Consider the following 119,855-nt stretch of genomic DNA (forward strand, 5'->3'; position numbering starts at 1 on the left):
AGGAAGTGCAGACGGCTGCAGTAAAGGGCTGGCAGAGCATCACCAGGGAAGAAACCCAGCATCTGATGATGCCTATGTGTCCAACACTTCAGGCAGTCATTGACTGTAAAGGATTTGCAACCAAGTATTAAAACTGACTGTTTAATTGATGATTATGTTAGTTTGTCCAAATACTTATGAGCCCTTAAAGTTGGGGGACTGTGTGAAGAAATGGTTGTCATTCCTACACGGTTCATACTACATTTTTGAAAAAAGCCTTAAATGAAAGCTGAGAGTCTGCACTTTAAGCAGGTATTCATTGTTTCATTTAAAACCCATTGTGGTGGTGTACAGAGCCAAAATGACGACAACTGTATCATTGTCCAAATAATTATGGACCTGACTGTATATATATGTATACCGTTTGCTTATTATTTGCTCAACAGAAGAAGCAGCAGAAATGCAGGCTGACCACAGTGAGCTCGCAAAGTAATGGAGGATCGACAAACAAGTAGCATGAACACAATAAGCCTCAAAGCTTTTCAGATTGTTTCAAATAAAGTTTCTACATGTTCCTCTCACAGAGACTCAGACACTGCAGGATGATAACATGATAAAACTTTATTTTGAGCTTCATCTGTGACACGTTTACTGAATACATTTGACAGGTTTGATTACGTTGTATAAAATAACAACAGACTTACACATTTCTTTTACATGTAAAAATAAAAGTAGCAAACTTCTTAAACAATTTCTACTGTCAGACAAAACACAGTGCTTTTAGAAAAGAGGAGTGAATATTTGCTGAGACACCAGCATCTGGATGGATTTTTATACAGACATTTTAATGCATAAACACATGAACTGAAAGCAATAAAACATCTGCCTCACACATACCAAGAAAAATATCTTCACTAAAATAGAAATATATATAATCTAAATATATCCACTTATGTATCATAACAGGCTGTAAAAATGACGCCCCGTATCAGAAGCTGCAGTTCTGTGATTTATTACTGTGACACAAAGTCTTTATCTTATCTCAGGAAACATACTGGCAGTGACCCGTGACAGTCTGGAGTTTGGTTTGTAGCTTTAAGAGTTTGTTTCCTGTCCTGAGGAGTATTGTATCTTATATGTAAAGGTTTAAGCACAACCATGAGGCTTAGCTTGGTCATTAAAGCACCATACGATCACACACTGAAGGCAAGTTGAACAATTAGTACGGACGATTAATGTGGTAACGCTAACAGTTAATAACACTACAATAGATTTTTGGTGAATACAAGTTGGTACATTGAATTAATTATTCAGCTTTTCCCACCTGCTGCCCTCTCCCACCTTCTATACAACCCAAGCTAAATATGATGATAACAGTATGTCTGCATGTTCCTTATAAAATAGTACACGCAGTGGGATATTTGGAAGCAAAGACTTTGTTCTCCACTCCATAGACGAAGAAGCTGTAGTCTTTCCCACTGTAGGTATAATAAGCATGAGTCAGAGGCACCAGCTCGATGGTCTGACGCTACAGAGAGGAAGAAACAAACAGTCATGAGATTAGTATCACTTTTATTTAGGGAGAGAAATGTAAAGGAAAAAAATCAGCATTGTTAAAAAATAACATCAGGTCTGCATGTCCTGTCTCAAACTGTCACAGTGTTTGTTCAGTCACTGTTATTGTCACATATATCTCAGCTTAATGTGATGTTACGAAAAAGTTTTCCTTCACTATGTGGCCGTTTTGTGTTTCTCTGTGGTCCCTTTGCATCTCTTTGCCATCCCTTTGCATCTATTAGTGATCATTTTGAATCTCTCTGGGGCTTTTCGCATCTCTCCGTGGTCCCTTTGCATCTCTTGGTGGTCTTTTTTATTTTCATCTCTCTGTGGTCTGTTTGCATCTCTTTGTTGTCCGTTTGTATCTCTTGGTGGTCTTTATGCATCTCTCTGGCATCCCTTTGCATCTCTTCACGGTCCTTTTGCATCTCTTTGTCTTTGTCTATCTCTGGGTGGTCTTTTTTTTATATCTCTGTGGTCTTTTTACATTTCTTGGTGGTCTTTTTGTGTCCCTTTGTTGTCCCTTTGCATCTCTTGGTTGTCTTTATGCATCTCTCTGTACTCTTTTTGCATCTCTTGATGGTCATTTTGGATCTCTCTTTCGTCCCTTTGCATCTATTGGTGGACATTATTATGCTCTGTAGTCTTTTTGCATCTCTCTTTAACACCTCATGGTGGTCTTTTTGCAACTCTTTGTGGTCTTTTTGCATCTCTTGGTGGTCCCTTTGGATCTTTCTTTCGTCCCTTTGCATCTCTTGGTGGACATTATTATGCTCTGTAGTCTTTTTGCATCTCTCTTTAACACCTCATGGTGGTCTTTTTGCAACTCTTTGTGGTCTTTTTGCATCTCTTGGTGGTCTTTTTGGATCTTTCTTTCGTCCCTTTGCATCTCTTGGTGGACATTATTATGCTCTTTGCAGTCTTTTTGCATCTCTTTGTTGTCCCTTTGTATCTCTTGGTGGTCTTTATGCATCTCTCTGGCATCCCTTTGCATCTCTTCATGGTCATTTTGCATCTCTTTGTCTTTGTCTATCTCTGGGTGGTCTTTTTTTTATCTCTCTGTGGTCTTCTTACATCTCTTGGTGGTCCCTTTGCATCTCTCTGTGGTCCTTTAACATCTCTTGGTGGTCTTTTTGCAACTCTCTGCGGTCCCTTCGTATCTCTTGGTGGTCTTTTTGCGTCCCTTTGTTGTCCCTTTGCATCTCTTGGTTGTCTTTATGCATCTCTCTGTGCTCTTTTTGCATCTCTTGGTGGTCTTTTTGGATCTTTCTTTCGTCCCTTTGCATCTCTTGGTGGTCTTCTGCATCTCTTGGTGGACATTATTATGCTCTTTGTAGTCTTTTTGCAACTCTCTGTGGTCCCTTGACATCTCCTGGTAGTCTTTTTCCAACTCTTTGTAGTCTTTTTGCATCTCTCTGTGGTCCCTTTGCATCTCTTCATAGCCATTTTGCATCTCTTTGTCGTCCCTTTGCATCTCTTCATGGTCATTTTGCATCTCTTTGTCGCCCCTTTGCCTCTATTAGTGATCATTTTGAATCTCCCAATGATCTTTTTGCATCTCTTGGTGGACAGTTTCCAGGTAAAGCCCAGGGCCTGTGCCCTGTAGCCCTGCTCAGTAATCCACCCATGCGTCCAGGTAGGATGACAAAAATACTTTACTTTGTTTGACACAATACAGGGGCACTGGCAGTCAGTAGGCAGGGTATAAAACTACATCTCTGCATCACCCAATTATTTACACAGTTGTTTTGAATGAACAAGTTGTACATGTTGGATTTTACCTGTTGCAGGATGCGGCTGGTGGAACTGAAGCGATTGAGGTGTTCGTTAATGGTTTTCTTAGAAATATCACAGATCTCCTGATCGGGGAACCCCTGGATGGGGTACACCTGGCAGGACAGAGAGGAGGAAACACAGACAATCAACTCATGGAGCACATAAGCTTATATTCTATCAAATGTATTCATCCACACATCTCCAAGAGAAATGGATGTTGTTGTTTTTTAAGCAACAATGTGTTTTTTCTCTCTGGAGTGGTTTGAGAAGCATCATCCCAACAGCCATTCAAATCAAACAAATCTGAGACTATCAACATGTTGTGAACTTATTATAATTCCCTTCTTTACACCTACTTTGCATTTTTATTACAAGGGTAATTGACAGTAATTTACGGCCGCTGTTGTTCTTCTTTGAGTTAGCTGCTAACTGCTATCAGTTACTTTTTAAATCTGCCAGCAGAGGGTTGCACACTTGACACATCATCAAAACGTCACACCTGTGCCGCCCATGATCCCGTCCTGCCGGTGTTCAAGTTAATATAGACATCCCTTTGGTGCTATTACTACCTCCGACGCTGCCTTTAAGGTGAGACAACTCTGTCCCCTCATTCTGCGACTGTACATTTTACACGGCATGGTGAGGCGGAATAATGGTGTGGAATTCATACCTTGAAGAGGCGGTGTAAAAAGGCCTAGAATGATGCTATGATAGCTTTGAGAGTGAACCAGAATATTAAAGTTACAGCCGGACAGATAAACGTGAGCTGAGACTCACTGTAAAGCTCCGTAAAACTGAGAGGAGCTGCAGATTCAGCTGATGACAACACATTGCCATGTTGTTTAAATATATTCATAATAAAAGCAAACATGATAGCCACTTTTACGTTCCTATTTAAAAGGCAATAAGTGTTTTGTTTTTACCAAAAGACTCTCATCGACGAAGAAAGGATCTCCTGTCACCTTCTCAAACTTCTTGTCAGGGAAGTCAGGCTGGCGGTCTGGAATGAAATCAGTTACGTCGTTCTTCCTACACACACACACACACACACACACACACAGACAACAGGAACAAATGAAGCAGAAGAGGAAATTTAGCCAGCTTTTGTGTGTAAATGTGTCAGCATGCGTGTGTGTGTCAAGCTTTGACGTACCATGTCACAGTGAGCTGGATGAAATGCAGCAGGTTTTGGCTGCCGTGACAAACAGAGCAGGTCTTGTAGCCGTGGCCGTGACAGGACAAACACCTGCAGGATTGACAAAGAGATAAAAGATGTGGTTCAAATATTCTGCAGCTTCTTCTCACGTCAACATCACAGTGAAACATGAAAAAACAAGTGGCAGAGTTTGTGCAAAAGAAACAAGCAGAGCTGTCATAGCTGAGACAGAAGTAAGTGTGAAAGTGAAATGGTAAGTCGCAAGAACAAAGTGTAGAAACATAAGGAATGCAGATGCTGATGAGACATTCACCATCAACATCAAAACACCATGTGAGGAGATCACTGACTGAATAAAGAGGTGGACGTAGTACCCGGGTCTGAGAAGTGAAGCCACTACAAAGTGCTTTAAACCTGCATTCTTTCAAATGGCCAGCAGGGGGCAACTCCACTGGTTGTAAAAGAGAAGTCTGATCGTTTAGAAATGATCCGACATCTCACTTGACTGGTCTCAATCACCGGTTTCAAGTCCTCTTCAAAACAGCATGTTGGTCATTTTGGTAATTATGATAGTGTTTAGAGTAAAATAGGCTATAAAGCATTTGTATGTTTTGAGGTTTGGCTCCCTTGTGACTGACAAGTCACTACCATGGCAACCTGTCAGTCAGGATAAAGGCGTAGTGATGCGTATCCTCCTCTGCTCCACCCTCTGTTCCAGATATGGTGGTCACTAGGGGTGGGCAATATGGCCCTGAAATAATACCATGATATTTCAGGGTTGTTGTTTTCCGACAACAATATTCTTGACAATTTGACAAATTAATCTCTTACTATATAATGACGAAAACTGTGTGTGTGTGTCTGTTCCACGTTTTTCTCCTCACTGACTTGGTCAATCCATGTGAAATTTGGCACAGTGGTAGAGGGTCATGGGAGGATGCCAATGAAGCAATATTACATCAATTGGCCAAAGGGGGGCGCTATAGCAACCTATTGAAATGTCAAACTTTGAATGGGCATATCTCATGCCCCGTATGTCGTAGAGACATGAAACTTTGCACAGAGATGCCTCTCCTCATGAGGAACACATTTGCCTCAAGAACCCATAACTTCTGCTTATATAGATTTTCCATTTCCATTTTGAATTTTTTGAAAAACACTTCAAATGGATCTCTTCCTAGGAAGTTTGAGCGATCTGCATGAAACTGGGTGAACATAATCTAGGGACCAATATCTAAAGTTCCCTCTTGGCAAAAGTTGGAAAACTTACTAAAACTGAGCTTCTATAAGGCAATGAATATTGCGGAGGGCGTGGCTCATCACATAAAGGTGTATAACATCTCAAGGGTTTCACCTATCACCACGCAACTTTGTAGGCATATGACCACACATAATCTGAGGGGACCCCTCCATTATTGACCCCATCAAACAAAATGGGGGCGCTAGAGAGCTCATTTCTTATCTAGGCCTAACCGCCATATGGATTTTTACTAAACTTGGTAGATATGTAGAACAGGACGCCTCAAGGTGACTGGAGAAATTTAACTCTAATTGGCAACTGGGTGGCGCTATAACAACAGAAAAATGCTTCAAAATGGCTAAAATGTGACCGATCGCTGTGGCTCCCCCTGTGGACCAATGTTGGTGTTGTTTTCTAATGTTTGGTATGACTAAGTCATGGTATGGTATGCTGTACATAATCAGGGAAACTGTCAGTGTGTCATTCTGTCAGTCAGTCATTCTGTCTGTCCCACGTTTTTCTACTCACTGACGTGGTCAATCTATGTGAAACTGCACATAGGCATTGAGGACTGGCATAGGTAGAAGGTGACAAAGCTACCAATGGGGATGGATAGATAAATAAATTCAAGAAAATAGAATTGCAAAAAAATGTCAAGCCGCGAGCGTCAGGTAGGTTTACGTTACCAAAGGTTTAAGACAAAATCACTAGACGACACTGAGTCCCGTGTGCGCACGGCGAGAGAGGAGAGGGAGAGACGCTGTGCTGCTGCCAGAGGAGCCGCTGAATGATTCCCTCTGAGCGGTGAGTCGCTAAAAGAGTCTGAGAAGTCCGGGGCTGTTCATAAAACATTCAGGACGCCACAGACATCAATATGTCAACAAGTGGAAATATTGTGAGAATCACATGATATTACAAATTAAACCAGTATTATCCTGAACAAGATGATATGGCACATCCCTTGTGGTCACTTCAGGCCAAGCCCCTCGGAACAGCACCAGGCTTGGAAGCACAGTTTTGTTGTGGAAAATCAACATAATTACAATGTCTAGATCCGTCACGTGATGCCATGGGGCCATAAAGACTTTTTCCCAATGACTTGGGAACGTGGATAGACTTTTGTGAGCATCCCAACCCCGGTGAAATACCACATGTCACTATTGGAATTTGATCCATTTGGTCCAATAACATTTCAAAAGTTGAGAAGAGCCACACAATTAAATTATTTCATCCCCATTCAAGTTAGCAGAGAGCTAAACTTTGCTCTTTGAGCCCCACCATGCAGAAGATCAGGGTAATTTTATACCCAAGAAGTTGAACCCTTTTGGCTTCATGAGCGGGGGTTCGCCTCCAAAAAGCCAAGATGGCGAATGTCAAAATGACGTCATGGTGGCTACATCCACTTCTTTTATACAGTCTATGGAGGGAAACATGATTCCTCGCATCAGTCATTCACATATCTTCCTCACATCTTGGCACAGAAGAGACAGGAGGATGGAGGAGATGCATTTATCAAACAGACCGTCAATAAATGCCTGGGTCACTGGCGAGGAATGTTCACATGTTTGCTGCACAGTGTGTAAGTTGTAAATCAGATCAAGACTCCACTCTACCCTACCAGCTCTCATCCCACGGCTAAGACTCTATTCGTCGGCGTTCTCGGGTCTCCTCTCTCACCTCTTACGGCCTCTCCCGCTACAAGATGTACAACGTGTCTTCCCGGAGGAGCGCTTGTGATTCCCGGGGTGCCTCCTGTACCCTGAGCCATGGCAGCTAAAGCAACGCTTCTGCAAGACGGAGAAGGAAATTCAGACAGAGAGACAGGAAAGAAAGCAAACAGAGTCCCACCTCCTGCGACCTCGGCCATGACAGGAGGAGCAGGGCTTGTTCCTGGAACGGCCATGACCGTGGCAGAACGTACAGCGCTTCTGTGAAAAGGGGATGAGGAGTTAAGTATGTAGTAAGTGTCTACCAGGAAGTGTGACCTAACAAAGGTGGCATTATTTCCACATTATCATAAAACCATGCTGTTTCTGCAGGCACAGTCTGTGACTACTGCCTAAAGCTACAGTGGGGTACAGTAGGTCTTGTCCTGTTATTACCATTTTTTTTAAAACTAAATCTACAAACTACACTGTAAAATGATCTACTACTGATAAAATATCATATGACACAAAGCTACGACTGTACACCAATGGTCACTGTAAAACTTTGTACATTTTTTGAAACACTGTCAGTGGGTTTTAGGGCTGAAACAATTAGTTGATTAGTCGTTGGTGGGTGCAGATTGTTTGTTTACGTTAATGGACTCCATTTCTAAGCTAACGTTAGCTAGCGCTGCACACTGTTGGCACTGTAGATGAGCTGAGGAGAGGCAAGGCACTCAAGAGTGCACCTAACGTGACGTCCTTTGGATTTTCCCAGTGAATTTGTCTTGAGTCCCTCACATAGAAATCACTCCACAGGCTGTTACAGGCAACCAAGAAAAGTCGGAGAAGGTCTCATTCTTTTAGTCACGTTACAACACATTCTTCATCAGTGATAAAAAATGATTAATACATGTAAAAAGATGCATATAGAACCTTTAAGTAAATCCCAATTATAAAGAAGAGATCTCACCTGGCCTCTTCCATGGCAGTTACCACAGCGAGTTCTTCCACAGCCGTTGCATTTGTGACACGGCTAAAACACACACACACACACACACACACACACACACACACAGAAACATTGCACATTGCTTTGATACAAAGAATAAAAAAATACAACAATCAGCAAATCAGGAAAAGAGCTGTACCTTCACAAAGGACGAGTGTGGCACGCGGACCTTCTCCACCCTGTCTGTGTATCTCTGAGGCATCGTCACAGGAATGTCCCAGGGTGGAGGGCTCATACCGTACTGAGGACCGTCAACCACCTGTCCTGTTTGACACCAAAAAAGTGGGACAACATATTCAGTGAAGAGTGGTACTGTTAACAGTGCTGATTAATCTAACTTTGGGTCTCTAACTGTGGGGCGCCCCCCCCCCGTGGAGGGCACAGAGACACTGCAGGTGGGTCATCAGTGATAAGGGGAAAAGTATGAAGTGGATTTAAGCTGAGTAGATATGATTTGTAAAGGTAGAGAGTCTGCTGATGCTGTCATGCAGACCTTTATTTCACTAAATTTCAACATAGATCATTTTTTATCAGTTGCTTCCCTGATTATTGTTAATGGCTTCTGAAGCAGGACATGACAGAAAAAGTTTGAGAACCACTGATCTAAACTAAAACAAATACTGTCTGGTGAGAATGACAGCTGATCTTGTCATCCATGAAAACAGCAAGTTTTGTAAGTAATTTGTTCGTTCAGAGTTCTCAAGTTTTACCATTGTAGGGTTCAAACTGCCAGGCGCTGGTTCTGGTCTCAGTGTACGTCTCCAGTCGATACTGCAGAAGGAAAATAATCAGAAAACACTGGATGAATGGGAGCATGTGTCATGATGCTATGCAGTGGTGAAAAGAAGAACTTAAACTCATTAAAAATCTTGTGTTTGCTGATCTCCCTGAGAGCTGAGGCGGACTCTGGAGAGGTGTGTTTTATTTCAGGATATAAAACACTGTACTCATTGTCTGTGGTTTGCATTTGAATGGCACCTAAAACATTTAAAAACATCAGTTATGCCTCGTGGCATCAAGCATCAAGGCTGGAGTACAAAGCCGATGCAGAAGTGCCAAAAACTACAGTTCCTCTAATGGTCACTTGAGGCTGACTCAAGAGCGAGTCAACTCTCATGGTGAAATGCCCAAATCTACAGGACAAATAAACATGTTTACAGCCTGGTGCAGAAACGGTTTTGGTTTCTAGAGATGATTTCCCTGTCAGTGACAACTGTACAGGGGGTCAATTCTTAGATAACTCATCTGTTTAAATGTTATTAAGGCTTATAGTTTTGCATAATTAAGGGTGCGGCTGCTTTGAGTGACAGGTAGGTGCCATCTGTTGACAAGATGCTTACCATGGTGACAATGTTGGTTAGGTAACCTGTTGTGAAGTATGTGTGTTTTTTGGTGTATGCTTAATTTCTTCTGGACCATTATTGTAAGGCAGCAATATTTGTGCAGCTCCTGAGTCCAAGAAAAATTTCCCTACAGGGACAATTAAGTATATCCTATTGTATTGTAACGTAACCATGGTGTAACCCTAGAATCAAAGAGAATGGGCGTAGCCGTAGCTGTCGCTATTCCAGCCTGTTTTCAGTTTATGAAAGTTAATTGTAATGTTTTGGTCGCCTAAAAAAGTCTTGCTCAGCTTTTGATTGTACGAAAAAACCCTCTGAGGAGTCGGATATTCTGTTTTTCCAGTAATTATTTGTTTTAATGCTTTTTAGCTTGTTTTTCACGGGCAAAAATTTGCATTAGCATTATCACCATTGACCATAGCTGTAAATGCACCATACTAACCCAGCTATCAGCTAGCGTGAGGGTTAGCTCCACCATCTCGTCCAAAAAGGGTTATTTCTGGCTCAAAATATCCGAGATGACGATGGCCAAAATACCAAGCTTTAAAACAGGAGTCCACAAACCAATGGATGATGTTACGGTGGCTGTCCATCAGTTCTCCAGGTCATGATTTGAATCAGAGGATAATGTACAAAGTGCTGAGTTCACAGGACAACACACTGTGGTGAGGTTTGTCATCACTACAGCTGGAGCTACAGAAAGACACATAACTCTGGCTCTAAAGGCCCCGACACACAGCGGCCCGGGTTCAACTCCAGCCTGTGGCCCTTTGCTGCATGTCACTCCCTCTCTCTCCCCCCTTCACGCTTGTCTGTCCTATACATTAAAGGCTAAAAAGCCCCCAAAAATATCTTAAAAAAAAAAAAAAAGTGTTCAAAGGCCCCCTCAAACAAAGAATCCCTAAAATGTGCATGTCAACATTTTGCAAAGCACTAGTTGATACATGCACACTTTAGCCCCGTTTCGACGTCAGTTCAGTTCAAATGAAAAGATATTTTGCTGCCTCTCACAGCAGCTGTTGAAAGTAGCTGAGAAAAGTAATTTACACTACATTCACTGGGCCGACTGCCAGCAACTTTTAAGGTGGAACGCTTACTTGTAATTTTACGTGAATCCATCAACACACCTTTAATTTCAATATGACAACTTTGACCATTCCATTAGTTTTTATTGTCTCTTTTGATGATGACACTTTTAGTAATGAGTGGATCTCCAAGTGCTTACAAATATATATTGATTACAACCAAATTATGTGAAGGTCATATATTCTAATCCTCACTTCCTGTGGGCTACAGCAACACTAAACCCCTGAGCTTGCCTGAGAAGGACTAAATGCACAAAGCTGCTATTTTTAAATATCCCATGGAGAGAGACTCTCACTGCAGCCTGTTCTATTTTGTTCTGAAAATGTGGGCGTGCAGCCTCGTTCTGTGGACGATAAACCAGGTGCAGACTTCCATCTGTGTCACCGCTGATGAGGAAATACAGCGAGTGCTGGACGGAGCAGTGAGTGACAACAACCCCGCCCACATTTAAGAGGACTGTCTGAACAGACCGAGGGTCTAGGTACCATGTCTGAAGGGATACTGTTGGCTCCAAAGGTACCATACCGAAAGTGTTTGGTGGAAACAAGGCTTAATAGGTACTAGAATGTGTTAACATATGTCACGTTGATCCAGGTTAGATATCACATAAGTAACATTTTTATCTATCCATTTTGAAAGATCTGTGCTCCTACCCTGTACACAGTGATGGGTTTGAGCTCTTTGAAGGTGAGGTTCCTGGCAGGTTTGGAGCTGTACCTCCATTTTGATTCCACAAATTTGAGCAGCGCGTCTCTGGCCACATCCTCCGATACTGTTGGAACCCTGGAGGAGCAAACACACACAGCTGTGTACATCTGTTACCCCATTATGCCTTCATATCTCTGTGTCACATATTGAGAGGCCTTTCTAATTAAGATAAATCACAGAATCATCAGGAGAGTATTTTATTTACCTGACATCGGGAACTAAAGTGTTCTTGTCGAGTTCAGGCTGGGGGGTGTAGGCAGGGGGAGGTGGATACAGTGGGTTGTCATCTACTGGACATGCACATTAACACAAAGAAAAAAGGCAGATGAAGGTTGGGGTGTGTTAAAGGAAAAAAAAACAAAAGAGAAGACGAGAGAACGGAAGACTGACCTCCTCCTTTGTGGCCCTGGTATCCATGTATGTCATCCAGCCAACCAGGAGGGGGAGCTGAAGGTCCCTCCTCTGGTATGTTTGGATCAAATGCACCTGAGAGGAAGAGATGAAGAAGCGGTGAGGAAGAGGCTTTGTGTCTTAGTAAAATCAAACGCACCTCAGCATAATAGGCCTACTAACATTTCTCTATCGCAGTTTTTGATGAGTGTTTTCTATTCTTTCCTTCACCAGGTGCGTTTCCATCCATGTGTGATCAACCTCAGGTTGATCTCAGACCTTCTTTCTGTCTTTTCAGTGTTTCACTTATTTCCTTTAACATGTTTTGTCATAATCACGTGCTACCAATGTAAATGATCTTTATTCTCCTCTGCAACATGTTTAAACGGGTGGACAGCATCTCTGTCGGGAAGGAAGGGCAGGAAGGCAGGAAACATTCTTTAGGAGAGGCTGTCAGGAAACTGGTTACAGAACAGACGAGATGCCTGGGACACAACAGGTTATACCAATGGTTCCAAACTGGTGGGTCATGGGCCCATTCTGAATGGACCATAAGTGACTTGTGAACATGTCAAGTTTGTAAAAAAAAAAATACACTTAATTTTGAAGCACAGTGAACTCCTGGCACAGAGCTTTCATTCTGAAGTGCTGTTTCCTGCTGTAGAGTGACTAATGGACAGCTACTTAACAGACACAGCAAACTAGCTCAACGACATGGCCAAACTCAAGTGCAACATGGAATATATTAAACTGTGTGGACCATCAGTACACATCAGAACACTAATTTACAAACTACAAGCCGCTCTGATTTATTACTCTCTTGTAACGTAAGAGAAACACATCATGATCTTCTCTGGATCACGTGGGTAGATTAACCTATAGAGTACATTAACATGGTTCTACAACCAGTCAGTCCACAGTAGTCCAGTTATCTTTGCCATTATGCTCCTGTTACAGACCAGACAGTCATAAACAATCAACATATTAAACACACCATGTGTTCTGATACCCATACTACCATACTATAGAGTAAAAAGATCAAATCTGAATGAAAGTCACATTTTAGAGAGGTTTCTATGAGTGTGTTTTTGCAAGATAAAGTGACTGTGACATTATTGAACAAAAGTGCACTGAGTTGTCGACCTGCTCTGAGCAGGTGGGAGGCGGACCATACTCATTCCTGCCAACAAAATTCACTGGATGGGCATCACCACACCTTCTACCACACCTCTCACAGCGAGTCAAGACACCAAACCAGTGCAGTTGAGGGAATGACCTCAGTGCCTTCTAGGAATATTCCAGTTTGTAGATGTGACAATGCGCCAACGAGAAAATAGTCTCGACAGCTGTGAGAGCAGGTGGTATATAATAGATCACTTTCAGTTCTTCCACTCTCTGACAGCGCAGCAGCAGACCACCCCACCCATAGTATTGTCCAAACAACTGTAATACCAACAATGCAAATACTATTTCCACCTACACCCTGTGGTGTGAGTTCACCTTTGTTTCTTTAAGGTTGCTCTACAAAGGATCCATGTGACTTCTGTAAACAGAGCCTGCCTCAAAAGGCTCAACAGATGAACAGATCCCTCATGTGTTTGTCTTCACTCTGGAACACACTACTGCTGCACACCACTTAAACAAAACTACTGATAACTGACAATGAGCCAGCATGGATTGCAAAAAAACCAAAGGCCCTGATCACACAGAAAGCGTTTCAGCAGCTGGAGGCGGCTTTCTGTTATCGTTTTTAATGAGAATGAAGCTATTTGCTCGCTGTTTGTGAGTTGCTATACACCATGCGTTTCTGCATTCTAGGCGCCTGGTGTTTGTGCCTGAGTGCTCTGAACTCCTCCAGCTAAATTAACTTCAACTCAGAGTGGAAATGTGGCCCACATCTTCGTGTTCTTCCCATTGTCCAACTGGATGATTTGAGAGGCGGGCCTTCTGTGGTGGTCATGACAACAAGTTTACAGTTTGTAAATTATGCGGGAGAAACTGGTAGTGCTCAGTCGCTCGGCAGGACCAACAGACTTCCCATGGTTAGTATTCATTTTTTGTTATGCTAGGCCTGATGATAGACAGCAGGTTGTCAAACTGGCCCTGAGTCATCCTTAAATATGCCTGAAAACGTCCATGATGGAGGAGAAGCTCCTGGACCAACTGGTGGTACTCCCCATGATCTCATGTACCCACACAGATCTCTTGTTTCCCTGTGTTTCACAGGTTGCAAAATGCTTTCTTTGTGACTGGGGCATTAAAGTGCCACTGATGAAGTTATGACAGCCACTCAGCTGGCATGTTATGTCTCCATGACAACTGAGCAAACTCCATCAGCCCATGAGATACGTTTAAAAGTACCTGAAAAATTAAATTAGTGGACCTTCAGATGGGATTGTTTTGTTAAAATAAAAAACTATAAATAAAAAACTATAGATGAAACACACATACACGACAGAGACCATGTCACCATTTCATACTGGTACTGCAGTGAACTGACTGGATGTTCTTCCAACATATTCATATCGCAGATGGAGTTCAGTCTGTGTGGTGAAAGGTGAAATGTGAGCCTCTCCAGTAAAACTGTCAGCACATGTTATAAACACAGGGCCGGACCACTCCTATAAATTCTTAACAATGTTGTTGTGCAAACAGCCACAAACTGTGAATGTGTAACTTTCCACTGACATAAGCTAGAAATCACGTACTTAAACTATTTTCCCTGTCAGACAGATTTTACTGCGTTAAATGGCAACTTTTTATTCAAAGTGATAAAAGTCAAAATTCAGTTTTAATATCAATCATTTCATCTCAGTCTTGGAAAGAAAACCCTTAATCACATTTCCCAAAATTTGATATAAGCCCTTAAATTAAAAATTATGCTCTCTAAATAGTAAATCGTGTTCTTAAAGTCGCAGTCAGCGATTCTAATCCATTACAGTTTTTGTCAAATGCAGCAAATATCTACTCACAGTCGAATAATTCCAATACTGGTACCCTTAAAATGAAACCGATAACAACAGTGTACTTCATTTGATACCCATAATGTGAATGAAGTGGTGTGTAGTATAGCCATCACTTTTTAAACTGCAAACTCTGTCCATACACCAGCATCAACTCCACCACACCACAGACTGGATGGGCTGTAGCTGCTGCTGCGGGAGTGTGAAGGTGTCAATTCCCAATACTCAGCCCTAATGCTGGTGCGCGGGACAGGGGAAAGGCCATGGCTGTATAAAGAGAGGGGCAGTGGGAGCTAGAGGGACAGTGACATGGAGCGTCTGAAGGAGCACTGACAGGACGGCTGTATTTGTTTGGGTGCTGAGTTCAAATATCAAAAATCTTCCTCCAGAATCGCAGACTCCACCTTTAAAGGGAACGTTTGACATTTTGGGGAAATATGCTCGTTAGTTGAGTTAGTTGAGAGGATGAATTGTCACCTCTGTACCATAAGTTTGAAATGACCACCAGCAGTTGGCAACTTAGCTTAGCATAAGGACAGGAAACAGGTAGAAACAGCCAACCTGGTTCTGTCCACAGATCAAAAAAATATTTCTGAGCACCTCTAAAGCTCAAAGTTTAACACACCATATATTCTTTACTTAATCTGTACAAAAATTACATGTAAAACCGCTGTTATACCGCAGGCTGTGTGCCAACTATTTCTTGGCCAAGATCAATTGCAAGGCAGCCAGCAGAGACTAAAAATAGTTACTTGGAAGCATAATAAGTGTATGTCCGAAAATGTCCCAAACTACTTCTTTAAATAACTTAATCTGCCCAAATTTCCTGTAATTAGCAGCTGCATATTTATGTGAACATTCCCAGCGTACTAATGTGACGTTTTGACATAACCCACACACACATACACTTAATTATCAGCCTCAATTCACATTTGTATAGTTGGTTAGAGCCCAACTGATACTGGAGTTTTGGGCTGATTTTTATTTTTGTTTTTAAGATTTATTTATTTTTGGTCATTTTTTGCCTTTAATCGACAGGACAGTGAAGCGTGAAGGGGGGAGAGAGAGAGAGAGGGAGAGACTTGCAGCAAAGGGCCGCAGGCTGGACTCGAACCCGGGCCTCTGCGGCAACAGCCTTGTACATGGAGCGCCTGCTCTACTGCTGATTCTAAAACCGATATTAGGGAGTAAAAATTCCAATACTGATATATTGGTCGATACTGTATATACTTTATACAAAAACACAAGTGTTTTTGCAATCAATCACTTGTGACCGAGATGTATAATGGGGGCAGGAAATTTTACAGTTTAACAATAAACTGTACTGTCAAAAATGACATCAGTGCACTGAAACAGTTAACTTCAGTGGCGATTTAATAATAGAGCTCGTAAGTCACGCCCCTTCCGGTAGACCCCCGTCAGACCCATCACACTTTCCCTCCACTTCTCATAATACTCACCGAAACCTTGTAACGCTGCTCTCACCTACTGGCGTGGACAACGCCGACCATCTCCCCACTGGCGTAGCTGAAACTTTCCAACTGTCCAGACTTGTAGTGGTTTTCGCCACGCTTAAGGCTTTTGTCCTCTCCTTGGAAGAGGGCGGTGAAATGTACCAGAGACACAGCCATGTTCCGAGTGCAAGTGGTGACGTATATCATACGCGTCGAGAGCAGCGCTCTCACACAAAACCTAATAGTATCAAACTTCTTCCCGCTAAATTGTAGCCTTCTTTGCACGAAAAAATATATTAAAAATTCACAAACAATATGTGAAATATATGGCACAATTCAAACGGGACCAGAAAATAATTTTCATCTAGCCACTGAAATACATTATGAGAAAACGATTTTTAAGGTCCCATGTACCGTAAACGGAAACATGCAACTTACGAGCTCTATTATAAATAATCCCAAGTATCTTTTTCTGTATTACATTCTGTAAAAAAAAAAAAAAAAAGAAAAGTTTTCACATCAGTGCATACTCTACAGCATATACGCTGATACTGATACATCTGTGATTGGCCAATATCGGCTCTAGAGCTGATAACTCCTGCAGCAGCAGCACTCTTGATTTTTTTCTAAGATTATTTTTTGGGCTTTTTGCCTTTAATGCACAGGATAGTGTGAAATGGGGAGACAGAGAAAGTGGGGGGATGACATGCAGCAGAGGGTTGCAAGCGTGAGTCAAACTCGCGACCGCTGCACCGGGAATCGCCTCTATACATGGGGTGCCGGCACTGTCCACTAAGCTACCAACGCCCCAGCAGTCTGATTTTAATAAAATGGGAATACATACATCACTGTATTTATTTGTAAGTGTATTTCACTGGTGTGTAACTGTAATATTAAACTTCAGTCAAGTTTTGACTCACTGCAGCTGGTCTGCAGCATCAGCAAAATTAATCTACGAAAAATACCAAAGAATAAAATGTTTTCACACAACAGTGTAATATTACAAAAATATACACAATAGCGCCCTGATTGAGACACTTCCGAGGCACCGTGTGGCTGTTTGGCGTGTGCGTCATGTTTTGGCCCAACAACGTCTACTCCTCAGAGTGTTTTTCATTAGCCCTGTTTTCTTCAAGCTCTGGCTGCCTGGCAGATAAAAATACAACAGAGTCAGTGTGCTTAAGTCACGCTTTGCACAATACCTCTGGCTGAGGGATAAAAATATCAGCGAGAAGGTGTTTCCCTGAAAAGATCTAGGTTGAGATGGACGGAGTGTGAGAACAACATGAGGAGGAGGGAGGGAGACAGAGACTCATTAGGAGAGAGACAAGTGAAGAAAGAGAAAGCAGGAGGGAGCGGGGGGAGGGCGAGGAGAAGGAATGTGAGTTAAAAAAAAGGGGGGAGAACAAAGCCGGCCTGATTACTGAGGCTTGGACTGGACAATGCATCTAAAATACTCCTGAAGAACTCTGCACAGCACTAAGAACATTGTTTATCAGTAAATTGAACCTGACCAGTGATCGGACTGTTGAACTGAGCAGACACAAACACAATCTGACATGTTTTTAGTTTTAAGATCCAGAATAAAATCCGTGGAATTCTGCAGAATGTTTTTCTTTGCTTGCCATGTGATAGACAATATTTATTAATATCTGCAGAGATGTCATCGAATTCTGCCGGTGCACATTCTGTGGATTATGAGACAATAGCCCCTTTTCCACCGACATTTCCAGGAACTTTTATTACCAGGAATTTATTTACCTGGGAAAATAATTCCTGGTAATCTGTGTGGTTTGCGTTTCCACCACACCTCAAAGTTCTGGAAAATGTATTCAAATTAGTGTGATGATGTAGCTGAATCGGCGTGTGTCCTGTATTTGGCTCCGCCAGCTTGGCTCGTTACATGAGGCCCGTTTCCGGCCATTGGTGCATATCTCCACCGCAGGAACCACCCCCGAAGGACAAAGTTCCAGAACTTTTACAGGGACTAAACAAGTCCCTGCCTCGGAGTAGGTACTCAGAACGGCCCCGAAAAACTCCTGACTGGGGCTTGGGGTTTACGTGGTGCTGATTGGATATACTCAAGGCGGGATGTGACGTCAACAGAAAGCGACAAAATAGCCGGCATTTTTAAAACTCAGCAGACTTCTTCTCCTCTCGTTCACCGCCATGTAAACAAAGAGACACGCCAGAAACCCAGCAACCACCTCAGCTCCTTCCATGTTGATAATTGTCTTTCTTATGTCTGCTTTCTTCTTCTTCTTCTTCTTCTGCTGCTTCGTACTTCTGCTTCTTCTTCTTTGTTGTTGTTCTTCTTCTTTGTTTGTTTCTTTGCCACGTCGCCCCGGTCAAAATGGTCACACAACGATTACGTCACATCCAGAGCCCAGTAACTTTACAGGAACCTTCCTCCTACTCCGCCCTCTCAGTGGAGACACGGCGGTGGAGAGGGCCGAGCGAGAGGACGTTCCTGGAAAGTTCCTGTCCCCCACATAGTACCAGGAACTTCTTCAGTGGAAACGGGCCGATGCTGGTGTAAAAGTCCACCTGGCAGGATGGGTCGTCAACGTGCATCTTTTTTTGTAGTTTTGTTTCTGTTTGGAGTCAATTTGTGTCAGTTTTTATTATTGTTTTACGTCTCTCTGTGACATTTTGCAGGTGAAGGCCACGGGGGGCCGACACTTTAGGCCTCTGGGCCTGTGTCTGACGTGCCCATCCATCCAGTCCTACAACAGCCCAGTCACCAGAAGAGAATGTTGGCATTGCACTACAAATACATAACATTTGCATGTTTCATATGCATCATATCAGTGTCTCTAAAGTGACGTAGTATATGAGCTGACTTTGTCACAGGGAGGTGGAGGGGATGGTGGATGGTGTGACACCAACACGCCTGTCAAACAGCAGACCACTGTTTGAGACCAACACACAAAAAAATCTGTTATTTTTAGCGAGGCATTGGTGTGTTTCCAGCAGCTTTTTAGGCATCACGCGTGGGTGTTTTTTAAGGACCTGTTGCTGTTTTTCCAGCGAGGATAGCAGTCCCTTTTACACACCCTTGATGAGGCAGTGTGAAATTGTCTATAGAGCGCCGCATGAATGAGTCCTAAAAACTGGAAATAAGTTAGCATTTTCACACTCCTGATTCCCATGTCTCAAAGTCATTGATTTTTGAATGGGTTTTTGGTTGGATGCCTGAAATAAGGTCTGTGGTTAACACACGCTAAAGAGACTTTCATGTTTTGTTCTGCAACATAAAATACATCAAGTAGCCTAATACTCGACTCGTGAAATTTGGAGCCTTCATGGGTCTTAAAAAGTCAATTAAGTAGCTAAATGAGACTACAGAACATCATCGCATCAGCTTTATAGCCTCATTGTTGCAGGGATCTTAAATCATGTGACCTCAGTGTAGTTTGTTTATAGCTTAAAGTTAGCTTTTTACTTCTGGTGACCGCATTTCGGTTTCAAAAATCATAAAACAAGACGATCTCGCTGAACATAACGTGCAAGTAACAAACTGTTGTTTGCCGCAGAGATTATTCTGAAATTAAAATTAGGACAAGCAGCAGGACTAGATAGAGTCTTAAATGAGTACATTAAAAGCACTATATGTATATTCACACCCCTATATGCCAAACTGTTCAACAAGATTTCAGACTCAGGTGTTATCCCTGTACACTAGGTGCTTAGTTTAATAATAATCCTATAATTCTATCCTGAGGGAAATTCAAGCAGAATGTAGAAGGAGCTACTACACTATCGATCACATCTTCTTACTGAAACTAATTTGTTTTATTTTAAAAAGAAAAGATGTTCTTTCATCATCTACAGACCCTTTTACTGTTCGTAAACAGTATGACTGTTTTTTGGTGGGCGGGGCTTAGCTGGAGGCTAACAAGTTGTGTTGTCTTGTTTTAGACAGTGGAGGAAGATGATGTGAGTGGTGCGTTCAGAAACACTCATTGTGAGTGTGGGAGCGCACTCTGACACAAACTGGAGCGTTGATAAATTGGGAGCGCTGTCTGAATGTAGCGTTGGGTTATCCAGAGCAGCGCACTCTCAGAGTGGCAGAGCGCACTCTGGACACTCTGTCTGTGGAGACGGAGCAGCAGAGCGCCGAGCGGAGTGAATGTGTGATTAACTTAACCGTTGGTTCATTCATGTAGAAATATAACGCTGCGTTTCTTCCACCAACAGGGCTCTCATTTTAGTGTAGAGCGTCAGACTGAATTTACCAACGCACCATGTCAGGTCACTCACTCTCCGGGACCGCCAGTGTTACTTGAATAAGTAAACACTGACCAACGGGACCAGACTGGCCGACCCGTATGCTCTCACTCAGTGGATGGATGATGTCACAGGAAGCCAATCTTACAAAGGAGGACCACACTTGTTTGTTTTGCTATGGAAGCTAACGTTAGCTAATGTGCTAAAAAGTTAGCGTTCCAGAGAAATCCAATATTCCTCTTAATCCCTCCCCAGTTTCTGATGAGGTGGACATGATAACCCTTAATACACATAACCTTATTCATCCCTACAACAGGAAATACTTTTTCCCTAACCTGATATGAAGTGTGCGCTGCACATGTGAGCATTTTTGATGATGGCCTCCGTCCAGTCCTTTGGTCTTATCACATTTAACCATAGTTGTCTTTGTTTTTGTTGACGGGCAGTGGCGGCTGGTTTTGAGCCATGACTCCTTCTATTCTGGCTCCCAATAACACAACAAGACAAACACATTTTAACACTCCTATGGAGCCTACAGCCCTGTGGGGGAGAGGCAGCTGCACCTCCAGTTCAGTTAACATCATTGAAACGGCGGCCCTAGAAATGTCTATAGTATAGCATTTGATACAATCTGGAGGGATGCACTCTGGTACAAACTGTTTTAAGCAGGTATGAATGCCTAATTTTCAGATGTAGTAAAGAAGTGCAAAAATATCAAATCATGCATGTGTTGATGTACTACATCTGAGTTTAGCATCTCTTGCAGGAGTTCGACAGGGTGAAAACCTATCGCCATTGTTGTTTCCTCTGTTTATCAGTGACCTAGAGGATTACCTACTACAGAATGGTTGCAAGCCCAAAGATAGATAGTTATATCCAGCTTCTGGTACTAATGTATGCAGATGATACAATTATTATGTCTACAACAAAAGAAGGTTTACAGAAAGCAGTAGATCATGTGTGTGATTTCTGTGAGAAATAGAAGTTAAATGTTAATAATGATAAAACTTAAGCCACAGTTTTTTGAGCAGAAAAGCTGACAACCTTCCCATGTAATCCATCTTCCGTCTTTGTTTTGTTTTCTCACAGTAAATGGTTGTTAAATCCTGTCTGTAGCTCTGGTTGAGGGTGAGAGGCTGTCAGCAGATGAACAGAGATCTGTGTGGGTACATGAGACCCTAAAAAAGAGGCTGGATCATGGGGAGTACCACCAGTTGGTCCAGGAGCTTCTCCTCCATCATGGACGTTTACAGGTAGTCTGGGGCCGTTTAGTGGCCATTTTGGTAAGGAGCCGGAACTAGGGCTCTCTCAGGATCCGGAATTCGATGGATGCGCCTTTCCGTCAAAATAAAAGCACCAAGCTAATAAAAATGCGGTGAAACTTTTTAATTTAAAGAATATAATTTACAAGAAAAGCCCCAAGCCATTAAGTTAATTTTTTTCTTTTATTGTAAATTGATGGTGAAAATTAAAAAGAAATTAAAGTTTTACTTTGGTGAATTTGGTGAATTCCGGATCCGCTCTCTAGACCGGAACCAGAATCCAGACAAAATTCAGAGTGAATGGAAACCAGGCTCTTCCCCGTTCCCCGTACGTGAAGAGCCTGGTGACGCGAGGCTAGTTTCCAGGCAATTTTTAGGATGACTCAGGGCAGTTTGACAACCTGACAACCCGTCTAGGAAAGCCCAATCAGTCTTTTTTCAGCATTGGCAGTATAAAAACAAAATCGGGGAGTGCAGCAAAATGCCGCCTACCTACTTTTGTTTATACAGAATGTGCCTTTTTCGGGGCAATGGGGGGCGTGAGCAAGAAACAATTGTGTATCTGGCTTCTGGCTTTGACAGAGTAGCTAATGTTAACATACTGACTGAACTTTCTGAGACCATGGAAATAATATGTATAAATTCTGACTTTGTTCCCCTTTAATAACACGGCTAACTTACAGCTAACGTTAGTGAACCACAGCACGTCTTCAGGCTGACTGAGTAAAGGAATATATCTGAGGAATAACAGTGAAGTTCTTGTGCTTTGTACATCATCCACAATAAATAAAAGCTATGATCATATTATTATTTTTAAATCCAGTCTTGTTATCTTACCGGTGTTCACCTGTTAAACCAGTTAACCACAGAGTCTGGACACAACTGCGGTCCAAACAGTGAGACTACAAGTTGAGATCACCTGAGACAAACTGTCTTTAACCACAGTTTACACACTGACACGGTTAGAAACATGACGGCAGCTTGTACAGGACAAACTAGGTGGACTTTCTAACCCGGTTTAACCCTGTACCCTGTTAAATACCCGCTTATTAACCCCCCAGCACGGAGTGTACGGAGGGGCTCTACCAACTTCTGTCCCGCTGTGAACATTTAAAAAAAGCAGATCAACTTTCAGCGCCACATAAAACTTTATATATTATTATAAAGCATGTTTTTACTCACCGAGGTCTTCGTCTTGGTCGCTCATTTCTCCGCCGCTTTTTATCGATTGATGTGAATGAAGCTCAGAAACCTAAAGGTGACAACAACCCGGACCGTGACAGCGCGAGACAGGCGCCACTTCCGGTGGAGGTTTTTAAAATAAAAGCCCAAAGGATAGGTTTCCATTTTTTTAATTGTTTTCAAAATTCAAAAAAAAAAAAAAATTAAATTGTAAGTGAACAACAACTGAAAGAGCATTCATTGGCATAAAGAAAACGACTCTAACATTTATTAGCATTATTTTATAATTATTATTATTATAAATATAATATTATTAAAATCACAAACAGAGAAACAAAAATAATAATATAAATATATGAATTAATTAATTAATTAATAAAATTAATTAATAATAATAATAAAAACAATAAACTTTATTTATATAGCGCCTTTCAAAACACAGTTACAAAGTGCTGCACAATAAAACTAAACACACTAAAACGCAAGAAGAGTAAAACACATATCATGTCATAAAATGTCATCTAGTAAGAGATAAAATAAGGAAGGCCAAAGCTAAAATCAAGATAATACAGGGGCTATAAAATCAATGAGATAGCAAAAAAATAGACAGCTCAGATAAAGTCAGGATATGCTTTCCAATAAAAGTATGTTTTTAGGAGAGAGTTAAACGAAAATAAAGGAGAAAATATAACACATAAAATATGAAGTAGGTGATGTAAAGTAGTTGCATAAATAGGCAGAATATAACAGGAGTGTGTTGCAGTAAAATGTGTATGCGTAACAAGAGTCAGGGGCGTCTCCAGGATTTGAGGACACTGGGTTTAGCCTCTGGAGAAAATATATTCCCACTGGATTAGATATTTTATTCACTCTGGCATCTTATTTAACCTTAAAAACTGTTTTTTAAATTTTATTTTCCAGATCAATTATGAACTGTGATGTTAAAAATGTTAATAGTTGTTAGTTATTGAATTGAAACATAATCATTCCCAGCTGCTATCATGAACATTTTGAAAATTCTAAGTATTTCCGTTTCAACAGTCTCATGTCCTGAGGGACGGAGCTGTCCCAGAGGCTTGTGGTGTCAGACCAGATGCTGAGGTTCTGTTTGCCAGACGGCAGCAGGCAGAACGCTTTGTGTGGTGGGTGATATTGATATAAGACAACATTCACATACATATTACCCAGCAATCATCATTACATATCTGTAGATGACAACAAATACAAATTAGGAATGCATTAGTTTACTCAATAATTTTTATAGTTAAAGTACAGTTTATCATCGTTTATGTAGAATAAGCAGATAACTTTGTTTTAGGTTGATACTGTTTTACAAAAACAGAAAACCATGATGGAGATGAGGTTTGCCTTTTTGAGGACACCAGCAGTCCTGAGCAAGAATATATTCCAAACTTTATCTGAATCTGATATGAAGCTTAACAAATCAGTCAGAGACAAGTGAAGTGGATATATTTCAAATTTTATAGTCTTTCCGTAATATAATCCCCGTCTTTGTGTTTCCACAGACAGTGTTTCCCTCCAGCTGCAGTTAAGGAAAAGCGGCTTAACACAAATATGAATTAAGAATTTTGTTCTAATAAAACCCTAAATTTGGAAAACATCCGTCTGACGCCTCAGAATAATCATTAAAGTGTATTTTTTGCACAAAACAAGGATTGTGTATTTTGACTCCATCACTGACATTAAAATTGTTTTATGAAGGGTCTTTAAACAGTCAGTATGAACGCAGGGAATTTCTACAGTCAGACAAACATTAAAGTGTCTGAATTATGTTTTAAGACAAACTTAAAAAATTGAGCCTATCCTGTAAATTAAAAGCACAGAAGTGTTATTGACTAAAAACAGGCCATCAAAGGTAGAAATAAACCTACTTATGAAGAATGACCCCAGTCAGAGTGTGAGATTATTACACATTATATTACCTAATTATTATAACTGATGCAAACCAACACATCCTCACTGTGACCTTGTCACATGTCCACGTTTGGTCATGGACTTTCCACGTCCACATATGGCGTCCAAGGTACCCTGGGTGTGTTGGTTGTTGGCATTCTGGGACGCCGTGTCAACTTCAGCCTGTTACATGCATTGTCTGTTTTCAAAATACACTTCTGTTTTCACAGGAAATGTACAGTTTGCATACAGTCTCCTTCAAAATAAAAGCACTACGTTGGTATGACATCGCCAATTGATATTTGTTGTCCCTCAACAACAAAAACACATGGTTAAGTTTGGGCAAAAAAAGCATGTGATTAGATTTAGGAAAATGTAACAGAGTTTGGCTTTAGAATCTTTCGGTGAAAGTTGTATTTGTTGGACCCATCTATCACCCCTCTTGTCTGCACCAGTTGGACTTTCGCCGCCTTAACTTTCATCCTTGTCCACCCACGTTTCCCCCTGAAGCCACTGGACGCCCTAAACTACAACGCCAACAGGTCGCGTTTCATGCCAACATTACAGGAAGCCTTTTTTCATTTGTTTCTGACACCGCAGTCACTGCCCAAGCGTCGGATTTCAACAACTTCGGGGGGCTGGAGCCTATCCCAGCTGACAGTGGGCAAGAGGCAGAGTCCACCCTGGACAGGCCACCAGACTATCACACGGCTGACACACAGAGAGCATCTACACCCAGGTATAACGAGAGGACTTTGTATCAGCTCTATAGGGCGATCTCTGGAGGCTCCAGATTAAACCGGTAACCCTCTTACTGTGAGTCGAGTTCATATTTAATTATATTCACTTTCAGTAAAACTCCCCTACTCCTCCTTTTGTGCTTGGACCTACTGTGTTCCCCCTGCTTTATTTTGAAGGAAACAGCTCTGGACTTCCGGTCCTGGCTCGGCTGTTTGTGTCACACTTAACGCTGCTGGCCGCGCCCACATTGTTTACATTCAGACCTCCTTCACTAAAATTAAATAAATAAAACGAGGCTTTGAGAACTTGCAGCCGTCTTATGAAACGTTTCTCTGGACATTCGATCATTTTCTAATTTCTTGTTTAACAGAAACAGCTGAGAACATAAACATATTCTTGTCTATTACTTTTTCACTCAAAAAAACAACAACAAAAAAAAAACCCAAAAACCCAGAATGACTCATTTTTTTGTTTAACAGGAATTTGGAATATGTGAACAAATCTTATGTAATGAGTGGGGAACTGTTAAAATTCCATCATTCATCCACGTGTCCTGATGAAATGTAAAACAGTAAGTCTTACTCAAGTATTATTCTTACATACAGATTTGAGTTACTTGTTCTTTACTTGAGTTCTTTCTTTTCATGCTGCTTTCCACTGCGACTCCATGTTAGAGGTCAATATTGTACCTTTTCCTTCATGTATCTGACAGCTTTAGTTACTGACACATTACAGTTACAGATTAAGATTTTTGCATGCAAAACTTATAAAGATCTTAAAAGCTATAATGTTGTTTTAAGTTAAACAACAAAACGTTTTTATGCAAGTACATAAGAAACAATTAGTCGACTGACAGACGAGTAATGAACAACTATTTTGATAATCCTTTAGAATTCCTACAAAACAGCCAAATCAAATAATGGAGAAAATAATCCATAATGAAAATAATTGTTAGTTGCAGTTTGATACGAAACTAGCTCCGTCTCAGCAGACTACAACAATGAAATCCTGCTTTTACAATTACAGTACTGCATTAGAAACAGGGGTGTGAATATAGACACTGCAGGCAGGGCAGTTGCACTGGGGCCCCGAGAGGTGAAGGGACCCAGAGAGTTGTTAGGCAGGAAATGAGCCCTTGTGAGTAATTCAAATAGCCTCCAAAGAATATGCCTGTGTTCAAAGAAAAACTAACATTAAATTCAAAATGATGTCATGCACTTTATATGGCTTTGAGAAGGCAAACCCATCTCCATCGTGGTTTTATGATTATGTATGTTATGTTATGTAACAAAATGTTCTAAAATATAACATATGTGCTTATGCTGCAAAAACTATAAATAAGGTTTAATAAACTATTCAATTAAATGAGTAACTCTTGTCTTATACATATACTGTACATATGAGATGATAATTGCTGGGTGATACGTATGTTGGTGTTATTCAGTGTCAAGTCTCTATTTGATGGTGTGATGATCAGATTATATGGTAGCTAGTTCAGGCACATAACAAGTAACCAGCATGCCTTAGGGCCTGTTATAGTGTGCACCGGGGCCTGCTGTAACTACCTAATGCCACTCATTAGAAACAATAATCTACTAATGTATACTACTACTACTACTTGCTACGTTTTAAAGTGACAAGTGACATTTTGAAAGCAGCACTTTTACTTTTAATGGTCTACAACAGTAGATTGTTCCAGTGTGGTGTTGGTACTTTAACTTAAAGCAAGCAAGCAAGACTTTATTTATATAGCACATTTCATTCCAGGTGGAAGCACAATGTGTTTCACAGAAAAGTAAAACTAGTTTAAAACAGTATAAAATTACAAAAGATAAAACCATAAGAGTAAGAATAAAATAAGAGTTGAGGGCAGAAATGGACCGCTAAAAGATAAAAGAGATAAAATAATTAAAATAATTAAAACCATTAAAACCAATAAAACCAGTAAAACCCGTAACCAGTAAAACAAAGGATCTGAATTCTTCCTTCACCTCTGGTTGTTACACAAAACGCATTTGGAGGTGAAACGTCGGGATTTTAACCGAGTTTGCGTCTTTTCATACGACACCCATGTCTCCCACTTTTCCTTGGACCGCGAACGCAGCATTGCGGCAGTTGACCCGGAAGTTTACGTCAGTTGTCTTCTCCCAGCAACCGGACTGAGCTGTTAGCTGTTGTTCTTCTGAGCTCGGAGATACAAATCTCTCCTCACAAAGTTAACATGGTAGGAAACGATGGCTGCCTCTGCGTGTGTTTTATAAACATATTTATTTTTCTGTGGTGACCGTTGTGAATGTGTAGTTGTATGAGGGGGGTTTGAAGATGCTAACCGCGGCTAGCTTACTATGCTAGTCGGGCGTTGTCAGAGTAGCAACGTTAGTCAGTTAGCTTTCTGTAGGGTGTTTTAGAGCAGCGGTTTGTCCTGTCTGTGCCCCCTGTGTCCAGCACAGACAGAGAAATCAACTGACGCGACGTATATATGTTGATCTGGGCCATGTTTACAAACTAAATTATAACTGGAGCGATCGATGGTCTTTGAAGCGGCCCCAAGTGTCAGCTGATTTGTGTGTGTGTGTGTGTGTGTGTGTGTGTGTGTTATAACCCGAGCTTCTCTGTTGTTTGTTGTGGTAGGCGGTCCGGTGTTTCTGATCATGTTAACTCTCAACTTAAAGCCGTTTCTGGTTGTCATAGTGACAACAGCTGTTTTCAAGCAGGAAAAGAATATGTAGCTGTCCTCATGAATGCCTCTTTGTTCACTTTTTCATGAGAGTATCAAAACACAGCCACCCGATTCATCTTTGGGATCTTGTTCAAGGAAACAACTTGTTGTGATGGAATATGTTGAAAATAAAAAGAGAGCAAGTTGCTTTTCCTGTAAATTTATATGTTAAATAATTGTTCTAAATACACTTTTTCGTCTTTGGAGCCTATTAAAATAAACGTTTCATGTTAAAGAACTATTCTGCCCTTTAACATTTCAAAAATGGAGGATTTTAACGGGATTCAAACTCGCTCCATTGTGGGAAAATAAACAAGAACAGACAGTCAGTGCACCACCGTCTGTACACAGTAACATCATCACATACCCTGAAACTCTGACAGCATGCAGCCAGCTATGTCTTAAAGACACGAGCACCATGTTCATACACTTAAGAACATTTTAGCATTTCACTGGTGTCCAACACAGAAAGCAGCTGTTAAAACCAGTTCATTCATAAACATAATGTTTGCTGTAGTGCTACAGATCAATCAGAACCAATATTTATGTAATCATGTGGAAATAGTTTATTTTAGATAAAGCAGCAGCTGTTTAACAGATTTATCGCTAAGATAAATTATCTTTTGTTGTATCTTCAAGGCCATTTAAACATGTAAATATGGCATCCTGGCTAGCTATCTCCCAGTTTGTATTCTGTAATAATGTCAAAAAAATCTTGTTATAGCGAGAAAAACGTCCTTTTATGACAAATGTTTAATGTTATGTGTGTTAATGAGCAGTTTTTCTGGCATGATAGTAAAAAGTTGTTGTGGGCTGATCTGTGAACCCTAGGATTGCAAAGGAATGAAACGCCCAATGCTCCCTATGATTGGCTGGTACTTATTGCCTTTGTTGGTAACTGGTTAGGTTTAGAAAAGAGGAGTGGGGTTAGGGTGAAAATGTCAGCATAAGCCAATCAGATGCAGAGGAAGGCGGGCCATGCCTTCACCATCACAGGATTCACAAATTCATATCGGTGTCGCAAAAGGAAAAAGAAAAAAAGTACTTTGTCATGTCTGCCAGCAAGTCTTGCAGCTCCTGAGTCACTCAGAGGGGATGACATGCAGCACAGGGCCGCAGGCTGGAATTGAACCCGTGGCTGCTGTGGCAGGGACATTGCCCTCCGCATTGTTTCCTCCACACTAGCGTGTGGTAGTAGTGTGATAACTCGGCCTACCCACTGGACGACCTGCCCGGCCTGTTCGCCTCAGCAGCTGCCAGGACGGCAACCCTGTTGCTCACCAGACATTCTCCGATTTCACTATGGGCCTCACCTTTGTGTCCTCATCAAGATGGCGCCCATCTTCAACCATGCACAGCTGGAGTTGATTTCTCATGAGCGCCAAACCCTGGCAATGGCTTACGGGCTGTATTTCACCGTGGAGGGCTGGGAGTGGGGAAAGGGAGTGCCCTTCATCAAGGATGAAGTCAGGCAGCAGCACCTTCAGCAGCCTTGTTATGGACATAAAACGTGGAACTATTGCATGGCTTCTGAGAACGTTTTTTCCAGCAGCACCCACTCTGATGCGCAGCTTGCTTCAGATGTTGGCACTGTTAGCCGCGTTGTTTCCGGTTGGCTTTTGGCAGGATTCGGACCAGTGTTGGTGCTGTTGTTTTTGTAATGACCTGTAGGGTTTCAGTCACCTCAGTATCTAAATGAAATCCTCCTTACTCATGTTCCCATTTCCCAGGCTGAAGTAGAAGAAACTCTGAAGAGAATCCAGAGCCAAAATGGAGTGCAGGGAATCATCATCGCCAATGCAGAAGGTAAAACCATTAAATACTTACTCTTATTATTTCCCCATAAAGGTGGCTCTTTTTCAACCTGGCTGGATCGTTAAATAGTGCCTTTCACTAACCAACTCCTTTGGAAATAGCCTCACTCTATAGTCAGTAGTCACTCTATGAGCCATACAGATTCTGTTTGGGAGATAAAACATGTTGCAGTGCCCTCTAGAGTGCCCTGCCACGCTGACATTACACTGATGTTGAATTAGAGCTAATTGAACACTGATAAGAAAATGTATTTGTCTCTTGGTAATTATCACAGACAGATTCAGTCAATAAAATTCACATGACGTTGAATGAACCAATTTCCCTCAGGTATCCCCATCAAGACGACTCTGGACAACGCCAGCACGGTGCAGTACGCAGGGCTGATCCACCAGCTGATGATGAAGGCCAGGAGCACTGTACGAGACATCGACCCCCAGAACGACCTCACCTTCCTCCGTGTCCGCTCCAAGAAGAACGAGATCATGATCGCTCCAGGTGAGAGGGGGGGAAACAGACTTCTTCAATGTCTTGCTCAAAGACAATTCAACATGCAGACAGGGGACTGAACCACCAACCCTCTGATTAATGGCCGACTCCCTTCATCACCTGCGTTACAGCTGCCACAAAACTAGATATAAAATGTTTGGACACATAGAGGGCCACATTCCTCAAAAAACAACAACCTGTGAAATCTGTTTTTTGGATTAACAAATACAAATACATCCTGACCTTCGTCTGTTCTTTCACAACAAGCATGCAGAGTTATAGCCCTCCTCCTCATGTTAGCTTCAGCTCAACATTACAATACATTTTTACAAATTAGGAGGACTGTGGATTTTGTCCTCCATCTCTCACATTAAAATGCTTCAGGAAAGGATTTTGAAGTGTGTGTCTGCACTGTTTTAAGAGAGCTGGAGAAAAGAAATGAAACCAATTATTTAAGAAAACATCTGATTCTTTATGTAAAACAGGTGCCTGTTATATTTGTAATCAAAACTGGGAGAAATTCAGAGCAACAAACATCTTGCAAGAATTTTCTGGTTGCATGAAATTAAGAGTGTCTGCCTAACGCTGCAGTGCAGGTTACAGAAGTCTGAACTAAACACAAAGCAACACAGAGACTGTTAAAGGTGTTTCATTTGTGAGTCTTAGAGGGCAAATCCAGTTCAGACAAAGGCGTTGGTCAAATGTAACAAAACAATCAGCAGTATTTTCTGGTCGTCAGCTGTTGGCAGTAAAACTTATTCCACCACGCGAGCTGTTCTAGTTGATTGCATCAGACAAACTCTCTGATTAAAGACTCTCTCTGCCCTCTTAAAATCATGACGTCCAGTTTACAGCCTCTGCATTGCAGTTCACCACACTCTGGCTCTTTATGATGCAGCTCATAATGAAGCTTCTCTGAGCACTTTGGGTGTTTCATAATCTGATAATACAGTGAGAATAATCTGATTTACTGTTGTAGATTATTTTAAAACCTTTACTTTGTATCTGACCTCATAATTTTTATCTTTGCATGTAGGGCTGGGTATCCAACTTTTTGTGAAACGACGAACCAAAATGTGTCTCGAGCAAAATATGCTGCACAGCAGTTTAAATGCAACACTTTTGTTTTTGCTCCCAAATTTCACAGGTTAAGTTAAAAATCCAAGACCCAAATTAGTTTAAATCTGTGTTAATGATCCATCCTCCTGACAGGTGTGACATATCAACATGCTGATTAAACAGCATCATTACTACACAGGTGTGTTTTGGGGAAGGTCACAATAAAAGAACACTCTGACTTGTGCAGTTTGATCACACAACAGGGAGTGTGTCCTCGGCATCCTGACTGCAGGAATGTCCACCACAGCTGTTGCCCTTGGACTTACTGTACATTTCACCAACATAAGCCGCCTCCCATGTCGTGTCCATGAATTTGGCAGCACATCCAACCAGCCGGGAGGAGGAAGGGGTCTGGTTTGGGGACCTCACAGATGCGTTCACAGACGGGCTCCACTGATGCTGATTCAACATACAAACAAAAAACCCATAAACGCAGGACACACCGACGAGGGCCACAGACACTCACTGATGGCCGACTGTCAGTTTGGTGTGTCAGGGCGTTTAAAATCACACTGATGCTAAAAAGAAAGAAGAATTCCTCAGTGTCAGACATCAGATATCGTATAAAAAATGTTCACGATACCAAACCCTATTTGCAATTAAGATCCTAAACTGTGTCTACGTTTGTTATTATTTAACATTTAACTATTTCCCTTCTTTCTTCACAGATAAGGATTATTTCTTGATCGTCATTCAGAACCCGTCGGACTGAGAAGAAGCAGCTGCTGTCCGACTCATTACTCTCTTCTTTTGTCTTTTATATTTAAAACAGCCAAACATTTTCTTTGTCTCGCTAAATCAAAAGAACCTGTTTAAAGGAAGCTTTTATGCACTTGCTATACCAGGAAGTAACGACAGGATTTGAAAGTGGATGAAACTGCTCTGCAGGCACATTTCTTTTTCCATGTTTTAGCATTCCAGTTCAGCCTCCACTCTTCGCACACTGTATGTTTTGTCACTGTGTTTAGTTTAAAGGTGTTTTAGCTCATGGTGAAAACTGCTCACCTGCTAAAAGACCTCTGACAGAAGTAGGAAACTTTAAACTGGACCGGTGTGTACATGCCTGCACAGTGTAACAGAGAGAGAAAGACCACAGCACATCTTAAACTCTGAGGATGATTTCAGTTCAACCTTCATGGAAAATTTGGGATTGTTATTTATTGTCTTGTTGGCTACAGACGCTGAAGTACAGTATTTCACTGGTGAGCAGCGAACAACACTACGAATACTTCTCTGCTCGACCATGTCAAGTTTCTGATGGTTATTTTTGACAAATTATGAAAATAAAAACAAGTCAAAATGACCTTGTGTTGTCGTGTGCTCTGTATAAATCACAGTCATGTTAACAGTTTCAGGGAGACGCTAACAAGCCGTTGATTTCACTAGTTTGACACCAGACTCAAGTATTTTTAAAGATCTGCCAGACACTCATGTTTCCAATGGTCATGGAAAACCTAGAATAGTCACGGAATTTCACGGCCACATTTTCCAGGCCTGCAAAAGTCTGGAATTAGTCATCATCATTTAATGTTTTGTAACCTTGGCCAGATCTGTGCCTTGCCACAATTCTGTCTCTGAGCTCCTTGGGCAGTTCCTTCGACCTCATGATTCTCATTTGCTCTGACATGCACTGTGAGCTGTAAGGTCTTATATAGACAGGTGTGTGCCTTTCCTAATCAAGTCCAATCAGTTTAATTAAACACAGCTGGACTCCAATGAAGGAGCAGAACCATCTCAAGGAGGATCAGAAAAAATGGACAGCATGTGAGTTAAATATGGGTGTCACAGCAAAGGGTCTGAATACTTATGACCATGTGATATTTCAGTTTTTCTTTTTTAATAAATTTGCAAAAATTTCTACATTTCTGTTTTTTTCTGTCAAGATGGGGTGCTGAGTGTACATTCATGAGGAATAAAATGAACTTTTTTGATTTTAGCAAATGGCTGCAATGAAACAAAGAGTGAAAAATTTAAAGGGGTCTGAATACTTTCCGTACCCACTGTAAGCCTTCTCTGTGGGCCCCCTGCTCGTCCCCTCTTGATCCATCTCTCTCTCAGGCACATTTTGAATTTTTTTGATTTTTGTTTTTAAATGCTGGTAATAAAAAAGCCAGCGGTCAGAATTCTGAGGATTATGAGGTTTATTTCCTCTTCATGGACACCACCTTCAAAATTACACTTGAAGAAAAACAAGGTCTTTCTTACAATTTCAAAGATAAAAAGAAAATCGTTGACCTCCAGGGCTGACACTCTGCAACAGACTGGTCACCACACAGTAACCTGTCACAAATCTTTATCTCCTTGAATCATGACTTGCCCTCGCAGCTGTGGAATGCCATTTTCTGCTTCCATCATGACACCGGTCTCATGGTTGAGTGCAGTCGCTAGCATGTAGCCTGGGCTGGACTGGAGATCCAAACTTAACTGTGGCTTTGAGAGCACTTGTTTGCACTCCCTCTCATATGATTAACTTCTGATCTAATTTGCAAACAAAGACCACTGGTTCTGACTTTATTTTGTAGTGACAAAGTAACGAAAATGCAGGACACACAAAAACACAGATAATGACTGTGTGTGGTCACTCTACAAACTCCCCATTCTAAATAATTCTAAATTCTTCTCAGCTTGATGTTAAATTATTTATGTAAAGCTGCACTTATTTAGATTTTCACATCAACAAAAAGATTATGCAATGTGAAAGGGGTTAACCAGCGTCAGCACACCGGCAGAGAACAATCACCTGACTCTACAGTTCCTCTCTGCTTTATAGTTTTAGCCTCTTTCTGCTTATTTTGGTTTTATTTGGTAAAAGAGAATGAATACTGTACTTACATTCATCATGAAGCTAAAAACATGACCTCAAACATCGCTCTCTTTGCCAAAGGTATTAAAAACAGTTTCCTAACACTATCGCCAAGACAACTTCATATGGTGATAATGTCAATTTCAGTTCCCACACATGTACGCACCCATAATTGTTTTTTCTTGCCCAGCTTGTTTTTTTAACAAATCAAATCCTCCAATCAAAACTCGATTCAATAATAATTTCAGCTAGCGGGCATACATGAAGAGAGAGATGAACCCTGGCAGAAAAGGATGAACGTACCGTCGGTAAACTAAACATTGTGACACATAAATGTGTATTGTGGCTACGTAAAGTCGACAGATTCAGAAAATTAATTTGCCGTTATGTTACATTACATGGAAGATTACTGTAACAATTTCGTTATGCACAACAAAATTCCAAGACTTTTCCAAAACCTTAAATGATGTTGAGACTAATTACATGACCTTTTTTAGGCCTGGAAAAAGTGACTGTGAAATTCCATGACTTTTCGAAAGTCTCTTTTTGTCTTGGCGATAGTGTTAGGAAACTGTTTTTAATACCTTTGGCAAAGAGAGCGATGTTTGAGGTCATGTTTTTAGCTTCATGATGAATGTAAGTACAGTATTCATTCTCTTTTACCAAATAAAACCAAAATAAGCAGAAAGAGGCTAAAACTATAAAGCAGAGAGGAACTGTAGAGTCAGGTGATTGTTCTCTGCCGGTGTGCTGACGCTGGTTAACCCCTTTCACATTGCATAATCTTTTTGTTGATGTGAAAATCTAAATAAGTGCAGCTTTACATAAATAATTTAACATCAAGCTGAGAAGAATTTAGAATTATTTAGAATGGGGAGTTTGTAGAGTGACCACACACAGTCATTATCTGTGTTTTTGTGTGTCCTGCATTTTCGTTACTTTGTCACTACAAAATAAAGTCAGAACCAGTGGTCTTTGTTTGCAAATTAGATCAGAAGTTAATCATATGAGAGGGAGTGCAAACAAGTGCTCTCAAAGCCACAGTTAAGTTTGGATCTCCAGTCCAGCCCAGGCTACATGCTAGCGACTGCACTCAACCATGAGACCGGTGTCATGATGGAAGCAGAAAATGGCATTCCACAGCTGCGAGGGCAAGTCATGATTCAAGGAGATAAAGATTTGTGACAGGTTACTGTGTGGTGACCAGTCTGTTGCAGAGTGTCAGCCCTGGAGGTCAACGATTTTCTTTTTATCTTTGAAATTGTAAGAAAGACCTTGTTTTTCTTCAAGTGTAATTTTGAAGGTGGTGTCCATGAAGAGGAAATAAACCTCATAATCCTCAGAATTCTGACCGCTGGCTTTTTTATTACCAGCATTTAAAAACAAAAATCAAAAAAATTCAAAATGTGCCTGAGAGAGAGATGGATCAAGAGGGGACGAGCAGGGGGCCCACAGAGAAGGCTTACAGTGGGTACGGAAAGTATTCAGACCCCTTTAAATTTTTCACTCTTTGTTTCATTGCAGCCATTTGCTAAAATCAAAAAAGTTCATTTTATTCCTCATGAATGTACACTCAGCACCCCATTTTGACAGAAAAAAACAGAAATGTAGAAATTTTTGCAAATTTATTAAAAAAGAAAAACTGAAATATCACATGGTCATAAGTATTCAGACCCTTTGCTGTGACACCCATATTTAACTCACATGCTGTCCATTTTTTCTGATCCTCCTTGAGATGGTTCTGCTCCTTCATTGGAGTCCAGCTGTGTTTAATTAAACTGATTGGACTTGATTAGGAAAGGCACACACCTGTCTATATAAGACCTTACAGCTCACAGTGCATGTCAGAGCAAATGAGAATCATGAGGTCGAAGGAACTGCCCAAGGAGCTCAGAGACAGAATTGTGGCAAGGCACAGATCTGGCCAAGGTTACAAAAGAATTTCTGCAGCACTCAAGGTTCCTAAGAGCACAGTGGCCTCCATAATCCTTAAATGGAAGAAGTTTGGGACGACCAGAACTCTTCCTAGACCTGGCCGTCCAGCCAAACTGAGCAATCGTGGGAGAAGAGCCTTGGTGAGAGAGGTAAAGAAGAACCCAAAGATCACTGTGGCTGAACTCCAGAGATGCAGTAGGGAGATGGGAGAAAGTTCCACAAAGTCAACTATCACCGCAGCCCTCCACCAGTCGGGGCTTTATGGCAGAGTGGCCCGACGGAAGCCTCTCCTCAGTGCAAGACATATGAAAGCCCGCATAGAGTTTGCCAAAAAACACATGAAGGACTCCCAGACTATGAGAAATAAGATTCTCTGGTCTGATGAGACCAAGACTGAACTTTTTGGCGTTAATTCTAAGCGGTATGTGTGGAGAAAACCAGGCACTGCTCATCACCTGCCCAATACAGTCCCAACAGTGAAACATGGTGGTGGCAGCATCATGCTATGGGGGTGTTTTTCAGCTGCAGGGACAGGACGACTGGTTGCAATTGAAGGAAAGATGAATGCGGCCAAGTACAGAGATATCCTGGAAGAAAACCTCTTCCAGAGTGCTCAGGACCTCAGACTGGGCCGAAGGTTCACCTTCCAACAAGACAATGACCCTAAGCACACAGCTAAAATGACAAAGGAGTGGCTTCGGAACAACTCTGTGACCATTCTTGACTGGCCCAGCCAGAGCCCTGACCTAAACCCAATTGAGCATCTCTGGAGAGACCTGAAAATGGCTGTCCACCAACGTTCACCATCCAACCTGACAGAACTGGAGAGGATCTGCAAGGAAGAATGGCAGAGGATCCCCAAATCCAGGTGTGAAAAACTTGTTGCATCATTCCCAAGAAGACTCATGGCTGTACTAGCTCAAAAGGGTGCTTCTACTCAATACTGAGCAAAGGGTCTGAATACTTATGACCATGTGATATTTCAGTTTTTCTTTTTTAATAAATTTGCAAAAATTTCTACATTTCTGTTTTTTTCTGTCAAGATGGGGTGCTGAGTGTACATTCATGAGGAATAAAATGAACTTTTTTGATTTTAGCAAATGGCTGCAATGAAACAAAGAGTGAAAAATTTAAAGGGGTCTGAATACTTTCCGTACCCACTGTATGTGTAGGGCCCAGTGTGTAGGTGCTATGTTCCTGTCAGATGGTATCATATCAAATACAGTGCCCCAGGGAGGACAATTTTCTGTAGGCTGACCGGAAGTTAGCGTCGCACTGGTTCCCTCATTAAAACACTAATAGGAATTTTCCATTGGATATTTGATCACTGCCAAAATAAGCTCTGTGGCAAACAATTGTTTAACATGGTTTGTTCAGCAAGATAATCTTCACAAATGTACACCACTTTTTATGGTAACTGAAGCCTCCATGCAATCGGCAGAAGTAAAAGCCAACATAAGTTCAAAGTTCAAAGTTCAATAGGTTTTTATTGTCAATTGCTATACAGTATGTGCAGGACTGGACAGACAGAGAATGCTGTTTCCCTCTCACCTAGTATTAATGTCATACAGTTAAAGAGCTAAAAGAAAGCTAAATTGGAATAATAATAACACAATAAAAACAATATGTACAAGTAAAAATAAAGAAAAAACTAAACAGTATAACTTAAAGACAAGACACTGTCGAAGATACTCTAAACCTGTACAATCAAGTGCATGTTTGAGCAGCCTATGGGATGTACGCGATGTACATGGAGTGCAAATGACCCACAGCAGCAGATACGGAGTGGTGCAAATGGTCAAAGTAAAGTGAAGTAAAGTGCACAGTGTAAAAACAGTCAGCAGCAGTTTGTAATATAATAAAATAGACTATAAACGAACTACATTACAGTTCCATGACCTATCATCACCTAACAAGACTGTAAAGCCGTGTTAGCGTGATGACATTCTGTAGTCTCATTTAGCCACTTGTTAGCAGCCACCTTTTATTAGTCCCGAAGAACCTTCAAAATTCAGTGGAGTATTTACTGACGTATTTTATGTTGTAGAACAAAGCATGGAAGTCTTCTTCAGCTTGTGTTAGCCACAGACCTTATTTAGGCATCTAACCAAAAATCCATTCAAAAAACTCATTAACTTTGAGACCAGGGAACAAAAGGGAGTGCTAAAATGCTAACTCATCTCTGGGTTTTAGGCAAGGAGCCTTTAACGTTTATTAGTGTCCTTGGTTTAAGGACACGTTCCTAGGGCATTCTCTATCTATAATATTAAATATACTATGACTAGTCCATAGCCATTGGTAGCTTTGTCACCTTCTACCTATGCCAATCCTCAATGCCTATGTGCAGTTTCACATAGATTGACCACGTCAGTGAGTAGAAAAACGTGGGACAGACAGAATGACTGACTGACAGAATGACACACTGACAGTTTCCTTGATTATGTACAGCATACCATACCATGACTTAGTCATACCAAACATTAGAAAATAACACCAACATTGGTCCACAGGGGGAGCCACAGCGATCGGTCGCATTTTAGCCATTTTGAAGCATTTTTCTGTTGTTATAGCGCCACCCAGTTGCCAATTAGAGTTAAATTTCTCCAGTCACCTTGAGGCGTCCTGTTCTACATATCTACCAAGTTTAGTAAAAATCCATACGGCGGTTAGGCCTAGATAAGAAATGAGCTCTCTAGCGCCCCCATTTTGTTTGATGGGGTCAATAATGGAGGGGTCCCCTCAGATTATGTGTGGTCATATGCCTACAAAGTTGCGTGGTGATGGGTGAAACCCTTGAGATGTTATACACCTTTATGTGATGAGCCACGCCCTCCGCAATATTCATTGCCTTATAGAAGCTCAGTTTTAGTAAGTTTTCCAACTTTTGCCAAGAGGGAACTTTAGATATTGGTCCCTAGATTATGTTCACCCAGTTTCATGCAGATCGCTCAAACTTCCTAGGAAGAGATCCATTTGAAGTGTTTTTCAAAAAATTCAAAATGGCGGAAAATCTATATAAGCGGAAGTTATGGGTTCTTGAGGCAAATGTGTTCCTCATGAGGAGAGGCATCTCTGTGCAAAGTTTCATGTCTCTACGACATACGGGGCATGAGATATGCCCATTCAAAGTTTGCAATTTCAATGGGTTGCTATAGCGCCCCCCTTTGGCCAATTGATGTAATATTGCTTCATTGGCATCCTCCCATGACCCTCTACCACTGTGCCAAATTTCACATGGATTGACCAAGTCAGTGAGGAGAAAAACATGGAACAAACACACACACAGAGTTTTCGTCATTATATAGTAAGATATTTAATATAACTTTATATATCTCCGAAGGAAAATTCAGTTGTCCAGCAGCTCATAAAGACAAAAACAACCACACTTCCCCTCATCAATAACAACAACAACAACAACACACTGGTATCAAAATAGACATAAACTAAAAGATAGGGATGGGTACCGAACTCCAGTACTGAACGAGCCCCGGGGGCTACATTCTCCAAGACCACAGTATTGATAAGCTCTGACCTTAACGGTTCTGCTATCGGTACTGGAGCAGTCGCGTTTGTTTGTTTTTTTTGTTTTTTTGTTTTTTACAAGATAAACGTTATCTTGCACATTTATCTCACCAACTCCGTCAATTATGCGTCATTGTATCATAATTTATGTTCTTAATTTGTTTTTTTCTTCCTCAAAAAGTATCAACAAGAGTACCGTTAAAATACCGAATCGATAAGCGGTATCGATAAGAGTAGTAGTACCGTTAAAATCTTAACGATACCCATCCCTACTAAAAGATGTACAACACTATAACCAATTCCCAGAAAACGAGAGAAAGTCACGAGGGATCAAGGTAATAAAGTCGTGTTTAGTGTATTTGTGAAGCTGTGAAGGAGCAAACAGCCTGAGGGTCATGAGACTGTGAACTTTACAACAACAAAAAACACAGCCTGTATGTCAACTACTGGCTTAAGTCTTGCATCATTTCCTGTCAGAACCAAAAGACACAGCACTGAATTATTTAGAAAAGAAAAAGGTAGGTATAACACTCAAAGAATCATCAGCTCAGTGGTGACACTGATTAAATGACAGTGATAATAATAACAACAGTGTAATAATACACAAGCTCCGGAGTTAATAATTGGTGAACGTCCCCTTTAAAAGCCAGCGGGTGACGTCAGCGCCTCGGTTTACTTGCTTTGTTTGTCCTCGAGCTGTTTTGGCTTCAGACTGAGAGCAGAGACGACCGGAGACACTCAACCGAAGAACCCTCCAGTCTTTGTCGCCGAGTCGCGTTGGGAGCAGCTGAACTGCAGATTCATTAGATAACAACTGTGTAATTACTGTGACAGAGATGCCGTCCGACAGACCCTTCAAACAAAGGAGGACATTTGGTAAGAAACCACCAAGGTTTACAGCAGGATAAGCTAGGTAGTTAGCCGGCCTGCTAGCCACCTAGCTTACCCCGTCTGTTGACAAGTGTAGTTACATGTTGTTCACTTGTATGTTGTGTTATTGTAGCCGTTATAAACGTGTCACAGCTGGTTAAAACTCAGTGTCACGGCTCTGATTGTTAACGACATGGTGAGCTTCAGGGCTTCAAGTGTAAAGAGGACTCATTTCAGACAGATTTTTACTGCTAATGAAAGATGAAAAATAACATGTCAGATCTAACTAATTCCCATCGACGCTGTGCACACAGTGTCTTCCACCCTGTGGTTGATCTCTTTGGCTTCTAATGTTTAAAGGCCATCTGGGTCACTGTCACATTAGCTTGGCGAGCCTTGAAGCTACCAAGGCCTGCCACCACCAGCGTTTACACAACTGGTTAAGCTAGCCTGACTACACAGGCAGTAAAGGTTTAGTGTTTGCTCTAAAGGAAAACAACTTGTGCTGACACATTACCCCAGTACACGTGTTCAGTGATTTATGTGGTAATTTGATGCCAAACGACGGCCCCTGTGCAGGGAAGGGAGGAGCCCAGGCTGTGTCCATTGCATAATCTTGTTATACAAAGAAGTATGGGATAAGCTACAGTGTCACAGTGGATCGAGGGGAAAAAACTCAATTTACTGTGTCGTGTTCGGTTATAACCTCCTTATAAAGTCCTCACTGTCACCAGAGATAGTTTAAAAATCATATTTCAGAGTGACTAGATTTATCATGTGGTTCACTGCTGTTTGTCTTCTGGTACACTCTGTGTCACTTTGTCCACTTTATGGTATTGCATATCTATAAAATACCTCTACCAGAGTGAACAGATGTCAAGTTAACCAGGTGGACTGTTGAGCTTAATTTAGAGTTAACTACAGGGTTCTCACACACTGTTTGATCACTTTTCAAGGACCCATAATAACATTTCCAGGTATAATATAAATACAACTGTGTAGTATACTTAAATCCAGATGTTGATGATATTAACAGCTCCCAGTGAGTTGGAATAAAGGCTGAGAGACACCAAACTGACTTCAGAGAGCTAGCAAGGCAGAAGACCCCCTGCTGTGCCACCTGACATACAAGTTGCACATGAACACACTGCAAAGACAACAGCCAGTGGCAAACCAACATGCACGTACTGCACCTGCGTGAGAGGAAATAACTCTTGACACCAGCAGACGGCGGTCATCTGTAATCGTCATTCAAGAAGGGAACCTGATATGAAATTCTTGGTCGACTAAAGTCGCACATAATCTTCAACTAATCGATTAGTCGTGGGGAAAAAAAATCTGCACGTTATTTTTACTTATGCGATTGTGTGTCTGTGTCACTCTGCAGTTACACCTCCAAAACACTAGTTGGCGGTGGAGGACTGTGTTAAATGCTGTAAAGTTTAGTTGATTCAAAACACACATTAAACACACATTAAACACACATTAAACATGGCTTAATAGAGACAATTTCAAACACAAGTACATAAATCAGCTTCACTATAACTCGCAGCATTCACAAACACTAGTCTTTATCTGGACACATTTTCCCCACAAATACAACATGCTAATGTTATTAGTACAAGCCTATGGCATTTTACACTGTATAAGTTAGCCTAGCGTCTAGTGATCTTTTCCTTTTCTCATATAAAACCAGGGACAACAGCAACATTTAACAAAGGTAACGGCACATAATTCAGCTCCATTACAGCTCACAACATTCACAGACAAAACAACTGTCTTATACTGAACATGTTTTCCAAGCAAATACAACATGCTAACATTATTAGCGCCAGCCTATGGCATTTTACATTGTATAAATTAGCCTAGCAACTAGCGATCTTTCCCTTGTCTCATATGAAGCCAGGATAAATCGCGGGACTTCGGGATCCATGACCCTACATATTAAATCACACTGTTGCATTATTTTCTTCTTATTTAAACATATTCTATTTTAACTCTATTTAAACATAATTCCAGCTAACGGAAACATACGTTATGGTAAACTAAACACCACAAATGGATGCATATTAGAGCTACGGTATGTCACCAGCTGCAGAAAATTAATCTGTTGTTAGCTACATATTACATGGAAGGTTATTCACGAAAGAAACAGGTTCATTACACACAGCATAATGTCATGACTCATTCAAAACTTAAAAAGGATTTTATTAATTCCATGACGTCTCCCAGCCTGGAAAATGAAATGGTGGAATTCCATGAGCGTGGGAACGCTGTAACTTGAGTAATATCTTAACGCAGGTTCGCAGACGTACTTACAGTGATACCAAACAAACAAAGTGTATTATACTGTATGGAGCAAACATAGGACACAGAATGAGGGAGCATAAGGTCCTGTCTGGGTCTTGGCCCAAAGAATAATACTCCCTTTTTAAGATAGCAGGGACGACAGTCAGCCCTAAAGGCAGTTTATTTTAAAGAGGCAGATTCTCAAGAATTGGGTGGGACATTGACTGTTTTGATGCAAAGCCAGGGAGGAAATGACAGTGCAATACCTCAATTATGATAGCTTTCTGATTTGATTTGTTTAAATAGACTTTTATTGTAGCAGTTAGCACCGACCCTTCCCTTAGCTGGGGAAGAAAAACATCCCTAGACCTGAAACAAAGGAACCATTCACGCTTCACTGTGGCCCCTCAATGCCATCTGAGCTTTGAACCCTGCCAGTGTTAAGAAAAAAATACTGATGTTTTCTGGAATAGAGCTCCTCCTAACATCAGCGAGAGCAGTGTGTTGTAAAATAGTCAGGTGGTTACAAGATTGTAAAATGAAAGAGAGCAAAGCTGCAGGAGGAAAAGGCGACGTTCACACACAAATTATATGCAAAGTGGCGTATTATGTAAATTGAGTCCACACACAAAGAATCAAAACACACTTAGCAAAACCAGTTTGCATCAGTGCTACGAAGCTGGTCAAAGAATATGGATAGTTATAACAAAAGAAAAGACACACGCTGTAGTTATTTTTAAAGTAGGAGTTAGACTCTCTTTAAATCTTATTTGAAAAAAAAAAATAAAGATAGAGAAAAGTGTGAGAGAGTTTGCAGCTTTTACATTGAGGTTATATTTTAAAATAATTGATTTCAGTAAACTGCTACTTGTAATAATAAAATGGACGTGTAGTTGGTGACCAACATCACTCAATATGATTTTTTTTTTTTTGTTGTAAAAAACAAGTTGGTGTGTGTGTTCTGGAGTAAAGGGAAAAAGGCTGCAAAGCTAGGCGAAGTTACAGTTACCATTACAGTTGAGCTCTGCCTTTGTTGCTCAGTCAATGTAACGTTATTCTGACATCATTGCAAAGACATTTTTTGGCATCTGTTAATCAACTCAGAATCATAAAAGATACGAATCACAGTGCCCCAGGATGAGTCCTAAATCCTAAGAATAGTTCACGCAAATGCCTGGTAAGTGTATTAATGTGCAGCTGTGTCACTATACAGGCCCACCTATTTTAAAGTAGCCTACTTAAATGAAGTCATGGAAACGGGATAAAAATATGATAGAAAAGTTTTGAATATTCATTGATAAATTGTGTGGGAACCCTGTGTTTTTCTTATTTACAGATTTTCTTGTTTTGTTTGTCTTGTCCCAGGGGAAGGGTTATTACAGACCCTCAGCTTGGCACACAGCTCACACTTTTTATTTCTGTTGTGGTTATGTCTTTCTGTGTTATTCTAGCATTGACTATTCAGACTACAATGGGCTTCGAATAAACTGGATTTAATTTAATAAAAGACTACAAATAGTGACATGATTTCTGTACCAGTGACAAAGCTGCGATTCCCTCGCTGATTTTGGCTATTTCAGTTCAAAATGAGAAATGTATGCACACCCAGAGAGAACACTCCATGAAGGCATACTGTATTTCTATTTTGGGACAAAGAACAAACAAGCCTGGATGCATAATTTAGGAGCTCTGTTTAAAAGAAATGCTCTATTGTAAAGTCAGGCTTGCTGTTGACGAATTGTGTCTTTTGTTGCCCACAGCTGACCGGTGCAAAGAGGTCCAGCAGATCCGTGATCAGCACCCCAACAAGATCCCTGTAAGCTGCTGTTCACATCTGATTTCAACGCACCACACTTCATTTCTCTATAATGCACCAGCGTGCAGAGTGTGATCCATATTAAGGTGTCTGTGTGCACTGGCATGTAAATGTACCTGTGGTTACTGGATCGCAGGAAGCAGAAGGCAGAGTGTGAGGCAGAAGTTTAAAGTAGAGAGCAACACAAAAGTGAAGTCAATGAATCATTCGACAAAACTGAACGATTTATGCAAATAATGCTCGATCAGTTTATCAGTGATGATACATCAGCCTAATAATAACTGCATAAGCCAATATCAGTCAGTGTTGCTATTCAGTAAATTAAGATTCAGATTTGATTTTACTCACTGACTTTAATCTGGAATGAACTCTGTCTTTATGAGCTGACAACACACTTATAATACTTGACATAGGTTCACAAGCACGTTTATAAAACAGACTGTGATCAAAATAAAATGCAAAGACGGGGATGTTTCTACCCGTTGGAAAACAAACAGCTGCACAACATGTAAATGAAATTAAAATGAATAGCAGGGCTGTACGTTAATGTTTTGCACATAGCACTGGAGCCACAGAGGTTTGAAGGCAGCACAGGACACTAAACTGTAACATGAGTATAAATGTGTTAAGTAGTAGTACCTGTTTTCAACCTGGGGAAACAAGAACCTGGAATAATGATGTTATTCTACTGACCTACAGCAATAAATAGGCCTCCTCTTTTTTTTTAAACACTCACTCTGGACTTAAATCCATGTCAGGATATTTTTTTTATTTGTCAGGGTGTTGACAGGTTGTGATCTGAACTAGAGGGCTGCATTGCAACGCAAATCTTGTGGGAGCGGGCGGTTTGAACTTTGCTGCGGGCGGGAACAGGTGGCTAAAAAAACACTGCGGGATTGGGATGTAGCCTATAGCGACAGGATGGAGTTAACAAATGATGTGGAAAAGAAGCTTAAACAAGGTCTGAAGGCGCACTGAGCCCTCTACTTCCCAGCGCTCTCAAAGCTGGCGTGTTTCATCTTCAGCATCAGTGCGCCTTCAGAGCGGGCCTTTAGTGTCTGTGGGTGCATCTTGGAAGAGAGACGCACTGGATTGGGGCCGCAGTCAGTCAGCAACATTCTCTTCCTCTGCAACAATATTATGGCCAAGTGCTTCATTTGTTAAATTCGTTCGTTTCATTCGTTAACTTTGTTTATTTTATGTTATTTATTAGTGTTATTTGAGCCACTCACAGCCTACTCTCGTTGCTATTTGTTAATTACATAAAGAGGCGTGATGATGCCAGTGTTATTGAGCATAGGATTTATCTTTATCTCATTAATGTTTCTTATTCAGGTCTCTCTTAGAAAAGAGACCTTAACCTCAATCACTGCGTGATTATATAAAGGTAGAAAAATAAATAAAATACAGAGGAGGAGAATAGAACATGAAACAGCCTTTAGTTCATTAAAAACTAAATGAAAACAACGAAATAGGAGCGCTATTCCTGACCAGTGCGTCAAAAGACATGCAGACCAGGGAAATGAAACAAACAACCCCATGAATCTCTTTATTAATAACCTATTAATAAAATCCTGCGGGACGGGAGAAGACACAGAATCAATGCATCTCTATTATTGTGCAGGCATTAATTCTCAGAGTTTTGCGGGAGCAGGTGGGAGTGGAACACACACGTTGCGGTTGTGGGCGGTAATGGTCAGAAATTCAGCGGGAGCGGGCGGGAGCGGGATGAAGGAAACAGTCCCGTGCAGGGCTCTAATCTGAACCTCTGAGGTTACCCTGCTCTGGAGCAGGTCCTCTAACTCATCATGTAGAGCATGCGCCCCATGTTGGCTGAAGCGTTAGCAGCGGTCCAGGTTGATTCCAACTTGCGGCCATCCCGACTGTCTCTTCCCCTATTTCCTGTCACTCTCCAGCTAAAGGCGAAAAATATGAGCCAGCTTTGTCGTACAGTCCTCCAGATGGCTGTATTTTACAACCCCTTACTCTTTGTTTTTAAGCTAAGCTAAGCTAAGCTAACGGGCTGCTGGCTGTAGCGTTAAAACAGGACATTGTATAGGGCTGTGCCATATGTCCTGAAAATAATATTATGATATGATAAGCGTTAAAACAAATAAAAAGTCTGCTTAGTTGATATATTCACATCACTTTACTGTAATTCAGCCTTTTAAATGAGGAAAAAAAAAGTCATGCCATATCATGATACAACGGTATCCAAAATCTAAGACGACACATAGTCTGATATCTCAACAATTATATGATATCTTAATGTTGACCAGTCCCAAAAGTGTATTTCCCAAAATTACAAACTGTTCATTAAAGTGTAAACAGACAACCAGCTTGCCTTCCATTTTCCTCAGAGTCCAGCAGCATAGACACAGGACACAACATATTTTGTTTTCTACGGTTACTTCATTTGTTCCACCATACGCTATTTCCACTTCTGGGAATAGTAACTGCCAAGAACTTAAATTGATATTCTTTGGTAACTGAGGATAGCTACTGTTAGCAACCTGGGAAAACAAAAGCACCGTCCTCTTCCTGTTTTGTTTGCGCAAAGGTTGATGCACCTACTTTGTGCCGTAAATTGAGCCTTCATTTTCCTGTGAGATCACACCCGGTGGCTGACAGAACTGTAGAGTGAAAGCAAGGCTCACAGGGAACTAATTTAAACACAGATGGTGACATTATTCTCTTGCTGTTACACTGTGCAATCAGCATTTATTTCATAATGATAAGTCAAAGCTAAAGACTTGTTCCAATTTTAAGTTAACAACTATTAGTTTCAGCATCACAGACCTGTTAAATTACAGCTACTTCTGGCATGTACAGAACAAACAGCTACATGTGAAGACATTTAAACAGATAGCATAATGTATTTCCACACGTCTCTGATTGCAATGACTGTCATGGACGACGGACTGACTGGTTGTTTTGTGGCTGCTGCAGGTGATCATTGAGAGATATAAGGGAGAGAAGCAGCTGCCCGTTTTGGACAAGACCAAGTTCCTGGTGCCTGACCACGTCAACATGAGCGAGCTGGTCAAGATCATCAGGTAAACAAACACATCCTAAAGCTCATACCTGCTGTATGAGGTCACTGCACCAGCATTAACACAAACACACACACTGCAGGTTATTATAGGTTGCTGAACTGGATACCAGTGTAGGTTAAGTTCATTGAGGTGTATGTTTGGTATGTGCGTATATATTTGGAGCTGTCTCTCAGCAGTGAGTGCACTGGCAGTGTTTTACATACCATCAGAGTAAGATAAAATATGTGTGCGTATTTGGCAGCTTGCTGAGGCTGCAGTCGACCAGTTTGTTTACAGTCCTCAACGCTGCTTCACAGCCAAAGGGGTGAAAATCACTTTACATTCAGCCATAAAATAATGGGCCAATAAATTAAGATTTTACTGTCCTGCGGTGCAGAAATACCACCATATATCTGTGGGGGTCGACAGGATTGTTGATCATTATCAGTCTTAAATGCTGATGAGGCAGAAATATAAAAGGCACTTATTTTGGGGATGTAAATCAGCCATAAAAAGTCAATCTGACATTCATTTATCCAATTGCAATTTGTGCACAGTGGGCAAGGATCCCCTTTCTAGAGCTGAGAACGGTTGGGACCAAAGAGCATCGGCCCAAAAATGAAGGCTGGGGGTGGAAAGAGGAGACAGAGGAGGTGAAGCATGAGAGAAGTGAGATAGAAATGAGAGAGCAGAGGGACATGTGTGACTGCATTGATTCTGACATTGCATTCAGTCAACTAATACAAGTCTCAACACATAGAATCGAGCCAGTGCTGTAAATAAGTGAGGGTAAGTTCAGGTTCCGTGTGAAACCTGGTATACATTGTGTGATAGCAGGAGCAGAGGAAGTGAGTGTCTTTGTACCTGCAGGGCTCCAGACTGTGACTATTTAGTCACATTTCATGACCATGGAGCACCACTGTGACTTGCAAATATTATTAATATATTGACAAGCGAGCTGTTAGTTTGTTTCCAGCTTACAGTGAATAAATCATTACAGATTTAAAAGGCACTGCAGTGAGAGTTTGACTTAAAAAATTAATGTGTGAGCAGAGGAAGCGTGTCTTTGCACCTACAGGGCTCCAGACCGCGATTATTTAGTGCACGCATCATAGATATATGAATTAGAGAGCTGTTAGTGTGTTTCCAGCACTCAGTGAATAAGTCCTCATGTTTAAAGGCGCAGCAGCAACAGCTTAACTTAATGCTAACTGCGAACAACAACTGTTGACCGGAAGCTTCAAGTTCACAGCAAAACAAATCAACATTTTCTGCCCAAGATCAGCTGGGTGCTTCAAAATAAAAGCACCAGTGGTTCTACTTTAATTGATTTAATTTTAACAATTTGTTTATTAATTAACTGAATTACAACAGTATTTTATTTAGCTTAATTATAACCATAGCTACTTTGTTTAACTTAATTGTTATTGTAGCTCATTTAATAATTTTGGATTTTTGTAGCCGACAGTACTTTGGAGATTTCAGAATACTGCGATATATACCGTGTATCGCAGTATAACCCTAGAATATCATGATATTATTTTTAAGCTGTATCATTCAGCCCTAACCTCCACAGTGAACTTTTTCCCCACATTTCCAAATATTTGCTGTCTAATTATTTCTCAGATGTGAGGATTTGTTGCTATTCTTTTTTTTTTTCATCACTGTAAATGGAATATTTTTGTTTTTTGTAGTTTGTCGGACAAAACATGCAGTTTGAAGACGCGTACGAGTGCTGTGGGAAAATTAAATGGATATTTATAAGTGTTTCTAGATAAATTATTAAGACAATAAATGGCAGATCAATCAATAATGAAAACAGTAGTTAGCTGCTGTACTAATATTAAATGAGAACTGCAGCTTGTAAGAGAGGTTGTAGTCTGCGTATGTCTCGGCTGCTGATAATGGAAAAGGTCTCTTTTGACTGGACCTTGTAGAGTCAGTAGTTCCTGTCATTTTTGAGTCTGTTGCTTAAAGTTAAGTCCCTTCATTTACAAACTCCATTGTGTGACGCTGTTATCAAGAATATCTTAACATAAAAAAGAAGCAATAGTCAAATAAGCTTTAATTTCTGGAACACCAACAGTAAGTGCAGCCGACAGTGATGAACGTTAATTTACTGGAATTAGAGTAAAACCGTACCTTTTCATCCATCTATATCCTCCATTTTCACCATTAAAACATGGATGGTGGTGAATAAATGGACATTAATGAAAGCACACTAAGTGACAGGTGGCAGCTAGGTTGTTTAAGTAGGAGGCAGTGGTCTAAAATGAAAAGACCTCTGTACCCAGAAACTCTGCAGTTTAAAACAAAGCTTGACCCAAAGTCAGTGTGGTTAACATCAAACACTCACCTGCTGCAGACTGTGTGGCTGTAGTTTCATCCTTCATGGAGCATCATGGCTGAGGTCCGTTTTAATCCATGTTGGTGACAATGTTTTCTCAAACTCCTCCTGCAGCTTAATCCACTGCTCCAGATTACTTTTATACGTTTAATAAGTTCCAATCATATTTTAGAAAGAACATGTAGGAATGTGCAGGTTTCCTCTGTCGGTGTACACATGAGTTTAAAGACCAGTGTGTGTGTTGTTTGCACACATTAAAGCACCTGCCTGCTGCTCCGTCATTGGTCAGAACCTCTCTGTCCTTGCTCACTCATTGGCCACTGGTTCCCGGACATGTCACTAACACAGTCACTTCCTCAACCAACAAAGTACCAAGGTGCTTTATATTTGGCTAACGCAGCTCCTTGCCTCTTCATTCTTTGGGTGTCAGCAGAGATATGAGAGATGCATGGAGGAGACACGAGGATGAAGGTGTTGTGTTACCTCACAGGAAGTCCTCAATCCCTCCAGCAAAAATAAAATAAACATGGGGCGCTCCAATTGCAAAGAATCACAAAAATAAGATGGTGCTTGAGTGGAGCTGTTGACTAGAGCACTTGTTGGGGTACATGCTGCCCTGTCAGGTCCAGAAGAGTTGCATACTCGGTAGCGACAATACAAGAGAGTATGGTTGTGTTTTCAGAATTTTGGCATCAGCTTGGTACCAAACTATCAGTTCTTAAAACATCTCTAACACTAGCTTGCAATGATACCTCCTTAACTTCTCTCTTCCTTTCTCTCTTATTACTTCCCGCCCCTCCACACAGGCGTCGGCTGCAGCTGAACCCCACGCAGGCCTTCTTCCTGCTGGTCAACCAGCACAGTATGGTGTCAGTGTCCACACCCATCTCTGAGATCTACGAGCAGGAGAGAGACGAGGACGGCTTCCTCTACATGGTCTACGCCTCGCAGGAGACCTTCGGCTGCTAGGGAGGGGGAGGGGAGGGAGAGTGGGACATCTTGAGGTGCTGGGAGGACGGTGGGAGAGAGGGTGAGGGGAAAAGAGGAGGTACATGGTGTCACAACCGACCAGAAATCACCAAACTCCATGATTTTCTCCACTTTGTTGCATTGCAGGCCCACGTAGCAGCACCCGTCAGTCCGTGTACAGACACCCCTCGTCCCTCTCTCTGTCGTAGTCGAGCACCCTCTTCATATTGGTCAGTACAACACTAGCTACAAAAGCCAGAGGACATCCTGTGTGTCTCTCCTGCCCTCAGAGTTAGAATCATACCTGTGATAGCTCCAAGTGTTTCTAGTTTGATTTTCCCTCATGTTCTTTTGGTCCCACCCCGACTGAGTTCTCTTATTTTGAAAAGGTGGGACAAACCAACCAATGAGTTTGGAATCTGCGAGTAAACTCTTCATCCTTAAAACTACATGTGTATTAGACAAGCTAAACTTGAAACCAGGCAGTCGCTTGCAAGCCGGTCAGAGTTCAGGATGTAATTTGAAGCTGGGTTGATGAAGTCACTGACACTGCTCAGAGTTGAAACCCTCTGACATGTACCCGGGTGAAAACACTGCACAGCCAGGGTCATAACTCTGCAGCAGTCTGCTGTGTCAGTCTATATTCTCGTCATCGCAGCAGCAGCAGTACAAACTAGAAGATAGGTCGGTAGTGATTTTTACCTTTTTAACTTTTTTAACTCACATTTTAGTTTTTTAATTATCGTCTTATGTTTGACATATTTAGCTGTAGTTTATTTTGTGTTACGTAGCTAGTTTGTTTGAATCATACATGTACCGTCAGCCTGAAGCTCAACTTGCCAACTCGCCACTGGCTACCGAGTAGCTGACAATCAGGCTAAAAAAAAAAAAAAGACTGTAATAAATTATTAGCATTTTACACGTGCAATATTTATCCCCTCTCACGCCCTCGCAGGGTCACACACTTTAAATGACACAAGCAGTGATGTCAGGTAACGCAACACTACAACGCTACTGTCATGTAACTAACAGGTCGGTCAGAAGAGAAGTTAGCATCACACGCTGCTACGTCCTGTCAGCAAGGTCAACAGCACGTTAACTAACACACTGGAGTTAATGTGTTTTTGCCCCGTAAGCACAACAAACCCAGAGCATCACTACTCACCTGTCTTCCTGCACAAGACCCCGCCCCCCTCGTCATTTAACCACACACACATTTAACATCATAAACAGCCAGTCAGGTGAAGCAGATTCAAAGGCCTATCCAGTAGATTTTAGTCTGTGCAAACATGAGACGTGCACCGCCCCAACAGTCGTGAAGTTAGATGCTTACTTTTGGTTCAGAGGGATTGTGCTCAAAAGAAAACATGATGAATATTAAATCTGACAATATTTGGAGACGAGCAATTATCTCGCTTGAAACTGACACTGTTGGTTTGGATCAGCAGCACAGGAGGGGACGCCGTCTCCACACGGGGAGGATTACATGATGTTTTGGTCTTAACACACTGTGATTTTTATTTCCGTTTTATTTCTGTCTGGCAAGCGCAGACGGCGAAGCGCCAATAAAACGACTGCATTTTGTATACTGAGCAGAGCTGACGCAGCCCCGTCCTCGGCAGCAGGTCATCAAATCCCAGTAAAGCTTTTCAGCTGAGGCGAGGTGAAATAAGGCCTCGCTTTGATATCACGTCTCCCCCTGCGAGGGCGGCGTCCCCTCACGGCCTCGTGTTACACAGCTTGTAAGAACACCACGTGTGTCATGGTAGCATAGACTCAAGCATTAGACATAATAAAATGTATTTAATGTCGGAAATGAATGAGCTTCTTTTGCACATAAATTAATACGAATATAAAAAAGAGTTGGCATAGAATTTTTTTAGGAATTACTGTATCTATATAACAATTATCTCTTCTTTTTGTATCTGCTCCTCTTCTCCAGAGCACTGCTGCTCTCTACCTGTATGTTCGTCTGTCTGCCTTTGTTTAATGAGACTTTATAGACAGAAGGTTGTGATGCACTACAGACCTTGCATGTTCTGACTTTTTTTTTTATAAATGTATATTGATTTTACGCGATAGATATAATTGTATTGTTTAATATAGAAAAAGTCTTTTTAGATGTTTCCCAAACCAAAAACTGAAAATAAGTGTATGTGTATGTTTGAAACAAACAAACAAACAAAAATGTGTGCGTATAAACGATCATATAATCGAGCTGTATTACAAAGTGTGTTTTTCTTTAGGCTTTCTGACATGGTCACTATTTGGAGGGGTGTATATAGACGCATTGCTACAACCTTATTCAAAGCATTTGCCAATAAATAAAAAAGTTGCCTTTAAAATATTTATTCTTGCCTTTTTTCCTGTTTTGCACTGATGAGGCAGTTAAGGCGCTTCATATGCTCACCAGCCACTTTATTAGGTACACCTTTCTAGTACCAGGTTGGACCCTTTTTAATTCTTGGTGGCACAGACTCAACAAGGTGCTGGAAACATTCCTCAGAGATGTTGGTCCATATTGACATGATGACATCACACAGTTGATCCATGATGAGAATCTCCCGTTCCAGCACATCCCAAAGGTGCTCTATTGGACTGAGATCTGGTGACTGTGGAGGCCATTGGAGTACAGTGAACTCATTGTCATGTTTGAGATGGTGTGAGCTTTGTGACATGGTGCGTTATCCTGCTGGAAGTAGCCATCAGAAGATGGGTACACTGTGGTCATAAAGGGATGGACATGCTCAGCAACAATACTCAGGTAGGCTGTGGTGTTTAAACCATGCTCAGTTGGTACTAAGAAAATCTCCCCCACACCATTACACCACCAGCAGCAGCCTGAAGCGTTGATACAAGGCAGGATGGATCCATGCTTCCATCTGAATGTGGTTTTTCCAATCTTCTATTGTCCTGTTTTGGTGAGAAAACCCGTGTGAATTGTAGCCTCAGTTTCCTGTTGTTAGCTGACAGGAGTGGCACCTGGTGTGGTCTTCTGCTGCTGTAGCCCATCTGCTTCAAGGTTGGACGCGTTGGTCCAAATTACTGGTTGGTTAAATTATGTCTCCAATGTACCAGTAGATGACACTAGAGACCAGCAGACATTAGTGCAGGCTCTAGGATGTGGTGGATAAAGTTTCCAGAGCCTTTAGTTTAGTAAAGAATCAATACATGAATGTAAACATGTTTCATGTTAGTTTTTCTTGTTTTATTTTTAAACAAAACATTTTTACTTGATATTATGATTTCAGGTTAGTGCTGCCTCCACCTCTGATAAAATGATTAAAAGTACGGTATCTCCTGAGATGTAGTTGAAAGAAGAGCATAACATGGAAAAACTTAATTACAGTACTTTAGTAAATGTACTCAGTTACTTTCCAACATTGTCTCCACACATTATTGACAATATTTAACAACCTTAAGCACTGCAACATCTGTATGCTGCAATCCATTCTAAGAAAATACACTTTTTAATCCCCAAAGCAAACTTCAAACTGGCACCTCTCCAGCTACCAGTCCAAGCCCCATATTTGGTCTGTAGGGAGACACCAGCAACTCTCTGGTTCCCAAGTCAAGTCCATAGTGAGAGAGCTACTGCCGTCCTTCTGATCTGATCTGGGGCCTAGTGCTAAGAGTTTCCCATAGTAACGAAAATCTAATAAAATTCTTAGAAATGTGACGTTTTCTTAGAGTTCCTCCTTAAAGTTAAGACTACATTCGGTCCTTGTAAAGATAAACAGTATTCACAGAACATCTCAGACCTTAAAAGAGCTCCTAAGGTGACTGTTAGGAGCAGGGAGGAGGACTTTAAGAGGTTTCAGGTTCAGGAGAGAAAATGGTGGAAACACAAAGAGGTCAGAGAAATATACTCCAAACACTGCATGACAGTGAGTTAATGAAATGCAACAGATGAGATCGTGCAGGGAGAATATTTGTGATCACTCGCACACATCTCCCACCAAACGCTTTAACGCCAGAAATAAAATGATCACAACACTGTCACAGTCCATCTCATGTCCACTGGGTGTCCTCACACTTTACAGGCTCACTCAAGGACAACCAATCACATCTGTTAAAAGAATGCATCACACACACCGAAGAACTTTCTGAAATCACTCTAAAGCTTGGACTCCTTACTGAAAACTTTTAGTTTAAGTTAGAAGCTCTCTGAGTGTCTCAGTATGGCCCCTGACTCTGACCCCACTGTGACACAAAAGAACACAAACAGATAAAAAGAGGGCGATTTATTTTATTTTACAGACAGACGAGACTGTTCGTTCAGAAATATCAACCATGTTTACACTTCACCAGGTTTTGATTTGTTACACAAAGACTCAAGTAAGAAATGTCACACCTGGTGCAGTTTGTATCTGAATCTCATTTCATACAGTCTGACGGAAACATGCGTTGCATCTTTTTTTCCTGTGTCAGCATTACAAACCAGAACACGGACACATCACACTCCACCTGTGTTCCATACTGCATGCTGTGCGTTACCAGTTTGTCGGACTAAACTATAGAATCAAGTGATTTCAGACCTTAAAAGCTGAAGCGCACATTCAGACGAAGCATCACTCTAAAACCTTCAATAACGTCCTCACTTTTAAATTAGTGTCTCATCTTTGCCTTCTACACTTAAATGGACAGATGCAACCGTGACTTACATTCTTCAAGCATCAGAAACATGTTGGTGATACAGTTGGTGGTGTGAGGTGTGTTGATGGGAATCCTTTACAGCTGCAGGAGACACAGTGAGAAACCAAAACCAGTTTCCTGGCTGACTTTAAGTGAAAAGCAATCAACTGTCTCCCAGTTAAGGTTTCAGAATAACATGCAGAACAAACGGCTGCTACTTCAGAGTTCAGTTGTTTTCTAATGGTGACTTTTTCATGATGCAGGCACAGAAATTAAGTACATTTTTTAATTCATTTTATCACAGCCTCGGCCACTTTAATCTAACTAAGCAGGGAGAAAACATTAAATGTAATTTCTCCCTGTTAGGTTAAAATAAATTCAAATCAGTGCCACAAAGGCTGAAATATCTGATTCCTTAACTTGGGTGTAACTCAGCCTTGTCTCAATATTTCTGCACAGTAATAACAAACTACCATCACACGTCTCCACCCGTCGCAGTCAACATCAGAGGAGAGTCGGTGGATGTTTCTTTTCAGAGTTAGAAAGATTAAATTCTTAAAAAAGGTACAAATGATGACTGTAATATGTCGGCAGGTGTGACAGTGAAGTGTACTGTGACGGAGGAGGTGTTCTTAGGTCGAGAAATGAGGTCCAGCAGCTTCTTGTCTTCATGTGAGACCAGGTGAATCACAGCGGAGCTCTTCACCGGTGAAGACAGCAGAGGTGACTTACGCCATGCTAATGGAAACAGAGCAGAGGAGAGAGGATGGTTGAGATCACAGGGCAGCAACATTTAACCGCTCACTGTTCCTACTGTGACGCTGCTGTCTGACCTAGAGTGGTCTCCTTTGGTCCGAATCAGGGACTCATGTTGTTCCAAAGTTGTATAATTGCCTAGAGTTGGTTGGTGTTCTCACGGCAGCATTTACAAGCGGACCAGATCAAACGCCTTGTGTGAGAAAGCTGCTCTTGATTGGTCAGAATTTCCATGTGGGAAAAATCCAGGAAGTAAAGCAAACGTTGAAGAAGAGTACACTTGCAAGATAAATGTGACACTTTCTAATGTCACAATGGAGGGACAACTACGCAGGTTGATTTTAGCGCTGCTCATCGTGGACTATATTGCTGTCATTGTTCATTTTAGTCAAACCATACAGTTTGAAAACGAGGCGCGGCTCCAACTAGAAAACAATGTTTTGATGCATTGGATGTGCTGAATGTGCATATTAAGGCAGTACAGGAGGAGGTGCACATTAATAATCCTCCAGGACTGTAACATGCTCATGTTTAACCCAAACAATGTGTCATGTGACTGCAGTTGCTTCACATCCAGGTCAGAACACCTTCTCACCACAAACCAACCGCACCAGAGTTCCTTTGGAACCGGACTGAGACCACCTCTTCAAGAACGTCTCGATACGGTTGTTTTGGTGTGTTCACACCTGCACAAACAAACCGCACTGAGGGGGCAAACAAATTAGGACATCAGGGGTAGGGAGGAAACTGGGAGATGAACTGTCCTTCAAAATGAATCAATTTCACAGAGAGTGCAGGGAGGCAGACGATACACCGATGCTGGATTCTTATTCACATGAACATCAAAACCAAAACTGAAAATATGCTGAGTCAGGTGATAAATCTTTGAGGGTTCCTCACAGAATAAACAAACTGGATGTGACTGGATGTTCCTCAGTGAGCTTTAGAGGTGCTGGATGGTGGAATACTTTTGGACAGAGCCAGGCTGGCTGTTTGCAGTCTTTATGCTGAGCTAAGCTAACCAGCTGTAGCATCATGATTAAGAAGAAGAAGAGGAGGAGGAAGAATACATCTACCAGACAATAAATGTCTTACCTCTAATTTTATAATCAATAAAAAAATCCTCTTCAGTAAACTTGCAGAAACAACAAATGTGGCGTCCAGGAGACGTTCAGTGTGACGCAACATTACTGTAGTACTGACACAAATTAAGTTAAACTACGCTGCTAGCGCTGAGCAGTTACGAAATGAACAGATGGTAGCCAGTGTGTGTGTATGTGTGTGTGTGTATCTATCACACAACTGCAGAAACACCTTATTCAGGCTGTGAGAAAGATGAAAAGCATCTCAGACGGTAATTTTATACAGTGTGTGTGTGTTGGCGTGTAAGTGAGGAGCTGTGTGTGATGAGAGTGTTAATGAGTCAGTCTGTCCCACACGTGTTGCGAAGGATGCGTGTTACAATCATTTCAGCAGTAAGATGTGGGTCAAATCAAATCTGGGTTGTTACGAATTAACTCTGAGTTCATTAAACGAACTCCTTCAGCTGAATATGTGAGATAATGTTTACAGCTCGTACACTGGAGTGAAGATGATGATGATGATGATGTGTGTGTTAGTCACCTGTCGATGAGCGAGTCTCTCATGCTGGTGGCGATGGCGGAGGGCTGTGCTGAGTCGCTGAGTCTGAAGACGCTCTCGATGACCGACAGCTCGGTGCTGGTGGTGTCCAGGCCGCAGAACGCGCACCAGTCGTTGACCACCATCCCCGCCGCGATCACCTCACTGCCTCTGTTCACCGTGCCGGCCTGAACAGGAAGTTGGGGGCAAAATTTCACTCAGTCTCACAGAATAAACTCTTAGCTTCTACTGTTGATGGATAGAGAACATGTGCCGTCTCCCGTCTGTGCAGAACTGATCTTTATCTCAGGACTCCATGACGCCGTCTCTAAGGTTGCTCTGTGATGTTGTTCTGCTTCAGCATTCACAACCAATCAACTACAAGCACCACGAGCACTTTCATTCACCACGACCATTCACAGCTGTGAGGGACCACAGACTGTACAAAATAATAGATGTAGCCAACGTGACGTCACCCATTGGTTTTATACACTCCCATTTTGAAGCCTCGAGTTCTGCATTTCCGCCGCCATCTTGGTTTTTTGGAGCCACAAGTGACCATATATGGATGGGATCACACCTCTCTGAGCTTCCACGCAACGAGGAAACCTTTAATGCCAAGTTCAGACCAAAGATTCACGACGAGACTAATTCGCTTTAAAAAACTGCAAAGAAAAGTTGTTTTGAAGCCTCGAGTTCGGGATTTCAGCTGTCACCATCTTGGTTTTTTGGGGACAGATGTGACCATATTTGGACGCGAGGCTGGAGGTGTAGAGGAGCGAAGGGTGAATCTGACTCACAGAGCCGCTACAAAGTCCCTTCTTTATGCCTCCTTTTCTTTAAATAAACATAAAACATACACGTCGACGGCACTTTATAAAAAACAACAACGGCATTAATGTGACAGTACCAATCACTTCCTGTCCCTGTTATATGGCGGCTGATCTCGTCCTCTGCTCAGAGAGTAAGGAGCTCCTGCACCTTATTGTTTTCCCACTATGCAGACATTTACTGCCACTGTATTTTGTCTTAGAGTTAGCTGCTAACTGCTAACAGTGTCTTTTTACATCTCCTGTCATGGGTCACATTTATCTGCTGGTTTCACAGCCTCACACTGAACGACAGATACAATCTAAATAGCACAGATAACTCGGCTCAGTTAACCTCCTCTACCCGTCAATCATCACTGGGCTTGGGCCCTGCTGTGATAGTTTCTACTCGCCATGGAGCTCCAGGGTCAGCCTCCCAGATTCAGGGCACTGTGGCGGCTCCACAGAGCTCCATTGCCAGTGTTGTATCAAAGTCTGTTCCCCCATCAGACAGTGTTTCCCTCTTGTCCCTCAGTGGTTAGGGTTAGGGTTAGAGAGAGGGTTTACCTGACCAACTACGCAGTGCCTCCACCTCCTGACTGAACCTGGCGTTCTCACCCACATGTGCTCTCAGATACTGTGGATTATTTAATGTGAAACAGTTCTCAGTAGTACTGACGTAATTCAGTCAGTATCCATCCCTACTCACCACGAGGGGAACTTGTAGCAGAGACGACAGCTCGTCCTGGTCTTCTATAGACGTCTTTGGGTGGACGAGGCCTCCCTGGTTGCTGAACGCGCAGTAGGAGCCGACCAGGACCTGTTCTGCGACCGTCTGACGGAAAACCTCCACCTTCAGAGTGTCTGCAAGGATCTCCTCTGTCTCCTAGATGAAGGGGGGAGAGCATGAGTCAAATTACACAGAACTTCACCTGATGACAGAGAGATCATCTGCAGCTTTACTGTTTATTTCTTTTTATTACAACTGCATCTGAACTGGAGCTCAATCATTCATTTATTTGACTCGGCCACGAACAGTTTAGGTTATCAAAGAAATCACAGTTTACTAGAACCCAAATGGACTTCTCTCAGTCTGTAGCCTCATTGACACCACCGCTTCAAGGCAGGTGTTTCCAGTCTTTAGTCTGACTCGTCTGTATAAAAAGGTACAACCACAGAACCGAGGGGCGGAGTTGTCTCGCCTCTAAGAGGGCACTGGAGGTAGTAACAGCACCAAAATGACCGTCTGTGTAAAAGGGACAGCTGGCAGGATGGGACCATTGATGGGACAGGTGTGACGTTTTGATGACACGGTATGTGTGCGACCCACCACAAGACTTTTTTTTAAAGATTTTTTTGGGCATTTTTGCCTTTAGAGATAGGACAGCTAAGCATGAAGGGGGGAGAGAGAGAGAGGGGTAATGACATGCAGCAAAGGGCCACAGGCTGGAGTCGAACCTGGGCCGCTGCTGCAACAGCCTTGTACATGGGGCGCCTGCTCTATCCACTAAGCCACCGACGCCCCAACTGCAAGACATTTTAAAAGCAGCTAACAGCAGTTAGCAGCTAACTCAGAAAAGAACAGCAGCTGAAAATTGAAGAAACAATGAGGTCAGGGAGCTCCTTACCCTCCGAGCAGAGGACGAGATCAGCCACCATTTAACAGAGATGGTAAATTATTGTCACTGTCATCTGTTTGAGGCTCAGTTTATGTGACGTATCGTAACATATTGTGGGTCAGAGGAGCCAGAAAAGCACGCTGACTTACAAACTGCAAAATTGGACCGGATGTAGAACATCCTGGTATTTTTAGCGTACTGCATTTGACATGCTCTGTATTGGGACATACAGCATCTCTCTCTAGCATGCTATATAGTATGGTAATATGAGTATTGGAATGCACAGGTGTTGTCGTGACCACCACAGAGGGCCCGCCTCTCAAATCGTCGTATTGGACAATGGGGAAAAAAGTGGAGATGACGTGAGCGCTTTTTCACTCTGAGTTCAAGTTTTTACAACCTGACGAGCTCAGGGCGCTCTGGGAAAAAAAACCCGCCAGGCACCTTGTTGCAAAAACAGCAAGAAAAAAACTTCATTCTCATTAATAACAATTCCAAAAAGCTTCCTGTGTGATCAGGGCCTTTGTCACTGTGTCAGAGTTTTGTGAAAGCACCACTAGTCAACTCCACAATATTGTTATCATGTCATTATTGTTACACGGTCAGTCATTATGAACGTCTCTTCAGGTACAACTGTCAGTGTGTGTGTGTTTGTCACTCACCCTGTCGAGGTCGGGATGGACCAGCGCTACGTAGTCGTTGCAGGCGACGACGTTACCGAGAGCAGACAGCCTCTCCTCGACTCTCTGGATCCTCACTGTATCTGGCAGACTGTTTCTGATGTGCTGCAGCTCCTGATCTGTCGTGCTGTTGGGCACCAAAAGACCGTGACGGTTTCCTGATGACAGCACAGACAGAAAGTGATCAGGAACACTGACGTGTCTGTGTCGGTGGGTTTCTTTAAGATGACATGCCTCAAGAGGCTGACTGGAATAAATTAAGTACAAACAGTTTCCAAAGATTTGGCTTGTGTTTCTGTTTGAGCCGTTGTGTTGATGGGAAGAGAAGAAAAGAGGAGTGCGGCCAATGTGTTTTAAAACCGGGAAAAAGTGAGAAAAAACAAAGAAAGATCAAAATCACAGGATGAAAGAAAGAAAGGTGTTGTTGTAAAGGATCAATGTGCTATAAAGACTTCCAGCAGCCAGATGAAAGAGAAAACAGACCTAAGAAGTGTGTGTGATTGTGTGTGTGTGTGTGTGTGTGTGTGTGTGTGTGTGTGGTCCAGATTGTTACTCACCCACACACATCCTCCCTATGATGCGACAGCCTGCTATGGAAGCGTGAACCACTGGGATGGTTTCTGACAGTTCCCCCTCGAACACACTGCAGTCACACAAACAACAGCCTGTCACTACTTTCAGCTCTGCATGGAAACCGACCAGCGATGAACTGGACTGGCTGTTCGTTCCTGAGCCAGCTGTCGATACACAACTCATCCAAAAGACAACGGAGCCATTTACAAAAAATCTTCTCACAACTTGTTTGACTTTTGTTTGACTAAACTGCTGATGGGACGATGCTTCTTGAGCAGCATGAGTCAGTTCAAAACATTGGTTACATTTAACAGAGGGTTTCATGCTGGATCACTAACGTGCTGAAGGGGGTTTATACTTAGTCATAAACTGCACATGTGGCCGACTCCATTGTGAGCATTTATACTTGTGCGCTGGTGTGTCTGTGTCACTCTGCAGTTACACCTGCAAAACACTAGTTGGTGGTGGGGTTTCTGTGAAGTGCTGTAAAGTTTAGTTGATTCAAAACACACGTTAAACACACATTAAACACACATTAAACATGGATTAATAGCGACAATTTCAAACACAAATCAGCTTCACTATAACTCGCAGCATTCACAGACAAACACTTGTCTTTATCTGGACACATTTTCCCCACAGATACAACGTGCTAACGTTATTAGCATAAGCCTATGGCATTTTACATTGTATTTATTAGCCCAGCAGCTAGCAGACTTTTCCTCTCCTCATATTAAACCAGGGACAACAGCAACATTTAACAAAGGTAACGTTACAAAATTCAGCTCCATTACAACTCACAAGGTTCACTGACAAAACAACTGTCTTATACTAAACACGTTTTCCAAACTAATACAACATGCTAACGTTATTAGCACAAGCCTATGGCCTTTTACATTGTATAAATTAGCCTAGCGATGAGTGGAGATTTCCTCTGCTCATATGAAGCCAGGATAAATCACACACAAGACTTAAAATGCTATTTTAGTGGAGGCTTTATTGTCTTCACAATTTATTGTTTCTTATCTGTGAAATTAAAGTAAATCAAAGCTTTGTTTCCACTGAGGGAAATGGTTTCAGCTTACAGAGACAGGAGGTCTGTGTCGCTGCCACATGTAGTGACATTTCTGGGGAGGTGCACGTCAGGCTACAGCGTAGGGCACACTACATAGACGCAGAGCCTACACCGTAGATATGGTGCTAATTCAACGCAGAAGTATAAATTCTGCATGAATTTCAAAGAGGATCCCAACAAATAATTAAATGTATGGAATCATGTTCTATCTGGTACGTATGTTGTGTGTGGAAAAAGGAAATGAACAGAAAGGAAAAGTGACAAGAATTGGGTGAGTTCAAGTTTAATGTGTTTAATTTAAGAAGAAAACAAAATCCATTCTATTGCTATTTATTATTGTAATCCATTGTGTCTGTAAACAGTCGCTGGGTCTGTCAGGATGGAGACACTCGCTGTAATGTGACCGACAATATTTAAGACTTTTAGAGGCCTTATATTAAGAAACTTTAAGACTTTTTAGAGACCTGCAGACATCCTGTTTGCAGTTGATGTTTTCAGTTCTCGTGCATTATTGTGTTCTGGTTTTATACCTGCAGTTGTATCACACTGTGTTGTTATATTAAGTATTAAAGAGAAACCTTTGTCATTAAGATGACACACCTCATCTTACATAAAGTCAGAGATTACCCTGTGATGACATCAGCCACGGAGGTTCAGGTCCGATCACAGCAGCAGAAGCTAATTTAGCCTCAGTGCTACACAAACAGACTGAACCAAGCTAACACACACACACACACACACACACACACACACACACACACACACACACACACGTTTAAACTCCATTAAACTTCAGTGCCACGTGTATTAAAAGGCAACACTTCACCTGTAGAAGTTCTCCGAGCCGGCGACAGCCACCAGACAGTATGTGTTGGTGAGTTTGGCGAAGCAGCCGATCTCGTTGTTTTTCTCAAACGATGCTCTCACAGCCATGATGATGATGATGATGGTGATGAGGAGGAGGGTTAACTTCGGATCCTGAAACAGCACGGAGTCTTTAAAACACTGGTCTTTGATCACACTCACGAGCTGCTGCTGATCACATCACACACTGAGTCTGTTCATCAAATCATTTACGAGCTGAGCGGCTGTGACAGTTCAGCAGCTCCTACCGAAGCTAACCGGCTAACGTTAGCTAGCTCTCAGAAGTTTACCGCTCAGCAGCCGGAAATGAAAACGTTTCCTCCACAGGCAGCTTCGACACAAAACACACTGGTGGTCGTTTTTAAATGGCTCCTGATATTCAGTGTAAAGGAGGTAAAGTTACCTGGGTACAGCTCGTGGCCTCCCAACATGCGTGGTGATTCCCTTCGACCACACGTGTTCACTTCCGCCTCGGGGGGTCAACGCGATGACGTAAACGTACCGTGCGTTATATCACCAATCAGGTCACAGTGAAGAGTTCAGAGGGAAACCACACAGCACTGTGTCTGTAAGCCACAGAGTTTATAATGAATTTAAAAGCAACGAAGAATGAATAATAACAATAATAATAATAATAATAATAATAATAATTTCTTTGCTTATGCTGTTGTTCAGTTTTTAATATTCAGCCTTCACCTTCTCCCCACATGCTTGTGTACACAGTACTCCTGTCTATTCTTTACTTCTTTTCTTTTTTACTTTACTTTTTCTTTGTAATATGGAAAAGTACAACTGCCAAGCCAGATGGAAAAAAAGCCCAAACAAAACAAAAACCTAATAATAACTAGTCCATACCCATTGAGTGCACAGGTGCCCACGTACAGTTTCACATGGTGTGTGTTTGGGATACAGGTCATAGGAAGTTGCAGATTAAATAGTCAACTGAACCCATTAAGAAGAGCAATGTATTCAGACAGAGTGTTTGTGAATTTGATAGTACGATTGCTTTATTGAAAGTACAGTAGCACCATTGCCAATAGTGGGATAGTTAGTGGGCTAAAACTGTACATTAGTAGTTGAGGTAGCACGTTGAAAGGCAGATAGTTAAAGGGTTTATATGTTGTATTGACTTAAAAGTGGGGCGCACTGGTAGTTCACATGGGAAAGGTGCAGCTAGCCCTTATTGCAGCTGTGTGGGTTGGAATCCAGCCTTTGTTCTTTGCTGCATGTCTTCCTTGCTCTCTCTCTCCCATCCTTCTGTCATGCTTCACTGTCCTGTCAAATATAGGCAAAAAATATATAAGAAATTAAAGAAAGAAATGAGCTCTCTAGCGCCCCCATTTTGTTTGATGGGGTCAATAATGGAGGGGTCCCCTCAGATTATGTGTGGTCATATGCCTACAAAGTTGCGTGGTGATGGGTGAAACCCTTGAGATGTTATACACCTTTATGTGATGAGCCACGCCCTCCGCAATATTCATTGCCTTATAGAAGCTCAGTTTTAGTAAGTTTTCCAACTTTTGCCAAGAGGGAACTTTAGATATTGGTCCCTAGATTATGTTCACCCAGTTTCATGCAGATCGCTCAAACTTCCTAGGAAGAGATCCATTTGAAGTGTTTTTCAAAAAAATCAAAATGGCGGAAAATCTATATAAGCGGAAGTTATGGGTTCTTGAGGCAAATGTGTTCCTCATGAGGAGAGGCATCTCTGTGCAAAGTTTCATGTCTCTACGACATATGGGGCATGAGATATGCCCATTCAAAGTTTGACATTTCAATGGGTTGCTATAGCGCCCCCCTTTGGCCAATTGATGTAATATTGCTTCATTGGCTTCCTCCCATGACCCTCTACCACTGTGCCAAATTTCACATGGATTGAAGTCAGTGAGGAGAAAAACATGGAACACACACAGAGTTTTCATCATTATATAGTGAGGAAATAATAAAAATATAAAAAATAAGATCAGTATCATTTATTAGCACTAAAAATATATTTTATTAGAACAATAAACTTTTCTTGTACAAAACGTGCTATGCCATAAAACATAAAGCATGTCGTATCATAACAAGATAAGTAGTTTGTTGTTATAACATGAAATGTTTCACATTATAACAAGATAAATAATATATCGTTATCACAAGAAAACAAGGAAAAAATTATTTGAATTTTGTGAATAGGTCTTTAGGGAGATGAATATGGGCGTTTATAAATAAGAAACCAAATCCTAATTTTCTTCATTGGGCTATCTTAATAATATTAAAAAACTATTATTACACTTTCTTATTTGAAAAAAAACAAACATTTTCAAGCCCATTTTCATATACAGCTTATTTGCTTTTTTACAATTCATTACAAAGAAAAAATTTGATCAGAGTAAAAGAAAAAATAAATAAATAAAAATATGAGAGATATAAACAACCAATACATTCACAGTCTAATAACAATAGAGAAAAAATAAAATAAAAATAACTTCACAGTTGAAGAGATGTGGGCTAACTAATATAAGATAATAACTAATGAGTTCTAATACCTCACACACTGTGCACATTTTTATAATGACAATGTAGTTTGTTCCTTTGCTTACCTGTCTCAGTGCTGCGACTCTCAGATTGTGAATAGGTTTTTGGTGTGACTGTGTGTAAATAAGTAGTCTTTATCACTTTTAAATAGCTTAATATTCATGTTTTAAATACCCCTCCCTCTGAGTGGCCCTGAGACTTTTTCACACACTGCAATAATTTAATTTAACTTGTGCAATAACCCCATTCACCCTGACTGTATATATTCTGTTTGGGTAAATAATCTTGTTCAGTTTACAATATATATATATATATATATATATATATATATATATATATATATATATATATATATTTACATTTATGTTTGTTAATAATTCCTGTTTATTTAACTATATATTTGTTAATACTACTGTTTAAATTTCTTATATTTTCACGTATCTTTCCTCTCTTGCAAGGAGCACTTGTAACATAAATAATTTCCCCTCAGGGAAAGTACCTCAAGTATTTCTGATTCTGATTCTGATTCTAAATAATATTTATGTAAGAAGAAGTTATGTATTAGAATATTATTAGAATAATATTATTATATTACAATATTATGTAAGAAGTTACTTAATCACAAACAGTAGTGGATGATGGGGATTTTATATGCATGATTCATATTTAATAATGAACAGTATAAACATGTGTTTGTATCTGTAGGTTATGACCTGTCACAAATATCATGTGTAGCTTCACTCTGTGTTCCACAGTTTCCCCTGTCTGCTGTCACAGCCTCACATTTGTCTCCACATTTTTCCAGCTGCTTCACAACCTCATGTTTTCAGTCCAGATGCTCAGCGTGTGTGTGTGTGTGTGTGTGTGTGTGTGCGTGTGTGCATAGAAAAGGACTTAAGTCCCTCAGCTGTCTTCCCTCCTCTCTAACCTGCATAGCAACTGCACGCGCGGCTGTCCTCCTCCTCTCCCCGCGTGCAGCGCCGGGCTCTGCGCTCTGAGCCAATCGCGTCGGCCGCTCAGTGTGACGTCTTGTTTGTTGACACTGCCATTAGCTCGCCACCTGTGTGACGTCACTGCAGCAGGTTGCGGGTGGGGACGAACCAGAGCAGAGGAGGACACAGAGAGCATCCAGGCTCAGCAGGAGGTCTCACTCCTCCCTGTTTTTATCCGCTCACATTCAACATCTATCGGCTTTATCTGCTGGATCCAACCAGTGAATTTAAACTGGTGAAACATTGACGCAGGTTTATGATGTCAGACACATACTGTGTGACTGGTTAGAGGTTTTCAACAGATAGGAGTCTATATTTACTTAGACATTTGAAACAGAGGGGAGATTTATGATTTAGTACAAGTGTTTTCTGGCTTTATGTTTCAGCTTTGTCAGAGAAAACAGTTTCGACATAAGGAGGACTATTGGTTGGTTTTGGCCTACTGGTGAAGCGTCCTGCAGCCTTTCTATAGGAACCATCTAACCACTGCTTCTCATCAGGGTTGGACATTAGCACCCGGTGGCCGGGGGATTTTATGAACCTGCCTCCGTGTTGGGTAATAAATAATCAAACCATTGAACTGTTCCATGAAAAAGTCGACTCAATCACAAGGTGCTCTACCTAAGTAGTGTAGCATGTCCTCACTGCATCTTCTCGACCAATCCAAGTGAGGTTTTCCTTCTTCGTCTTCTTGTTTGTGTTTACTGGCACACTGCAAAACACCCAAACAAACAACTGCTGTAAAAGGAGACGAAGAAGAAGATTCACAAAGCTGAGTAGCGTTAGCAGTTAGCATGGGTGTGTTTGTTAGTCTAACATGATGGACTATTTATAAGACAATATGGGGACACGTTACTGACATAAAGACAATGGCTGATGTCACAGAGCCAACACAACAGAGGACATCTCCATGAGCCAAAAGTAAAAAGGCGATTTTTTTCGTGATAAATAATAATACGTTGTTGTTTTTTTGCTTTGGTGTCTGCATTTTGTTTATGTGCATAGAATCCCGCCCCCTTGTCCATCACAGCGCCATATTGAAGCTGGTGTGAAATAAGGAGCGGAGTGATCCCTCCTCTCACAGTTACAGGATCTTCGGACTCCGCCGACACGTCGCACACGGAACTCTGCCTGGAAACACCGTAAAGTAACCGGCGGCCGACAGAGACGGAGCGGCCTCTCAGGACACGAGGGGTCGATTAGGTGGGATAAAATTAATTTCTGCTCCCGACAGCAGCTCTCACATCTGTGTGTGTGTGTGTGTGTGTGTGTGTGTGTGTCAGTAGGCGGAGCTCTGTGTTGTAAACATGTCCGCTCCTCTCCGTCACATTAACACAGAGGTGGACTGAAGCTGTGTGAGGACTCTGACACAGTCTGTGGTCCAGATAAGACCAACACGGTGACACTGATATTAACGAGTTAATACGCCAAAATATAATTTAACAGCTAATGCCTATGAAGCAGCTTGAATCATAAATACTCATACATGGGATTTAAAACGTAGTTTCAGTGGCTTCTTCCATTAAGCCTTCGAAACATCACTTTTCTTGTGCTGCCTTTTGCAAAAACTTAAATCTTGAGCAGCTATTTGGTGCGATTTGCATCAAAAACATGGGGAAAAGGCAATGTGCAACTTGGTAAGAAACGTCCCACAAATTGCAAAAAATAACAGAAATAAAATAAATAAATAAATAAAAATTTAAAAAAATATTCTGAAAATGATTAAAAAAAGAATTAAAAATAGTGAAAACTACATTTATAATAATAATAATACATTTCAAAATTATGTTACATAACTATTATAATTTTAAGCACTTTTTCCAGGTAATTTCTTTATTTTATTTTATTTTTTTACCTTTCTTTAAAAACAAACAACTAATTATTAATATTTGAGTCATTTCGTCTTTTGTTGCGTATTTCCTTCTTCCAATGTTTTCAAAAGAAATCAAGCCAATTTGCTCAGGTGTCAAAGGGTTAAAAGGCTGCACGTTTATACTAAGGCCACTTCAAGAGACGTGCAATTAAAAGTAGTGCAGGTTTCTGTTTCCTCAGCTGTAATGTCTCTCATGAAGCCCAGTGTGACATCCATCAGCTGATAGCAGCAGCCCTGATTCCTTAAAGTGGAGGAAGAATAAAGCTGAGGCTAACTCCGCTCACTTGCATCAAATCAATAATGCAGACAGGCTGTAATTAATCTGCCGGCGAGAGATTATTTATCTTAATTATTTCCTAGTGGGTGAACTGCATTCATGCCAACAGTGCTTCATTTAGGGGCTGTTCGTTATTTATGAGAGAGAAGGGGTGGTGCAAAAAAGGGGGAAGCAAGTCAGATAATTCTTTAAGCACTGGGAAGGGATGTTTTTTATTTTGGCAAATTTAAATAGGCTAGTTGTATTTTGTATTTATTAGAGCTCCCACGACTAAGAACTTTCCTGTCGACCAGCAGTCCTCATCAGGGTCCATCAGTAGACCAACAGTCATCATCAGGGTCCATCAGTGGACTAGTCTCCTGCATGTTTCTGATATGAATGTAATGATTAAATGATATATTTTGGTGGTTTGAGTTGAAGGTGTGAGAAAGAATAGTATCAGTAACATTGTTAACACTGTGCTACATTACAGAGAAATACAAACCGTACTAATGAACCTTCATTAATATAGGCCTATATTTTATCTCCAAGTGCACGTCACACACTGAGCGAGCCGCCTGTTAATGACGCTGTGGGCTAATGGGCATGTAGCTACTTCCATGTTTCAGATGATACGTCATGTTTGTAGTCGACCAATGAAGATGAGTTTACATATCACCTTGGGTTCGTCCTTCACCTTCTCAAAATGATCCCACACTTTGGATTTCCTGCCCGACATGTTATTAACTAGCCTGTGGAATAACCGCAGGTACCAGCTCTGGAAATTAACCTGACTCCTGTCTGACTGCTGAGCGTGGACACTTCCTGTGTCTGTCCTTTCAAAGTAAACTCACTCATGCTCCAGTCATATAGGTTTGGATTTATTTTGACAAGGAGCAGCTCCTGATAGAGTTTCACTATTTTTTTCTGTGACTAGGTGACCAATGAAATCGTGCCGACTGATGACCTTTCTGGTCGACTGTTAGGGGGCAGCCCTGGTACTTATTTTATCACTGATTTTTAAAGACGCCTTCTAAACCCATTGCTTTGTAAGGCTTCTTTAAAAATTGCCAAATTTACACCATTTGTCTTTTTTGAAAAATAATACTTTACTGCAAGGTTTCTTTCAACATCCTACAAATATTTTTTACAGTCCGTTGCATATTTTTATGCCTTTTGTGTAAATTAAAGCTTCAAACAAAGGGACGAACACCCAAACACAATTACACGAATAAATAAATAATAAATTGCAAAAATACAAAATTTGTTGTCCAACACGGCCTCACTCCAAAGTCTGGTTGAAATCTGGCACTTGCAGTGACTTACAGCGTCAGACACTGACGAAAAAAGGCCTTTCTTTATCATCGGCATGATGCGCAGCTGGTCGCTGTTGTAGTTTAACACCACCGGGCAGCATCAGGGGGAAACGCAGCAGGACAAGAACGAAAGTTAAGGCGGCAAAAGTACGGTGGGTGGGAGGGTTCTTATATTAACTATAAATACAGGTTTGTGCACACTTTTCCAAAGCCTTTTAAAAAATTATTTCCAAATCTACTAACTTCTTGTAGTTTGTGGAATATTTCTTGACACGTTGCTTATCGCCTTTTTATTTTTCAAAAGAAATCAAACCGATTTGCTCAGGACTCAAAGGTTTAAATACTTGTGAAGGGCGTCTGAAGGCAGCATGACAAATTGATGTTGTCCACGTTTCAAATTCTTAAAGAGAAAACAAACGAAAGTCCCACCCCAGCCACCCCTGTCCTCTGATTAATACAGAACAGTCCCTTAATGAAGGAAAGAAGAACTTTATAAATACACAATTTGGTTACAGTATGAATTCTTGTAGCCTGCTGTCAGTGGGGTCGTCTCGTCCTCAGTAGGAATCAAACTACCAACCCTCGAGGTAGATGAAGCCACATAAGTAGAAACAAAAGGAAAGAAGCTTAGGTTGCACACTGAGGGTCACATGTAGGTTTGTGTCGAGTCCTCACAAAGGAAACACAGATTCAGTTTCCAACCGCAGAGGGCAGCACTGGAGATAAGACGACGCTCGAGTCAAAACCAAACCATCTCTCAGAGAAAGAGAGGGGAGCTATATTTAGCTCGGCTTTCTCTCTGGCTGGCTGCTGAGGAGGGGAAGTGAGGCGACTGCGCTGAATGCTGATTGAGATGCTCTTAAATTCATGAATGAAGCATGTGTGGCTCACATTAACTTGTTACACTACTCGCCTGTTACATTTTAACCCTTACAACTCTGCCACAGAAACGATCCGCCAGTGCACATAGTGGTGTTTTTGTTCATTGTGTCATTTTTTCAAATGCTTCACATCCCTTAAATCTGCACAACCTGAGCTAAGAGGTTATGTGAGTCAGTAAACCAGAATAAGTGATGAAAGTATTGATATTATGTCATACGTTTAAAAAATACAATGTTTTTTTCATCAAATTTGAAAAATAAACATACAGAACATATTGATCCAAAAGATTTCTAAATGTAAAAATATGATTAAAGTATCTTAACACTCCACAAGTTATTTGAAATAAGTACAATTTTAGTTTTTGAGATATGTTCATTTTTATGTGCATACTGCAAAGGCGTTTTGATAGGTTCATCTGCAGTAGAAATGTTTCCCCAGAGCCTACACTGGTATTTTTTGGTATTTCATATTTGTAAAATCTGTCCAACCTAAAAACTAAAAGGTTGTGTGTGTCAATAAACCATAATAATTGATAAAAGTATTCAAATTGTGCCATAACCTTGACACTTCTGTCGACCTGCTTCTCTGCTCCTCAGGTTTTTAATGAAAGCCATATGGCTTTTGACATTTTGACGTTTGTATTAATAAGTCAAGTTTGTGCGTCTTAACAGATAAAATAAGACGTCTTAACACGTCAAATGTGCGTCAAGATGTGCATTAAGATGTGTTCCTAATTGGTCTGGAATAAATATTAGCACACCGTAATGATAGTAAAACACAGGTTCTGGTTCAGTGCCAGAAACTGTGCCTATAATTCATGCAAGGTATAATAGGGGACACGAATAAGACGGATACAAAGCTCAATTTTCCTGAGTAAAACACCATGTTTGTGTTTAAGAATAATTTTCTATATAATTTATACTGGATGCAAACACCACAGGCTGTGGTTTGTTCAGCCACAGTGGCCAATGTTTATGTGGAAGAAAAAAGAACAAAAGAAACGCTCAGATTTCTCTAAAATGCTCCTGCAGCTTGATCCTAAATGTTTTTAGTTATAATATTTAGATAGATCCAAACGTTCTGTCTTTGTCTTCTATGTTTGACTCGCTGCCCGCGCTCTGCTGTGGTTAAATTTTTATGTCCGTCCAGCAGAAGCTCCCTCTCTGATGTTATATTTAGGTCTGGACTAAAGGTTAGGCCCATAATCAACTTTTATGTGAAAATTATCACAAGTTATTGCTTCGCAGTTCAGCCAGAAACCCAAAGCCGTTTGTGAGGCAGTTAATCTCTGGTTTTTAAAGGCATGCGGCCTGTTTTACTGCCGCCCATTACTTCTACTAGTGTATTGACACACTGGTTACAATCTCCATTTGTCATTGTGCTGTGAATAAAATCAGTTTTGGGAGTGTAAAAATATTCAGCAGCATTTTGTTCCTGTTTGTTACAGAATCTGTGACAGAGACGTCCCAGCAGCCCACCAGTCTGTGGCTCGTTAGGGTACGAGTACTAAAGCTGGGAAGTCCTAGAGGGACACTTGGAAACAGCCGTCAATAGTCGTGTTTCAGATAAATTGTCAAGCGAATTTTGAAGGTCCAGTGTGTAAGATTTAGGGTGATTAAGTGGCATCTAGTGGTGAAGATTGCAGATTAAAACTAGCTGAAACTTCTCCTGGTTAGAATTCCTTCAGTGTACCAGGAGCTGAATTAACCGCAGAGGTCTCTTCCTCTCCAAAACAGACAGACCAGCTGATTTAAGGGGGATTTATACTTGTGCGGCAGACCCTACTCTGTAGCCCACGCTGTTGTGAGCATTTATACTTGTGCGGTGGTGTGCCTGTGTTGCTCTGCAGTTACACCTCCAAAACACTAGTTGGCGGCAGAGGTTTCAGTGAAGTGCTGTCAAGTTTAGTTGATTCAAAACACACTTCAAACACACATTAAACACACATTAAACATGGCTTAATAGAGATAATTTCAAACACAAGGACACAAATCAGCTTCACTATAACTCGCAGCGTTCACAGACAAACACTTGTCTTTATCTGGACACACAAATACAACATGCTAATATTTTTAGCACAAGCCTATGGCATTTTACATTGTATAAGTTAGCTGTATCAATTAGCGGCCAAATGAGTTGTTATATATCACCAAAAAATCCAATATCGTGCATCCCTAGAAATTCTCAGTTGGAATATGGAAACTATGGAAACCAATAGATTGGTTATTAATTAAGTCATTTGTTGCGGCTGTAACGAACAGAGCTGTCCTCGTCTTGTGTAATTTCCCAGCATGCATTACAGATCGTGTAAAGTGTAAAACAGAGTATGATGATCCCATCAGCTAAACTCATTGAGTTGAGTTTGATTGGATTGACGTCACAGACGGATCGTTCTGGAGGGGATTAGAGATGTCCGAGCCGATAACCTGTTATCTCTCTCCTCCTCTTTCTCTCCATCTGCGTTTCTCTTACTTTGTATCTTCGTCCAGTCTCACTCTCTGTCCTCTACACACACTTATCAAAATCAGAGTATCTCTCAGATCTAAATGCATTCAGTGTCTTTTTGAAGACAGTAGTCGCGCTGAATGTCTGCCCTCTGACTCCTCTCTCATTTGACTTTTCATCCAGTGAAGCTTTGATTGTTTTAATGGTGTTAAGTGTTTTTTTCCCAAAATGTCAAAATTCAGCTGTAAGTTTTCCTTTTGTTACCGAAGTTCCATCGTCACTTAAAGTTAGGGTAGGCAGTTTCATTTTGGTGCCATTGGGCAAAAATCCCATAATAAGCTTTGAGCATATTGTAATTGAAGAGGCCTGAGAGAAAACTCGACTTGTGCACCTCCTCTTGGCTCCGTTTTCAGACTTTAGGAAATTTAGCCCATGATGGGAGACTTTGGCCGATCATAGGTCATTTCAGAGAGGGGGCGTTCCTATTGGCTGTTCTACAGATGAGTGTGCACGTCCCTTCAGATGGTGAAAGCCTCATTCAACGGCGGAGATTTCTGCAGAGAAAGTTGACATCCCAGCATTTGCAGTAACTGCCTACTCTGCACAGCAACCCAAAAAAGGAAGACGGACTGATCAAATAGAGTCTGACAATAGATGTAATAAAACATGTTTAAATATTGGCATTCAAGATATGGAAGTAAAAGGGTGCTAATAGTTTAGCCAAACACTTATGTAGCTAACGTTAGCTAGAGCCTCAAATCACAGTGTGTCCTCCGCCTCATAACCTGCCAATATAGACCACCTCGCCAGGAGGAGAGCGGGCAGCAGCTCAGGAGATGAACCCCCACACAGTGGCCGCAGCAGCCAGAATCCAGATAGCATCAAACTCCAGCTCCAGGAAACCAGACAGCTGGATTTTGAAACTTTCTGTTGCTGCTGTTACACCGATTACACCTGCCACTGGCAACCAGCCCGCTGTGACACCTAGCGCAGGGTTTATGCTGTCTGATTTCGAGCTGCTACAGCTGCCAAGCGAAGGTCCTGGAGTTGTTGCCCACTCTCCTCCTAGTGACGCAGTTCACAGCGATGGATGTGGACCCCCAGCGAGAAGCCGCAGTAACCAGAAACAAAACAGCACTTCCCTCTGGATCAGTAAACTTTGAGTCAACTTTCTGTTGCTGCTGTTGCAAAGGTTAGACCAAGCGCTGCAGCTGGCTACCAACCCACTGTGAGATGCTGATGCCAACTGAAGATCCATCTCTGGAGCGGCTGCTGGCTCTCCTATAGGCCAAACAGTCCACAATGACGGGGAGCGAGGCGGAGGGATCATGGGGTGGCTAGCGCTAATTCTTGTTTAATTTGTGGACAAACAGAAAGCGAGAGTGGGGGAAAGACAGAGTGAACGAATGCACTGCCAGTAACGCAACAGTGACATAAGATTAAATAAATCAGTGTATGGTAAACACTAGGTTACTGTATGAAGCATGTGCATACACCCGTGGTCGTGCGGTGGGAGGGGCTTAGGACAGACAGGAAAGAGCTGCAGGAGGAGGGAGTATTTATATTTATATAACCCTGCCTACCCCAGCTTTAACTATGATTTACTGTTACAATAATAACAGAATCAGTTCACATACAGTCAACCAAATAGAAAATGCAACAGAGAACTTCAGAACAAAGACAACTAACTGTGTATAACTCTACCTGTGTGTTGTTGCTCAGGTGTGACTTGCTGTGTTGGTGACTGTGATGATGGGAGGAGAGCAGAGCCATGAGACGAAGGCTGAGGAGAAAGAAAAAGAGGCGGATAAACATCAACAATCTGCCCCTACTGACAGCTCAGGATCTGCTGCTGCTGAAGGTATACACAAAAGTAGCTCAGTTGTAACTGAGTACATTTACTCAAGTACTTAATAATTTACATTTTATTACCTCATATTTCTACTCCACTACATTCCAGGGGGAAATATTGGACTTACTGCATGACATGTATCTCACAACTTTTCAGATGAGGCTTTTACATCAGATCGCCTTCACAGTATTTCTTCAAATTTGGCACAAACGTCCACCCCACTGTTGTCTAATTCCCTCAAAAAGTGACTTCGCAAGGATAAATTTCAGTTTTGAGAAGTCATCTTCAACTCTTTCTGATCCTCGAAATAAACATCACAAAAACACAAACTGTCATTGCACACATTGTTAAACAGATCATTATGCATTTTACTCCCACAGACACCCCAGGAGAGCTGCCCCAGTGCAAGATGGGAAACAAGAAGGTGGACAACATGTGTTTCATGATCTCGTGCACTAACTGGTACTAAACTGAACCAGCAGGTTAATGAAACATAAGATTGTTAACATGACTTCTGGGCCAGATGCTGCCTTCATGGATTCACCGAAAATCCAAAATGAAGCCGTCACCGAAGTCCCACGTGCTCCCTGCATCGTTCCACCAATCATAAAAATGACAAATTGCCATTTTACAGCTTAAACAAATGAGATATAACATGATCATCAGTGAGCTTTAGAGGCGCTGTTAGGTAAATATTGTCACCGTAGGTCGGAGCCAGGCTAGCTGTTTCCCCTGCAGTCTTTATGCTAAGCTAAGCTAACGGGTAGGAGCTTCATTTTAACATACAGATGAGAGTGGTATTGGCTTATCTAACTCTTGGCAAGAAAGTGCAAAGGCTGTGTTTCCACTTTATTTATAAGGGAAGACACCTGTAGCATATCGCTAACTCTTATGCTGGCACAGATGAGAAAAATAATCTGATATCAGATATATCATGGGAATAAGGTGATTGTTGTGAGTGTCAGTCCTTTCCTTTCCGCTTCTTCAATGTATAAACTAACCAGGTAAACACATTCATTCATTTTCCGTAACCACTTATCCTGTTAGGGGTCACGCGAGTGCTGGAGCCTATCCCAGCTGACACTGGGTGAGAGGTCACCAGACTATCACAGGGCTGACACATAGAGACAGACAACCATTCACACTCACATTCACACCTACGGACAATTTAGAGTCACCAATTAACCTGCATGTCTTTGGACTGTGGGAGGAAGCTGGAGCACCCGGAGGAAACCCACACTGACACGGGGAGAACATACAGACTCTGCACAGAAGGGCTCCCACACCCTGGGTTCGGACCAGGTTGTTGGAGGTTAAAGTCACGATCCCACACTGGCTGTCTTTAAAATCTAATTCAGTCATAAAAGGAAGAGGCAGAAGAAGGGACGGAGAGAAGATGATTCATGGACTGTATGTAAGATGGCATTCAAGGAAACCCACTTACTCTAAAACTTCAATTTAATGCCTACTCCCTTTTACTAGCCTGGTGTGGCTACACGTTTTGACAAATAAAGGCCTCTCTTAATTCGAGGCCTGGTCTGGTCGCCAAGCGGCTCATTTTCATAGAAGTTCTTTGGATGTATAAAACAGGTTGTTGGCTACCCCCTGGAGATGACATTAGATCGCTGTATAGATCCTGCATACAAATATACATGTTTGAACTTCTGTCAATATGGAGATGCTACACATCATTAGCTTGGTTAGATTCTCCACAATTCAATAGTTCAGTTTATTTTATTGAAACTATGAGCACCAAAGAATAATTCAAGAGAGAGACAGAGAACAAGAGAGATGAAAAAAAGGTGGTGACTCCCTACGTTACCTCTGAACTGGGCATAAAGTCAGATTGTGTGCCCATTCGTCAATTACCCGTTAACTTATTCATATTCCTCTGGTCAGTACGAGTCTTCAGATCAAAATAATCAAAAGGGTTTTTCATAAAAATGAATCCAAGTTGTAAGTATTTGAATAGCTTTAAGTAGCGGGTGCTGAAATCCTCGGGTGCCATAAAGCTCTCTCTCTGATGCCCCGTCTGTTGGATCTAGATCGGTGATTCATAATTTATATGTTATCCGAAGCCTAATTTTTAAACAAGTAATATTCACACTGGTTTAAATAAACAATTCCATTGTATTTCCTGATCTTTGCTGAGCAACAGTTTTGTTTGAAAGGAATTAAAGGCCTGTCCCAAATATAGGCCTGTTGAGTTCTGTTATATCAGCGAATAATAGCCCAGGCTATTAATTGAAGTTTTACTGTAAGTGAGTATTTTTTTGTGGTGCCAATAAAGACTGACTGTTCTACTGATCACAGCCGTGTATGAATGTGTTTCTCGTCATGCTTTAGCAGGTTGAAGGTCGGAGAAGTAGACTAACATTTGACTGAATTAGTGAGTTTTGAATTTGATCAAAATTCTTTTAACTGGCTGAAATAAAGATGTTTGATTTTTTGTGTCTCATTACTTTTCAAGATTTAAAATTAATTGTCACCATTATATTGTTCTCCTCTTAAATGTTTAAGGAATACTTCACCCACAGAATGACCAGTTATGTATCAGTTAGTTATGTTGTGTTAGCTCGAATTTGAAAACTTCGTCTTTCTTGCACTCCTCCATGGAAAACTACGAACATATTGATTTACTGATCAAGTGGGGACCATGTCTAACAACAGCACAAAAAACAGTCCCTTACAGAAACTGTTGCAAAAAATAAGCAGCTTATAAAAATCAGAGTGAAAAACGAGATGTGAAAAAAAAAGAAGGTAAATAAGGTCTGTGGTGAACACGAGCTGAAGAGACTTTCACATTTTGTTCTGTGACATAAAATTCATCAGTCAATACCCCAATGTGAACTTTGAAGCTTCTATGTGTCATAAGCGGGATTTATACTTCTGCGTCGTATCAATGCCGTATCTTCTGCCATAGCCTGATGTGCATCTCTGCAGACCTCCTGTTTATGTTTATAAGGTGAAACCATTTACCTCAGTGAAAACGAAGCTTGCATAGTAACGCAGACAGCCTCTCCAGGAGACCCTGCCTCCAGTCCTGTCCATGTGAGCTGCAAAGCCCCTCCTTAAGTCCTGTGAACTTCAGTCATCAGGCGGTGCAATGCGAATGGGACTCCAACATCGACTGGAGGATGCTGAGTCCAGTGGGGGTAGAAGGACACACATCTCCCACCACCGAGAGTATAGTGGGGGTAGATGAAGTTTCACCTACTGACACTGACTTCTCAAAGCTCCCAGAGAGAATTTACCAGACTACAACCAAGGAAACGGCTCTTTTGCAGCTGGTCCCCAGAGGAAGTGCAACAGGTCCAGGAAGCTGATCCTGACATTGCACCTATCAAGACGTGGATGGAGGCCGACGGAGAGCGCCCCCCATGGTTAACAGTCTCACCATGCAGTCCAACCACAAAGATGTACTTGAGCCAGTGGAAGCGACTCTACATCTGAAATGGAATACTGGTTAGGCGTTTCTACTGCCTAGATGGCACCCAGTACTACCCACAAGTTGTGCTACCTTGTGTCTTCCAGCCTAACGTCGAGGGACAGGTTGGTGGACATTTTGGGGTGGAGTGCACCGTAGCTCGGTTGCAGACCCAATACTTGTGGTACCGGATGAGGGAGGATGTCACCCTCTGATGCAGTACCTGCACCAGTTGCGCATCCAAGGCCAGGCCACTCAAGACACCACAAGCCCCCATGGGTACGGTTCAAGTGGGAGCCCCAATGGAACGTGTTGCCTTGAACATCATGGGCTGCTGAACGAGATAGAGCGCAATAACAGATATGTGCTTGTGATACAGGACTATTTCACCAAATGGGTGGAAGCCTTCCCTCTCCTGGACAACAAGGCTGTAACTGTGGTGGAAGTGCTAGCCTCAGAATGGGTGTGTCATTATGGAGTGCCACAGATACTGCACAGTGACCAAGGCAGAAAGTTCAAGTCTGAAGTGTTCCAGAAAACGTGCACATTGTTTGGTATAGATAAAACACGTATCACACCCTTCCGGCCTCAGTCTGATGGCCAAGTTGAGCATTTCAATGCCACCTTGCAAAAGATCCTGGCCACAACAGCTGGGCGTTGCCACTGGGACCGGGACTGGGACCTCATGATCCCCTATGCTGTTACGGCCTACAGAGCGACAAAGCACAGTGCAACTGGTTTCACTCCCAACTTCATGATGATCGGCAGGGAAGTGAGTGAGCCAGTCGACCTGGTAGCTGGCCTGCCACCTGATCCTGATGCAGCCCCTTCAGCCCCTGAGTATGTCCAGCACCTGGAGCTGGCACATCAAATCACCAGAAAAGCTCTTGGTGAGTCTGTGAAACGTGCAAACTGCTGTCACACACAGTACCAGGTTGGTGATACTGTGTGGTACCTCATCAAAGGTACACGCAAAGCCAAGAACAGAGACGGAAAGTTCCTCCCATCTTATGAAGGGCTATTCTTCATCCTGGGACAGTTGGACGATCTGGTGTATCGCATCCAAAAAGGCCCTAAGACCAAAGTTAAAGTGGTTCATCATGACCAGCTGAAGCCCTATCGCTGCCGTGATCCCCCTGGACAACACCTGGGCTATGCAGCAGGCTCAGAGCTGGACACCAATGGAGGGGTCACCAATTCTGCGGACTCCGACCTGGGTCTCTCCCAGCTGTTCTCCAGCACCGACGTGGAGGGAGCATCCAGCTTCACCTCGCCAGATCCAGTAGCGGACGTTCCTGCAGCTACAGCTTCACACGCCCTCACTTCTCCTCATCTGGACTCTTCTGCTCCTGGGGACCTTCAGGATATTGGGGGTGGTGAGGCAGAGAAATAGCATCAGGGCCATTGTTCGCAAAGGCCGAGCCGCCACTGGAAACAAATTAGGCGTTATACAATAGAGGCATAAAAAGTGCTGTTTCTAGTATGCTAATGATCTCCTACCATTGATTTTCCTTAGCCAATACATTTCAACTGCTGTCGTCTGGCAATGGAAACAGACCAAATCAATTCAACCCAGATCCCCTTTTGCAGATCTTTCTTGTTACAAAGTTTGCACAAACCTGTAACACAGAACTACTTGTGGTTTGTGAGTCTGAATAAAATGTTCCATGCCCACAGTTTATTATTTTAAAACCTATTTGACAGATAGTTTTGCTATTTTAAGAATGCCATTGTCAGTGATACACAACATACTGCTTTCTATGTGGATCAACACTTACGATGTCCCCCACCATTTGGATCACCTATGGCTCAATGGATAGAGCATAGAGCTTCATATGCAATAGTTTACTGAGTCACAGGTTCAAAGCCCAAATATGATGATTTTTTTCATGACTGTAGAAGGTGTCTCTTTACCTGACTCACCTGACACAAACCAGGAAACACTTTGTTATTTACAGAGTATTTTACAGTACAGACTGAAGAACAGACGACCAGATTCACCTTCAAACCAAACCCTCCTCCACCACATTCACCCCACGTTTAAACAATGTTTGAACATAAACGTAACTGTCGCAACGTCCTGCTGAACACCATCAGTCTACATCAGCAATGAAGGAAGTGTAACAAAGCTCCACCCCTCACCTGACTCCCCTGGCACAAACCAGGAAACACTTAGTTATTCTTCCTCACTGCAGAGAGACACACAGACTGAAGAACAGACGATCAGATTCACCTTCAGACCAAACTAACAACTTCCTCTGAGTGAGTTCAGCTAAAACTCCAACACTGCTGCTTCAACCTGCTGACACTCCACACACTGAAGGTGAGTTTGACTAAAAACACCACTCAAAGTCAAAGTACATTTCAGTCAAGTTAGTAGAGGAGGAAGGGGAGCCATGACTGACTGTACTTTCTGTCTGCTGTGTTTTCAGCTTCACTCAGAGACTAAATGGCTTCCAGATCAGAGGAGGATCTCTGCTGTCCGGTCTGTCAGGACGTCTTTAGACATCCTGTTGTTCTGTCATGTAGCCACAGCTTCTGTAAAGACTGTCTGCAGAACTGGTGGAGACAGAAACAAGTATGTGAGTGTCCAGTTTGTAAGAGAAGATCTTCAAAGGAAGAACCGCCTATAAACCTGGTGTTAAAGAACCTGTGTGAGGCCTTCTTATTGGAGAGAGATCAGAGAGCTTCAGAGGCTCTCTGCAGTCTGCACTCTGAGAAACTCAGACTCTTCTGTCTGGACCATCAGCAGCCAGTGTGTGTCATCTGCAGAGATTCAGAAAAACACACCAAGCACAGATTCAGACCCGTCGATGAAGCTGCACGACAACACAAGAAGGAAGTTGAGGAAACTCTGGAGCCCTTAAAGGAGAAGTTAAAGGTTTGTGAACAAGTTAAAGTGAAGTGTGAACAAACAGCACAACACATGAAGGTCCAGGCCCGACGCACAGAGAGGCAGATTAAGGAGCAGTTTAAGAAGCTTCACCAGTTTCTAGAAGAGGAAGAGGAGGCCAGGATGGCTGCACTGAGGGAGGAAGAGGAGCAGAAGAGTCAGATGATGAAGGAGAAGATGGAGGCTCTGAGCAGAGAGATAGCAGCTCTTTCAGACACAGTCAGAGCCACAGAGGACGAGCTGAGAGCTGAAGACGTCTCATTCCTGCTCAACTACAAGGCTGCAGTGGATAGAGTCCAGCAGCGCCCCCTGCTGGATGATCCACAGCTGCTCTCAGGAGCTCTGATAGACGAGGCCAAACACCTGGGCAACCTGACCTTCAACATCTGGAACAAGATGAAGGACATGGTCTCCTACACTCCTCTGATTCTGGACCCAAACACTGCTCATCCAAACCTCATCCTGTCTGAAGATCTGACCAGTGTGAGACCAGGACAGGAACAGCAGCTTCCTGATAATCCAGAGAGGTTTGATTATTACTGGTCTGTCCTGGGCTCTGAGGGCTTTAACTCAGGGACTCACAGCTGGGATGTCGAGGTTGAAGACAGTACAGACTGGTCACTGGGTGTGTTAGCAGAGTCTGTCCAGAGGAAGGGAGATATAGAGTCTGGATTATGGGGAATATGGTTCCATGAAGGTAAATACTCAGCACTGTCACCATCAGGTCCACTCACTGGTCTCAAAGTGAAGAAGAAGCTCCAGAGGATCAGAGTGAATCTGGACTGGAACAGAGGAAAGCTGTCGTTCTCTGATCCTGATACTAACACACACATACACACCTTCACACACACTTTCACTGAGAGGGTGTTTCCATTCATTAACACTGCTGATAAACTGAAGATATTACCACTGAAGGTCTGTGTGACAGTGAAACAGAGCAGTTAGAGATAAAGAGGATGATTATATTTATTTCTTAAAGGTAAAAGCAGCTGACTTTAACCTGTTAAGCTGCACCTGTCCTCCTGCTGATATGTTTTGTTTGTTTCACTTATTTTTATTTTATCTTTGTTATTGAGTTAAAAACCTTGCTTTATGCTTTGATTGTTGAACACTTAGTGACATATCGTTTGGCTTGTTTAGCCTTTTTTCATAGATACTGTTTCATTATAAACTTGTTCATTTCTTGTTATTCTGACTTGTGACGACCAGAAAACACTTTATAAATAAATGAACAAGTTCATGCTTGATGTAATCAAGAAAATATGATTCTGTCTTTAGAAGTATTTTCATTTAGTTTCCATCTGTTGATTCTGCTGTTTGTTATTTTGTCAGAGAAGGAGCCGTTTTACTGAAGAAATCACATGTTGTAAGGTGGAGGTCTCAGTTTATGCTCAGACTTAATGTCAGGTTGGTGATTTAAGAACATTTATAAAAACTGATATTAATGCTGAATGTACATTTATTTATGTGTTTCATCAACATAATAAAATATTGTTATTTCTTGGCTGTCATATTCTGCTCCTCAGTTTATTGCTTAAAGACGTGACATCTTTTATTGACCTCTCCTTTTGGACTGGACCAATGGAGCTGGAGATTTTTAACATAAGACAGAATTTAATTTAATTTGAAGGGTTAAATAAAACCTGAGCAGGTTGGCCTGAAATAGTCTTTTCCACAACACACAACAAAGGCAATGAGCAGCTCTACAAGAAATTACCCAAACATTTGCAAGAAACTGGTAAAAGTTACAGGAAGATTTCCTGACAAATAGTTTAAAAAGAGGTAAAAAATAAAATAAAATAAAAAAAAAAAAAATATATATATATATATATACATGAGTTTTTTGTTTTTGTTTTTTTACCTCTTTTTTTAAACTATTTGTCAGGAAATCTTCCTGACGAGAGATTTTTTTTCCTATAATATAATTTGAATAATACAATTATAATAATTATTAATATTTTTCTGGCCATTTTGTCCTTTTTTAAAATAATAATTTGCCCCTCTTTCTTTTCTTTTTCTGATAATTTTCTTGTCATATTTTACTATTTTCTTGCAATTTGCAGGACATTTGTCAAGTGGCTCACAAGAAAACTGATGTCTCTCATTATTCTTAGTCAAAAATCTTAAAAGTTAAAGATCTTGTGGAATTATAGACAGCACAAATAATATTTAAAGTAAAAAAACAAACACTATTTACTACCTGGCAATATTCAAAACTTTATTGAAAGGTGAGGGGGTTATAACTTCAGGGGAAAATGTAATATATATCAGAATTTTTATTTTCCGGTATTTTTGTGATTATTTTATATCTTGCTGTGAGACAAATATTACTGGTATTTAATGTAATATATTACAATAGGTCGAGGAGAATTAATCATTGTACAGCTTTATACTGATGGGGAGCTACATAAGTGACTATTATGCATTCATGGAGAAGGGGTGGGAATAATTAAGCTTGTCCTTCCTCCCACTCCTTTTTGGACATGTTCATCAAATCATTAGATGTTATTTTCAGTTTTCATGCCTTGTTTAGTAACCTGTTTTTTATGTCTGTCTACTCCTGTATGATTGGAATAGAGTGGCTAAAAGTTTGGTAGGACTTTAGATGACCTGATCTGACCTTAAATATGGGCTGAGAATATTTGAGTTTCTTTGCATTCATATATTTGCCACTCAGTCACTCAACAGGTTCCTCACTGTTTTCTTAATAGACCAGCTTCACTGACTGTGTTACACCTAAGTCTGAGATGAAAGATACTTGACTGTCGTCCTTCTGTAGAGAGCAGTACGGTACATAGAGGAATGAAAGTGTGTTTCTCCTGGTTGCCGGTGTAAACAAAAAGAATGATGCAACATATAGTGGGAGTGAAGCAAACACAGACAGGTACAAGCATGTGGTGCAATACAACAGACAGATACAATCATATGAGCATGAAATCATTTTAATGCACCGATTCAGCATCCCACTTGTGTGTGTGTGTGTGTGTGTGTGTGTGTGTGTGTGTGTGTGTGTGTGTGTGTGTGTGTGTGTAGGCTGTGTAAGCTCAGGATGTTGTTACAGAGTGTAACGTTAGTTCAGGCAGGACACCATGTCAAGCTCAGCTCACATCCCAGCTAATGGAGCAGCTGATTGATGAAGGGAGTCAGCTGATAGATCACATGATTCCTTTCCATGCAACCAATTGGTGAATCTCATTCAGGGCGCCCTATTTAAACTGCTCTGGCCTGTCTACTGTTGCTGCTTCCTCTGCAACCTGCCTCCACCCCAGCTCCTCCTTTTCATGTTGTGTCTGACTCATCAATGTCATTTCTGTTTGTCACTGATGCTGCTCTCTCTGCCTTTAGTGGGATTTACACTTGTGCATCAGCTGTATGCAGAGCCTACATACGTGTTATGAGCATTTATATTTGTGCGGTGGTGTGTCTATGTCACTCTGCAGTTACACCTCCAAAACACTGGTCGATTTTGTATTCAACACACACCTAAAACACACCTTAAACACACATTAAACATGGCTTAATAGAGACAGTTTCAAACACAAATCAGCTTCACTATAACTCGCAGCATTCACAGACAAACACTTGTCTTTATCTGGACACATTTTCCCCACGAATACAACATGCTAACGTTATTAGCACAAGCCTATGGCCTTTTACATTGTATAAATTAGCCTAGCAGCTTCCTTCCTAGAGACTTCCTCTACTCATATGAAGCCAGGGACAACAGCAACATTTAACAAAGGTAACGTTACAAAATTCGGCTCCATTACAACTCACAAGGTTCACTGACAAAACAACTGTCTTATACTAAACACGTTTTCCAAACAAATACAACATGCTAACGTTATTAGCACAAGCCTATGGCATTTTACATTGTATAAATTAGCCTAGTGATGAGCAGAGATTTCCTCTGCTCATATGAAGCCAGGATAAATCACACACACGACTTAAAATGCTATTTTTGTGGAGGCTTTATTGTCTTCACTATTTATTGTTTCTTATCTGTGAAATTAAAGTAAATCAAAGTTTTGTTTCCACTGAGGGAAATGGTTTCAGCTCACAGAGACAGACAGGAGGTCTGTGTTGCTCTGACATGTAGTTACATTTCTGGGGAGGTGCACGTCAGGCTATGACATAGGTTACGGTGTAGGTTCTACGTCAATGCAGAGCCTACGCTGTAGGTACGGCACTGATTTGACGCAGAAGTATAAATCCTGCATCAGGCTTTCTGCGTAGGCCCTGGGAAAGGCAGAGAGGCCCCAGAACAGAGCTGTACCGCCAAATATAATACTGCACATGGAAATAAAGTTTTCTTAGACTAAAGTGGTCCTGACTGAAATGTTACCAACCCCATGACGTACCTTCGTATATGGACAGTAGAGACATGTCCCTACCAATATCTTGGTATATCTTTTTGTTAAACGTCATCACTTCATTCATTTAGCCAATTGGACATTTATGTGAATTTCTTTTTCATAATTAGCACATGAGTTCTTGAGGTGAGAGTTTGAGCTTTGTTGCATCTCCTCTGCTGAATGCTTTCGCTTCACATGTTACACAGGGGTGTGTTTCATTCCAAAGTATTGAGTCATTGATGGATATGTTGTTCAGCAGGTTGTTGCAACAGTTTGAAAATAGGTTGAACGCAGGGTGACTGTAGTCAAGAAGTTGAAATATAATTTAGTAAGATCCCAGGAATAATTTGGGAAGGTAGAACCATGGAAAGGCAGAGATGCCTTTGCTCTGTAGGCGCGGTCCTTGAAGAGGCATTTATTAACAAACATATTAAAAAGAGACAAAAATGAATGCTAAAGTATTCAACAAAAATAGCTGCCTCTCTACTGACCACTGAATGATTTTAACTCTCAGCCTCACCTGACTGGAACCTTCCACCTGCACAGGTGAACTACCCTGCCTTTCTCCTGTGCAGGCTCATTGAGATAGACCAATTAAAATTGTTTTGAGTTAAAGGGATAGTGCACCCAAAAATACCTCCATACTGCTCAACCATAGTGATCCAAGTGTGCTGCAGCCCCGACATAAAAAGTTGTTTGGAAAAACGTCATATGAACTCTGTTTTTAGCCTCACTGTAGCCTGTAGCTCTGACTGCTTCTCTGTGCTCACGTGTGTGCGCTCAGGGTGATCGATGATGCACGGTCTCTGAAGAGCAGCAGTCTCGTTAGTACTGTTGTCCAGAAGTGCAGGCATCGCCAATTCCCAGTCTGAGCAGCAAAGACTTTCCTCACCCATTGGCATTGCTTTGCATCTGAAACATCTACACCACCAGGTTTCCAGTGCTCGACTCCAGTATTCTGCGGCTGGCTGAGGCTCATGAGCTGCGGCGGCTGCTTCGTCCAGTAGCCTGAGTTCCGTCCGTATACTCGGGCTCAAACAAATACGGCTCAACAAAGAAATGCTGTTCCTCCTCAATTTCAAAGTCTTCAGACATGTTGGGCTGTCCTTTGCTAAAAGACCGTAGTACAAATTATCTTTTAGCTCTGTGGTTACTGTTGTCTCTCCCTGTGGTGCACGTTTCACGTGATGTAAACACGGGTGAGCAAAGCTCATGCTTTCGCTGGTCTCGCGCAAGCGCACACACGTGAGCGCGGAGCACAGAGAAGCAGTCAGAGCTACAGGCTACAGTGAGGCTAAAAACAGAGTTCATATGACGTTTTTCCAAACAACTTTTTATGCCGGGGCTGCAGCACACTTGGATCACTATGGATGAGCAGTATGGAGATACTCTGTGGATTCAATTTTGTGTTCTTGGACGTTAGTCTGGGGCGCCGTCTACCATTAGCTAGCGGCTCCGCCCGCCGATCTCTGCAAGTGATGTGAGGACTCTAAAACTTCACCAGGGCCTCCGTCGGCATATGGTCGGCCTTTAAGTGTAATTTATTTGCATGTTCAGTTTAAGTTTAGGTTAAGTTTATGTTAGCCCTTTCCCTCGGTGCTCCATGATCCCATTCCCAGGGTTTTATATTTTAACTCCTCCACTACAGTAACACTCCTTTCACACTGCTTTTGAACATAAACATGCAGCTGCAACAGGCTTCTGGCAGAGAAGGTGTGATATAGCTCCACCCTCACCTGACTCACCTGACTCACCTGACAGGAACCAGGAAACACTTTGTTATTCTTCCTCACTGCAGAGAGACACACAGATTGAAGAACAGACGATCAGATTCACCTTCAGACCAAGCTAACAACGGGTCCATGTCATTGGTTCGACAGCCCATTAGTCCCACTGTCCGCGGTGCTGAATGGCTTGCAGCGGGCGTATGGTGCGCCGCGACCGGCTTGAGGCGGAGCAGGCTCACGGCTTATGTGTTTGTCACTTTCTTTTTCATTTTAACCCACACCATGATCTTTTCCTGACCCTAACCAAGTGGTTTTTGTACCTAAACCTAACCAGACCTTAACCACAGGGCATCATGATGATTTCGGAATGGACTTCGGAACAATGAGTTTAATATGGTCGAATCAATGGGCAGTTCCCGCTAACAACTTCCTCTGAGTGAGTTCAGCTAAAACTCCAACACTGCTGCTTCAACCTGCTGACACTCCACACACTGAAGGTGAGTTTGACTAAAAACACCACTCAAAGTCAAAGTACATTTCAGTCAAGTTAGTAGAGGAGGGAGGGGAGCCATGACTGACTGTACTTTCTGTCTGCTGTGTTTTCAGCTTCACTCAGAGACTAAATGGCTTCCAGATCAGAGGAGGATCTCTGCTGTCCGGTCTGTCAGGACGTCTTTAGAGATCCTGTTGTTCTGTCATGTAGCCACAGCTTCTGTAAAGACTGTCTGCAGAACTGGTGGAGACAGAAACCAACACGTGAGTGTCCAGTTTGTAAGAGAAGATCTTCAAAGGTTGAACCACCTTGTAACCTGGTGTTAAAGAAGCTGTGTGAGGCCTTCTTATTGGAGAGAGATCAGAGAGCTTCAGAGGCTCTCTGCAGTCTGCACTCTGAGAAACTCAGACTCTTCTGTCTGGACCATCAGCAGCCAGTGTGTGTCGTCTGCAGAGATTCAGAAAAACACACCAACCACAGATTCAGATCCGTCGATGAAGCTGCACGACAACACAAGAAGGAAGTTGAGGAAACTCTGGAGCCCTTAAAGGAGAAGTTAAAGGTTTGTGAACAAGTTAAAGTGAAGTGTGAACAAACAGCACAACACATGAAGGTCCAGGCCCGACGCACAGAGAGGCAGATTAAGGAGCAGTTTAAGAAGCTTCACCAGTTTCTAGAAGAGGAAGAGGAGGCCAGGATGGCTGCACTGAGGGAGGAAGAGGAGCAGAAGAGTCAGATGATGAAGGAGAAGATGGAGGCTCTGAGCAGAGAGATAGCAGCTCTTTCAGACACAGTCAGAGCCACAGAGGACGAGCTGAGAGCTGAAGACGTCTCATTCCTGCTCAACTACAAGGCTGCAGTGGACAGAGTCCAGCAGCGCCCCCTGCTGGATGATCCACAGCTGCTCTCAGGAGCTCTGATAGACGAGGCCAAACACCTGGGCAACCTGACCTTCAACATCTGGAACAAGATGAAGGACATGGTCTCCTACACTCCTCTGATTCTGGACCCAAACACTGCTCATCCAGACCTCATCCTGTCTGAAGACCTGACCAGTGTGAGACCAGGACAGAGACAGCAGCTTCCTGATAATCCAGAGAGGTTTGATGACTTTCCCTGTGTCCTGGGCTCTGAGGGCTTTAACTCAGGGACTCACAGCTGGGATGTCGAGGTTGGAGACAGTACAGCCTGGTTACTGGGTGTGTTAGCAGAGTCTGTCCAGAGGAAGGGAGACATAAAGTCTGGATTATGGAGAATATGGTTCCATGAAGGTAAATACTCAGGACTGTCACTACCAGGTCCACCCACTGATCTCATAGTGCAGAAGAAGCTCCAGAGGATCAGAGTGAATCTGGACTGGAACAGAGGAAAGCTGTCGTTCTCTGATCCTGATACTAACACACACATACACACCTTCACACACACTTTCACTGAGAGGATGTTTCCATTCATTAGCACTAATGACAAACTGAAGATATTACCACTGAAGGTCTGTGTGATAGTGGAACAGAGCAGTTAGATTTTTTTTATTCCAGATGTTAAAACAATGTAGAGTATATTGTCTGAATGGATGGATATATATATATATATATATATATATATATATACATATATATATACAGTACAGGCCAAAAGTTTGGACACACCTTCTCATTCAATGCGTTTTCTTTATTTTCATGACTATTTACATTGTAGATTCTCACTGAAGGCATCAAAACTATGAATGAACACATGTGGAGTTATGTACTTAACAAAAAAAGGTGAAATAACTGAAAACATGTTTTATATTCTAGTTTCTTCAAAATAGCCACCCTTTGCTCTGATTACTGCTTTGCACACTCTTGGCATTCTCTCCATGAGCTTCAAGAGGTAGTCACCTGAAATGGTTTCCACTTCACAGGTGTGCCTTATCAGGGTTAATTAGTGGAATTTCTTGCTTTATCAATGGGGTTGGGACCATCAGTTGTGTTGTGCAGAAGTCAGGTTAATACACAGCCGACAGCCCTATTGGACAACTGTTAAAATTCATATTATGGCAAGAACCAATCAGCTAACTAAAGAAAAACGAGTGGCCATCATTACTTTAAGAAATGAAGGTCAGTCAGTCCAGAAAATTGCAAAAACTTTAAATGTGTCCCCAAGTGGAGTCGCAAAAACCATCAAGCGCTACAACGAAACTGGCACACATGAGGACCGACCCAGGAAAGGAAGACCAAGAGACACCTCTGCTTCTGAGGATAAGTTCATCCGAGTCACCAGCCTCAGAAATCGCAAGTTAACAGCAGCTCAGATCAGAGACCAGATGAATGCCACACGGAGTTCTAGCAGCAGACCCATCTCTAGAACAACTGTTAAGAGGAGACTGCGCCAATCAGGCCTTCATGGTCAAATAGCTGCTAGGAAACCACTGCTAAGGAGAGGCAACAAGCAGAAGAGATTTGTTTGGGCCAAGAAACACAAGGAATGGACATTAGACCAGTGGAAATCTGTGCTTTGGTCTGATGAGTCCAAATTTGAGATCTTTGGTTCCAACCGCCGTGTCTTTGTGAGACGCAGAAAAGGTGAACGGATGGATTCCACATGCCTGGTTCCCACTGTGAAGCATGGAGGAGGAGATGTGATGGTGTGGGGGTGTTTTGCTGGTGACACTGTTGGGGATTTATTCAAAATTGAAGGCACACTGAACCAGCATGGCTACCACAGCATCCTGCAGCGACATGCCATCCCATCCGGTTTGCGTTTAGTTGGACGATCATTTATTTTTCAACAGGACAATGACCCCAAACACACCTCCAGGCTGTGTAAGGGCTATTTGACCAAGAAGGAGAGTGATGGAGTGCTGCGGCAGATGACCTGGCCTCCACAGTCACCGGACCTGAACCCAATCGAGATGGTCTGGGGTGAGCTGGACCGCAGAGTGAAGGCAAAGAGGCCAACAAGTGCTAAACACCTCTGGGAACTCCTTCAAGACTGTTGGAAAACCATTTCAGGTGACTACCTCTTGAAGCTCATGGAGAGAATGCCAAGAGTGTGCAAAGCAGTAATCAGAGCAAAGGGTGGCTATTTTGAAGAAACTAGAATATAAAACATGTTTTCAGTTATTTCACCTTTTTTTGTTAAGTACATAACTCCACATGTGTTCATTCATAGTTTTGATGCCTTCAGTGAGAATCTACAATGTAAATAGTCATGAAAATAAAGAAAACGCATTGAATGAGGAGGTGTGTCCAAACTTTTGGCCTGTACTGTATATGGACAGTAGAGACATGTCCCTACCAATATCTTGGTATATTTTTTTGTTAAACGTCATCACTTCATTCATTTAGCCAATTGGACATTTATGTGAATTTCTTTTTCATAATTAGCACATGAGTTCTTGAGGTGAGAGTTTGAGCTTTGTTGCATCTCCTCTGCTGAATGCTTTCGCTTCACATGTTACACAGGGGTGTGTTTCATTCCAAAGTATTGAGTCATTGATGGATATGTTGTTCAGCAGGTTGTTGCAACAGTTTGAAAATAGGTTGAACGCAGGGTGAATGTAGTCAAGAAGTTGAAATATAATTTAGTAAGATCCCAGGAATAATTTGGGAAGGGAGAACCATGGAAAGGCAGAGATGCCTTTGCTCTGTAGGCGCGGTCCTTGAAGAGGCATTTATTAACAAACATATTAAAAAGAGACAAAAATGAATGCTAAAGTATTCAACAAAAATAGCTGCCTCTCTACTGACCACTGAATGATTTTAACTCTCAGCCTCACCTGACTGGAACCTTCCACCTGCACAGGTGAACTACCCTGCCTTTCTCCTGTGCAGGCTCATTGAGATAGACCAATTAAAATTGTTTTGAGTTAAAGGGATAGTGCACCCAAAAATACCTCCATACTGCTCAAAGGAGAAGTTAAAGGTTTGTGAACAAGTTAAAGTGAAGTGTGAACAAACAGCACAACACATGAAGGTCCAGGCCCGACGCACAGAGAGGCAGATTAAGGAGCAGTTTAAGAAGCTTCACCAGTTTCTAGAAGAGGAAGAGGAGGCCAGGATGGCTGCACTGAGGGAGGAAGAGGAGCAGAAGAGTCAGATGATGAAGGAGAAGATGGAGGCTCTGAGCAGAGAGATAGCAGCTCTTTCAGACACAGTCAGAGCCACAGAGGACGAGCTGAGAGCTGAAGACGTCTCATTCCTGCTCAACTACAAGGCTGCAGTGGACAGAGTCCAGCAGCGCCCCCTGCTGGATGATCCACAGCTGCTCTCAGGAGCTCTGATAGACGAGGCCAAACACCTGGGCAACCTGACCTTCAACATCTGGAACAAGGTGAAGGACATGGTCTCCTACACTCCTCTGATTCTGGACCCAAACACTGCTCATTTGAAACTCATCCTGTCTGAAGATCTGACCAGTGTGAGACCAGGACAGAGACAGCACCTTCCTGATAATCCAGAGAGGTTTGATGACTTTCCCTGTGTCCTGGGCTCTGAGGGCTTTAACTCAGGGACTCACAGCTGGGATGTTGAGGTTGGAGACAGTACACTCTGGTTACTGGGTGTGTTAGCAGAGTCTGTCCAGAGGAAGGGAGACATAAAGTCTGGATTATGGGTAATATGGTTCCATGAAGGTAAATACTCAGGACTGTCACTACCAGCTCCACCCACTGATCTCATAGTGCAGAAGAAGCTCCAGAGGATCAGAGTGAATCTGGACTGGAACAGAGGAAAGCTGTCGTTCTCTGATCCTGATACTAAAACACACATACACACCTTCACACACACTTTAAGTCAGAGGATGTTTCCATTCATTAGCAATTGACTCAATTGACACCAAACTTGCTACAGAGCATCTTCAGACTGTCCTACACAAACTATGTTTCTCAGACTTTTAGTTTATCAAAAATTGAGCCTACAGTGCATCAAAATGTTTGACTGTAAACGGTACTGTAAACATATACATGCAAATTCTTGCTAAATAAATCTTCAATGTTCATGAAAAAAATGTCAAAATTCTAGAGTCATGGTAGATGGTGTGTAGCAAATTTCAGAATTTTATCTCAAAAACTGAATTTTTGACAGCATTTTGAATTTTCATCTAATGTGAACAATTGGAGTCAATGTAAAAATGGCAATTTTAAACATCAGTTTTTCACTTATTGAGCAAATCAATCATTGTTACAAACAAATTACCAACATCTCCATGCTGTCTAGATGCAGTGTATTTTCAGATTTTTGTCTTAATAACTGAATTTTTTACAGTGGTTTCAAATCTGCCTTTCCATGCACGGATGGCTGCTTTCCTACACAACAGTGAATGGCTTACTCAATTTGTGAAGCCACTGTTGAGTTGCTACTTGCCAATTAGCTCAGAGTGGTAGATGACCGTCTTAGGTTCCAGAGGTTGCGGGTTTGAGCCTCAACTGGTGCAGAATCCACATTGTAATGTAAACATCTTCTTGTGTTCCAGCTTATTGCTTAAAATTGCCTGAGCGTGACTGATCACTGTGCAGCATCTTCAAGTCTTCTTCCTGCTAGAAAATCTGCCTTCTCATGCTTGAAAATAAACCAAACTTTGCACAAAGATCCAGTGTCAATACTTCAGTGTGAAACCATCTGAGGCTTCTCACTTTGCACATAGCTCAACTACTTAAACATCAGTTTTTCACTTATGAAGCAAATCAAACATTGTTAAAATAAATTCCATGCATGGACGGCTGCTAAACCTGCACGTCTGGCTTAGTCAATTTGTGAAGCTACACATGAATTGTCACTGACTAATTAGCTCAGTGAGATAGAAATTGATTCTTAGTCTCAGAGGTTGTGAGTTCAAGCCTCAGCTGATGCAAAAGGCAGATTGTGTTGCTAAATGTCTTCCAATTCTTCTGCTTGTTGCTCAGAATTGCCTAAAAATGCCCGGACCCGACCCATCGCTGCGCAGCAGCTATAATGATGTTTATTTCTTAAAGGTAAAAGCAGCTGACTTTAACCTGTTAAGCTACACCTGTCCTCCTGCTGATATTTTTTGTTTCACTTATTTTTATTTTATCTTTGTTATTTAGTTAAAAACCTTGCTTTATGCTTTGACTGTTGAACACTTAGTGACATATCGTTTGGCTTGTTTAGCCTTTTTTCATAGATACTGTTTCATTTTAAACTTGTTCATTTCTTGTTGTTCTGACTTGTGAAGACCAGAAAACACTTTATGAATAAATGAACAAGTTCATGCTTGATGTAATCAAGAAAATATGATTCTGTCTTTAGAAGTATTTTCATTTAGTTTCCATCTGTTGAATTCTGCTGTTTGTTATTTTGTCAGAGAAGGAGCCGTTTTACTGAAGAAATCACATGTTGTAAGGTGGAGGTCTCAGTTTATGCTCAGACTTAATGTCAGGTTGGTGATTTAAGAACATTTATAAAAACTGATATTAATGCTGAATGTACATTTATTTCTGTTTTTCATCAATGTAATAAAATATTATATTACCTTGTCATTTTAAAGTGTTAATTATAAAGAGAAATGGGTGTATGTATATATATACAGTACAGGCCAAAAGTTTGGACACACCTTCTCATTCAATGCGTTTTCTTTATTTTCATGACTATTTACATTGTAGATTCTCACTGAAGGCATCAAAACTATGAATGAACACATGTGGAGTTATGTACTTAACAAAAAAAGGTGAAATAACTGAAAACATGTTTTATATTCTAGTTTCTTCAAAATAGCCACCCTTTGCTCTGATTACTGCTTTGCACACTCTTGGCATTCTCTCCATGAGCTTCAAGAGGTAGTCACCTGAAATGGTTTTCCAACAGTCTTGAAGGAGTTCCCAGAGGTGTTTAGCACTTGTTGGCCCCTTTGCCTTCACTCTGCGGTCCAGCTCACCCCAAACCATCTCGATTGGGTTCAGGTCCGGTGACTGTGGAGGCCAGGTCATCTGCCGCAGCACTCCATCACTCTCCTTCTTGGTCAAATAGCCCTTACACAGCCTGGAGGTGTGTTTGGGGTCATTGTCCTGTTGAAAAATAAATGATGGTCCAACTAAACGCAAACCGGATGGGATGGCATGTCGCTGCAGGATGCTGTGGTAGCCATGCTGGTTCAGTGTGCCTTCAATTTTGAATAAATCCCCAACAGTGTCACCAGCAAAACACCCCCACACCATCACACCTCCTCCTCCATGCTTCACAGTGGGAACCAGGCATGTGGAATCCATCCGTTCACCTTTTCTGCGTCTCACAAAGACACGGCGGTTGGAACCAAAGATCTCAAATTTGGACTCATCAGACCAAAGCACAGATTTCCACTGGTCTAATGTCCATTCCTTGTGTTTCTTGGCCCAAACAAATCTCTTCTGCTTGTTGCCTCTCCTTAGCAGTGGTTTCCTAGCAGCTATTTGACCATGAAGGCCTGATTGGCGCAGTCTCCTCTTAACAGTTGTTCTAGAGATGGGTCTGCTGCTAGAACTCTGTGTGGCATTCATCTGGTCTCTGATCTGAGCTGCTGTTAACTTGCCATTTCTGAGGCTGGTGACTCGGATGAACTTATCCTCAGAAGCAGAGGTGTCTCTTGGTCTTCCTTTCCTGGGTCGGTCCTCATGTGTGCCAGTTTCGTTGTAGCGCTTGATGGTTTTTGCGACTCCACTTGGGGACACATTTAAAGTTTTTGCAATTTTCCGGACTGACTGACCTTCATTTCTTAAAGTAATGATGGCCACTCATTTTTCTTTAGTTAGCTGATTGGTTCTTGCCATAATATGAATTTTAACAGTTGTCCAATTGGTCCCAACCCCATTGATAAAGCAAGAAATTCCACTAATTAACCCTGATAAGGCACACCTGTGAAGTGGAAACCATTTCAGGTGACTACCTCTTGAAGCTCATGGAGAGAATGCCAAGAGTGTGCAAAGCAGTAATCAGAGCAAAGGGTGGCTATTTTGAAGAAACTAGAATATAAAACATGTTTTCAGTTATTTCACCTTTTTTTGTTAAGTACATAACTCCACATGTGTTCATTCATAGTTTTGATGCCTTCAGTGAGAATCTACAATGTAAATAGTCATGAAAATAAAGAAAATGCATTGAATGAGAAGGTGTGTCCAAACTTTTGGCCTGTACTGTACGTTTCCCTGCAGAATGAAATTCGTTCTTTTCTGTCACCAGTTAATGCCAAACAATATAAATCTGAAGTATAAAATAGATCAAAATTTATATGGTGCGCACTGTTGTCCTTGCTTACTCTAATATTAATCTGCCTGCTGCGGCTGGATCTGTGAGCATTTGGTCGTTAAGAAGACTGTTAAGAGTGGGTCAGCTCGATCTTACCACTCCTCCTTAGTGAAAGATCTTCTTAAGCTAAGAGGGTTCTGGGAAACACAGCCATTATCATGTCAACATACAGGGAAAATGTGTCTAGAGTTTATGACATTTACTGGGAGAGCTAGAGCCATTTGACTACAGCTGACGTTATTACTGCTGTAGCATGATGTTATTAGGCTAAATATTACATTTCTAACAGTGACTGAGCTGATTTATTGACACAGCATGCTTGTAGGCTGCTGTAACGTTAGGTTTACAGAGGAAATAACGGATGTGACTTAATCAGGTGAAAATATCATTAGTGAAACAGAAACAAGCGTTAGTTAGGGGACAAGAGTCACAAAGACTCATGTATGTTAAAAGTTACTTACAACCGGTGTATTTACTGTAGGCTATGTGTCCGGGGTCCTTCGCCTGTGGAACAAGTAACGTGACCACTAACTTGTCCCCAAACGAACGCATGTTTCTGTTAGGTCTATGTGTTTCACTAACGTTCTTTATGTATTATGAAGAATGTCAGACTGGCCAATCAGTGGCAGTGTTGGGCCCAGAGTCACAAACAGCGCATTTCGACTGACACAGAACCGGCACGGTGCTGGTTGACGAACCTAATTAAGTAGGCTACTTATAATGGCATGAAAGACAATCTGACATTCTGTTTGTTGTTGGTTATTTGACCGTGAGATCGCTGCTTGTTCTCGCGATATTTCGGCCACGCTTTGGAAAGCAGAGCTAGATGGTAAACAAACATGGCAGCACACCGGTAAGGTATGACAACACGTTTACATGTCGTTTTCTATACGTTCTCTGACATTTATCCTAACGATATGAGGCGGTCTTTGTGGAAAAAAAGCTTGTTTAGTGGACTAACTTTGCACTTGAAGGTTGCCCATTCACTTATGTTTTAACAGGTCTGACGCTACTATGCGCCCCAGCTGTATCTACGCTAACGGCTAACATGCTAACTATTATTTTTACGTCACTAGTCACTTGAAACAAATTTAGGACGATAGGAGACAGGTTGAAATAAACCGAAATTTCCCTTTAAAGTCCACAGTGTACTCAATTCAGTATTTACAACTTCCAAATCTAGGAAAAACACTTATATATTTCTTAGATATATCAAAGGCTTTTGATACGGTGAATCATGAAATTTTGTGATCAGAAATGTTATGTTATGGTTTTAAAAAAAAACAGGTTTTACAATGGGTTGATAATTACTTAAACAACAGAGAGCAATTTGTTGTTTTTAATGGTAATCGTCACAGCTGGCTGTACTAAAATGTAGTGTTCCACAAGGATCCATTCTAGGACCCTTGTTGTTTTTGATATATGTTAATGGTCATGCAAATGCATCAAGTTTATTGTCACCTATACTATTTGCTGACGACACAAATCTCTTTGTCACTGACAAGAATTTTGATTCCCTTATTGCCAAAGCAAATGCTGGACTCATTCATTTTTCCCATTGGTTTAAGTTAAACAAGTTATCACTCAATGTCAAGAAATCTAACTTCATTATTTTCAGAAATAAGAACAAGAATTACAATGCAGACAGAGCCAAAATTTATATCAAAAACAATGCACTTGCACAAATTTCATCAGCGAAGTTCTTAGGTGTCAACATTGATGAGAAACTTTGCTTTAAGAATCATTGTGAATGTGTTTGTAAAAAGGTTTCAAAACCCTTGGGCATTATAAAAAGGGTTAAACAGCATTTGAAAAAGAGCACACTTCTAACTTTGTATTACAGTTTAATTTATCCTTACATCGCTTACTGTAACTCTTGCTTGGGCCAGCACTTACCTTTCTTATTTACAAGCAATCCATAGATTTCAGAAATCCTTTGTAAGAATTTCCTCCAACTCTTCTTATTTAGGTAAATAACGATACTTAAGTATAGTTATTTATAGGTTTAAGAAGGGAGGGTTGCTTATAAGCCCTTTGGGCTTTATGATCTTTCCTGCACATTTTAACTGTTTTTTTACGGCTCTTTCTTCCTGAATGTATGTTTGTAAGTGCAAACAACAATAAATAAATAAGTAAATAAACAATTAAAATAGTTTGGTTTATTAAAGGGAGCAAAGAGAACATGGTAGGAGAGGGGGACAATGTAAAATGTTAGGAATATTTTGTCTCAACCTTCCATAACACCAAATAATAAACTTACCATGGATCCAGAACTGCAGATGAATCCATCCGATCCAGACAATGATCTATGTGATTCTTCTCAGGCCATTTTATCCCTGCAGCAGTCTGACACATACCTCCATATATCCAACTCAGAAACAGTCCTCAGATTTCTGACTCCCTTTCAGAGGCACCAAGTTCCCCATCTTCTCAACGACCTCCTCAACATCCAACACTTCCTCATTAAACCTTCAAAATCACATTGTTGTGGTGTGGTCCTTGAAAAGGAATTTACTGACAAAACTATTAAAAAGAGACAAAAATGCTAAATGCTAAAAAAAAAAAAAAAAACAGTTAAAATGTGCAGCCTGACAGGAAGCTGCCACCTCTCCTCTCTACTGAACACTGAATGAATTGGACTCTCAGCCACACCTGACTGGAACCTTCCACCTGCACAGGTGAGCTGAGGGGAAGTCAACAGATAAACAGCATCAACAATACCTTATGGACTCGTGTAAGGTTTCTCAGTTACTGCTTAAATTAGAATTTACCTATGGACACACACACACACACACACACACACGCCCAGGGGTGCACCAAATGTAACTGAACTTGATTTACTGCAGAGTAATTCCACCCCTCCTCCCACAGTTGAACGGCGCCCAGTCCTTCACTGCTGAGAGCCTCTAATGAGGCAAACCTGTTTTCACTGTCAGTGATTGAGCAGCACATCAACACCGACATCACAGACAGAGAAACGCACAGTCACTCTGTGCAACACAAGCACAAATACACACATTAAACAAGCATGTATTTAAGAGTTTGGATATCATATTCTTACTCCCAACTCATCAAACACCAACGCTTGGTCCCATGCGTCAAAATGGACTTTAAAAAATCATGGATGGAACTATCGGGATGTCACCCACTGGTTTGTGGACTCCTGCTTTGAAGCCGTGAGTTTGGCATTTTGGCTGTCACCATCTTGATTTTTTGAGGCCAGAGGCTGGCGCTGTGGAGGACCAAGGGGTGGATAGTGGCGAAGGACACTATCATCAGACAGCCTGTAGCCTTTAACTATGCACAACTGTGAGCCTTAATTTTACTATATAATGATGAAAACTCTGTCTGTGTGTGTGTTCCACGTTTTTCTCCTCACTGACTTGGTCAATCCATGTGAAATTTGGCACAGTGGTAGAGGGTCATGGGAGGATGCCAATGAAGCAATATTACATCAGTTGGCCAAAGGGGGGCGCTATAGCAACCCACTGAAATGTCAAACTTTGAATGGGCATATCTCATGCCCCGTATGTCGTAGAGACATGAAACTTTGCACAGAGATGCCTCTCCTCATGAGGAACACATTTGCCTCAAGAACCCATAACTTACACATAATCTGTATAACGCTTATACAGATTTTCCGCCATTTTGAATTTTTTGCAAAAGTTGGAAAACTTACTAAAACTGAGCTTCTATAAGGCAATGAATATTGCGGAGGGCGTGGCTCATCACATAAAGGTGTATAACATCTCAAGGGTTTCACCCATCACCACGCAACTTTGTAGGCATATGACCACACATAATCTGAGGGGACCCCTCCATTATTGACCCCATCAAACAAAATGGGGGTGCTAGAGAGCTCATTTCTTATCTAGGCCTAACCGCCATATGGATTTTTACTAAACTTGGTAGATATGTAGAACAGGACGCCTCAAGGTGACTGGAGAAATTTAACTCTAATTGGCAACTGGGTGGCGCTATAACAACAGAAAAATGCTTCAAAATGGCTAAAATGCGACCGATCGCTGTGGCTCCCCCTGTGGACCAATGTTGGTGTTGTTTTCTAATGTTTGGTATGACTAAGTCATGGTATGGTCATGATAGTCATGGTACCTACCTACCTATTTTTTAACTATTTGTCAGGAAAAAAATTTTCCTGTAACTTTTTCTAATTTCTTGCAAATGTTTGGGTAATTTCTTGTAGAGCTGCTCGTTGCTTTTGTTGTGTATTCTGAAAAAAAATATTTCAGGCCAACCTGCTCTGATTTTAATGGTTTAAATCATTGAATTCTGTCTAATATTAAAATCTCCAGCTCCATTGGTCCAGTCCAAAAGGAGAGGTCAATAAAAGATGTCACGTCTTTAAGCAATAAACTGAGGAGCAGAATATGACAACCAAGAAATAACAATATTTTATTATGTTGATGAAAAACATAAATAAATGTACATTCAGCATTAATATCAGTTTTTATAAATGTTCTTAAATCACCAACCTGACATTAAGTCTGAGCATAAACTGAGACCTCCACCTTACAACATGTGATTTCTTCAGTAAAACGGCTCCTTCTCTGACAAAATAACAAACGGCAGAATTCAACAGATGGAAACTAAATGAAAATACTTCTAAAGACAGAATCATATTTTCTTGATTACATCAAGCATGAACTTGTTCATTTATTTATAAAGTGTTTTCTGGTCTTCACAAGTCAGAATAACAAGAAATGAACAAGTTTAAAATGAAACAGTATCTATGAAAAAAGGCTAAACAAGCCAAACGATATGTCACTAAGTGTTCAACAGTCAAAGCATAAAGCAAGGTTTTTAACTCAATAACAAAGATAAAATAAAAATAAGTGAAACAAACAAAAAAAAATCAGCAGGAGGACAGGTGCAGCTTAACAGGTTAAAGTCAGCTGCTTTTACCTTTAAGAAATAAACATCATAAATATAATCATCCTCTTTATCTCTAACTGCTCTGTTCCACTGTCACACAGACCTTCAGTGGTAATATCTTCAGTTTATCCCAAGTCCTAAAGTATGGAAACATCCTCTCAGTGAAAGTGTGTGTGAAGGTGTGTATGTGTGTGTTAGTATCAGGATCAGAGAACGACAGCTTTCCTCTGTTCCAGTCCAGATTCACTCTGATCCTCTGGAGCTTCTTCTGCACTTTGAGATCAGTGGGTGGAGCTGGTAGTGAGCGTGCTGAGTATTTACCTTGAAGGAACCATATTACCCATAATCCGGACTTTATGCGTCCCTTCCTCTGGACAGACTCTGCTAACACACCCAGTAACCAGCCTGTACTGTCTCCAACCTCGACATCCCAGCTGTGAGTCCCTGAGTTAAAGCCCTCAGAGCCCAGGACACAGCAGTAATTATCAAACCTCTCTGGATTATCAGGAAGCTGCTGTCTCTGTCCTGGTCTCACACTGGTCAGATCTTCAGACAGGATGAGTTTCAAATGAGCAGTGTTTGGGTCCAGAATCAGAGGAGTGTAGGAGACCATGTCCTTCATCTTGTTCCAGATGTTGAAGGTCAGGTTGCCCAGGTGTTTGGCCTCGTCTATCAGAGCTCCTGAGAGCAGCTGTGGATCATCCAGCAGGGGGCGCTGCTGGACTCTGTCCACTGCAGCCTTGTAGTTGAGCAGGAATGAGACGTCTTCAGCTCTCAGCTCGTCCTCTGTGGCTCTGACTGTGTCTGAAAGAGCTGCTATCTCTCTGCTCAGAGCCTCCATCTTCTCCTTCATCATCTGACTCTTCTGCTCCTCTTCCTCCCTCAGTGCAGCCATCCTGGCCTCCTCTTCCTCTTCTAGAAACTGGTGAAGCTTCTTAAACTGCTCCTTAATCTGCCTCTCTGTGCGTCGGGCCTGGACCTTCATGTGTTGTGCTGTTTGTTCACACTTCACTTTAACTTGTTCACAAACCTTTAACTTCTCCTTTAAGGGCTCCAGAGTTTCCTCAACTTCCTTCTTGTGTTGTCGTGCAGCTTCATCGATGGGTCTGAATCTGTGCTTGGTGTGTTTTTCTGAATCTCTGCAGATGACACACACTGGCTGCTGATGGTCCAGACAGAAGAGTTTGAGTTTCTCAGAGTGCAGACTGCAGAGAGCCTCTGAAGCTCTCTGATCTCTCTCCAATAAGAAGGCCTCACACAGCTTCTTTAACACCAGGTTACAAGGTGGTTTTGCAGTTGAAGAGACTGTCTTACAAACTGGACACTCACGTACTTGTTTCTGTCTCCACCAGTTCTGCAGACAGTCTTTACAGAAGCTGTGGCTACATGACAGAACAACAGGATGTCTAAAGACGTCCTGACAGACCGGACAGCAGAGATCCTCCTCTGATCTGGAAGCCATTTAGTCTCTGAGTGAAGCTGAAAACACAGCAGACAGAAAGTACAGTCAGTCATGGCTCCCCTCCCTCCTCTACTAACTTGACTGAAATGTACTTTGACTTTGAGTGGTGTTTTTAGTCAAACTCACCTTCAGTGTGTGGAGTGTCAGCAGGTTGAAGCAGCAGTGTTGGAGTTTTAGCTGAACTCACTCAGAGGAAGTTGTTAGTTTGGTCTGAAGGTGAATCTGATCGTCTGTTCTTCAGTCTGTGTCTCTCTGCAGTGAGGAAGAATAACAAAGTGTTTCCTGGTTCCTGTCAGGTGAGTCAGGTGAGGGTGGAGCTATATCACACCTTCTCTGCCAGAAATCTGTTGCAGCTGCATGTTTATGTTCAAAAGCAGTGTGAAAGGAGGGTTACTGTAGTGGAGGAGTTAAAATATAAACCCCTGGGAATGGGATCATGGAGCACCGAGGGAAAGGGCTAACATGCAAATAAATTACACTTAAATCAAAACAGTTTTAATTGGTCTGTCTCAATGAGCCTGCACAGGAGAAAGGCAGGGTAGTTCACCTGTGCAGGTGGAAGGTTCCAGTCAGGTGAGGCAGAGAGTTAAAATCATTCAGTGGTCAGTAGAGAGGAGAGGTGGCAACTATTTTTGTTGAATACTTTAGCATTAATTTTTGTATCTTATGTACCTCTGTTTGTTAATAAATGCCTCTTCAAGGGCCGCGCCTACAGAGCAAAGGCGTCTCTGCCAGGTAGTCTGGCTTCCTGTCGGACTGCTGCAGGGATAAAATGGCCTGAGAAGAATCAAACAGATCATCGTCTGGATTGGACGGATTCATCCGCAGTTCTGGGTCCATGGTGAGTTTATTATTTGGTGTAATGAAAGGTTGAGACAAAATATTCCTAAAATTTACCATTGTTCCCCTCCTACTGTATTCCCTTTGCTCCCGTTATAAAGTAAACTATTTTATTGTCCAGTGATCAAACAGTGGCAGGTTGTGTGGTCGCTGCTGTGTGAAGACTACATCAACTGGCCAAAGGGGGGCGCTATAGCAACCCATTGAAATGTCAAACTTTGAATGGGCATATCTCATGCCCCGTATGTCGTAGAGACATGAAACTTTGCACAGAGATGCCTCTCCTCATGAGGAACACATTTGCCTCAAGAACCCATAACTTCCACTTATATAGATGTTCTGCCATTTTGAATTTTTTGAAAAACACTTCAAATGGATCTCTTCCTAGGAAGTTTGAGCGATCTGCATGAAACTGGGTGAACATAATCTAGGGACCAATATCTAAAGTTCCCTCTTGGCAAAAGTTGGAAAACTTACTAAAACTGAGCTTCTATAAGGCAATTAAAATTAATATTGCCTCGGTGTGTGAATATGCAAAAATGATGTCGGACTCCGTAGTTTTCTCTGGACCCCTCCCAAATCTGACCAGTGATGACATGTTTAGCCGCATGTCATCATTTAACCGCTGGCTGTCCAGGTGGTGTCCAGCAAACGATGTGGGTTTTGTTAATAATTGGCAAACTTTCTGGGGAAAACCTGGTCTTATTAGGAGAGACGGCATTCACCCCACTTTGGATGGAGCTGCTCTCATTTCTAGGAACCTGGCAAATTTTATTAGTAATTTAAATCCCTGACAACCCAGAGTTGAGACCAGGACAGAGAGTTGCAGTCCTAAACGCCTCTCTGAGCTTCTAGTTCAGTTACCCAGCCATAGTTTTCATAGTTTTATACAAACGGTGTCTGTCCCCCGACCACCTAAATTATTTAAATCTAAAATTAAACAAAGAGGAGTTGTGCATAACAACCTCATAAAAATTAAAACCTCTTCTGTGACAGAAAGACAAAACAGGAGAATTAAATGCGGACTGTTAAATATCAGGTCTCTATCGTCTAAAGCAGTGTTAGTAAACGAATTAATATCAGATAATCATATTGATTTACTCAGTCTCACTGAAACCTGGCTGTGTCAAGATGAATATGTTAGTCTAAATGAGTCCACTCCTCCCAGTCATAATAATACCCACATTCCTCGAGGCAGCGGCCGAGGAGGGGGAGTTGCAGCCATTTTTAACTCTAGTCTGTTAATCAGCCCTAAACCTAAACTAGATTATAATTCATTTGAAAGCCTCGTTCTTAGTGTTTTACATCCGACCTGGAAAACCTCGCAGCCACTTTTATTTGTTATAGTGTACCGTGCTCCTGGCCCGTATTCTGAACTTGTATCTGAATTCTCAGAGTTTTTATCCAGTTTAGTTCTTAAATCAGATAAAGTTATTATTGTAGGCGATTTTAACATTCATGTCGACGTTGATAATGACTCCCTGGCTATATCTCATTAATAGACTCCATTGGCTTCAGTCAGGGTGTACATGAACCCACTCACTGTTTTAACCATACCCTCGATCTAGTTCTGACGTATGGAATTGAAATTGATAACCTAAAAGTCTTTCCACAGAATCCCTTGCTATCAGATCATTATCTGATTACTTTTGATTTCTTTTTACTCGATTACACGCCACTCAGCAACAGTTACTATACTAGATGTTTATCAGATAGTGCTGTCACAAAATTTAAGGAAAAGATTACTTCGTCGTTAAATTCAATACCAATACCTTCAGTAACAGAGGTTTCCCGTGCCGACTTTAACCTCTCCCAAATTGATCATTTTGTTGATAGCGCCGTAGGCTCGCTGCGAACAACGCTCGACTCTGTAGCTCCTCTTAAAAAGAAGTTAACAAAGCAAAGAAAGTTTGCTCCTTGGTATAACTCTCAAACCCGTAGGTTAAAACAAATATCGCGAAAATTTGAAAGGAATTGGCGATTAACCAAACTGGAAGAATCTCGTTTAATCTGGACAGACAGTCTCAAAACTTATAAGAGGGGCCTCCGCAATGCCAGAGCAAACTATTACTCAGCATTAATAGAAGAAAACAAGAACAACCCCAGGTTTCTTTTCAGCACTGTAGCCAGGCTGACTGAGAGTCAAAGCTCTATTGAGCCTTGTATTCCTTTAGCCCTTAGCAGTAATGATTTTATGAGCTTTTTTAATGACAAAATTCTAACTATTAGAGGCAAAATTCATGACCTCCTGCCCTCAGATGGTAGGCCTACCTATCTAACCTCAAACACAGCTGTAGAATCTAATATATATTTAGATTGCTTCTCCCCAATTTCTCTTCAAGAATTGACCGCAGTGATTTCTTCATCTAAATCATCAACGTGTCTCTTAGACCCCATCCCAACTAGGCTACTTAAGGAGGTCTTTCCTTTAGTTAACACTCATATATTAGATATGATCAATATATCCCTATTAACAGGCTATGTACCACAGTCTTTTAAGGTAGCTGTAATTAAACCTCTCCTAAAAAAGCCCACCCTGGATCCAGAGGTGTTAGCCAACTATAGACCAATATCTAATCTTCCCTTTATGTCAAAGATCCTTGAGAAAGTAGTCGCAGACCAGCTGTGTGATTTTCTCCAGGATAATAATTTATTTGAGGAATTTCAGTCAGGATTTAGAGTGCATCATAGCACTGAGACAGCTCTAGTTAAAATTACAAATGACCTTCTGATTGCTTCAGACAAAGGACTCGTCTCTGTTCTTGTTTTATTAGATCTTAGTGCGGCGTTTGACACAATTGACCATCAAATTCTACTGCAGAGACTGGATCACTTAATTGGCCTAAAAGGTTCAGCGCTAAGCTGGTTTAAATCTTATTTATCTGATCGTTTTCAATTTGTTGACGTTCGTAATGAATCATCCTTACGTACCAAAGTTTGTTTTGGAGTTCCGCAAGGTTCTGTGCTCGGACCAATCCTATTTACTCTATATATGCTTCCTTTAGGTAACATCATTAGAAATCACTCTATAAATTTCCATTGTTATGCGGATGATACACAGTTGTATTTATCGATGAAGCCAGAAGAAAGTAATCAATTAACTAAACTCCATAACTGCCTTAAAGACATAAAAAATTGGATGAGCACCAATTTCCTGATGTTAAATTCAGACAAAACTGAAGTTATTGTTCTTGGCCCCAAACAACTCAGAGACTCTTTATCTGATGACATAGTTTCTCCAGATGGCATTGCTCTGGCCTCTAGCACTACCGTAAGAAACCTCGGAGTAATATTTGATCAAGATTTGTCTTTTAATTCTCATTTAAAGCAAACCTCACGGACTGCATTTTTTCATCTGCGTAATATTGCGAAAATTAGGCCTATCCTGACCCGAAAAGATGCAGAAAAATTGGTCCACGCTTTTGTTACCTCAAGGCTGGATTACTGTAACTCTCTATTATCAGGTAGCTCTAGTAAGTCCTTAAAAACTCTCCAGCTAATTCAGAATGCAGCAGCACGTGTACTAACAGGAACTAAGAAACGAGATCATATTTCTCCTGTTTTAGCTTCTCTGCACTGGCTCCCTGTAAAATCCAGAATTGAATTTAAAATCCTACTGTTAACTTATAAAGCTCTAAATGGTCAAGCTCCGTCATATCTTAGAGAGCTCATAGTGCCATATTATCCCACCAGAACACTGCGCTCTGAGAACGCAGGGTTACTCGTGGTCCCTAAAGTCTCCAAAAGCAGATCAGGAGCCAGAGCCTTCAGCTATCAGGCTCCTCTCCTGTGGAATCATCTTCCTGTTACGGTCCGGGAGGCAGACACCGTCTCCACATTTAAGACTAGACTTAAGACTTTCCTCTTTGATAAAGCTTATAGTTAGGGCTGGCTCAGGCTTGCCCTGTACCAGCCCCTAGTTAGGCTGACTTAGGCCTAGTCTGCCGGAGGACCCCCCTATAATACACCGGGCTCCCTCTCTCTCCTCTCTCTCTCTCTCTCTCTCTCTCTCTCTCTCTCTCTCTCTCTCTCTCTCTCACTCTCATCCTATTACTGCATCTTGCTAACTCGGCCATTCTGGATGTCACTAACTCGGCTTCTTCTCCGGAGCCTTTGTGCTCCACTGTCTCTCAGATTAACTCATATCACAGCGGTGCCTGGACAGTGTGACGTGTGTGGTTGTGCTGCTGCCGTGGTCCTGCCAGATGCCTCCTGCTGCTGCTGCCATCATTAGTCATTAGTCATACTTCTACTGTTATTATACACATATGACTATTGTCACACAAGTATACTGTCAGATATTAATACATACTTTCAACATATTGTACCTCAGTAGCCAGAACTATAACTATAATATTATTACTTTCATTAATGTTGTTGTAACCTACTGTCATTACCTGCATCTCTCTCTCTCTCTCTCTCTCTCTCCCTCTCTCTCTGTCTCATTGTGTCATATGGATTACTGTTAATTTATTATGCTGATCTGTTCTGTACGACATCTATTGCACGTCTGTCCGTCCTGGAAGAGGGATCCCTCCTCAGTTGCTCTTCCTGAGGTTTCTACCGTTTTTTTTTCCCCGTTAAAGGGTTTTTTTTTTGGGGAGTTTTTCCTTATCCGCTGTGAGGGTCTTAAGGACAGAGGGATGTCGTATGCTGTAAAGCCCTGTGAGGCAAATTGTGATTTGTGATATTGGGCTTTATAAATAAAATTGAATTGAATTGAATTGAATTGAATTGAATATTGCGGAGGGCGTGGCTCATCACATAAAGGTGTATAACATCTCAAGGGTTTCACCCATCACCACGCAACTTTGTAGGCATATGACCGCACTTAATCTGAGGGGACCCCTCCATTATTGACCCCATCAAACAAAATGGGGGCGCTAGAGAGCTCATTTCTTATCTAGGCCTAACCGCCATATGGATTTTTACTAAACTTGGTAGATATGTAGAACAGGACGCCTCAAGGTGACTGGAGAAATTTAACTCTAATTGGCAACTGGGTGGCGCTATAACAACAGAAAAATGCTTCAAAATGGCTAAAATGTGACCGATGGCTGTGGCTCCCCCTGTGGACCAATGTTGTTGGTATGACTAAGTCATGGTATGGTATGCAGCTGCAACAAGGGCTAGATGCACCTTTCCCATGTGAACTACCAGTGCGCCCACTTTTAAGTCAATACAACATATAAACACTTTAACTATCTGCCTTTCAACGTGCTACCTCAACTACTAATGTACAGTTTTAGCCCACTAACTATCCCACTATTGGCAATGGTACTACTGTACTTTCAATAAAGCAATCGTACTATCAAATTCACAAACACTCTGTCTGAATACATTGCTCTTCTTAATGGGTTCAGTTGACTATTTAATCTGCAATTTCCTATGACCTGTATCCCAAACACACACCATGTGAAACTGTACGTGGACAACTGTGCACTCAGTGGGTATGGACTAGTAAAATGTAAACAGGTGAGTTGTAAACAAGTTTATATCTGCTGTAAAGCCAGCCTCAAGTGGCCATTAGAGGAACTGCAGTTTCTGGCTCTTGTGTGATGGCTTTTTTTTCAGCCCCTGAGGTTGTTGTTTGGTCACACTATGACACTATGAAGTGTCCTTGAACAGGAAAGAGTAAACTCCACAGTTGTAAAGTGCTTTTTGAAGGTGCTGTCGAGCAACAGAGCTCAGTGAAAAGGATTGTGTGTCACCTCACCCCTGTGCTTGTTGCCTGAATGTGTGTCCTTGTGTGTGTGTGCTGGTAGAATAAACAATATTAGGTCGACTCATCAAACTGTCGCTCTGCAGTGACACTAGTGGTCAAAAACCTCCACGGGGTACCTTTAACTTTGGTAAATGGTGATATATCAACCCATTTCAAACAACGTTACCTATGAACATAAAGTCTGTGAAAGAAAAAAATGTGATGATCCATTTGGCCAAAAACAGAGGAAATAAAAGTTTCTCATGAAAACTCCAAATGACACATTAAATTGCCATGAAATTGAATTGGTGTTTGGAGGCATCAGTATCCGCAGAGCCAGTCTGTCCAGTCCCATTACTGGGCAGGTGGTTGAACATATTGCATATCACCAGAGGAGGTACATATCGATCCCTAAAGGGGTATTTCAGCAAAATACCACAAGGCAGATTTATTATGCACATCTGGTAGATTTATACTGCACATAATCTCACAGATGCCCCAAAACTGTTAATAGACTTGCAGAAATTCATTCAGTGTCAGGGCTGTTGAACACTACCAAGTATGAAATGTACGCTTAAATGGTGTAACACTGAATACTGTTTTTAAAAAACATTATTGAAGCAGGAAAAACAGCAGAGCAATGAAAACACTTCCAGCTGTGAGTCTAACTCAGTTTAGGTTTCCTGCTGTCCCACACAGTGAGGACAAACAGCCATAAAATAACATAAAGAAAAGACAAACAGAGAAACTTCAAAGGCAACAAAAAGACAAAACATTCTTTAATTTTGTTTCAGAAGAAGGAAATGTGTGTATAAATTAGGGCTGTCAAAGGAGTAGTTATTTTATTGCTGTATTTCAATGGTTAATTGTGATTAATCCATTTTTAATCACAGGTTTAAAATTCCATTTTAAAGTCCACATTAATGATGTGAAGCATTTCTTACCACAGTGTTCTGATTGGGAATCAAATGCATGCAAAAAATTTACTTTATGATCTTGCTTTTTAGATTTATTTCTTTCAAATCAATGCTGCGCTGCTACAACAATGTAGTCGAAGAGACAAAATAGCAGTACGCAATTAACCCTCTGACACCCACAAACTGTCAACACATTTTGGTCCTTTTTTGGGGAGGACAGGGGATCTTTTGGGAGCGATAGCAGGTCAACAGTATATTCAACATTCAAGTGGTATACACTCACCGGTCACTTTATTAGGTACACCTGTTCAACTGCCTGTGCAAATGCAAATGCAAATACCTAATCAGCCAATCATGTGGCAGCAACTTAATGCATTTAGTCGTGTAGATATGGTAAAGACGAGCTGCTGAAGTTCAAACGGAGCATCAGAATGATGAAGAAAGGTGATTGAAGTGACTTTGAACGTGGCATGGTTGTTGGTGCCAGACGGGCTGGTCTGAGTATTTACTGGGATTTTCAGCACAACCATCTCTAGGGTTTACAGAGGATGGTCCCAAAAAGAGAAAATATCCAGTGAGCCAAAATGCCTTGTTGATGCCAGAGGTCAGAGGAGAATGGCCAGACTGGTTCAAGGTGATAGAAAGGCAACAGGAAGTCAAATAAGCACTGGTTCCAACCAAGGTGTGCAGAAGAGCATCTCTGAAGCAACAACACCTTGTCCAACCTTGAAGCAGATGGGCTACAGCAGCAGAAGACCACACCAGGTGCCACTCCTGTCAGCTAACAACAGGAAACTGAGGCTACAATTCACACGGGTTTTCTCACCAAAACTGGACAATAGAAGTCTCAAGGCAATTGAATTGAACGCAACTGGACTTGGTTTTGTCTTAGAAGACGTTTCACCTCTTATCCAAGAGGCTTCTTCAGTTCATGCTTGTCTGACTAGGCTGGAACTAGTCTGACATAATATAATATCCAATAGAGCACCTTTGGGATGTGCTGGAATGGGAGATTCTCATCATGGATGTGCAGCCGACAAATCTGCAGCAACTGTGTGATGTCATCATGTCAATATGGACCAAAGTCTGAGGAATGTTTCCAGCACCTTGTTGAATCTATGACACCAAGAACTAAGGCAGTTCTGAAGGCAAAGGGGGTCCAACCTGGTACCAGCAAGGTGTAACTTATAAAGTGGCCAGTGAGTGTACATCACCTGAAAGCTGGAAACCTGAAGATTAATTTGAGCAGGTGAGTCACCAGTGTCCACTGGATGCACACAAGCAGCAAACAGTTCAATAGTGAGCAGCAGTTTTGTGAGGGAGCAGATGAGAGACAATATCAGATGAGCAGAAGGTCCGGTATCAGGTGTACACACGAGGAAAGCCAACACACCTGTGAGTACTTGACTGTAAGCGGGCGAGGAGTTGAGGAACCAGCAGTGATGATGAGTGGATGCCACAGCACACATACAAAGGCGGAATGTGCAGCCACAGAAGGCCAAGTGGTTTACCAGGGATCAGACGAAGCAGGAGAGTCAGGGGCAGGCGAGGTGGGCAATGATAAAGCAGTCTGGGAACACACGCTGGAAAGTCTTGCACAGGATGACACAGAACAATCTGGCAACCAGAGTCTGTGAAGCTGGAGTGTTTACAGGTGAGTGGAGCTGGCTTGATGAGGTGGGTGTGGTGGACCAGCAGGAGCAGGAGATGTGTGGACAGGTGATTGGCTGGCAGGTAGGTGTGGTGGAGAGGTGGGGTTAATGGGGTTAACTGAGAGAGTGGCATGTATGGCATGCTGGAAGTGCACACTGTGACAGCAATTATGTAGATCGTGTCCAGGGAGAAAATTTGGGACTAATACTTTTTGTTGAGTCTGATGGTTAAGTAAGTTCTATGGTAGCAAGAGGCCTAATTGGAAGACAGTATACTATCATATACTATCTTTGAAAGTAGGCTGAACATGAAGATAATTTAGATATTTTAGTTCAGTAAGAGGCGACAACAAACTGAATCCAAAGACAGGAGATCTGAATTTTTTGGATAACTGAAATGATGTGCACATGTGCCATCCACTCAATGAAAAACACTTATTACACAATGAAGTTTTCACTTTTATTGACATTTCATTGTTAACAGAGCATGGTGTTGTTGGTATATAATTGGCGTGGGACAGTAAAACCAACCAAACATAGAAAAAAAAAAATCTCTGCTCCAGTCATGTTAGCATTTTAAATAATCAAACTTTGTCTTGTTAGAAATAAAAACTGGAATTACAGAATAATCTTCTTAAGTCATAAACATAAACATGCCTATTCAATATAAGCATCGTCATAAAAATGGTTTAACATTATGTGCAAAGGATGATGACTTTCATCTTAAATAAGAGAAATAAAAATACAAAGCTTTTCAAAAGCTTTTGTTGGTCTTCATATTTACATGAGCTGATATCTGCTGTCCGACTGGAGAGGACGACGTGATGACTCTATAAAAAAATCCTCAAACAAAACGGTGCATCGTCTTGCATGTAAAGAAGTGAGCCAGATTTTTTTCTTTTTGATTTTATAATCAACCCATTTAGTCAAAAAACCCAAAACCAAACAAAAATCAAAAAGTATTTACAGAAAACTCTTTTTCTTTATAAGAAAAACTAACTGAATTGAATCTCTCTTAAAGCTATATCTGATAAAATCTCCCTACAAGTAGTAGTAGTAGTAGTAGTTTTGATATTATCCAAAGAACTTCGATATATCTTGTTACTTCAAAAAGTCTGCCCAGACTACCTTTGATATGTTTTTATTCACCTACGTATATTTTTTTAAGAAATAAGAATGTTAGAATATAAAGGCAACAACAGGCAAGTTAAAGGAAGACTTAGCCACGTGACGCCACACTCCAAACTCACAGCAACGTTTGCCAGAGACGAGTTTGTTCTGTTTTAGCTGGAATTTGTATGGATGCACCAAAAGTTGTGAATTTTAGATCTAAAACCATTTCAGGAATAAGAAATTTCAGGAATAAGAAATTAGTTTTAACACAGTGGATGGACCCAAAGCAGCAGTGACATCAGAGTGAGCGGTAAATGTTTAACTATTTAAACAAACCCGTGGACAGTGTGAAAAGAGTTTTTATTTTCTCTTGCCATTCTTGGTCTTGGATGTAGCTTTCTAAAGCAGCTGTAGCCTAGAATAAATACACTTTAACAGGAGGCTAAAGTAACCTAGATACATTAATAATTACATTAGCTTGTATTAAAGCTGGGGTAGGCTGAAATCTGGAAGAGGCCAAAAAACAAACAAAAAACTGAAAATACACCCTAATCCTGCAGCTCCGCCCTCTCTTTCCTAAGCCCCTCCCACCAGAAAACAACTGGCATGTGCATGCTTCATACAGTAACCCAGTAAGTCATACATTGATTTATTCAATCTTATTTAACTGTAAAGCCCTCTCTCTGTTTATTGGACCACAAATTAGACAAGAATTAGTTAGCTAGCCACCCCATGGTCCCTCCGCCTTTTTCCCCACCACTGTGGACTATTTCCCCGGGAGGGGAGTGGGCAGCGGCTCTGTCATGACTTGATTCGGCCAACACAAACCCCCCAGCACTGGGTGTCACAGCAGGCTGGTGGCTAGTGGCAGTGATGGATTGAACCTGTGTAATGGCAGCAACAGAAAGTTTGCTGATTCGCAGGGAGTCTGGGCTGTCCAATCCCCCGAGCTAGGGTTTGCACTGGTTGGATTCAGGATGCTGCGACTGCTGACTGGAGGTCTGTCTTTGGAGCTGCTGCCCACTCTCGCCTCCTGGCACGGTGGTCTGTATCAGCGGGGAGAGAGGTGGAGGAAACACTGTCGGTGCTTCGCAAAGTCAAGGAAGGATCCTTAAATGGCTGAATTTCAATCAGGCTATGCTATCGAATCCCACCAAAAGACTTGTTCCAATGTCAAGGATCCTTCGAATTCTACAGAGGACCGAGACCTTCATTCTGAGAATTTTGAAGAATGCGTTTGTGTATCCTCAGCAGGCATGAAGTGCCCACAGTTCATTGCGCATGATTTGCCAGAATTGAAAGCGGGGTCTTTTCAATGACCTGGACACTTGCTGAGCTGTTCCGATGTGTGTTACCCGAATGCTAGGAAGGAGTCATGCCTAGCCTCTGTAGGACCCGACTTGGAAGGACCGTCCTACCAAGAAAGAATCCTTGACTCTAAGAAGCACCATGCGATTTGAGGCCCTAGCAAACGTTAGCAACATAAACATGAACTTGAAGCTGCACCTGTGAGCCTTTAGTGCTGATTAGCAGAAGGCTAACCTATTAGCATCATTAGCAGCCAATAGGAAAGCCCTCTCTCTGAAATGACCTATGATTGGCTAAAGTCCTCTGTCACAGGCTAGACTGACCAAAGTCTGAAAACAGAGCAAAGAGGACGTGCAGAAGTCTAGTTTTCTCTCTTTCTACTAGAATTATAATATGATCAAAGCTTATTATGGGACTTTTGCGCAATGACACCAAAGTAAAACTACCTACCCCAGCTTTAGAGGGCAAGCTTGCATGTTTTTTAGACTGAATATCAAAATAAATTTGTCTAGCTGTAATATATCTGTTCATAACAGTCATCTCTAACTCTATGTTCGTCTTTTATTTAGCTCTGTGTAAAATAAACTTTGGTAAAAGAAGCTCATGACACTGATCAGTTGGAATAAACTGAAAGTGCCCCAGCTCAACACTGTCCATTTCATTAAAATTTGTCTTTAACCTTTCAACAATTACATTATTTTTTTAAAGGAAAATATTAGGAAACTACAGGAAATGTAAAATAAGATGTCCACAGCAACTTCCACAAATGTTTCTATATCTAAAAGACAAATCTGCATCACTGTGTTGGGACTGAAATAATGCGTTGAAGGTGTGAAATAGTTTTTCTGAATTTATGATAATGCAGAGGTAACATCCTTGGCAAATGTCACCCCTGTTTGGGAGTGGCGATATCAGATAACTAAGTCTACCTTTAAAGGCAACTCACTGTTGTCCAAAGCCACCAGAACGTCACCAGACCTGGGACAAAATGGCCGCGAGGTGAATGCACCACCAAGATCAGCTCCTGTGCTCCTTTTCTGAGTAAAACTGTGGAGCTGAACTGTATTTTTTTTCTGAACTTTTGTGCTTGCCACAGTGGAAACAACGCTCCTCCATTACTCTTAAATTTAAAATAATGTTTACATGATGGACACACAGTAAGTGATATGGCCAAAGAGGAGGAATGTGGCACTGGGAAAGATGAGGATTGAGTGGTGGGAGGTGGCGACAGTGGCCAGTTTGTCCCAGGTCTGTGTACAATAACCATAAAAGATGCAAATCTTCAGAGGACCCTTTGCCCCCCGTGACATGTACAAAACCGATTTGAATAAATACGTTTCAAACAGAAGAGCGGTGGACAGACAGTGTCCGCATAAATCTCATGTACATATATTTTTTTCTTTATGTGTGTACCATAAGTAATATGAATAGCGACAATAAATCACGACAGTATGTTTTCTTCAAGTACCCTTCTTATCCTCCATTTCCACAAACAGACATCTGCTGTAATACACTGTACTTTTGTAAACTGCTATTTCTCTCTCAGTAAATATATACACAGTTTCAGACTTTTCTTTCAGAGGGTTAAATGGAGGTGGCGTCTCTTTACAGAGCACATTATTTAAACGTGTCTGAGTAGAGATTTTTTTCAGGTAAAAGTTTTACCTGTTCACCACACTTAAAAGTCAACAGATTTCACTCTCTGTTAGCTTGTTTGCAATCACATGACTTTTATGACGTGCAAAATTCAGATGGAGGGCAGAAAGTGATAAGTCCATATACTGGGTGAACTGGAAATGGCAAAAAGTGACTACATAAAAGAGGTGGATGAACCTGCAGACAGCAGTATTGTCAGAAAATTGAAACTCATGACGGATGTGATCATACAAAACTGAGAAAACCGATTTCTGCCTATAACTTCATTGATTTGCCCGGTGTGCACACGATCGTCATAACAAATAACCTCGTCCCTACGTTACGTTTCTAACGTTACTAACATTACACGGTAAGCCGATGAAAGCGAAGCTAGTAGACTCAATTTCTTTTATGTACAGTTGGGTCCACAACTAAAACAACTGCCATCTTGTTTCTTGGCCAGGTCAGTAAATGTGCTTGAGTATAGCTGGTTTTTAAATTTCAACTCTCTACATGGATGCACTGCTGTCAGGCTAACATTACTAGCTAACGTTAGCTAATTTTAGCTACTATCTACCAGGTGTCAAACGTTCCCAGATGTCGGGTAAGACGCTGTAAGGCTAACATTGCTTGTTAACATTGGCTAACTTTAGCTGATCTTTTCTACCTACCAGGTGTCAACAGTTCCAAGAGGTCTGGTGAAATGCTGTCAGGCTAACATTACTTGCTAACGTTAGCCAACTTTAGCTGCTCTTTTCTACCTGCTAGGTCAACAGTTCCCAGACGTCTGGTGAAACGCTGTTAAAAATCAGGGTCGTGGCTAAAAACATGGAGAAGTTCTCACAGCACGTTGTAACGTCTTTTTTTCCCCACGTTTTAACATTTAAGATTAGTTAACTCTGCTCCTCCAGACTGAAGACAGAGGTTTTTCATCCACATGTGCTGCTGTGTCTCATACTCTATTTCCACCAGATCAGTTCTGGTTCTTGAACTGGTTCCTTTCAGGACTTTTGGGACCTTGGTACTATCCAGTGAACCAGTGTTTCCACCAGATTTGATCAGAGCCAGAGTAATCAACGATGTGTCATCAACTGAGGACGTTGCACAATGCACAACTTAAGTAAACAGTAATAGCAAGATGGCGCATCGCTTTGAATACCTGCAAACCTCTGTTCTGTTATCTCAGATATTTGTTTTGATCCAAAAACGGGCACGAACCAACGATCAATGAGACTGCTGCGCGCGTTCCCCCCAATGATTTCTCACTTCATTCAGTTTATTGTTGCCTTCTCCATCCTGTCGTTCCAACCTGTAGAACATGACACGCCCAGTGATGTTGTCACGTTTTTTGGTTTCAGCTGGGAGGCAACTTTTTTAGGTTTCAAACCAATTAATTTTTGGTCAAAATGTTCTGAATGGTTCAAAATTAGGTGCGGTAACCAATTCCATGTTGGTGGAAAAGAGGTATGAGACTATTTTTTTAAAAAAAAAAACGTCCCCATTTACGTGCTTTTTCAGGACTTAAAGCGACCCTTGTCATTCCTAATTTGATTGATTGGAACAGCACAAATCACAGGCATTACTGCCGTGTTTGTAGTCTTTGCCTCCAGTTACCTGCCCTCCATCTGGACAACGCACCGGTGTATGACGTCATTTGCAAAGAAGCTTTTAAGTACTGCAGGCCATTCAGCAACCTTTAACATAACCACTGTAACCCGATGAGGATGATGTGAGAAGAGGAGTCATTCGTCGTCAAAGCAACATCGGGGCGGCAGGAGCCTAAAAAAAAAAAAATCAAAAAAAGAAAAAAGCAACCAACCAGAAAGTTGCTCTAAAAACCACTGTATAAATCAGCATGAGGAACTGCGTGAGAGGTGCTCTTCTCTCCCTCAACATCGACTGCTGAAGTGCCGCGAAGCAAGGCACTTAATCCCCGATTGCATCTGTGCAGCGACTCAGCGGCTTGCAACATATAAGGAGATGAATGGAGGTTTAATCTGCCTGTAAAACCAACACTTAGTACCTGATAGCAACACTGAAGTTAAGTAGTAATCCTGTACGAGAGCTATTTTCAGCAACAACTGCACCTCTGTCATTTACATTATAAATGAGCACCAAGAACAACAATGATGGCGAGAGTGAGTGAGATGAATTAGATGATATTATTATTACATATGTTGAAGTGGTATGGAGACCCCTCGTTAGCTCGGTGAAATGTTTCCCACCCTGAGGGAAAGCTCTCCCCTCGCCTCATCTCTCATGTTAAATCACGCAGTAACAAACCAGCAATGCTTCACAGCGAGCCTGGAGCGCGACTATATTTACAGTGTGTGCACCAGCGTCCAGCAGAGACGCCACACAGCTGACAACCAAAGAGCCCATAATGTCCACCCACCTCTTTGCCTGTCTCGTCTACGAAGTGCACAACAGCAGAAAACCTGATTTTCATCAATAAAAGTGTAAAATAATCAGCTTGACCTGTAGAGTGTTTTCCGTCAGAAAATTAAGGAAGACAATCCACAAATTAAAACATAACACAGTGATATATTGAGATAAACAGTCCAAAAAATGGAGCCTTTCTAAACTACTACTGGCTACAGTTCTCAGTGTCATTATCATCCCACATAACTCCACATCAACGCTAGTTTTACTGCACGTAAACACAGAGGCTTCATTTCCCATCACATTACACAGTCTGGTTAATAACTCTGAAGTTGTGAATTAATCTCAGTTGAAAGGTTTCATTCCAAAGTGATGGACGTCGTCTGTGAAAGAAGCAGTTCATCGATGAATATTTCAAAGTAGAATTACCGCCTTGTGGTTGTTTGCCTCTGTGAAATATTAAAGTTTCTCTGAGTCTCCATCCATGTCAGTGAAAACATGGATGCTTCACACACAGAAGATCTATACAATCAGCACAGTTTCAAGATTAGAGTTACCAATTCAGTATCTGAGCAAATGTCTCCCCTTCTGTTCCTGAGATACGACATGTTTATGCAGAACATTATGATGTCACAGTGAAGTTGACCTTTAACCTTTTGGATATTAAAAGTCATGACATTTTATCCTCTTAGACATTTGTGTGAATTTTT

The 119,855-nt window shown here is 41.6% G+C and overlaps 8 protein-coding genes and 2 long non-coding RNA genes across 13 annotated transcripts; 6 read left to right on the forward strand and 4 right to left on the reverse strand.

Annotated features, from left to right (window-relative positions):
• Nucleotides 1-582: 582 nt before the first annotated feature.
• Nucleotides 583-23,100, reverse strand: LOC117256246 (protein SSUH2 homolog). Of its 4 annotated transcripts, none has more exons than XM_033625544.2 (12): nt 22,985-23,100; nt 11,894-11,989; nt 11,709-11,790; nt 11,449-11,578; nt 9,077-9,137; nt 8,506-8,630; nt 8,328-8,390; nt 7,386-7,495; nt 4,466-4,558; nt 4,236-4,341; nt 3,318-3,425; nt 583-1,507 (listed from the first exon to the last, which is right to left on the reverse strand). In XM_033625544.2, exons 1-12 carry the CDS (start codon nt 23,007-23,009, stop codon nt 1,373-1,375), a joined length of 1,134 nt encoding a protein of 377 aa, XP_033481435.1. In that variant the 5' UTR covers nt 23,010-23,100; the 3' UTR covers nt 583-1,372. The 4 variants fall into 4 exon arrangements, with proteins under 4 accessions (XP_033481435.1, XP_033481437.1, XP_033481434.1 ...); XM_033625546.2 differs by lacking the exon at nt 7,386-7,495 and adding an exon at nt 7,557-7,636; XM_033625543.2 differs by having other exon boundaries at nt 11,709-11,793.
• A 4,634-nt stretch (nt 23,101-27,734) lies between these two features.
• On the forward strand, nt 27,735-33,081 carry dynlrb1 (dynein, light chain, roadblock-type 1). The gene is made up of 4 exons (XM_033625531.2): nt 27,735-27,863; nt 30,089-30,164; nt 30,501-30,668; nt 32,447-33,081. The coding sequence occupies exons 1-4, from the start codon at nt 27,861-27,863 to the stop codon at nt 32,488-32,490; spliced, it is 291 nt and encodes a 96-aa protein (XP_033481422.1). The 5' UTR covers nt 27,735-27,860; the 3' UTR covers nt 32,491-33,081.
• Nucleotides 33,082-40,716: 7,635 nt separating this feature from the next.
• On the forward strand, nt 40,717-53,709 carry map1lc3a (microtubule-associated protein 1 light chain 3 alpha). The gene is made up of 4 exons (XM_033627323.2): nt 40,717-40,914; nt 44,958-45,013; nt 47,963-48,069; nt 51,202-53,709. Exons 1-4 carry the CDS (start codon nt 40,875-40,877, stop codon nt 51,362-51,364), a joined length of 366 nt encoding a protein of 121 aa, XP_033483214.2. The 5' UTR covers nt 40,717-40,874; the 3' UTR covers nt 51,365-53,709.
• Nucleotides 53,710-55,593: 1,884 nt separating this feature from the next.
• Nucleotides 55,594-64,551, reverse strand: eif6 (eukaryotic translation initiation factor 6). The gene is made up of 7 exons (XM_033627194.2): nt 64,399-64,551; nt 63,958-64,109; nt 62,041-62,126; nt 61,466-61,641; nt 59,894-60,070; nt 58,379-58,563; nt 55,594-56,737 (listed from the first exon to the last, which is right to left on the reverse strand). The coding sequence occupies exons 2-7, from the start codon at nt 64,062-64,064 to the stop codon at nt 56,728-56,730; spliced, it is 741 nt and encodes a 246-aa protein (XP_033483085.1). The 5' UTR covers nt 64,065-64,109; nt 64,399-64,551; the 3' UTR covers nt 55,594-56,727.
• Nucleotides 64,552-65,012: 461 nt separating this feature from the next.
• Nucleotides 65,013-76,066, reverse strand: LOC117257202 (uncharacterized). Its single transcript, XR_004501680.2, has 3 exons — nt 75,984-76,066; nt 68,129-68,219; nt 65,013-65,270 (listed from the first exon to the last, which is right to left on the reverse strand). It is a non-coding gene; the product is annotated as an uncharacterized LOC117257202 (long non-coding RNA).
• LOC117257201 (uncharacterized) lies at nt 68,560-78,592 on the forward strand. The gene is made up of 3 exons (XR_004501679.2): nt 68,560-68,710; nt 76,002-76,140; nt 76,512-78,592. It is a non-coding gene; the product is annotated as an uncharacterized LOC117257201 (long non-coding RNA).
• A 3,105-nt stretch (nt 78,593-81,697) lies between these two features.
• On the forward strand, nt 81,698-83,962 carry LOC144464519 (nuclear factor 7, brain-like). Its single transcript, XM_078171858.1, has 2 exons — nt 81,698-81,881; nt 81,991-83,962. Exon 2 carries the CDS (start codon nt 82,008-82,010, stop codon nt 83,394-83,396), a length of 1,389 nt encoding a protein of 462 aa, XP_078027984.1. The 5' UTR covers nt 81,698-81,881; nt 81,991-82,007; the 3' UTR covers nt 83,397-83,962.
• Nucleotides 83,963-88,934: 4,972 nt separating this feature from the next.
• LOC144464516 (nuclear factor 7, brain-like) lies at nt 88,935-90,548 on the forward strand. Its single transcript, XM_078171791.1, has 2 exons — nt 88,935-89,030; nt 89,140-90,548. Exon 2 carries the CDS (start codon nt 89,157-89,159, stop codon nt 90,543-90,545), a length of 1,389 nt encoding a protein of 462 aa, XP_078027917.1. The 5' UTR covers nt 88,935-89,030; nt 89,140-89,156; the 3' UTR covers nt 90,546-90,548.
• Nucleotides 90,549-92,894: 2,346 nt separating this feature from the next.
• Nucleotides 92,895-93,844, forward strand: LOC144464517 (nuclear factor 7, brain-like). The gene has a single exon (XM_078171795.1). It carries the CDS (start codon nt 92,975-92,977, stop codon nt 93,827-93,829), a length of 855 nt encoding a protein of 284 aa, XP_078027921.1. The 5' UTR covers nt 92,895-92,974; the 3' UTR covers nt 93,830-93,844.
• A 7,782-nt stretch (nt 93,845-101,626) lies between these two features.
• On the reverse strand, nt 101,627-103,845 carry LOC117256869 (nuclear factor 7, brain-like). Its single transcript, XM_033626604.2, has 2 exons — nt 103,721-103,845; nt 101,627-103,611 (listed from the first exon to the last, which is right to left on the reverse strand). The coding sequence occupies exon 2, from the start codon at nt 103,592-103,594 to the stop codon at nt 102,206-102,208; it is 1,389 nt and encodes a 462-aa protein (XP_033482495.2). The 5' UTR covers nt 103,595-103,611; nt 103,721-103,845; the 3' UTR covers nt 101,627-102,205.
• Between the last annotated feature and the right edge of the window lie 16,010 nt (nt 103,846-119,855).

Source organism: Epinephelus lanceolatus, chromosome 1 (genome assembly GCF_041903045.1).
Source record: "Epinephelus lanceolatus isolate andai-2023 chromosome 1, ASM4190304v1, whole genome shotgun sequence".
In the NCBI taxonomy this organism is placed as follows: domain Eukaryota; kingdom Metazoa; phylum Chordata; class Actinopteri; order Perciformes; family Serranidae; genus Epinephelus; species Epinephelus lanceolatus.

Excerpts from the sequence above, each read along its gene's own strand:
- LOC117256246 (XM_033625543.2), bottom strand. The coding sequence starts at position 23,009 with ATGAGCGACCAAGACGAAGACCTCG. Across the intron at positions 9,138-11,448 it reads AACCCATCACTGTGTACAGG|TATCGACTGGAGACGTACAC; the intron begins GTAGGAGCACAG and ends TTCCTTCTGCAG. Across the intron at positions 8,631-9,076 it reads GCAGTTTGAACCCTACAATG|GACAGGTGGTTGACGGTCCT; the intron begins GTAAAACTTGAG and ends GGTGTCAAACAG.
- dynlrb1 (XM_033625531.2), top strand. Across the intron at positions 30,165-30,500 it reads CATCATCGCCAATGCAGAAG|GTATCCCCATCAAGACGACT; the intron begins GTAAAACCATTA and ends AATTTCCCTCAG. Across the intron at positions 30,669-32,446 it reads CGAGATCATGATCGCTCCAG|ATAAGGATTATTTCTTGATC; the intron begins GTGAGAGGGGGG and ends CTTTCTTCACAG.
- map1lc3a (XM_033627323.2), top strand. The coding sequence starts at position 40,875 with ATGCCGTCCGACAGACCCTTCAAACAAAGGAGGACATTTG. Across the intron at positions 45,014-47,962 it reads AGCACCCCAACAAGATCCCT|GTGATCATTGAGAGATATAA; the intron begins GTAAGCTGCTGT and ends TGGCTGCTGCAG. Across the intron at positions 48,070-51,201 it reads GAGCTGGTCAAGATCATCAG|GCGTCGGCTGCAGCTGAACC; the intron begins GTAAACAAACAC and ends CCCTCCACACAG.
- eif6 (XM_033627194.2), bottom strand. The coding sequence starts at position 64,064 with ATGGCTGTGAGAGCATCGTTTGAGAAAAACAACGAGATCGGCTGCTTC. Across the intron at positions 60,071-61,465 it reads TCCATCCCGACCTCGACAGG|GAGACAGAGGAGATCCTTGC; the intron begins GTGAGTGACAAA and ends CCCTTCATCTAG. Across the intron at positions 58,564-59,893 it reads TGCTACAAGTTCCCCTCGTG|GCCGGCACGGTGAACAGAGG; the intron begins GTGAGTAGGGAT and ends CTTCCTGTTCAG.
- LOC144464519 (XM_078171858.1), top strand. The coding sequence starts at position 82,008 with ATGGCTTCCAGATCAGAGGAGGATCTCTGCTGTCCGGTCTGTCAGGAC.
- LOC144464516 (XM_078171791.1), top strand. The coding sequence starts at position 89,157 with ATGGCTTCCAGATCAGAGGAGGATCTCTGCTGTCCGGTCTGTCAGGAC.
- LOC144464517 (XM_078171795.1), top strand. The coding sequence starts at position 92,975 with ATGAAGGTCCAGGCCCGACGCACAGAGAGGCAGATTAAGGAGCAGTTT.
- LOC117256869 (XM_033626604.2), bottom strand. The coding sequence starts at position 103,594 with ATGGCTTCCAGATCAGAGGAGGATCTCTGCTGTCCGGTCTGTCAGGAC.